The sequence below is a fragment of the Rhipicephalus sanguineus genome, chromosome 4, assembly GCF_013339695.2.
Source record: "Rhipicephalus sanguineus isolate Rsan-2018 chromosome 4, BIME_Rsan_1.4, whole genome shotgun sequence".
NCBI classification, from domain to species: domain Eukaryota; kingdom Metazoa; phylum Arthropoda; class Arachnida; order Ixodida; family Ixodidae; genus Rhipicephalus; species Rhipicephalus sanguineus.
In genome coordinates, this window is record NC_051179.1 from 45,744,573 (window position 1) to 45,883,558 (window position 138,986).

Below are 138,986 nucleotides of genomic sequence, written 5' to 3' on the forward strand. Positions count from 1 at the left end.
TAACGACCTAGTTTCATGGAAACTGCATCTGCTCGGAATGTGGAGATGTCTCCAGGTCGCAATTGTAATTTCTGTAAGCCCACAATACACAGACACACAACAGTGGCTTCAGAGTCTCTCCTTTAGGCAACCTTTAATTGAACAAGCGCTGTTCGCACTGCCCATCACAAGGTCTGTTAAAAAACTGGCCATAGCAGATGGAACGTCATAGTCTTACGATCACCTTGGTAATGGCTCTCCTTCTTGCTAGCTAAATATTTGTGGCAAATTCAACATCTAAGTTATATTGTTTCTTGAGAAAACTGGGGCAAACCATGAAACTAGGCCTGCCTTTTCATTTTACAGTGAACACACATGCCAGACATCTTTTAAGCCTCGTGGTCCGTATAGGTGCTGTTCCCACTACACAGCAGTTGGTGTTGTGCATACGGTAAATGTTTCCGCTATTTCCCCACTTTGTAAATGGCTGTATAAGCTGACATGAGGAAGCCATTACTCTTAAAAAACAGTTGCGTATGTTGAGCTTCGTGAATATGAAGAGCTCTGAGGAGAGGTGCGTAAAAGCTGAGGCGACAGAACTGAGGCAGAGTTACTCGCGACTTTAACCTTGCCGCATTGCTGCATCATTGCCAGCTGTGACAAAGAACTGTCTCTGTGAAATGCATGCCTGTTCTGTCCCACTGGAGGTCTCCTTTAGGACTTGTTGAGGAGCCAAAATGAAATGGGCATGTATAACAGGGTTGCAAGGAGAAATTTACGCAGGCGCACTGTGATATGTAATTTGAAGCGAGGCAAATCACAGTCGTACAATATAATGGCGTATGGCACATAGCCTTGTCATACTGAGCTCTGTAAGCTTCATAAACTGGTTTATAATGGTTAATGAGCAGATATCTTTTGTCTTTGAACACATTTACCCGTTTCATGCCTTTACAATGCGCAAATATATCTTTAAATGGCAGTCAAAAAGATGCAGCAACAATTATACAACTCTTTGTGGCAGAAATATAGACTGTTTCATGTTACTCTTTATTAAAAAGACTATTTAGCAGGGGTGATGCAAGGGGGGAAGCAGCTGCCGCACTAGAATATTACACCCCCCCCCCCTCCGGAGTGCCTCAAAAGCTGATCCTATGGCTAGATCTTTCAGGAATGGCCCCTTCACCCTGAAGCAGTGAACAGAACGTGGCTGATTGAACACGCCTGGCGCCGCCATTCCTGCCTAGCTGCATTCTGTACGCCTTGCTCACTGTCAACACGTCTAAAAAGCAGCACTCTGTACAAGAATTTATACACCTCCCCTACCCCTCAACATCCCTCCAGGAGGATCCCTACATTCCCCCCTCCCCCCACACACCGTCGTGTTATGGTAACACCCCTCCTTCCACACCCTCATAATCGAAGTTCTGGATAAACTCGACTCTGATGACATTAAGGACAATGTAATTTTTGCTGTTAAATGCATGTGCCCATGTAGCCTATGCGAATTCCTTACGCCAGCAGAGTGGCATTCGCCTTGTGGCTCTCGTGGACTTGAGCGATGAAACAGCGCAGGACAAGACAGAGAGGACACAAACACGGCGTTGATTTGTCTTCTTGTCATTTGCTTTTGCATCGTTCAAATTCAGCATGTACACCCGCCCACAAAGGTTTTCGGAACGTGAGCTCCACTTTCAATGCGAATTTCTGCTCTGTTAGTGCACGGCGCTTCTAACCTAGCAGGTAGTTGCGTAGGTCGCAAGGACTACTACAGGCTGGAACATCTATTTGTAGGCTATGTTCTCAGACAAAGCGGGAATATCGCTTTTTCGGAAATTTCGCGTTCCGCAAACTTTTGGGTGGGGGGGGGGGGGTACTAACCAGCCCAATTCAAGACGCTAATACTGCCGTGGACGTTTTTTTTTCATCGAGGCTATGGTGGCTTATCGAGGCGTTCTGTTGCGAATAAAGAACATGGCGTAGCTTCTCGGTGCTACACTGGTACGTCACTGTTCAAGGAACGAGTACTGCGATGTGACCTGCCCTGCGGGGCGTTTGCGTTAATATGCGTGTCCTGCTTGCAAAACGCCGAATCGCTCGATCCGCCTGAAACGGAACTGACGCGTTCCTTCGTCGGCGGATAATGAAGAAACGCGTGACGCAAGAGGGCGTTGCATGACGGACGCGCTCTCGCTCTGCCTTTGAATGGGTGATATCGTTCGAATCGATTTCACAACGCACACTCCACGCTTGTATGAAAAGCTCTATGCGCACTAGGATCCACGTGGCGCGCATCGAATATACGTTGGAACGCGGCGGCCTAGGTTTTGCGTAACGGCGGTTTAGGACGTGACGGCCGGGTGCGCGACATAGCTGAAAATTTCGAGCGCTGTCACTTGGAACGCCGAAGGCGCGTGCGCAGAAACGTTCATATTTTCCATTCTCATTTTGCCCGGCAGACATTGCCGCGGCACTGGGAGCAACTATATGAAGACGTGTATGAATCTCGCGTCTTACGGTCTGCGTATGACATCCTGGAAAAGGAGGACCCATTGCGTGTGCCCCCGTCCATGATAAACTCTAGTGAAAACATAGCACGCAGAGTCACTTCACGATAACAAAACGTTGCAGAGGTTCACGATAAGATGGAGGCTTCGAGAGATGAAAATACCTTGAATGTGGGGAGTCGCTGGAGTCAACGTTTCGACTGTGGTATTGTCTTCTTGAAGGCAGCAACTTTAAAGTTGAACAGTGACTGTTCAACTTTAAACAAGAGGACAAGACCACTTGCCGAAACGTTGGCTACAGTGGCAGCCCTTGTTCAAGGATTTTTTTTATCTCTTCACAATAACAAAGCGTACAAGAAAAAAAAAAGGGGGGAGGGAGGGGGGTGTAATGTATGCGTACAGGGCGTAACATTCATCTTGGAGTCGTGCATGTCTACTGGGAGATGCAAGCAGCTGAATCACCGACGTGAGATCGGGCGCGTTTAATATAAAGGTTCGATGAGTTATGACGACTTGCAGCTCACTTTAATTTTATATGTACGCTGTGAATTTTCATTGTTTAGAAAACCATTGCTTTAGAAAACATCTGGCGTCTTTCGTTAAGCAGCTGGCGTCTTTTCGTTTTGCTTTAGAAACATCTGGCGTTCTTTCGTTTTGCTTTTACAAAACATCTGGCGTCTTTCGTTGGTTTATTTCATCAATCAACGGCGTTTTGAACAAATTTTATTGTTTAATCACGCACAGGAGAAATCTCACCAGGCACTACCTTGGAGGTAAACAATGGCTGCTAATGGGAATGAGAGACAGAAGAAGTCGTCTTTTAGCTAACACACTTCTACTAACGTTTCCTACTGGAACATGCCAATGGCTGCTAATGGGGAATGAGAGACAGAAGAATTCAGCTTTTAGTTAACGCGCACGCTGCGAATTTTTTATTGTCAACAACGCACAGGAAAAATCTCCCACCGGCACCACCTTGGAGGAAAAAAAGCTTGGGTGGGAATACTTATGCCCGCACAATGTGGTCGTTGTAAAAAAAAAAAATGCACTGTGTTTCGCTTAAAATGTAAGTCGTGAAAAGATATGCTTGGAATTAGGTATACCTTGCGCGCCGTTCACCCATGCCAGCAGAGGATACATCTGTGGAATCATACACGCAACAACCGTACGACGTGCGAAGGCGGTACACAACACGTATCTCACCCTATAGTGTAGATTGTCCCATACATGCAAGCCTCGACAAAAAGGCGGCATGTGCCAAAACTAGTCGCAACGCGCTTCCTTGGCTATGCGTTACGTCCGACCTACGCATATAAGCTTGCACTATATATACTACCGTAGGCTTCTGAAGTAACCGTAAGGACTACCGTGTACATGAGCAGTGAATTCATGAGCATCTGGTAATTCAGTGTGCAATTGCCAAGGTCCCCTGAACTGTCGTTCGGCATCTTTCTACACACATCTGGCCAGTGCATTGACGGTAGTTGGAGCGCCGGAAAAATGACGCTCGCTCATTTTCCTTTTATCATGGATACCCTCTCCACTCTAGCTGATACAGAGAGAAAGTGAGCGCCTCCGCCTGGAAATGCCGGGCCGCTTCGATCTTCTGACACGTGACTTAACTGGCGGGAAATTCGCATGCTAAGTTCACTCGCTTATGTAGTGAGCGCCGTCAACCCTGAATCCGGCCCTGCTTGCGCATATGCGAAAAAAAAAAAAAAAAATCGAGGGTGCTATTCTTGACGCTGTCGAATTCTTTCGTGTTGGCCAATTTCGCCATTGGTCAACACTAATTGGCCCAGGGGGCTGCTACAGGCTCTCTGATTGGCTTAAAATACTGCCATTACGAAACTTGACTAGATGGCGGCATAGAGTTAATATAGTCAGTATATTAACTCTATGGATGGAGGAATTTGACAGTGGCCAGAATACCACTCCGAAACCCCACCGAGTCACCGACGCAACATAGGAGAGCATGGATGTATGAGGGGTGCGATCGCGGAGCGATGGCTTTTTCGATGCCAATGTCACCGTCGCTTGATGCGTTTCCATCCAGCTACCGTGACAATGCAGTGATGGAAGTGCTGCTCCAATTGCTCCAAACTGCTCCAAAAGAGAAATGCTGCTCCATGCTGCTCCAAACTGTAATTTTTGTTAGTAACTGCTCCGGACCTGCTCCGAAATGGCACTGGTAAATTGAAAACAATGAACTTTAAGCACATGATCATCCAGCGAGCCTAAATGTAACAAAAAACAAGCTGTATACTATCATTCTATATTTTGCAGACATTTTTGTTGGCAATGAAGAGAAGGCTGCAGAGCCAAACTACGCGTGTGCTACCGCTGAAGAAAAAAGGCCCACAATTGCGTCCGTGTTTTCTGCGTGAGAATTAAGCAAAACAACATTGCTCTATTTTCTATGGGATACTGTTTGAAAAGAGGCGCAGCACATACCAAGGAGATATAAAATTTATATTTATTTTACTATATGCAGTGTCATTTCACGTTTTTTGCACGTGTGAAAACGTCGCAACTTTTACGTGCTCCTCACAGTCAAAATGGTGCCTTCAGTCTTCAGGTGAGCGCTCGTCGCCCTCCAGCTTTTCCGATGACTCGCCGAAGGAACTTGTGACGAGTTTCACTAACATATGGCTGTCTAAGCAGACGAAGGAAATAGTATGCAATGTTATTATTCGACCATGGCCGCTCGAATAATCCAACAGCCGTCACAAGAGATAACGGAAGGTTCACAAACTGAAACTAAAGTCAAAACGCGCGCCATACCGGATTACTTCGCTGAGCAGTAATGTGCAGTAGCTCCGCCCCCGTAGCCTTTTCTTCACTGCCAAGAAAATTTGTCCGCGAGTATAGTATGTACTATAGGTATGCTAGTATGGAGTTTCTATACTAGCTCCATACTAGCATATCGACAATGCCACAAGTAGTGGCATTGTTGATATGTCTCCGATTTAGCTGTATGTAGCTGTACATGACAGGCAGACTATTTTGGTAAAATGTGTGTGAGACTAGTTCCATATCTTACTGATTACTAACTGCTGGTGGGAGGACTGTGATGTGTGACTGATCACATTTATCACTTTTGTCATTTCTGACCTCATTTTTGCCACAAGAAATGGCAAGGCTGCTTTTTCAACCTATCCGAACTTGGTTTTTTGAAATTTCAAATGCAGGCTTTTTGGTGAAATATGAAAATAACAGATTTCTTTGCTCTGTTACCGATTATAAACAGCTCTATGTGATTCTCATCTCATTCTCAGTCTGTTGGTTCTCATTAATAATGTGTCTATGTGATTCTAGTTTCTTTTATAATTTGGGGCTCAGCTTCATCGGTTTTATATCATTTTTGTCACAAGTACCCGATATTTTAAATATATAGCTCATCTTAGTTCAGTGACCACCCATCTGCTTAATTGTTTGTTGCAATTTGCAGTGCTAATTGTATGTGCAATATGTTTAATAACAAATAATACTAATACTTATGAGATGGTTAAATAATGCTTTAAACTCCAGGAGTCATTTGGAATATTTTACCATCTGCTCCGAAAATGTCAATAGCTGCTCCAAACTAGCATTTTTTCTGCTCCAGAGTATGCTCCAAGAAGCAAAATGTCGCTTCCATCACTGACAATGCTTTTTGTGCTTGACCAGCGGTCAGAGCGACGGTACGTCCGCGTTATCAACGGGATCAACCGGCTGCGAGTGGTGGACAAGAATAGCATAGAATAAGGCATAGCTCCGCGATAGTACCCCAGCTTTGCACAATGTGGAGGGGCGACTGCCGTTCAGCTCACGCTTGCGTGTCGTTGCCTTTGAGGTGAGGGTATCGAGCCGGGAACTGCCTAGATCAAGGGCTTCGGTCTGGAAGTGATTTCAGCCATCGTTAGCGCAGTTTGCACTAAAGTGTACGCGAACCCCAGCGTTCACGCACGTTGTCGAGCGCCCTGAAACTGGATCCTCGATCAGCTACGTACCGCAATTGAAGCGCCAGCGACCGGGATTGCACGTGCGCAGCTGGATACGGAGAAAACGCATAAGGTACGTAAGGGACGATGGCGCTTGCATGAAGGGTCTTCTACTGGGGTACTTTGACACGCTGTACGCGTTGAGGCACCATATAGGTCCTGTTGGCCATGTTGGAGCGCCGATGCTGTCATGGCGGGAATTTTCGATTGCGCCATGGCTACGTACCATGGGTGAAGGTTGCGCGAGCTGGCATACAGGGGTGGTGCCAGCCTCGCCCCCCCCCCCCTAATTTGTCCCCCCTAGAGCTTAGTCAAACAATAATGCATAAATTCCTCGCCTCCCTGCCCCTCAATGAGGCCATGGCGCGATTTTTTCATCTGCGTGCTCCACTGGCGAGCACCCGCTTATCCAGTGTTCCGAATCGGGGGGCGTAGCCAGAACATTTTTCGGGGGGGGGCGGGGGGGGGGGGGCAGCTCCTTGATCTGAAGTGGGGTTCGGGCAGGCAGATGTGATCGAGTGTCATTTTGAGCTCTGTATGCCATGACAAAAAAAAAAATCGGGGGGGGGGGGGCGGTGGGTTCATGGGCCCGGTGTGCCCCCCTCCCCTGGCTGCGGCACTGTTCCGAATTATTATGCGAGCACCTGTACAGTACAGACATCAGTTCGTATCTGGCCAGAAAACAGAGTGCGGACAAGGCTGGCTTTCAGGAAGAAGCGTGTTTTCTTTTTCTGAAGGACGGGTGTGTGGCGGGTGGGTACTTAGTAATGTGCTTTGGAAACGTTTACTATAACACAATGCTTGAAAATGCTCAATGTTATAACGTGGTATGGGCGTGACGATACGAACGAAATATGCGCTGTACTACTCCTCAAGGAACTTTCCATCGAAGTAGATACGGCGCAGGTATGCAGACACCTTAAACGTTACTACGTAGAACTTGGTAAATTATTTCTCTTGTCGCGCTACGTCTTCGATCAAATTTTCAGCAAAGAACGCGCGGCCTTGCGATCGAAATGATAGCGAGATTAATCCGCAGTTTTTGCTGGACTGGATACCTGCACACGAGCACATGTTGCAAACACGCGTGAAACGAAGCAGCTGTGCGGATTTTTCTTTCATGAACAGTTACCACAGTCGCAGTTTCGCCGCAAGGGCGAAGCAATGAATGCGATAGCAATATAGTGGAATGTTAACGAAGTAGGGCTAGCAGCTAACTTGTTTAGGATCCGATCTCGCGCAACTTTACAAAACGCTAGCGTAAGGGAACACGGCCGCTCCAGGGAGCGGAGCGGTTTTCGTGCTGTCCGTTTCGGTTTCGTGCGTCAACGCGAAGTAAGCGGTGAGGGCGAAGCACGTACAAGGGTATGAGCCGTCTTCTAACGAGACAGCGCGCGCTACCGGGCCCATTTGATTGAAGTTCACAGTTCCTGTCCGAGCGACGCAGCCCCCCTCCCTCCTCCAGCTGCACTGCTTCGTGCTCCATCGCCCGACGGAGCCGGTCGGCGCGTTTCATCTCTACTTGAACCGCGCCCGTCTGCAAGCTTTCACTCGAACCTAGAACATACGACGCGCGGGGCTATGTTAGTGATTTGGACTTTACACGGAACATGACGGCAACAGCGACGGCAAAGTGCGCCTCGAGTGTTCTTATAATTGCTTTTGCAGCAAGAGTGTGTCGCAGTCTGAAGTCGCAGTCGAATGACCTTCTCTTTTGTGTTACCCAGCCACAGGATAATAGAGAAAGGAATGACAGTATGGGTGACACTATTTGTGTAAGACACGATGTACTGCAAGTGTCGTCTTAAAAACAAATTATATGGCAGCTGGAAAATTGTGGAGCAATCTGAATTTAGTAAAAAAAAAACGCAAATACGCCAGGGTAGCGATAGTCCACATGCAACGGCTTGCAGGAATCTACACCGTCTTGTTTCCTGTACTATACGTCTAAATTTTAAACGTGTTGCCTACATAGAAAGATTACGAGTCCGATTATCTGCGGCGAACCATCTTATCAGATTCGGCCCAGCTTATTGTGTGCAACTTTCCACTACAGGTGATTAATGGTGTTCGAGATCGGGTGGCACTCGCGATGACCGCGAGTGTTTTTGGATCTCGGAGGTTGTGCACAAACATTGTCAATGTGCAGTGTGCTATACAGAGGAGGAGGGGGATAGGGGTGTACATTACTACGTGTACGTGAAAGAAGGAAATATATAAGATAGAAAGGGAAGCACAACGTGTATTCCTTCGCAAGCATTTGGCACGCCTGCCTCGATCCTGCTAAGGTTTTCTACGTGTGTGTGAAAAAAAATTAAGACAAAGAAAAAAAAAACAGAGTTGGCTCTTCTTAAGAACAGCGGGGTACGGCAAACATTGAGCTTCGGTGCCCTTGCCAAGAGCAGCTTACGATAAGTGTAACTTACATACGGCTCAATAAACAGGGCGGTGGAACGACGGACCCACGCATCGATGGTCTCGTATTGTAATTTGTACGTTTCTTGGCTCTATCAAAATAAACTAAAAATGTCAGCGTACAACGAAGTGTTGGCGGAGCACGTTACAACGATGATGAAGGGGGAAGTTGTACACGGGGTAGCTTATACGTAGACGACTTTCAACTTACTCCCTTAGTTCCTACTTAGTTCCAAGTTTGCTAGCAGGCACAACCATCTCTCGCTGTTCCCCAAAAGGGCACTTAGTTTCGTTCCCTTCGGCTCCGATATGATATATATATCATAGCACACGTTTTCAGATACAATCTCTTCTACCATCATAACAAAGAAAGTGGTCTATGCACCTGGCATACTTTGGCCAACGAAGGTGCGCTTTAACGACAGCCGGAATTTCCTTGTGACATCGATCCGCCTTTTTTCATTTCCCTGTGCTCCCCTCTGCCGTTTATGCAGTTTTAGTGAGGGGGCAGAGTTTTGCTTGGTGATCCAGGACAAGCAGGATCACCAGAACGAAAGCCTCTGAGGTAGAGAGGCGTGCGGAGACCATACCAAAACGTTTAGCTCCTTTTCTGCTAGGGAAAGGGCACATGCACCGTGGCAGCGTGAAAAAAAAAAGGCAGATTGCAGCGCCATTAAAAGGCCGCCAAGCCTGTAGTATAGCTTTCACATCCGACCATTTTTCCTTGTGGGGGATGTAACATGGATTCTTGTTCTTAATTCCCGTCTACGTCGTAAAATGACTACATTCAGCGTGCAGAAACAGGTTTATCGTCAGAATGTCTTAGAATAACAGAGAGCTGAGCTAACTGGTAAGTATTCATTCTAAAAAGACAGGGCGTGCAAACACGGACACAAGAAAGAAGTCAGGACACCACAAACATAAGAGATCGCTTACAGGAGGCTCACCTATTAATCTATCTTCACATTGTCGAGATTGTAAGTGCACGCCAAAATTCGATGAATGCGCAGTGTTGTACCGTCATAGAAATGAAGAAACGCGCCTGATGATTGAAGCATGGCATATCGAGAATAGTGGTAGCGCATGCGTGAGCCAACCGTCGATTAACTTGCATAAAGATGAAATCAAATGCCTTACAGTTATCTTCCACGTAGACCGCCACGCGTGCCGGATTGATAGGTTCGCCTGTTGCATGGGCATGCGCAGATAAGTTTTCGTGCCTTCTTTCTTTTCAGCCGTTGTGCGTCTCTTCAGTTGTTAGTCGGCGTTTGTGGTGCCCTGACTTCTTTCTTGTGTCCGTGTTTGCACGCCCTGTCTTTTCAGAATGTCTTATTCTTAATTAAACAAACGTGCATACTACAAAATAAATCTGTGCTTCTTTTGCAATTCTCGGTAACGACATTTTGTTTCAGAGTCGTGTGAATCAAGTGGGGGGTGGTTAACTCTAAGATCTTCAATCGGACACGTATATACTGTATAACACCTTGAACCCGACAGCACAGATTTATCCATTTCACGTTTGCTGCACGTCCGTTAACACAATCTCGGGCGGCAATTGCTGGTAGAGCTGACGTCGTCAACTACAACAATAGACACCGCGGGACAGACGGGGATTCTAACCGCGAGCGAAGGACAATAACTATGAAGGGGCATTTCGCAACACGGCTGAAGCCTAACGTGTCGGCCGAACGCGTGATCGGCACGTCAGGGCGCGTGGTAGGATTTAGAGTTCCAGCTAAACACAGGCGGAGCTACTGCAGGAGAGTCGAACAAGCCGTACAAGAATCGAACAAAATTGCATGGGAACCAAACATTCTCTGCCAGTACGCTGAATCTCGGAGCTGACGTGTTGGGCAAACGCTGCGATGGGGCAAATAATAATAATAAAAAAAATCGAAGTCAAATGAAAGCGTTAATGCTTGCGTTTGTGCCATAGTGGAACGAATAACGTCTCGGTCAAAGTTACGTGAAACCCTGACGTCCCAACTTATGCCTATTGCATCTCACTTTCGCGAAAGCGGGCGCTTGTACTTTCGCAATATTGACCGTTTTTGCTAGCACTTTAGATTCCCCGTAAAGATAAGTGTACGTTATATCAAAGGTCGCAGTGTCTCCGCGCCTACGCTTTCCTTCATCGTTTCTTTTGCAAGCTAGTTTCTTTCCCTTTCTTAAAAAATAAAGTGCTACACGTGCAAGTTCATGAGGACTGAAAATCTGAAGAGCAAATATTTTCTATTGAATTGCCCGCAAACTCAGTCATTTCGACCTTCCGCGTCTTGGCAGTGAGAAAACTTCCTTTATGAATCAAAAACCGAACTTTACAATTAAAACAAAAATAGGCAATAATCCTCTCCGTCTTCGAGCCACTAATCCCGTCTATCGCCTTTTCCTCCTGAATATCACCTTCTTTCTCGTTCATACGGTTCGTAGTTAAAAGTAAGAAGCTATCGTTTGTTACTGTAATAATGGAACAAGTGGGACGAGATAACAGATGCATTTCGACGTCACGATGAGCTTGAGCGAATACGTGGATTGGTTGGCGAGATACATGTATCGTGGAGACGAAAAAGAATTACTAAAAAAATATGTACACTTAGAGAAAGGGAACACGTTAATTGACTGATTTTTTTTGTCAGTTTTTTGTTTTCTTCTTAATTGAGCTTTTTTCAGAAAAAGTACCGAGTACAAACGCATTGGTATTAGGAAAACGCTCATAAAGCGGTGCGAGTGCGAAAACGCACCTTGCTGCTTTAAGGATTTGCTTTTCAGGTCGGAAGCCCGCGTGTTAAAATTTAGGTGCACGTTAAAGAACACCAGGTGGTCGAAATTTCCGGAGCCCTCCACTATACGGCGTGCCTCAGATCGTGGTTTTGGCACGTAAAACCCCGATATTTATTAAATTTGTAGGCGTGCATATAGTCTGTAATATATTTCTACTCCTGTAATAGTCCCCTCGGGGAATCGACAGTTAAAAAAATATCGCACGCACACACACACACACTCGCGTGCGCACACGCAAACGAAAAGAATGTTTCGCATTTTCATTTGGCTAACGTAACAAAGGGTATTTCAAGCAGCAAAGTACGTTGGTGTAAATGCGATCTTACGAACGATCAAGCAAAAAGAAAAATGCACACGAAGGACGGCGCCCACTGTCCACTGATTCCACGAACTGCACCATGTGTCACGGACCACCGACAGCGTCTGGGGACTCGTATGGAATAACCAGGGTCTACTATCCTCCGGGACAGTATATGGCCCGTTGAATTTCCGAGGAAGCGCAAATATGCCACTGGGACATATCGGCATGTGGTAATTGGTAATCCAGTTTGGTTAACAAACCGGGCAATGACGGCTGGAGCAGCTGCAGAACACTGCCAGATAACAAATGTTTCCGGGAGTTGGGACGTCATTTAGTCTATACTACAAACAAATAATCGTACCAGGAACTATGCAGTGTTCTGTGGCTCCTGTCCCGACTTGGCACTAATCGAATTAGTGACGAAATTACAGTAATTAAATTACTTCTTGCTGTAATAGTAGTGTAGTGAGTTCCTTGTACTCCCCGGTAATTTAGTATAATGAATCACTTCAAGCCAGTAACTTCAAAAAAAAAAAGATATTCATTACTTCTCCAATTGCTTTGGACCAAAATATAGCATGTCTGCTTTCTTTAAGGCATAAAAGATTGAGTGATAAAGCAAAAAGAAAAAGTAACAAAGACAAACTAATTTGAGTGACAAACTTAGCGCATGGGAATGAACCAAGATCTCTGAACTTTCAATGAGTATGTGTTGGAAATAAAGTGTACATCAATTGTGTGCGAAGATGAACTTTTGTCAAAGTACTTTCAAAGTAATTTCATTCTTTCTCAAGAGTAATACTAATGTCATTAGTTTCGGCCAACTGTAATCTGTAACGTAATTAAATTACATCTAAGAAGATTTCATAGAAGTAATTAGTAATGTCACTTAGTCCGTTTTATTCCACGCGGGAACATTGCAGCTGCTCGTGCCACGATTTGTGATAATTTTTTTTCGCGCATTGGGTTCGCAACGTACGTATACCGTCAAATCCCCTATGTGAAGAAGAGAAGAAAATGTTTAATGAAGAGATATGCTTACATTACAAAGCTATGAAGCGTAAACACAGACATGAAACGAGAAGCAACACGGATAACGCTATGCTGTTTACTGTTGCCCTTTCAGGGCCGCTCTGCGTATACGCTAATTGCGTATGTAATTAGCATTTGCCGCAACGCTGCAATACGAGCCTCTCTTGGGCAATGTCGGCCACTCGTGGCCTGTACGAAGAATATCTCGCTGTTGACGCGCGGTCTAGACAACTTGTGCGAAAATGAACTAAAGAAAGAATCGAGTGATCAGTGAGCGACTGTCCCAATGGCGCGGCACGCCAGGTGTGTATACCTGTACACAGACGACGAACAATATAACCGTGCGCAACTCGTGCTCGTGTACTGCTCATAAATTACGTCTCAGCCCCTATAGCTTGCGACACCTCTCTGCGAGCATTGTATACACACTTAGGCGCGTCCTGTAAACCTCGTATAGTGAGCGAACACCGTTCGGTTAGCGTTTGTTTGGTTCGCTTGTTTGCATAGAGTTATAACAGTTAGTATATTAACTCTATGCTTGTATGGGATACGCGAGAAGTGAGGGAACTCGCGTCGATTTATCGGCTTACGAAACCCCACATGGAGAGAACGTCGCAAGATGCTTGTGCGCCGTGGTTGTTATACAACGTCCGTGAGAAAGTAGGGCTAGCCGGAGGAAGAGAAGTTAGAAAAAAAATCAAGAAAAATAAAAGAAAGAAATGAGACACACAAGTAAGTACATATATTCTCAAAGGCAGAGGGCACGATGTGTGTGGTAGGCAGTTAATATTGGTGTCATGGCGACGCGCATCTGCATACCACAGATAAGATGATGTGTCATGTGCCATGCGGGAGGGAAGCTTGGGAAACGCATTAATTTCAACGCAGTTACGGTCAACGTTTCTACGGCGACACTTTGCGACAGGTGGTAACTTTTTTTCTCCGAACCTTGCAACTTAAGATCGAGAACCAGTCTACCTAGATGGCACCACAGTTGGAATGGAAGTATAGCCTTTCACCACACGGTCATTCCGAACGTTATCTCCAAGGTATCGATGCCGGCGGTTGTGTAGCTTTAAGAAACTCTGTGATCATAGGCGTACACGGCACCCCTCCCCTAAATACCTTTGGTAGAGTCCGACAAAAAAATAAGCTTCCAAATGGACGCAATAATGAAAATAAAGCAATGACGTGCTTCTCATGACACAACGGCCTGCCTTTGGTCTCCGGCTTTCCAGGAGTAAAGCTGGCAAGTAAAGAGTTCTTAAATTGCGACATCAACGGTCCTCGGCAGCCATTCTCGTGAAAAAGCTGCGTGGCCATAACCCTGTACTTTAAACCATGACGGGACAGGTCTGTCTGAGCAAAGGCATGGGGGCACACTTGGCGCCCCACTCCCCCCCCCCCCCTTTCCACCTTACGTGCACACGCCAATGTCTATGATGCCCACGAGCCAGAACGAGTGTATGTATACAGCAGCATGGGGAAGCTGTGGAATAGCCAGCACTTGCCTGATCTCGAGCGCCAACCACACTAAGCGTATTTCGAGCGTATCATCGATCGGCGCTGCGACGCCACGTCTATTTCGAGGCAGGTGATCGCGATTGCTTCGAGTGAAGAAGCAATGCTGTGAAATATGATTGGGTCATGTATATTCCTATACTTCGTGGTCGTTGCGCTCCGTGAAATGGACGTGGCGACGCAGCGTCTGAGATTCCGTGAGAACTATATGCTTCATGTGGTTACCGCATGAGAGCCTATAGAGCCGAATGGAACTTTGTCATATCCATGGTTACCGTGTGAGTCTAACGTTCATTCCGCGGGTGACCCCGTGTGACAGCTTCTGCGCTCCCTACAGTGACACTCTGTAGTGCTCAAAACGCTACGTACACCTCGAGTTAGCAACGAGGAGTAACGCGCTTCTGTTTGATGTGCCTTCACAGAGTCGACTGTTGCGGTATAGAAGGCCACATGTCTAAGCGGTCCTCTGTAACTGTCACGGTCACCCGTCGGGACGACCTTACAACCTTTCGACACAGGATGCGTACAATACGACGTGAATGTACAACTTGGCGTCCGCCTTGGCAGCGGATGCCCGTGTACTTTCGCCTTTAACGAACCTTCATGCTACTTGCGTGTTCCCGTACGACTCTTTCCGTTAACAAGGGTGCATACGTAACAGTTCTGTCAAACAGGAAAAAAAGCACATACACACATACACAGAGAAAGAGAGCGAAAAGGTGAGCGGGATCAAGAGAGCAACACGTACAGTTGGCCACAATAGTTTACGGGACACGGTTTTCACGACAAATACGGATTCCTTGTCCTTTCAAGACAGGACGCTACTAATTGAACGTATCATCTTGTAGGTTGAGAAAAAGAAATTACGATAAATTACTCATACAGCGAAAAGTAAGGATACTAAAAGAAGACACAGAAGCAACAGGGTCATGCATTGTCTCCCTCTTGTCCAAGTACTTCACGCTGTATGAGTAATCAACAAAAACTATACTCGACCCAATTTACCGTTAACCTATTCTACACATCGAACTTTGAATCCGAGGCTACGTGCCCAAAGGGGCTTCAGCAGGGGAGGACAGCTTCTCCGCCATCTGCCTTTTTCACGGTGCCACGGCGCATGCGCCCTTCCCCTAGCGGGAAAGTCGCGAAACACCTCTTGATCTCGGAGGCCTTCGTTCTGGCAATACCGGTTGTCCCGGCCCCTACCAAAACGGCAGAGGGCAGCGCAGGAAGAGGAAAAATGCGGATTCTCGTGTCCCGTGAACCCTTGCGACCTCACTGTACACCCAACATGACGGGCATGGGTATATAGAAGAGCGGTTCATAAGATGTGGCACTTCTGGTCCGGGTCCGCTGCGCCGTCGAGGTTGGCCGCCGACGACGATGACGACGATTCGACTTGTCTGGACGCCTTGCGACTCCGCGGGGTCGAAGGCGAGGGACACGTGCCCGTACCGCAGCCCCCCGTCGTGGACGCGGCGCTGGACTTGCGACGCATGCTTGGCAGGCTACCAAGTGAGCTGAGCCGGTGGGAGAGCCGACGCGACGTGGACTTGTTTGGTTGAAGCAGCGGCGAGTCCGGCGGTCGGTCCTGCATGGACAACGAGCGACCGCTACCAGCGCCGCCGCCGGGAGTCGACGAGGAGACGGCGCCCTGGGGCTGCTGCCGCTCCATGGCGCACGCCTGTTGGAGCAGCTCGACGAACAGCGCGGCCACGTTGACGTTGTACTTTGCGCTCGTCTCGAGGTAGCGGCAGTTGTGCATGCTCTCCTGGGCCAGCTTCATGGCCATGTCCTGCGACACCTGGCGGTTGGAGATCAGGTCCGACTTGTTGCCCACCAGCACGATGGGCACGCGTTCGCCTGCGCAAACGAGAGACTCAGTGGGCGGAGTGCGACATGGCGACATGTAGGTGTAGGCATAGGTTGGCACTCTCACTCATGATTCGACTCATTCAGACTCACTCAGACTCAGATCGGGATGTGAGTCTGAGTCTGAGTGAGCCCGGGTGAGTAATATTTTGGTGAATTTGAGTCTGAGTGAATCCGGCTAAGGAAAATGTTAGTGAGTCTGAGTCCGAGTGAGAACGGTTGAGGAAAAAATATCGTGAGCCCTAAGCACAAGATATTGGCACGTTTAATACAAAGGCGACGTGCACAAGGCGGCGATACAAGGCCCCAAGTCCCGAACGGGGTCGGCACAGCACAGCCAAAACAAAGGCACTGGCGCGAGAGCTACTGCGTCTTCGTCTGCCTCTTTCTCGCTGGCATATTAAGCGCGTGGCAATATATTGCTCGAGTGAGTCTGGATGAGCTCCACCTGCTATTGCTGACCTATGGTCCTATCTACTCATCTTCAGCGTTACTATCAGTCTTATATCGGCTTAAGTTTATACTCAAGTCTATTCACACGTATGTCAACGTACGAGCGTTCATGCTCCACCTAAGCATTTATTGGTCATAAGTGTGAGTGGGGTGTGGGTGCCATGAGCTCGCCCCGCAAACTCTTTCACATGAAGTTATTGGTAAAATATCTAGTGCGAATCGCGTATTTCATAAAAATGTCCTCACTGGATTGAAACCACTGGCAATGCGTATTTGAAGGTACAAGATCAAAAGGCGTATCGTGGAGCACCGATTATGTGAGATATTGGCGTTAAAGAGCACTGGTACCATGATCGAAAAAGCTAATATTACGCTAACGGACTCGTGTATCGACTCACTCAGGCTCACTCCGACTCGGGTCAAGCCGTGAGTCTGAGTCTGAGTGAGTCCAGCTGAGTAATATGTCGGTGAGTTTGAGTCCGAGTGAGTCCAGTTGAGAAAAAGTTAAGTGAGTCTTGAGTCCGAGAGAGTCCGAATGAGGAAAATTTTGGTGAGCCTGAGTGCGAGTGAGCCCTCAGAGCAAACTATATATTTCTCGAGTGAGTCTGAGTGAGCTCCATTTTTTTTTTTTTTTTTTTGCTGAGCTATGCGTGTAGGCGTCAGTTATAGCAGGGTTATGAGTGCATGTCAGCGCAAACGACAGGAGGGGACAGAAGAGAGGGCACTGAGCTGTGTCCCTGCTGTCTCCTCTTGTCGTTTGCGCAGATATGCGCTCTTAGCCATGTTGTACCAACACGCCCAATCCTACAATCTTATTATATGCAGGGCTTATATCAAGTAAAAAGGAAAGGTTAACCGCAACATTGGAAGCCAAAACACTGGCCTGCAAAATAACAACACGTCTAATATTCCATGCTCTGTATTATACGGCATATTAGCATTGTGCTTACTTTGGTACATACCAGTAGCGTAGCCAGAAATTTTTTTCGGGGTTGGGGTGTGGGTTAACCATACTTTATGTATGTTTGTGCGTACGTGTGCGTGTATATATACGCATGCAACATTGAAAATTTTCGGGGGGGTTGTGGTTCGAACCTTCCAACCCCTCCCCATAGCTACGCCACTGGTACACATGTATTCGAAAAGCATGCGTATAATACAGTGCTTGTCGGCATCGAAAGGAATGATGTGGCACACGTATTGACGTCTGTGATGCGCCCCTTTACAGCTATGTGTTAATATGAAACATCAAGTTTCGTTTTTTTTTAAGTATAGGGAATGGCAAAAAGATATATAAATGATGGAGGACACTTAGGAAAATCGCATATATTTACTGGCGGATAAAGTTCCAGCCGTGGCATGGCTGAAATGTTAGCCGCCACGGCCGAAACGTTAGCCAGTAAAAATATGCGATTTCGGTAAGTTCGCTCCTTCATTTTTTGACTACATGTGCGCCAGAACTACAAAACAATATGCGTGCATGCATAGACAGCCTGAGTGAAAAACACAACACTTATTCTGAAGTTTTGACCAGGGACCGGCTTTTATTTTTGATTTTGATAAAGGCCGGTAGCCGGGTCAAAACATCAGTATATATATTGTGTTTCTCGCTGCGACTTCTTATTCATACCCGTAACAGAATGTTTTATGTGCGCTTAAAAGCTTTGTGCTTTAAACATGAATGTTCACCAACTAGCCCACCTCTCTCTCTCTCTCTCTCTCTCTCTCTCTCTCTCTCTCTCTATATATATATATATATATATATATATATATATATATATATATATATATATATATATATATATATATATATATGAAATATGATAGTATTTTTCTGGGTGAACCACAAATAGCGCCTGTATATTGCCGTTCGCAGTTCATACACTGACCATGGTGCTGCATTAGCGCCCTTTCGTCGATGCGCGAATGCCGAGCAGTAATCTCGAGACCAAACCATCATCATCTCCACTTGCCTTGCGATAAACTCTACGCGGGAAAAAAAAAAAAATCTCGCGCATGTAATACGTCTGAGAAACGTAAACATGTGCGCGCGGGGGTCCGTTCACGCGTGATCCGCGGCCGATATGACGTGACTTGCAGCCGGAATCGAAGGAGAGCGCTCGCTCGTCGCGTAAATAAATGGAGCGAACGCCGGAGTTGTGACGTTTATGGAATCGCGTCGTCGTCGTTGCAATGCACGTCGCGAGCGGGATATCTCTGTGACAGCGAGAGGGCTGCATAAACGGAGGCTATATATATATATATATATATGTATATATAATGGTATACGGGAAGACCGGGATTTCGTTCGTCATTGTACGCGCAGCTATGGGAGGCAGACCATGCCGTAGACAGGTCACGTACGGTAGTATCGCGTGATCTCTCTATAAGGCAAGATATTTTTTTTCCCGGGGATCGCTCTGGCCTGGTATTTCCCACGTTCTGTGTGTCCGAGGCCTCCGCGCCGTGTTTAGAGCTTGGGCGCACTTCCCAACTCGGAAGACCGATGCGCTACACGACTGTCCGAGGACTAAACACAGGCCCCGGAGCGACAGTCCGCCTCTTTCATCTTCTTGTGCTGCCTTCTATCGCTTTCGTAGGTGCCGGAAAAAAACGAGACAACCGGTACTGTCAAAACGAAAGCCTCCGAGATCAAGGGGCGTCTCGCGACTTTACCGCTAGGGGAAAAGGCGCATGCGCCGTGGCATCGTGAAGAAAGGCGGAATCGCAACTGGAAGAGGAATGTGTTTGTTGAAGGGCTTCCGAAAAGTGAGAAGAAAAAGGGGGGGGCGGGAGGAGTGAAAGGAGATGGCCTTGGGCCTTCGCGGCCCTCGGGAACAGGGGTAGTGGCTAAGCTATTCCTGTCTTCAGTGGCCAGGCCAGGGTGGTGGTTCATAGGGGGCTCGACCCCCCCTCCCCCTGCTATTATGGTTACGCCTTTACCTTTCTTCAAATCTACAGTTTTCGTCAAAAAATATTAGCGCAGCTTGCGCAAAGTTGCGCAAGGTTGGGTCACGGGGGAGCTGGTGGACTGGCGGTGGGCAAATGGGCGCACGCGTTCTGGGAGCTAAGCGGAAGAGGAAGAAGAGGACGAAGATGAAGAAGATAGTGAAGAGAGAGCGTGCCGGTTCTTGAAGATGATAGCTTTTCTGGGCCACACGGCAAACTATACTTGCTGTACTGTACTGTATAGATGGCCATGCTTCCTCTCTTCTTTCTATCATCTTTTTTGTGTGTGTCGCTTTCCATCTCTTTCTATCTCTGTTAAGCTATACTACACGTATAAGTTGAAGTTTACTACACTATAAGTTGAAGCTTACTACACATGTGATAGCCTCTATGCACGTGCCTTCAACACTAACACAATATCCTTTTTTTTTGTTTCTGCCGCATCGTTCACGAGTTACCCAGCGAACGGGTTTCGTAAGAGACCAGTCACTGTATAGCTGCCAGACGACGACGACGACCGCAGCAGCACAATCCCCCGCTGACGCCGCGGCAGTCCCGATTGGATGGACGCTGAGGTTGGCAGAGAGACAGCTTGTTACGAAATCAATCGACTCGGGCCGAGAATGCGCGCTCCGCCCGGCGACACGAAAGTCCGGCACAGACAGACGCGGTTAATAGCTCCTGCAGTCTCACATTTTTTTTCGCGCGAAACCCTACGCCGCTGAATGAGTTCCAGCTTTTTCGGACGACTCCGTGCGCAACTGTTTTTCGACCTTTGACGACTCTATATGTGGACTCTCTGTCTCTATACAGTCCCTGAATCTACTCTTACGAAAGGAAACATGGTTTGACGTTTATTAGCTTTGTACTCCGTAGATGTGCCGCGCTTCCGATGTAGGCCAAGGCTTTGAAAGTCCGACCGACCTTTCGGAGAGCTGGGTCACGCGGTTACGTAAACGACGTGCAAACAGCAGTCAAAGGATATTAGAGCTTCGGCCTCCGTTCTTTTTTTTTTGTTCAACCGTTTGTTGCTGTTTTATGTAGTAGACGCGCGTGCTCCCGAAGAACCTTTTTTTTTTTCTTAACGCGAAATGCGAGAGCGCGATTGAATGCTTGGGCCAGATTTCAATAATATAATTATAGCAGTTGTATGTCCCATATCCATGATATGAATATGAGGGACACCGTAGTGCAAGTCTCCGAAAATTTTGACCATTCGGCGTTCTTTAACGTGTTGCTAAATCTAAGCACACGGGCCTCTAGCATTCCGTCTACATCTAAATGCAGGCGGTGGCTGCCGGGATTCGATACCACGACCTGCGGGCTATAGCAGTCGAGCACCGTAACCGCTCTACCACCGTGCTTGGCGGGTAGACTTCAACAAGTGTTACAGCTAGATCATTCAGGCAGGCATATTTCTCGGCCTACAATATCCCGTCGAATTCGTTGATTAAACTTTTGAGATTCTGTTAAGATTGCCTTTACGAGGTTGTTATCCCCGGATATCTTTCAAATTTAAATGAAGGTCTCACTTGACACACAAAGAAATAACATTCGCGTGTGGCATTATATACATGGCTTGCACGTGACGTCACCATTGCTGCGGTCCTGCTGCGGCGGCCATATTGATGAACACCCGCACAGACAAGCCGTACGTACCAGCCGTGTGACTACAGTGTTCAGTACGGTGGAGCTGACGCAGCCGCATTGCCACGGTCACTTTTTTTTTTCGCGAGCCGTTTATTGTGCATCGTGCCGCCGGTTGGCACAAGGCAGCTGTTAAATGCGGCGTACCATTCAGAAGTGATAGGGCAAGCGTGTTCTCGCTATGATGTAAAAGTGCGGTTGTGCGACAGAGTGGATCATACGCTTCGACCCGGAACGGACACGACTTCGAACATCTTCACCTTCCCAGAAGTGTCGCACGGCGACATCGCGAACTATTTGGTTTTCAGCAGTAACCTTGTTACTCTGGGCGAAATAAAGGCGTACAAGTCAATGGAATCGCACAACTACTTTACCAGCGGATGGGTAAAGAGCCTGTCTGCAAAAGAGCTTCGCGACCACGAATGTGATCGTGCTTGTCATCAAATTGACCCATTCGCCAGCCTTGAGTTATCAAAAGCGATGCACGAACGCTGCTAAATCAACGAATGCGCTTAGTTATCATGCGAGCGTAGCGAGGTGCTCACGCGGTAGCGTGTTTTTCGATCGCGCCTCCCCTTTGCTGTCCGTTTTGTCATATACATAGAGGGACGTATGTACGCGTGTGTGAACGTAGTGCTGAGGGTTTTGGCACTGCATGCGGACCGTCATCGAGAGCAAGCCACATTCGGCTTCATGAACACGCATCGGCCTGTGCTCGGCGCCGTTCGGCCTCCGCTTGCCGCTTTTCGTGACGCTGTTTTCTGCGCGCTTATGTCGCGCAGCGCCTGCATTTGAAGCTGTAGCCGAGTCGTAGAGACGGCGCCCAATCTGGGTTCGTCTCGTCGAACAACGCGGACGGCTTTCCTACGAACACAAGAGCATCCGTGTTAATTAGTGTTTTCATATCTCCTCTCTTTTTCGCTTGCCTACTACGAAGTGCGCTCCACACACACGAACTTTGGGGTTTTCTTCGTCGAAATTTGCACGCCTTATGTGCGCCAGCCAGGTCATACGACGGTTGGCGCTGAGCATTTTCGTACGCACGCACTGGCCTTGAATAGCCTTTGGTATTCGAAAGAAGCTCGTACTAGTGGGCTGCTTCTTTCTTTCCCAGCTGTCGCTACGATTATAGCAGCCTACAACTGCGCATATAACGATAGTCAAGCGAAAAACTCGCCGGTGCTGCGAGGCAGCGCTGAGCAAGGTCTAACCGCTGTTCACCAATATGGCCGACTCGCTCCGAGCAGTGACGTCGAGTGACGTAGGTGCAAGCCATGTATAGTTGTGTGCCGTATGTGTATACACACACACTTATGTGTCCACCTGTGCATTCTTGAAGTACTGCGGCGCACGTATCCTTTTGTCATTAGCAGCGAGCACCCGAGCGGTGCCTCGTTGTGCTGAATCACTCTGGGGAAAGAACCAACGCAGCAATTCTACTCGGTGTTATCTTCATTCCATTTTATGTCCACTGCAGAACAAAGACATCTCCCAACGATCTTCAATTTACCCTGTGCTTCACGAGCTGCTGCGGGCCAGCCGGGGTTCAATTGTAAACGTCAGGCGGGAAATGCATACTGCACCAGAAAGTCGAATCCATGTTCACGTGGAAAGGGGGGGTGGGGTACGTATGCAATTAAGCCCCTGAGGCACGCCGCCTGTCTAAAGACCACCTTCCAGGAAGAAGTGCTAAAGATCAGCATCATCAATGACCACATTTTTTTTACAACGCAGAGCGAAGTCTTCTCACAGCTAATTCGACTGCACGCCAAGCAGAGTTTCTAATCTCACCGTATCAAACTCTCTGCCGTTCTTGAACTTGTCACCCTTCTGTTCTATGACTGAACGCCGTTCATAAGTGCAAGACGACGCACGGCTTGTACATAATCCACAATAGTGTCATGTATAGATCCATGATCGCTTAAATGTCAATTGTTTTCCAATAGAAGCACACGTTACAGGAAGTTAAGTGTAATCTCAGAAGCAGTTTCTTGGATCACATTAAAATAAACACCACATTCAAAGACAAAATTGGGGGGAAAACACGGGTTAAATAGAGCATGACGTAGAACCATTAATATAATATCACAATCAAGAGTAAATATATACTGATAGATTAATTAATTCTCAACGAAACGTCATTACTAATTAGAATAAACAGCGCGAAAACCACAGGACACACAGGAAGGGAACGCACACAGCACTGAACACCACATCACGGCGCTGTGTGCGTTCCCTTCCTGTGTGTCCTGTCGTTTTCGCGTTGTTTATTTTAATCATGTGCAACCAACAAGCCCAGCACTCCGCACTTTTGTTATTACGAAGCCGTTCCGGGCATTGAGTGAGAAGTGAGACGCTCAATGACGCAAAAAAAAAAAAAAAAAAACAAAAAACGAAGCATTGGCTGATGTCGGCTATTTGTTATCTAAGGTCGGATAACTATTGCCTAGCGTTAACTACTGTTCGTTAGTGTTCCCGCTGCAAGACACGAGCATATAAGGAGTCGGACACACGACAGTTCCCCTAAGAAAAATTCGCCTCAAATTTTTCACCTCCAAGCTGAGTACGCACGAGCACTTTGTCGTGCCATCGGAACGCAGCCGGGAGTCGCACCCGACCACGTCTCTCAGCCACGGAATCCCACGTATACCTGTCGAGCAGCAACCGCAGTAGGGGTCTTTCTTCGTCGCCGTCGGCGATGACGTAATGCAAAGTCACACAGTCCCTTAACGACTCGAAGGCGAAAGCCATGTTCTTCATTGATCCCCGCCACATACCCCGCAATCTTTCTGCACCTATAAGGTAGTTTTGCACCACCTCCGGTATCAGCTCACCATGACGTAATCACATGTCGTCACGTCATGTGACGTCATGATGACTTCACAAAATTTGGCTATCTGTGACGTCATCAGATGATTTTTTTTTGCGTCACTTCGCGTTGATTTAGTAAGGTAGCTGACTGGGCTAGTCGGTTGTTCATACTGATAATAAACACAGGGGCGGAATAACGCGGGGACGAAATGTGACCACACGGGACACGTTTGTCCCGTGTGTGCTGTTTTCGTCCCCGTCTTTTTTTCGCGCTGTTCCTTATCAGCACTTGCTGACGCCGACGGTGACTTTTCACGTTTGATGAGGCGCCTAAGGCTTTCGCCTTAAAAGGAAACGGACGTGCTTGTCACACGTCGACGAAACGACGGTCGGTGATTACACGACTGCGGCCGTGCAGCAAACCAGGAAGTGCCGTTCCCCCGCTATCGGTGCGATCACGCGAGAGCTGTATATATATATATATATATATATATATATATATATATATATATATATATATATATATATATATATATATATATATATATATATATATAGATATGCATTGCGCTGCGCTTCTCGCGAAGAAGCAACCACCCGTTGCGCCTGTAGCGCCAAAGCCTTCGCGCCTACGATGGCAGAGAGGAAGGGAGGGAAGTCACTTCAAATATAGAAACCAAGGTATTCCAGGGGGACGCCGAGATGGTGCCGTAACGTCGGTAACCTTTCACTCCTTCTTTTCCCAGCACCTTATCCTCCTCTCCCCACTTCGGGATTGCACAACAGTTTCGACTAAGCTGCGGCAGCGAGTAAAGGGCAGATGGGGATCTACGATTGCGAAAGAGGAAGGCCTCGGACGTGAAAAAGACACCGAGAAAAAGGGATACAATAAGGAAAATGGTAGGGAAGGGAACTGCGGAATGAATACTCGCGCGAGGGAAACGGTACTGAAAGAAATGAAACAGGGACACGAAGGGTGGATTTTGCAGTGGGGAAGAAAGGGAAGTTGAAGGATAAAAATGGACAACTGCTGTAGACGCAGACGAAGGGAGCGCACTTTGCACTTCAATGTCACGAACCATCTCGTCCAGCAACAAGTTTTACAAGTCTTATTGAAGAAAAGGAAGCTTGTGCACATCTCTGTGCACTCGCTTCACGGAGGGAAAGAGGAGGTGTGAACCGCAGCGGTAGTCAAGTGGCACAGCGTCCCCCTGCATGCGGGAAGTACTGGGTTCGGTTCCCTACGGTGGTGGGCACCCACCGGTATTTATAATGGCGAGAGGTACCCCGACCTGGCGCACAGTGGTGTGGGTATTCATCCCGAGGAGGTGGCCTCTCTTTTCCACTCCTATTATTCACTTCCTTCCATCCTCCTCCTCCTATTCTACCATACAGCTTGGTTACATTTCGTGAAAAGGGGGAAAAAAAAAACCGAAGCCCACGCTTTTTTATTATATCTTTTCTTTTCCCCTTTTCACGTAGTGTGCCTTGCGCCACAATCAAACATACCCAACCAATCTGACCACCAACTTCCCCAATAAGAAGTCCTGGACTACCACACAGCGCCGTGCTGCCTTGTGGGCTGCAGAAATAAGCGCCTTTCCTCACCACCAAGCATTATGAGGAGGATGTGTGAATGAGAGAGGACGGGAAAAAAGGGGGAAATGGCGTCCGCTCTCGGCGCCACCTGTTGGTTCCTCGCGATGAATCCGAGGGGATGCGCTGCGGTTGCGCACCATTAGAAACACTCTAGCCGGCGGAGCGCCGGCGCCAGGGCTTTGGTGCGGCGGCGCCGGCGGCTTTCCTGCCGTAAACCCGCTCCCCCGAAATAGGATGGCGTGCGACAAAGGAAGAGTGCGGGCCAGCTGGGATGGAGAGGAAGAGGAGAAAGGAGGAAGTCCCCAATTCGGGAAATATGAGTGGAACGACCTTCCTTCCTATGGAGGAAGATGGGGAGTAAGCGCTACACTTTCTTTTATTCTTGACTTCTTCGTAGTTAGCCAAAGGGTATTATGTAAGCCTCGGCGTACCCCAGGGAAGAGTTACACCGACGACGGGTAAGGAAGATGAAGAAAAAGGGAAAACACTAAACGCGCCTCGACTGTGTCTCTGCTTAAGAACTGAGAGAGCCGTGACGCTGATGAGAGAGTTGAGCCAGCTGTTACCTCAGAGAAAAGGAAGACATGAAATAACGCGAAGTCCTTAGGGAAGATTAGGGAGCAGAAATCTGAAATTGGGGTCACAAAGGAAGAATAATCCGGTGATACGGAAGGAACTGTCCGTATGCGGCGGGATAGTGGGTGAGGGAATGGAGACGTGAAAAATAGGAGAGAGGGGGACACTACACGTCTGAACGGTTGCTTAACAAAAAGAAGGCAAATTGAGAAGTCGATTGACTTGGGGAAGAGCTTCCGATCATGAGGGTCTCAATGGGAGGGTGTTGGGAGGAGGGCAAAGGGATGGACTGCATTGAAACGTCACCCACTTCGCCCTCTCTAATGCGGAACCCTGCGCACGCCTATGATTGGGGACAAAAAAATGCGTTGCGGAGAGAGCCAGCCGGCACCAGTAAATGCGCCGGCCTCTCCTACAAGAAGCGTCAGTTGAGAAATGTAGGTAACAACAATGCTGACAATAATAGGAATAGCGATACTAATCACATAATAACAAAGCGAGAATCTAGCGGAGCCGCCAATCTCTCACTCCAGCGACAAGGTATTCAGACTCCCAAGTCGGCGGGGAGCGTCAAAGCAAAATGAGTTATAGGAAGGGACAGCGTGAAATGGAACGGCATTACAAATCTGGGGCAAGGGTGGGAAAGCGGAAGAGAAGGGGGAAAGAGAAGAGGAGAAGCTGCGGAATGGAGGTCAGATGGCGGTGGGTTTTGGCAGAAACACGAAAGAAATGTAATTGGACAAAGGTATGCGATGGTGGTGAAAGAAAGAATAAAAGAAGAAGCAGATAGAGAATATAAGAAACAGAAGTACTATAGTGAAGGTATGGCAGGGGGTTGAGGGTGGTGGGGGTCTCGGGCACCCTCGAGCGGAGTCCGACTTCGATCGGCGGAGAGCGGAGCGCGCTGAAAATGTCGAAGGGTGGTGGCCCTTCGCCAGCGTGTTCCTTTCCCGATTGTCAGCAGCACAGGCCCGGGGTGAGAAGAGGCTTTCTAGGGAGGGCTGGGTGGGGAGTGGGGAGGTTTGCTTGCGTGGGTGTTGTGAAGAAGCGACGCTCTCACCCTCACCTCTTCTCGCGTTCTTCCTTTCCCCGACACCCGCCCCGAAAATCCGCTCCCAGCGACCGCGCTGCCACCTGAAGCGCAACCGACATCCGCTCAGCATTCCCGGCGTCTCTGGCGACGCTAGGCGTTCGACCCTCTTGACCGTTGAACCTTGCATGCGCCTTGCACCTTGCGTTATATTCGCGACAGAGTAAGACAACGAGAAAGACGACGATTAAATAAACCAATTAAGAAAATATACGTCGAGCCAAAAACGAACGAGCGCAGGAAACGGTTCCTTGAGAAGACAGGGAAGCGGCTAGACTGCCAATTTTAAGGCGAAAGCCTTAAATGCCTTACCAAACGCGAAAACTGACCGGCGTCCCACGTCGGCGTCTCACGTCGGCGGCGTCAACATGAGTGATGCCAAAAATTATCATGTGATCACGTCACCATATGAGGTCATCATTACGTTAAAGATCGCCAAGATTTGTCACGTCATCATGACGTCATCAAATGGCATCATTGCTTGGTAAAGGGTGGGCCGATCCCGGAGGCAGTGCAAAACAAGACGAGGTGCTGAAAGCTTACAATGCCTCTGATCTTGGGGGCACTGCAAAACCACGTTAGTCGCAGAGAGCTTTCGGAGGAGGGTGCGAGAGATTTAGTACATCGACTTAGAAAAAAAAAAGCAGATCGCTTTCGCCTTCGAGTCGACTGAGGCGGATGCATAAGGGACTCAGTGAGTTATTTTATTCAACAGAGCTGGGCTCAACTAGAGACAATTTTAGGGGTGGGTTTCCCTGCGGCTATATTTGTCCATGGCCTTGCCGTTGTGTATCTTTTAACAACTAAACGAAAAGCGCTAGGGTAGACACAGAGGCATGAAAAGTTTCGGGTTGGTGCATATTCGACGTTCCATGACCTTATAAAATTCACGTCACGATATACAAAAATGAGAAAACATTCGTTAATAGCCCAAGGTGGTGGTGCTCATGTGTCTTACGTAGGATAGTATATGTACAGTCACGCGGTCACATGGCTATGGCACAGTTGCCTTAAACTGAGCCAACCTTAATCAGAAATGCAAAGCTCACGTGCATCTACGTATCTCGTAGGTAACTTTGCATTTTTGATGAAGGTTGGCTGAGTTGAAGGTGACTGTGACATGGCCATGTGACCGCGTGACTGTACATGTTTGAGTCCCGCTCTGTTGAATAAACAGTTGATAGTCTAGCTGCTTTCCTGCGTTCGTTTTTGGCTGGATATGTGATTGCTTATTGCAATGCGCCAACGAGCTCAACTATGTGTTAAGAAAACCAGGTCAACTTATTTATTAATAATTGCCGTGCTTTTACGTGCCAAAACTACGGTATGATTATGAGGCACGCCGAAGTGGAAGACTCCGGATTAATTTAGACCACCTGGGATTCTTTGACATGCACCTAAATCTTGGCATACGGGTGTTCTTTGCATTTCGCCCCGATCGAAATGCGTCCGCCGTGGCCTGGAATAGGACCCACGCTCTCAAGATTCGCTTATGGAGGGGCAGATACAGGACATTTTCTAAGGGGTGGGGTGGGGAGGGTGCTGAAAGGGTCCCGATATTCGGCCCCCACCTCTGGAACCACTCGTCTTTATAACTCCTCGAAGCAAAACTACAAGGCTACCCGAGTCATCGTATTAGCGGGCTGCTCTCATAGTCCCGTAAAAAAAAAAAAAAAACATCACAGGGTCGCTTATGCGTTCACCCTAAGATGATTCGAAGGCAAAAGCCATCTTTTTCTTCTCAGTCGATGTAGTGATCCTGCAATGCCACCCACCGAAAGCTATCCGCACCTAACGTTATTTTTGCATCGCCTCCATGATCAGCCCTCCTTTGAACAGGCGATGATGTCATGTGATGATTTCATCTTTGTGACGTCACACTGACGTCATAGTGACGTCGTGATGACGCCACATATTTGGCGATAGGTGATGACACGATGTAGTGATATATCGACGACATCACGATGATTTTTTTTTTTTTTTGCTTCACTCTTGTTGACGCCGCCGACGGTCAATTTTCGCGTTTGATGATGCAGGTAAGCCTCTCGCCTTAATAAAACCAGAGCTGTTTCAGTACGTACCCCTGATCTTTGCGATGAGATGCCAGAGCTGGGCGGCCTCGTGGAAAGATTGTAGGCTGTCGACGGAGAAGACGAGCACGAATCCCCGACCCGAGCGGATGCTCAGTTCCCGCATGGCTGGGAAGTGGTGCGATCCCGCCGTGTCCAGGATGTCCACCGTGTGGTAGATTCCGTCTGCAAGAAGCATTGCACGCGTATTTGTAGTCGATCATGTTTCGTCTAAAGCGGTAACGATGTGAATGGAACGAAAGAAATGAAATAAATTAATGAATGTGGTCAATCGATGTTTATTTCGACGCCACCAAACTCAATGAATGAATGAATGAATGAATGTCGACGAAGACCCTCAGTTTATACTATACCTCAACATTTACATTCAACTCATTTGTCACTTATTGCATACGTACAGAGTGAGCACGTGGACGCATGAAATACGCATGGAAAGAGGTCTGAAAGTCCACCTGCAGTAAGGGTGAGTCCTCCTATTAACTTATACTTTCAAGAAAAGAAAAAGGCCCCTCACATTGCGGCAAGCAATCAAAGACGCGACGTAAGCACATAGGTGTATTATTAATATGAAGCACAGACGTCAGGATATACAGTAGATCGAGCTTACATATGTTGTAACAACGCCACAACCCGACTTTAAGTAAACTGGTGGCCGAATATTTTATAGAGGTTAGTTAGTATCAGTGCCAAGCAGTGTTCCAAGTTCATGACATACCGTTTATGATACGAACGAGCGAGCTCCATGGTGTGCCAAACAATTTTGAAAATTTTATTAGAGTACGTATTTTATGTAGAATTTCATTCCTTCACGAATGTATGAGCAAAGATTCCTATTTTCTATCAGCGAAATGCTCTCAGACAGGTGATAAACAGGAGGGGTATTCTGTAATGGTTCTACTAAGCGGACTGTCAATTTCAGCGCGCGTTATCCTTACAAGCCCCGCGAGAGTGTAACGCAATACCCGAAGAATTAAAACCGTACTTCCAGCGTAAGTTGCGCCGTGTTGAATAATACTTCATTTATGTCATGTCTGCGATGCATCGCGCGCGAAACGCTTTAGTTTGAACTCGTTCTCATATTGAATTACTTTCGAGACCGGCCGCAAGGCAGCACTCTGCGGTTGTTGTTGTTTTTTTTTTTTTCATTAAGGAGCCTCGTTATTTTTTCCCACTACCATACACGCCTGCGAGTTTCCCAATTACCGAAGGCGTTTCAGTGAGGCATTGATAAATTACCGTTTCCTTCTCACATTTCCTCATATCGATCAACGTTTCCGATCAATTTTTCTTTTGCCGTTCCATGCTGTTCGTGTACCGCAGTCTGTTCTCGACAGAAATCAAGCGGGCCGTTTAAGTGTCTTCGCTTTCACGTTACGGTCTTCCGCTGTAACGTGAAACGTAGTCTCATTACAGCAAATTAGAGGGAAATCTGGCGCTAGTCTCGATGAGAGCTGCAACGCACGACGCTTCAGTCAGCACGGGAATGATGGGTAGTGCATGGATTTGCCTAAGCCTCGTTCTTTTCGGGCTACGTGTGGCTCCATGCGACCTGCAGCCGATTTGTCGCAAGACGAAGTTCAGCGGAAGTTCAGCCGTCCCAGTTCCTCACCTTGACTGACCAATCCAAATCGGCTTGCGAGGTTCCCAACGAGCCATTCTTTTATCCGGAACAAAAGCCGAAACACCGCAACAATGAGAGCCACGAGTGCGTTCGAAGCCGCAAGCACAATGACTTGAGAAAATCCATGTACTAACCATCAATCCCATGGTGGCTGACATTGGCGTAAATCCGGAAAAATCACAAGGGGGAACGCAAATCTTGCCATGGTGGCCATCTTGTTGTTACCAATATAGGTTTTATTTCTAATTATATAAAAAATTAAAATCATGCTTTGAAATAAAATGTTCAAAAACGAGCATGGGCTCAGGCCTCACGTAATTGCATTGTGCTATTGAGTGTTGTCGAAAACCGATCGAATGGCAGTTCCAATATCAATGCAGTTTTACACATCTGGGGGGTATTGAACACAGGTACACACGTACTACAACAACAACAACAAAAAAAAACATAAGAAAAGTAGGCGTTCGGAAAAGTTAAAAGCGCTTTACTTGACTGTCAAGCAACTGAAATTTCATGTCTGAAAAATAAATATCAAGGATGGTGAGGGGAAGGGGACACTTGCAAAAGGTGTACCACCCCCAAGTCTGGACACAAGGGGGGTCAGGGATCCCCTGACCACCCAAGATTTACGCCAGTGGTGGCTGAACGATCGCAGCGCCAAAGTTCCCTCTAGTAAATATTGCAGGGAACTGTATGAGTTCGTTAACGCGTATTGACACAGCCCTGAAACACGAACGGTTAACCAACGCCCAAGATGGCGGGAGGAGGAGGGTGAAGAAATCTGTGAACCGAACTACAACGACAAGCTTGTTCTTTCCGAAACAATATATCCTCCTTCGCGAAGCACGTTATCCGAAACTGCGGTTCGCGCCCTTCCAATCGATTTTGATTGCGCGCGTGTCGTGGGCAAAGAGTGGGGGGTCTGCTTTTTTTCTTTTTTTGCTGGGATGGGTACAATTTTCGATGCACCCGGCTCGGAGCCGTCAAGCCATTTTGGAACAACTATTTATACATACACAAGGGGTGGGAATCGATGTTGTTCCTGTTCCGTCATCCTCGCACTCTCTTCTCTGCCCTAAGCCTATCTTTGTTGTGGGGCTTTGATGTAGCGTTTTACACAACGTGCGGTCCTTCTGAGGATTATTATTTCTCGGTAAAGTGGGGCAAGTGATTTCATTGTTTTTGGAGCTGCTTTAGATGGCGGTGATATTGCGTGTGCGAGTGCTCCGGAACGTGTGCACGTGTGTGTGTGTATGTGCGCATTCGTGTGCGATTATGCGTGTGTGCGTGTGTTTTGTGTTTATATGTGTGTTTGTTTGTGCGTGTATGTTTGTGTGTGTGCGTGTAAGTGCTCGTGTTTGCTCGTGTCTGGCCTTGTGCCATAGGTTCTGTACAGCTGTGTAAATACACACACTACACTGTGTGTTCACGTGTGCGTGTGTGCACGGGTGGCTGTGATTGTTTCCCTGCGTGCTTGCTTGCTTCTGTAGCTGTGTATCTTGTTGATCCGTATGTTTGTTTACCACTGTTGCTGTCACAGTTTGTTATCACTGTTTCCTTGGCACGCTAAAAAAGTTTCGCCTCCGCCAAAGCAATGAGCGCTAGCGAGCATTATGCATAACGGTACAGCAAACGCTACGCGTACACATCTTTGAAGGCAAGGGAGCGCTTTTGTGTAGTCAGTGTGTCGGAAGGGAACGAAAACGAAAAAAAAGAAAAAAAACTATATTTTTGACCGGAACGAAAACGTAACCGAAACGTTATCTATTATTTCGTTCCGGAGGGAAACCGAAAAAAATTTGTCGTTTTCGGTTTACGGGAAAACTTGGCGATGTGGAACAACCGAGGTCATGCAACGTGCGCGATAATGCATATCTCAGGGTACAGCGTTATTACAAAGTAAGGATGCGTGGAAATTTTGCGAAAAACGAAAAGAGTGGCAACCAAAGCTGTTTACGGTAACGCAAGTGGATTTTCGTGTGCCTGTCGCAGAGGCCAGCGTGAAGAGCGCATTCTCGGCGCTGAAGTATGTTTTATCAGAACAGCGGTTTCGCATATCATAGAGTAAACTCGATGAGAGGCTGTTTCTGAGGTCATGCTCACTCTCTTGACACACGGCATTGAGCCTGCTCGGCGTAATTAAATTTTGAGAAAATTAAATACTATAATTGAGGGGAGTATACTGTTTTGTGCTAATTGGTAGGAATTCGTGGAATATGGTTACTTGCGCTCCTCTTAACAATGTGTGAAGAGCGTGTTTTAAGGCAGTCCCATGTTCTTAATAAAGAGGTGCTCAAGTAACTATACCACAAATCCTACGCTTTATATTGTTACTTTAACTTCTAAATTTTCCATACAAATAAAAACCGTTACGAACCGTTACGGAACATTTTTTTTCCCCGTTCCGGAACAGAAACGGAACAGAACTTTTTACGGTGGAACGAAACTGAAACCGAGACGAAAAACATTTTGTTCCGACACCATGTGTGTAGGTACCTGTTCTGAGCCGAATAAAATAATGTTTCGATCCGCAAAGCACTCTTGGTTGCTTATGTCACAGATCTGACACGAGAATGCACTCCTGCAGCCTGTGCATTAATCTTCAGGTTGGGTTTGACATGTTAGGGTAAAGGGAGGAACTAGAAAACCAGTACAAATATTGTTCGAATCGTTATTATCAACCGGTATTCTTCGCTACATTTATTTATTTATTTATTTATTTATTTATTTATTTATTTATTTATTTATTTATTTATTTATTTACAATACCCCTAAGGGCCCTCTCGGGAGCTTATTACACAGGGGCGCGAGTACGCACGATAAAGCACAGAAAAAAAAATAAAGGCAATATCGATACTAGTGCAAGAAATACAAATGTCAAACATGTTAAGCAAAACCAAAAGAAAAAGTAAGATATATGAAACATGGAAGTAATACATCTTTATGGCAGGAACATGAATTATAACACAAATATGAAGCTTGTGACATTCATTATGATTGCAGAATAAGTACATACTAGAAGTGGGTAGATGCAGTATTACATTAAAATCACACCGATGCAAAATCTGTTCATGCGTACATAACAAAACAGGTAGTAATATAAATCTAGGTTGAACTGTTTTCATGTAACAAAACTTTAAAAGAAGGTAAGTTAGTTTCAGTTGCTATGCGTGACGGCAGGTTATCCTGGTATATAATATTGTGCGTGGTGTAAATGATTTAGCTTAAAGAGATCAGCGTCAAGTTATGCGTGCTATACATTGTTATCGTGGTCACGCGCGGGAAGACTGCAGGGGGCGAAGCAAAAAAGCGTCGGATGATGGTACAGTTTATGAAACAAGGTTACGCGGGCAAAGTGCCGTCGACGTGACAGCGGTTCCAACTCGGCTCGTTGTTTTCATGCTACGGCGTTCGTGAAGCGGGAGTAATCAGAATAGATGAAGCGAATAGCATGGTTTTTCGAGCATTCAATGTCTTTGATGACGTATGCTTGAACGGGATCACGTATGGTAGAAGCAAGCACATAGCCGGGGGGGGGGGGGGGGGCTCCGAAATTTTGGTGAAGCAGGTGTTCTTACCAAAAATAAATAATGAAAATAGGTGTTTTTCTCAAATATTCAAGGTTTTTTAGCAAGAGCGCCCCTCCCACCAAAAAAAAAAAAAGAATTCCTGGCTACGGGTCTGGGTAGAAGCATATTCAACATTTGGGTGGATGAGTGTTATATGAAAACGTTTTTAAAGTGGTTGTGTGCATGCTTGATGTTACGCTTAAGAAGACCAAATGCTCGGTGAGCTGATGCTATAGGACGGTATTAATATGGCAGCGGCAAGTTAAATCCGACTGAAGACGAACGCCAAGGTACTTGTGAGTTTATGTAAGTTCAAGGCTAGCATTATTGAGCGAGTAGGTTGTGGGAAGTCGAGTGGAATGGTTAGTGCATGCTATTAGATTTATTTTAGACGCGTTTAGAAACATTATTCACAGGGGTCACCAAGCTGTTACTGCATAAAGGTCACTTTGAGCCTTTCTGATATTTTCGTGTTTGTGCAGCATTTGCTTCTGCAAACATAACTGTTGCAGTTAGAGTGCGGCACTTGGGAGACAATTTTTATGGGAAACAACTTTTATGTTATGCGTGGACATTTAGTTTGTGCGAATATTTGTGTTTTGTGAACTTTTCTTTTGAGCGGGCACCTGTTTGTATTGAAGTGCTGGGTCTAAGTTCGTGAGTGCTCCTCAAAATTGTCAAAGTGTACTCTGTCTGGCGATAAAGCTCCGACTTAAATCGTGGTGCAGTCGAAATATCAAGGCAACTACGCGAAAAGGAAACGAATCGCAGACTTACTATTTACAACAAGAAGCAAGAAAAGAAGGAAATTAATAGAAAGAAAGCAGTTGCATCACACAATTAATCAGTAAAGCCGAGCTCTGAAACAACACTACAGCTCACGAGTTTATATTTGGCACACTGTTTTTCCTTTTTAATCGCTCCTAGGACGTCAGAAACAGCTCCCCCTGTGGTATGTTAAAGAGCTATGGACAGGGATAAGGTCATCGGGCAAGGTGGCAGACAAACGTCGGCGAGCCGCTCTCAGGACATTATTCCTGTTCATACCTCCATAGAAAATAGGGTTGCCATCCTCCGTCGGTTCTCATATAAAAGATGTCTACAGCAGAATATAAATGCGAGCGTGAAAGCTGCAACAAACAAGAAACGTTAAGTAGCGAGAACAAAGCTACAACAATAAAAAAGACAACAGCCTTGAAATCTGAAAAGCAAAACTAAGCTTCTATAGAAATAGGCCGACGCTAAGTGTGCCTATAGGACAAGGACAAAGATGTGCGCGAGGGAAGCGGGAGAATGAGAGGGAGCGGCGTTGAACTTATGGACGAAGGTGAGAGAAAACACATTGTGGGAAGCGGAGGGTGTGGGTTCGCGTTTGGCACAAACTGTCGCTCTGATGTGCTAGGACAGAATAGAGCGCCGGCCTGTGGGGAGGACAAAGAAGGAGGGGGTGCATAGTGCATACTGTTGTGCTCCAACGACGACGACGATGCTGTTAATTGCCTCTGGGCGGTGGCCGCCGAGGGGGCCGCCCCGCGCTAATTAAGTCATTAGGAGCAGAGCTCGTCGGTAGCGGTTCTCGTATATATAAATGCGAACGAAGCGCCACAGCGGTCGCTCGGTCGACAACGCGAAGGCCTTGGTAAAAGAATGGAACGCAACACTCGCCGGGCCGATCGAGGCGCGGAATATTCCCAACGGTGCACGCAGCTGTTGCGGTGTTCTTTTTTTTTTTTACTGGTCTCTTCTCCGACGTGATATGAAGCAGGCGTCAGTGAACTGATACGGGTGGCGGCAACAATTTGTCTTGCGATTACGGAATTATTACACTCTTGCATACACGACGGCCGCCCCCGCGTACATTTGTGCGAGATATTTGCCCGATAAATGGCGTATCAGAATGAATGTCCGCGTAATAATGTTGGTGGGTAACAATTCAAGGCAGGGCATTAATCAAAATTTTGTGGCAGTTTGTTTGCCTGAGAGAGAGAGAGTTAGGAAAGGAGGGAGGAAAACGAGAGACAGGAGAGCAGAAAGGTTGGAAGTTCAACCAGACGAGCTCCCTACTTGATGCCCTTAACAACGGATCAATAAATAGAAAATATAGGTAGTAATGGCATGGCTTTCACGCGTTAAAACCGTCCGCCGCGGTGGTACAGTGGTTACGGAGCTCGGCTGCTGACTCAAAGGTCGCGGGTTCGATCCCGACCGCCGCGGTCGCACTTCTATAGAGGCGATATGCTAGAGGCCCATGTACCGTGCGATGTCAGTGCACGTTAAGTGTCAGTGTCGTTACTGCCCAGTATATCTAAATTTCCGGATACCTCCACTATGGCGTGCCTTATGATCATATCGTAGTTTTGGCTCGTAATACTCCAGATATCATTATTACGTGCCAAAAACATTATATCAATATGAGGCACGTCGTAGTGAGGGAGAGGCACACCGCCTACCTTGGATCTGTTTTTCGGCGCTCATGGCAAGGGGGATGCAAAGGGGGGGGGGGAGGGAGGAGTGTCGCCCCCTCCTCTCCCCGTCTTGCGCTTTCACTGTCGCCGCCCCTGTCTACAAACTGCAGAGATTAGCTTTATTATGATACCTATTCTATAAATATTTCTTGGCTAAATTTCACTGTTGCCGTGATGTTCGGTATAAAGCCTAAAGGTAATAAGAATAAACGGCCTAGGCACCGTATGTGGATGGTGCGAGACGCGAATTGTACGAGGGCTAGCCGAGGAGAACGATGCCGTGATGCGCGCCGTCGCCTCGCGCGTCTAATGTTGTTAGGTCACGGGATCAAGCGATCGCTACGGAATGTGAGCGTGCGTCACCACCTGTATGCGCGGCCAACGCGCCCTGTCGCGGAGGTAATTTGCGGCCGTGCCAAATGATGTGTAGGGCGTGTCTAGATGACTAGTGGCTTCAGGCGCGCTGTATTTCCACGCTGCGCAGGGTTGAAGGTCACGTAATTGACGTTTCGAAGAGGAGGGGAACTCTCCACTGCCGGTGATCATCAACGGTCACCTAGTGGCCGCGGCAACGAGTGCTCGCGGTTGTGTAACGATGTCTGTTCATGCTTGCGTACTTGCAGTACCATTTTAGTTAACTTAATTTGTGAAAGAAGGCTTAATGTGGTTTATACGGGTGATAAAACTACAGACTGTGCTTCTTTCGTTTGTCTGTCTTTGCTATCACGATAAACGGTTACACTTTTGGGTGAAACTTCGACTTTTCAACCACTGCTTATCGCTTCAAGCCGCTATCTGTCTATAAACACCCATTTCCTCTCTCTCTCTCTCTTTCGCTTTAGAAATGCAGTGGCCACACGCATTTGTGTGTGTACGTCGCCACACGGTGAGTCATTCAACCACCACGTATGCTTTGGCGCGTTGCTCCTGTAAAGCGTGCACCACCTTGAGCTAGTGAACGTGCAACAGAGCCTGCAGTATTGTGTGTGAGCGCGTGCGTGGGTGTATATATACTGGAATGGCAATCAATTGTGCACCGAAGCTTGCATTTTTGTGCGTGTGTGTGTTTGTGTATCTGGGCATGCGCGGCGTTGGCCACTGAGTGTACAACGAAGCCTGCAATTCTGCGCACGCGTGCGCGTTAGTGTGTGTGTGTGTGTGTGTGTGTGTGTGTGTGTGTGTGTGTGTGTGTAGGGCCCCCTAGGGAGCAGCGAAATAACTATACAGTGACCGTGCAGTAGCTACCGCGTCTGCGCTTTGCGAGGACAGGCGCGCCCCTCACGGTAACAGCCAACAGTAAATAAAACAATAAGAAAGATCCTGGGGTTTTCATATTTTGATGTGAGATGGCATATATTGCCACTGGAAAAATTTCTTCCCTGGAATGCATTTGTGTTTAGGAACGAAGCAGACGTTAAGGTGATCGTTGTAAGCTTGGTCTTTGTAAGCTGGCTTTCTCACATTGTGTGTCGCAGTGATGCTTACTCTTGTCACGAAGCGGAGAATGCGGTCTTGCAGGCGGGCTTGGCGAGCAAACGTCACTTAATGTGCATCTCGATCGCGATGTCGTCGTCGATGTATCGCGGTAGACTTTGCACAGTGGTTTGAACATTGACGTGCGCACTCATTGATGGCATTTGATACTAAATTGGAATCCGCCATGTGACGTCTGTGTCGTCTGCTAAGCAGTTTCGCTGGTCAGCCGCCTTCACAGAGCAGAAAGGCTCACAGCTCCTTAAGACACTGCTAACCGTGCCTTTGAAAAAGGGCTGTTAGACATTTCTATATCTGCTTAACTAACAAATATGCTTAACTGCTTAACTAAAAAATATTTTATTGGACATTCAGCGCGGGCCTGTTCGTTGCAATGTGCGCGTGCGCACAGACAGTCGATAGAACAATAGGGAACACCGGCTATTTAAACGCGTCTTGACACGCTCTCGGCACGGCACGTTGAGAAGACTGGGTGCTAATTACACGGCGCAGCCCGCGTTACCGCCAGTGGTAATCTTCTCGCCTGTAAAACGACGCCACCACCGTGGACGGCCAGTTAATTGCTGTACTGCGAATTAACGCCCGACTATACCTGGGCCCGCGTCCTAAAGCACGGGTGTCCCTTGATGAGGCAACATTCCGAGGAAGCCTCAGTTGCACGTTGAAACTACAGCTCGTGCGATGGCAGGCATCTGTTCACCTGCACGAAATGTGGCGCGCTGGTCGCAGTTAAGCGCAGCTGCCGACTGCTGCGTGGCGGATTATTTCCGTCTGTGCACAGATACCATGCGAAAGAGCCAGCAGTGATTGCATTACAGCCACAAATGACTGCTGGAGCGTAATATTTACTGCATCGGCGTTTTGTTAACTACAAACGTCCAGCATGACCAAATAAATAGCTTAACACGCTGTAAAAAAAGTTTATTGGGTCATGAATATGCGGCAAATACGCAGCGACACGTGTTTTGTGATTACCATTCGCTTCTGCGCTGAAAATCGGGCAGAGAATTTCTTTGTGACTACACTTCTCTCGGTTATACAGATATATAGATAGCGAACGTCTCGCGTCACGTGATTGGCCACTGGCACAGCCGGAATCCTGCCAAGTGTGCGCTCCCTGTTATCTACAGACCCTCGTACGCGCACAGGTGTCCTGCCTTGGTTTATTACAGTTAACGGTGGTCTTGCGACTATGGTACTCGACTGCTGCCCCAAAGGTCGCGGGATTGAATCCCGGCCCGCGGCGGCCGCATTTTTTCTAGTCTTAAGTGAGTACTGTTAATGTAAGTGCGTACTGTACCTAATCTAAGTGCGCACTGTGTACAGGGCTTGAGGTACGTGTACATGGAGGTGCACATTGAAGAACTCCAGGTTGTCGAAATTTCCGGAGCCCTCCACTACGGCGTCCCTCATAATCATATCGTGGTGTTGGGATGTAAAATCACAATTATTGCTTGGTGTCTGGGTACTACTTACGAAGCTCGTGCCTTGGCGATCGTACGTGGTGACGGAAAAGGAGAAATGTAAGGACTCGTCTTTCTTTGTCATTCAGAACTTCAATGAAAACCAACAGACAGTGAATCTAAGGAAGTTTCAGGGAACGTTATTTGTAGTCTTTTAACTGTATTGTAGTAATTATGGTATAAATGTGAAGAAATTGAATTGTACGAAAAGACAACTTGAGCATCGGACGCGTTATCTGAAGGTTGTAGGTCCTGTCCCTACCGGCGACAAATTGTCTTTTCCTACACTTTAATATCTTTATATCGTAACTACTACAATACAGCTTTCACAGCAAGTGGTCTGATTTTCAATAGCGTTACAATCGTCAATACAACGCAGTCTTATGCTTCCCATAAAATAATGGTCGGCAAGCCTGGGTGTATAGCCCAGTTCAGTAAAGAAGAAAAATAGCCCAGTGGTTATGGCACTTGCCTTCGGACCCAGAGGGCCCATGTTCGAACCCCGCTTCGTCGAGGAAACTTTTACCGGAGTCACACGGGTACTTTTGATCGCGATCAGGGTCAATCCGGATCGGAGACGTCAGTCAAATCACAATCTCGTAGCCAGATATCGATGCGCAGATCGCGATCAAAAGTGCCCGAGTGACACCGGTAATATTTGTTTTAGTTATTAGTCTATTAACACTCCTCTCTGGTCAAGTCACATGCGTGACGTAAAGAAGCTTCACCGTAATAAGTTAAATAAATAAATAAATAAATAAATAAATAAATAAATAAATAAATAAATAAATAAATAAATAAATAAATAAATAATCAAACATTGTTTCGTTTACTCTAAAATAGTGTCGGTCTTAAGTAACGTTCAAAGACTTGCAACGAAAAACATAATTGCCCTCGTTCTTTACTAGAGACGCTCAGCCTCTACAGTGCGAGTGCTCATTTAAGTACCGCGCATTAAAGATGAGTAACAATGAGTAGAGCACGTGCACGCGACACAAAGGATACTTCGCTACTGTACCCCCGTAGCAAAAGCGCGACGACTCGGTAAGTTTGCTCACATTGCGTCATCACGGACTGCCGGCCGAACTTTTCCGCTAACTATGCGAAGCAGCAACCGCATAAAAAAAAAGAAAAATGCATTGAGAGGCAGAGCAGACAGTACGAGACGGTGCGAGCTTTAACCCTTATACGCTCAAATTTCCGTTGTGTGCGGCGCGAGAAAACAGCCAAACTACCAGAAAGGAACGCAAGAGTTCCCGCCATAGTGGCGCATTGTAACGAGCTGTCCTGATGATGACGTTGCAAAAAAGAGAGAAAAGAAAAGGAAAAAAAAGGTTTCAGAAAGAGTGGTGCAGGCTTGAAAGCTTATCAGGGGAGCAGCAAATTGCGCAATTCCGCGTTACCCGTGTCGAACTTTTTTTTTGTATCGTGCGTAATTAGGTAGTGCCTTTATTTCGACAGCGGCCGGAAGTTGTTACAAGGTCGCTTCCGTTCAGTGTAGTAATGTTGCGCTTCACAAAAGCCCCTGGGATGTTCTGAGTAACGCGATCGAATGCCAATATGAAGCTCGTTGCTTTTCTTACAATTTTTTTTTCCAATAGTTATCTTCATCAATCACATTACCTTGCAGAAGCGAGTGGAGCATCGTTTCTTTCTCTCTCCCTCTCTTTCTTTTTTTTGCTATTTTCTGCGTCACTCGATCGGTCTCGCTCGGATACCGACGCGCCTTCTCCATGCACTAGATGTTACTTTGCGCTGCACCGCGACCGTGTCGGAACTTATTTCGTTTTTCATTTACTTATTATGTCTTACTTTTGCTCGTTCGTATTGCCTTACTTTTGTCCTTGCAATCCGTTCTTTGTCCGACGACAAAGTGCTGTTATCTTATTTCGGTAATGCACCCGCCTTTCCTATTGTTTCTCCCGTGAGCAGAAGTTTTTTTTTTATCCTTGACCTGAACTTCTCTGTCGTGTTCGGGCTTGTGAGATCGGCTTTCTTGCACAAACACTCCTATTGAGGAGGTGCACGCTTTACAGGAGGCGAGGGTTAATTTTTAGTGGCGAAGCACCTTAGGGTCTCGCCTTGTCGGCGTGTCATGTCGTCATCACGGTTCATCATAAACGGGTATGCACCGCGAAAATTGGGTAAATCCCACTACTCGCCACTGGTCGATATTATGCATACTATGCATATTATGAGTTAAAGGTTCGTCTTTCTTGCCTAAGAAATTACGTTTGGCTTAGCAGCGGTGTCAGAATCCCCAACGAAATTTACCAAGGCGCTCAAGTTTCTTATCTAAAACCAGAGACACAAACGCGCAGCTCTACGGTAAAGTCATCCATTCGAAACACCACCTCTTGAAACATATCTGCAAAGTGATGGTGCGCTAGTGGACCGGTGGCGAGTAAAGCAGTAAAAAGTAAAGATTTTGCTGTGTGAAACACCGGCGCACACTGCATGCTTCGCTCCTCCCCAGGTTTCACGTTAGTGGAGCTGAAACACCCTCCCTTATATGCTTCGCTCCTCCCCCAGTCTTTCTCGCCGTAACGTCACCCAGTGCAAAGTGAGGTTAGATAGATAGATAGATAGATAGATAGATAGATAGATAGATAGATAGATAGATAGATAGATAGATAGATAGATAGATAGATAGATAGATAGATAGATAGATAGATAGATAGATAGATAGATAGATAGATAGATAGATAGATAGATAGATAGATAGATAGATGTTTTTGTCGATGTTTTTTGTGCCAATCGTTATACATTGTTGTTGCGATGTTTAATGCAATAGTCCCGGTTCTCCGTTCGAGTACGTCTTTTTTTGTTTACGCTGATGCAGTCGAGCTCACCTGTCAAGCGCTCGCGCCATCCTCGTTTCGTTTGTCATTCCTGTGCCATTAAAACCATGCGCACACAGCGCCTAACGTCTGAACCTGTCGTTTTGCCGTCTCTGGAGTTGACGGCTCCTCTCATCTGTGGCTCGACGACCGACCCGGAGGAAACGGCCTCCGCTTTGGCGTCACTTGAGGGAGTGCCATTTAATTAAAGCCACCTGCGTCCTTCTTGTCATCTCCAGCGATACGTGCGCCTTTCAAATTCACGTGCCTCGCTTCTTGTATGTTATAGCGGTCTTGAGGGGCGTAGTACATTCTCTATCTGTCTCTGGGAGGAGAACACCTTGATCGAGAAGGAATATATATATATATATATATATATATATATATATGGAACCGTGCTTGTATTTCCAATTAACATGAATCACCAGCTCGCCCCATCAGCCATTCTACCATAGCTGTTACAACTACTTTGCGAAATTATGTTAATTGGGACTAAGAGACAAGGAAGGAAGGAAGGAAACAGAAAAAGGAGAAGGCAGGGAGGTTAACCAGAAACACTTCCGGTTGGCTACCCTACACTGGGGGGTCGGGGAAGGGGAATAGAAAGACGAGAAATAGAGAGGAGGAAAGAAAAAAAAGGGAGAGAGAAGAAATGCAGTGCATTCACTACAGCGTGCGGGATTGCACCACAAGTCAGAGGCGTTCGCATAAGCCCGTCGTGAAAGCCAAGGAAAGTATAGAGGATGGTATTTGTAGTAATTCTGATGTAAATGTGAGGAAAGTAAAGTGAACGAAAAGGTAACTTGCCGCCGGCAGGGACCGAAACTGCGACCTACGAATAACGCGTCCGATGCTCTACGATGCTAATGCTAATGCTACGACTAATGCTCTACGATGCTCTACGCGGACGTAGGCGGAATGCTAGACGCCCGTCTAGTTAGACTTAGTAGCACGTTAAAAGAAAACCCAGCTGTTCTAAATTTGCGGAGCCCTCCACTACGGCGCGCCTCATAATCATATCCTAGTTTTGGCACGTAAAACCCCAGGGATTGCTATTGTTATGTTCCGAATGAGTGTGCGCGCCGGAATACTGCTGCGCAGTGCCGCCAACTGAATTCTGATCCAACTGACGGAGTAGGAAGCTTATGATTGAGTAATATAACAATTATTGTCGTGGTTTTAAGTCCCAAAGCTATGATATGATTATGAGGGGCGCCGCAGTGTAGAGCTCAGGAAATTTTGACCACCTGGTGTTCTTTAACGTGCACCTAAATCTAAGTACACGGGCCTCCAGTATTTTGCGTCCATCGAAATGTGGCCGGGATTCGATACTGCGTCCTTCGGGCCAGCAGTCGAGCACTATAACTTCTAGACCATCGTGGCGGGTAGCTTGTATGGTGGAATATTGCGGTAGTCATCGAATAATGATTTCTCGCCTTCGTGCATCGTAGTTATTCACTTGATTTGACGAAGGCTAACAAGTTTCGCTTTGCTCTTCGAACACGGGGAATTTTATTGGGTGCTGATAACAGTGGTTCGCATGATCTTAACCGAATGCGTTGATCACATTATACAAAACACACATAACATGTGTTTAGAAGAAACGATGCGTTTAGGACAAATGTTTGACGACTTATAGAGTCGATGCACACTCTGCTATTGGAGAGCATTAAGCTGTCCCGGTACAGAAGACAACGACCAGTGAACGGTTCAGACAGTAGATGCTTTTAGCTGAACGTCGCTTGTACTCAGCCCCGTGCAAATGTATAGCGTTCCGAGAGTGTGCAGTGAACTGCATAGATTTCGCATTTTTGACGAGCGCGTCTTGCTGAGACGCGGTAGGCTTGGCTACAAAACGACGGCGAAACCATGTTGACACATCCATAGAGTTTCCTACAATTACCTAGAGGGAACACTGGCGCTGCGAACGTTCAGCCACTATGGGAATGATGGGTAGTACACGGATTTGCCTAATATTCGTGCTTGCGGCTTCGACCGCACTTGTGGCTTCGTGTAATGTTGTTTTCGCGTTTGTTTCGGATAAAAGAATGGATCGTTGTGAACTTTGTGAGCCGATTTGAATTGGTGAGCCTAAAAAGGTGAAGGCGGTGAAGTAGAACTGCTGAACGTTTGCTGAACTTCGTCTGGCAAGAATGCGGCTGAAGGCCAAACGGAGCCAAACTGAGCCGAAAGAACGAAGCTTAGACAAATCCATGTACTACCCGTCATGCCCATGCTGGCTGAAGCGCCATGCGTTGCAGCTCCCATAGACACTAGCGCCAGAGTTCCCTGTATTAAATATTGTAGGAAACCCTATGGACGCACCTGCTCGCTCCGCTCAGTTCACTTCATAAGCGGAGCGAGAGATGCGTTCTACGTTCCGCTGCTCGCACGATCGTTCTGCGCACGCGCACTACGGCACCTTATGCACGTTTTTTTTGTGTAAATCAATAGCACAGGTAGGTCTGACCGGACCGGATCGCAAATGGTCAGCTAAAAATTACACCATCTCCCACTAAAGGGAATCATGCGGGGATGCGAAGCAGCGCATGGGTCGACTTCCGTTCCGTTCCGTTCATCACGGGCACCTTGCCCGATGTTAACGCGTCCTTGCAAGTGGAGCACACCATGAATTCACCGTAGTTGCTGTTACTCGTCCCGAACTCTTGTTGGAGCACGCCACGCGGGTTCATCGCGCGTCTGCAGAATCTCGTTCCCCGACGCCATCACGTGATTGCTGAGAGAGTGTAAGGGGGAGAGGCCGCAGCGTCTTACCCAGCCCCTTACAAAGGCCTGAACGCCCTAGCGCGAGCCAGCGCGTTCTGACTAGGATACAACGCGTTGGTTCATCACGCGTCTGCAGAATCTCGTTCCCCGACTCCATCACATGATTGCTGAGAGAGTGTAAGGGGGAGAGGCCACAGCGTCTTACCCAGCCCCTTACCACGTGCTAGCGCGTGCCAGCGCACATGGTTTTGCCTGCGTTACGCCAAGCTAGGACGGCATACGGCAGCCCGGGCCCCTAAAGTGCTCTGCACGTATCATCATCAAGGCGGTCGAAGAACAAGAGGAGAAAGACTTCTCCCTGGCGCAGTGACATCGTGCGAGATGCCATTTACTTCGACATTTGGTGAATCTTGACTGTTTGCGCTAGATTTGCAGTCGGTGTTCAGGTTCACTGCACTCGAGAACGTTATCGAACATCGAGAACATTCAACATTGCGTCCTTCGACTGATTGCTGACGCATAGCTTGCTTGCGCACCGTGCTTGCTGTTTAACTGGTTCACATGTGTAATAGAAGTTGTGTGTGTACGGTAATTGGAAGTTGTGCGCGACGTCTTGATTCGGAACGCCAGCAGCCGAACGCACGGGCGAATCGGCATGCGGTAGGTAAGGTGCATCTTATCTTACGATACGTAGAAAATAGGCCATCAAAAATTATTGACATCACTACTTAATTGTTTCATTTCCTATTTCTTGTCTCCTTAATATTCCCAACGTTGCAATGAATTTGCAAATATTTTGCTGTGTTCTGACAAACAGTTCTTTTTTTGGCGTTGCCAGCGCGTAAACAGCTGGGGTTCGGTTTCTGCACTGCTGCACTTTTTTTTTTTCATAATGCACTCTTATTAAAACTTCCGCGACACGGGGCTTTATGTTCTTTTGATCAGAAATAGCACATCTCGGAATTTTTAAAGCGCATGCTACTGCAACACAGTATGTATATAGACCTAGGGCTCGCAGAAAATCGACTCCCTCAATGCGTGGGATCTGCCTTTTTTTTGTTTTTTGCTGTGACCATTTCTCACCAACTATACAGTATTTTAAGCGTACGCTCGGTGCAATGCAGCATTAGCAACATTTTTTGCAACAAATGTAAAAATACGCTTGATAACATTGCCTTATACCAAGTTCATCAACGGAGTTCCACGCTTCTGTTTTGTGCAATGCCAAAGATCATGCCACAATTGTCTTCAAAGTATACCAGTAAACAGTTATTATTTTAATAAATCTTCGATTTCGCTCTCGTGCGTGACACGCTTATAACTCGGATAGCATGCGTAATCTGTTCAACAGATCGAGATATAAACAGCCGAGCAAATAGAAAGATGTGTAGTTTTCAATATCGCTGACCATAGCGAACCGAAAAGGTGAAGTATCCTGTCGCATAAGATCTTTTCCAGCAAAGTTAGTGTGGTTCACTGCAGGAAGGAGTGTTATTCGAGGGGGGCGAATTCGTTCAGGGCAACTATGCAGCCACGTAGAACGGCGCTCTTTGACATTAATTTTTCCCACACGGCAAACGAGATTCTCAGAGTAGCTCACCAGTAACGTTCGATTGATAGTGAGCTACTCTCTGGCACCTGCATGCAGTGGCGTAGTCAGGGGGTGGCACACCGGGCCCGTGCCTCCCCCCCCCCCCCCACGAAAAAAATGTCTGCTTACGCCCCTGTCTGCATGACGCGTTTAAAAAAGCGACGAAGTACTTCTGGGGACCGTGGTACTGCTAAATATCCGGCCGCGCTCTGCATTGAACGCGCCTGCACCCAAAGCGCTTGGAAGGAATATGGCGGCGAGAGGTCACGTGATGCGAGTAAGCCAATCGCGTCGGCGGCGGCGCGCGGAATACAGATGCGATACTCTGAAATTTTTCCAGTGATTCTAGTCGCAACAGGGAAGCTGAATCCCCCAGTTTGTCAGGCTATGACCTTTATTTGTTCTTGGCTTAGATGCGAAAGCACCTTATGCTCGGGGCAGTGTCCGTTCTGCGGTGTCCACCCGTACTGCGCATGCGCCAACTCTTCCCGCTCTCCTCTTGTGAGCGTGAGGAGGTGGGGTGGAGAAGGTGGCGTGAGCGCTGCCTGCACTTCGTTTCTCCTCTCCAGTTTGTCTCTCCGCCACAGCTGTGCGCTCGTATATAATGCGGCGCGCGCTCGCTCACGCTGCACTCTCCTTCGCAACGGCGCTATGGACGCTCGCGAAGCTGAACGTAAACGGCAACGCCGACAAGCGTTGCACTCTCCTTCGCAACGGCGCTATGGACGCTCGCGAAGCTGAACGTAAACGGCAACGCCGACAAGCGAATCTCGAAGCTGCGAAGCTGCAAAAGCGCGCGTTCGCTGTGCTTCCGTCATTCTCTCTCTGTGCAACGGTGTGCGAAACGCCATGAACAACGTCGGCGCTAGTTGCAGCGGCAGCGCCACCGCCGCGGAGCAGAGGAAGGCTCGGGAAGCCGAACGTAAACGTAAGCGATAATTCAAACGCCTCGAGAACCACCGTCTCATAAGTCACGTAAGAGAAACAGAAACTCGACGCGCACCCCCCGCGATGCTTTTGCATCCCACCATGGTTGCCCGTAGGGGGACATGATGTGTAATTTTTGTGCAGGTCTTTGTAAGTATTTCTGTGTTTTGCAAGTGTTTTGTAAGTGTTGCTGTGTTGTATCATTGCGCTTTATTTCACACTCTTTGTTAAGCTATGGGGCGACGATATGCTCCTTCGCGACCACGCTGGAACGCTACGGTAACGTTCCGGTGCTGCCGTGGTCCATTCCACCCAGCCACTCGTTCAAAACGCGTATAGGCACCGTCCACTGACCAGAGGGAGCTGCGTCGCTCGCTGTGGGCCGTCTCAAGTTGGCTGATATTGGCCGTTAGGGGCAGGCAGAAAAGAGACGCTCGGTAGCGTCCCCCCTTCTGGCCCGGCCACAGTCTGCACACTCATGCAGAGGCGGAGAGACGCGCATCGCGTTTTATTTTGTCCGTGGGCCGTCTCAACGTTGCTTTCTTTATCCGCTAGGCTGTGCGTTCTGGCGCTGCAGTCACACGTGAGAACTCGACTGCACGGTGCCTATTACTATCACCGCTGCGCTGGAACGCGAGGAGCGTTGCAAGCGCTGCTGCTGTGCGTGACTCGATATTCGAAGTTCGTTTTTTATCTCTGATATTCTTATTTGATCGGGTATGAACTGTTCGCTCGTTGCACGCACATATTAAATGTTCACTGGCTTGCTCGTTTGACCAATCTTCCTGTTGGGCATGTTGCATTAGCGAACATCTCCCTTTCTGGCCCGTTCTCTTTGGTATGTTCCTGAGGACATGTTACAGTTTGCACGTTCCTACTGGGCGCGTTCCATTTCGCATATACCACGCGGCACCACAGAAACCGCGCCATGGATCAACGAAAAATATAGTGCAATTCTGGCACTACCTTCTTGTTAAGGCGAAAGCCTCAGATGCCTCATGAAACGCGTAAAGTGAGGGTCGGCGTCAACACGAACGGTTCGAAAAGTCACGGAGTAACACATTACGTCACGATAACGTCATCTGTCTGTGACGCCAGCATTATTTCACAGATAGCCAAGTACGTGAAGTCATCATGAAGTGACTACGACGTAACACAATATGACGTAACATGATGACGTCATCACATGGCATCGTCGCTTGGTGAAAGGTGGGCCGATCCCGGAGGCTACGGAACACCGCATGAGGTGCAGAGAGCTTCAGGAGGGAGGGGAGGGTTGAGGGAAGGATCCATACAATCGACTGAGCAGAAAAAGGTGGCTTTATAAATGCGAAGCATCTTATGGCAGACTTCAATCCGGTGGTGGTGTGCGGCGTGACCACCCTTACTGCGCATGCGCAAACCGTCTCCCCACACCTCGCCCCATTTTCTCTCTTCTCTCCCCTTTCCCCTCTCCACTCCGCCTCCCATTTCCCCTCTCCACTTTCCCTCTTCCCTCCACTCCCCATTTTCCCTCTCCACTTCCCTCTCCACTTTCCCTCTCCTCTCCCCCTCTGAAACGCGGGCTCGACATGCCGAAACGCTGCTTCGCATCGCCTCATGGTCCCCTTTAGCGGGAGATGGTGTGATTTTTTCCTTCGAGTCATTCTAGGGCGAATGCATAAGGGACCGTGTGACTTATTTACCTTTTCATGTGCATCACTGCGTGTTTAGATGTGTTCGGCTACCTTGTCATACCAGTTCACGGGGATTCATTGTTATAAACTTCTTCCGCGCGAGTTTTGCAACAGGCTTGTTTTTGTTGTTGGTTTGATTGCGCTTATGGTGTCGACGGCGACTTGTGTGCGCGATTATGGAGCGCGTTTGTAATCGGCTTAGAGATCGTGCAAGAAGTATCGAACAGGTGCTTTCTGGCTGTAATCGCATTTCTGGGTGTTATAGCTTAAAACGCTTTGCTGGAAAGTCTTTACTCCGCTCGTGACAAAAGTACCTCGCCACACATTCTTTCTAGTTTTTTTTTCTAGTATTCGGCTAAAAGGCTCTATCTGGGCTTGCAATGGCAGTATATGGTCGCTTGATGTTCGTTACACTGGCGTTGCCATGGAAACCTTATAAGCAAACGGAATATCGTGCTTCTGCTCTTATAGTTCCATCATATTTTAGGGCTTCCCTGCATTGAAACACGGCGCAATACGTAAATACGTAACTCGCTGTCTCTGCATGCATCTGATCTTGGCACTAGCCACATGTATGTTTTTGTTATTATTGCCTGTCAAGTTATATCTTGTGCTACAATCAGCCGCGAAGCCCTATCAGTGCTCCGGCTAGATTTTTGTCACAAGTCCGCACCGAGGCTCTCAGAAAATAAATTGTTCATACAGCAAGGAGGGACCGGGATGGGGAGGGGGGGTCGAAGGATGGGGAGAGGAGGATCTATAAGATACACTGATATGAACAAGAAAAGCAAAAAGATGGCTTCAGTCTTCAAGCGATCTCAGACGTGTCACAGAGGGGGACCGTGTGATACTTTTTTTTATTTTTTTGCCATATACCAACGTATTAATTCTACAAAACGAAGTCAACGTAAATAAGAGAAAATATATTGAGAGTGGACTGTTTCACTCCCCTGCATTAAGAGAAGGACAGGTCTATTGTGCGCTGAAAGCGCTGAACTCGCAGCATTTGTGAAGTAGTCCTGACAGCAAAGGTGTAATATACATGACTTCGTTTCGTAGTCCACCAATCGAATAATGTTGTTTCACCTTCTGTCTACAATGAAATTCAAGAGGCCCGTCAGAGCACATCTTCGTTTGCCTGCGCATGACCATGGGTCGTGTATTCTTGTAATGCGAGGTTGACATCTGTCAAAGCTACTTTATTCATCGTGATAATGGGCTCGCCTTTGATCGTAGTACTGGCGGTATTGCGAAGAGTGCGAATGGAAGTTGAGGTGAACCGTTCCCTCGGGGACAGACCGACGTCGCCCATTCAAGTACACAAAGTAATCTAAGTCGCGCGTAAAAACTGAGACGGAAAACGTAGACGTGACAAGCGGTGAACGTCCGACCAATTTTACTTGGAAACGTACGGTTTAGGTAGAATGATAACCACATCAAGCTAGCAAAAAAAAAAAATGTTGTCTAACGACGAAAAAGTAAGAAAAGCCGAATCACAATCAAGAAAACATGACGTCACAAGCTAAGGCAATGCACAGTGTATGGGTGGTTTTCTTTTACAGCAGTAATTTCTAGCGTCATTAGATATGTCAATTCCTTAACGAGCCGGTGCATGGAACTATAGTATAACAATAACTTGAGGGGCTTTATGATTCGTCCGGAAATTTAGATCACCTGGTGTTCTTTAACGCTCACCGGCGTGCTTACTTGGTTTAACCACAACTGACCCTTTCGGCTGTGTGGTGCTACGTAGAATAGACCTTAAGCAACTAAATTTGTAAGCAGCGGCAATGAAGAGAGGTAAATGATGGTGGGGAACAGCCGGTAGAGACGATGACACACAGAAAGAGAGAGAGAGAGAGGAAAAGAAAGAAAGAGTCTGTATTGTATTAACTGCTGCTGTACAGTACTCACGAATTGAAAGACGACGTCGCTTTTTTTTTAGTATAACGACTTCTATGAGCCACATCTCGTGATAACAGCGTCGTGTCGCTGCAACTTAGGCCGCTTAAGGTAATGGTATGGTATGAATAACTTTACTAAGTTCCTGAGGATTCAATCTGGGCCTGATGCGGGCCGCTCCCACGTCGGGACTAAGATGCCAAGCCCCTCTACCGCCACACGGGCCCTCTGGAAAGCCCTGAGTTGGTCCGCCAGCGCGACACTGCGCAGCATCCTCTGCCACCACTGTTCACCTTGAGAACCATCACTGGCCAACGCCGAGCAGCGCCAGAACAGGTGGTCTAAATCGAGCAAACCCCCACACTTACTACAATAGACTGAAGACCCGCTGTCCGGATTAGTTTATTCATGACGACCGGGTCAGGGCACGTCCGTGTCTGCAGAAGCCTCAATGTAACCGCCTGTGGCCTGTTTAATCTAGAATTTGGCAAGGGGAATGGCCTGCGCGCTAGGTAATAGTGCTTGGTGATTTCCTTGTAGATTAGCAGCTGGTCCCTGAGCTCAAAAGCGGTAGATCCAGCCCCCCCCCCTCCCCCCAGGGAGCGCATGGCACACTAATCCACTTCTATGTGCGCCACCTCGTTGAGGTTACGCGGGGATCACTCCACTAACCCAATGTGCGCTGAGAACGAAGTAAGTGTATGCGACAAGTCCCCTCGGGCAGGCTTTAATCGCAGATCGCGAGTCACTGAACACTAAAACTCTGCCTGAATCAATTAGTGCTAGAGCAATAGCCACCTGTTCAGCGACCACCGGATCCATTGTAATGGTGGCTCTGATGTATTTGTTCGAGTCAAAATTGCGCCGATATGACATGAACTGTAGACGCTGGAAACGAAAGTACGCGCATTACTAGCCTTAAATCTTCGCGTTTCGATCAGTGAGTGCTGTACCTGTACTTGAACATGGATGCGACGCCTGAACTACGCCCTCGGCAGCTCCACTGAAAATGTTGTAAATAGAGAAAGGCAGTGTGTAACGAGGAGTGCGCGAAAGAGCCAAAACGTTAAAACGCTATTGTGTCATCGGTCTTTAGCGTCTGCGCGCCAACAATACAGCGCCCCGACAGTGTAGACAGAAGGGACGTCACCGCTGACCCTTGACGTAATTAAATGCTCGACTCGTACGTACACACGCAGGGCTCCCGCGAAAAGCTTTTCCGCGTGAACCGAGATGACCCCGAAGAGGAAAGAAAGTATAAATAGAGTGATACAGAGAGTGTGGGGCGAAGTGACAGGATAATGAAGGCAGAGGCTTCTGCTCGTGACGTCGCCTTTCTATTGACGTCACGCGCGCGCGCGTTTTTTCGACCAATCAACGCCGGGCCGCCGGGGATCGCCGCCTCGCGGCTGTGGCTGTGTTGGGACGAGGAGACCTCTAGGAGAGGGCGTGTGTAAAGGAGGAGAAGGAGGAGGTTTATAGGACCGCAGGCTGCGTGTGGCGAGACGGGTGTACCTCTGTGGTATTGTGACTGCGGACGAGAGGAGGCTGACAGCGACAGGACGGAAACAGCGGACGTGTCAAGGCGATACAAAAGAGAGAACGAAATAGAGACAAACAACACAAAAACAAAAATGGAAGTGTGGTGACCAGACGGCTTTGCTGCCTTGCGAAGGATGAAGTGGGGTATTGGGACTGGGGGGAAAAACGACGGTGAAATAACGCGACGCACGAAACGAAAATAAAACTATATGAAACGGGAACCTGGAGGAAGAGGATAGACGCGGCGGTGACACGAAAACAAACACACCAACAGGTAAGCAAGCTAACAAGGACATGGATGAATGAAGAGATACAGAAGAAACACAGACGTCGATATGAGGAAGAAGCCTATAGAAGGTGAAATACGAAGTAGATTGTTGTGTCTATCCTGCGATCGGCCAATTGACTGGACTGTATGGAGCGCGCTTGCCGAATGCCGGCGGCCACTATGTTGTAGCTGCGCAAACGGAAGTTACTATAACGTTTTATTACGGAAGACGTGATTGGTCGGCGCTTGGCGCATGCGATACCTATACCTGCTTCGTTTGTTTGTGTTTTCTTTTCGTTGGCCTCTCTGTTTACGTTCTTGCGTAGCATCGAAATTAAGTTTTCTAGACTCAAAAGTCATCAGGGTCGCACTCGCAAAAAAAGTCTTAGTTGGATGGTTTGTGAAAATCTGCACAAGCCTCTGAGAAATCTCTAGGTTGTAGGTAGACAGCTTGTGTACTTGTGGGCCTCAGCTATCTTTAAAGCGGTGCTGTTATTCTTTTCGTTATGCCGTTGCGCGTTCGCAGAAACTATCATCAAGAATGGCCGCTGCCTTTCTAGCGCGTGCAACGCCGGCGCGCGCTCTCTTCTTCATCTTCTGCTTTGCTCCCTGAACATGTGCGCCCGGCGCGCGCTCTCCCGCTGCGCCGATTTGTACAGCGTGGGATGCAATAACTCATGGGCGAGGGAATGAGTACAGAGAGAGAGAGAAAGAAAGAGATAGAAAGGAAGAGAAAGAAAAAGTTTGTCGAAAGAAGTTTATTGACGAGGCGGGATTCGAACCCGCGTACCCGCGATGCGAAGACGAGCATCGTAACCACTCGTCTATCCAGGCACGCTAGCCGAGCGAAACATAGCCTTGTGTAGTATAGCGAAGGGGTGGGAAAGGGAAGCGGGTGTGAGGAGGAGAGAAAGGAGGAGGGGAGAGAGTAAAGCATAGCATGGAAAGAAAGAGAAAGAGAGAAAGCAATGAAAAAAAAAGAGAAAGAAAGACATAGACCGAAACAGAAAGAGATAAAAAGAAAGAATAAGTGAGAAATAGAGAGAGAGAGAGAAGGAAAGGGAAGAAAAAGAAAGATAAACAGAGCGAGAAAGAGAAAGAAATGTACAGAGATAGAAAGAAATAGACAGACACAAAAAAACTGAGAAATAATAGACAGAAGAGAGAAAATGAAAGAAAGAGACGAAGAAAGAAAGAGAAAAAAAAATAAAGATAAGCAAAGAAGGCCACCCAGCTCCGCAGTTCCTTCAGGCTTGGCACTACTTGGCGAAGCTACTTCGGCTCTTTAAATTTTGCCTGCAGAATTTTGGAAACATTCTGTTAGGAAGCCACAATAGACGAAAGGATAGACTTCTCGATTGTTATGTGTGTAAAATGTGTGCGCGTCTGTAAAACCAGTAACATCCCATAAGTCTCTAAGGGACCTCCTGTATACGCCGCAATGTTGGCTGTGAGGAGATGATCGAGCACATTGTATGCCACTGCCCATCCAATCAAACTCAACGACGTGTTCTAGAAGCGAAACTCTATCGTCTTGATGCAAGACTACTTCCATAAAACTAGATCTTGGGAATTTGGCCCACGGTTCCGCGCACGCATAGGGCCGCGAGAGCCCTATTATGGCTACCTGAAGACGAACGGACTTCACGAGCCTTTGTGAACTGCCAGCGTGGCTTTGAGTCGTGTGTAATCACACTAAGAGTTCATTACTTCTTTTACAGCAAAAGCTCATATCAGATCACAACGGCAGTGGGGTAGTTGTCCGCCGCCGCCGCCGTCCGTAACCGCTATCGTTCGAAATAAGAAAAAAAAATGAAAGGAGAGAAAAGTTTCTAGGAACGGTCGTTCACTCTTACTATCATAATCAACCAAGCATGAGCACCTCTAACAGCGGGTAAAGTTCGACGCCCTTGACCTCGCTTTTCAAGATCACGCGATGACGTCAAGCTGGACGACAGACACTATACCGGTGGTGCGTGTTATCCTTTGCTTCCAACCACCACCTATCTAGCCACTGGTAAGCAGCCACTGCCCCGCTACGGTGGTCTAGTGGTTATGGCGCTCGACTGCTGACTCGAAGGTCACGGGATCGAATCCGGGCCGCGGCGGCTGCATTTTCGATGTAGGTGAAAATGTTCGAGGCCCGTGTACTTAGATTTAGGCGCACGTTAAAGAACCCCAGGTGGTCGAAATTTCCGTAGCCCTCCACTACGGTGTCTCTCATGATCATATCGTGGTTTTGGGACGTTAAACCCCAGATATTATCACTTTTAGTAAGCAGCCACTCTGTTCTCTCGGCCATGGCTCTGGTGACAGTGATGGCGTTTTGGACCCTTATATATATAAGAGCGAAAGCTGTTATGAGATCACAACGAGAGCCGCTTTTGGCAGCGTAATTGTCCGCTAAGGGACTTTAGTCCGCCGCCGCTGCCGCCGGTGTCCGTAACCGCTCTTGCGCGAAATGAGGAAAAAATGAAGCGAGAAAAAAAGTTTCTAAAACGGATGGGATTTGCGCTGCGTTGCACTCGAGTACTCTATCACAGAGTCACGCTGGTGCTTGAAACTCCTTCGCAAAAATGCCCTGTACAGGTGTCATGTTGGGCAAGCAATCGTGTTAAAATACGTAGTATGGTGTCGTAGAATAGTAAAATAACAACCAGGCGTCACAAAATGCGAATTGCGGAACGGGTGACCGGGTCGTTCGTTGCTTCCAACACATTACAAAAGGCTCAGCCATAATTATTCATCGTCATCAGCCACAGCGCAAACAAAGTGCACATAATTCCTTACAGATGTGTCGAGGGTACCAAGCTTCTCCGCATAATGACGACTAATGGCATAGCGGGGCGTTCCTACTTCATGAAAGTTACGATGATTTATGGCGTAGTGGGCACCTTTCATGTGTTTCCCCTTGCATAGTTTCCCCAAGAGAGTTTACAACTGGCTCTAGAAAGGCCGCTCTTCCAGCTTTCGCTGTGACTGTGTTGCGTGTTCCGCGGAGGCCTGGCGATCTTTTTTCTTACTCCTGTTGTTTCTTCTTTATTTTATCTATTATCTCCTTTTCAGCGACATCCACAGATGTCGCCAAGGTCCAATAGCGTTCGGCTCAAAAAATGTTCCGCTAGTACGTCGTCATCATAGTGCGGTAAAATTGGAAGGCAACAAAGGGAGCCCTGCACCTGCAGGGCTACACCTTAACCCATTCAGGGTTAACCCATTAGGTTCAACAGTACACAGCGCATACACCAGGGCAATACCAGTGGTGCAGGGCTGCACAAGTGCAGCACCAGGGCTACACCTGGGCAACACCAAGACTGCACCAATGTACGTCACACGGCACGCTTCGTGTTTGCCGCAGCAATATATACGTCGTTGAAAGCGAAAACGTCACGAACGGGCAAAGACGGAAACCATGAGTTCCGTTATAGAAAAGGAAGAGATAGTGCCAACTAAGCGTGCTAATGAAGTTGCCCGCTTCCCTATCGACATTCCTAGACTGCTTCTAGCCTTTCATGTATTGGCTCTTCATCTGTACCTCTCGTCCCTTCAAGCGCTGCAATCACACGTCCGCGCGGTCACTTCGCGTATTGCCTTTGTAGTTGTTTTCTTCGTCTTTCTTTTCAATCTCTGTTTTGTCCGCTCGTTATCCTCGGCCGCTCGTTCATACCACGAAGAAGAGAGGAAGAGAAACAAAAAAGAAAACCAAAACAATTGTGTAAGGGACGTCCGGTATAAAGGCCAATTACTCAGTCTCGGCTTTCCGCCTGTCCGACCTATCGACCCGGCATGCTGTTTGTGTAGACCGCCGTGCGTCCGATGATGAATAATCGGCTTCGATCTTAATCCCGTCCACGTCGTCGGCCCTTCTCCTTTCTCCCCTGCTGCGTTGGTGTTCGAGTTTGCCGCCCACTTAAGCCTCTGCTGCTTTCAGCCATGCCCGCGTTATGTGCCCGCTTGTACGTCCACTCTGCCGTGCAGTACAGCGTTCGCATGAGAGATCACCGCAAGGGCGGTCGGTCGGTCGCTCGGTCGTCTTCTCGGCCAGAGCTGTGAATTCAAGCATCTCGAGACTTTACACGAGGGCGAGCAATCTTCTGTCTCACGTTTTTAGATGCGAAAAAAGCATCTTATGCTCGGGGCAGTGTCCGTTCTGCGGCGTCCACCCGTACTGCGCATGCGCCAACTCTTCCCGCTCTTCTCTTGTGAGCGTGAGGAGGTGGGAGGAGGTGGGGTGAAGAAGGTGGCGTGAGCGCTGCCTGCACTTCGTTTCTCCTCTTCTGTTTGTCTCTCCGCCACAGCTCTGCGCTCGTATATAATGCAGCGCGCCCTCGCTCCCGTTGCACTCTCCTTCGCAACGGCGCTATGGATGCTAGCGAAGCTGAACGTAAACGGCAACGCCGGCAAGCGAATCTCGAAGCCGCGAGGCTGCGAAAGCGCGCGTTCGCTGTGCTTCCGTCATTTTCTGTCCGTGCAATGGTGTGCGAAACACCATGAACAACGTCAAAGTCGGCACTAGTTGCAGCGGCAGCGCCACTGCCGCGGAGCAGAGGAAGGCTCGGGAAGGGGAACGTAAACGTCAGCGTCGGCAAGCGGTAATTCAAACGCCTCGACAGCCACCGACTCATAAGTCACATAAGAGAAACGGAAACTCGATCTGCACCCCCCGCGATGCTTTCGCATCCCACCATGGTTGCGCGTAGGGGGACATGATGTGCAATTTTAAAGGCGATAGTCTTTCTTGGGGAACCTAAACGCAGAAATTTTGGGCTGTCTTTCTGTTTGTCGGCACGTCACTCGATTCAGCCACCCGGCCAAAGTTGAACCACTTGCCCAAGGGCCAGCGATCTTGAACGGCTGACTAGGTTCATACTTGTGTACATTGTTGATCAAAAAGCAAACATTACGCATATCTGGGGCGCAACATTACTAGGTAAGTATTAGATGGTGTGTTCCTTTAATAGAAAATACATAGATACGTAATTCTAAAGACCCTAGTTTCTTAAGTTGCGCTGAAAATGCGACTGCGCTGAAACTTGCCTTCCTACGTGCCCTCTGCATGAGCTCGTTGTTGTGTTTCGGTTTCGGTTCAGTATTGCACTGTACGAATGCCATGGGGCGCCGCTCTGGCATTCCTGTTTTACCCAGGCGACGTGTAAATAAAAGAGTGTGTGGAGAGTACTCGTTGAGTGCGGACGTTTCTTCTGCTTCGGCGCTTCGCGCCAAACCGCGTGTTCGCTTTGGCTCGCGTCCCCGCCGGTCGCGTTGGTCACCGCCGGTCTTCGCCTGCTGCTGCGCCGGGACTACCAGCCCGCAACACAGCACTGATGTTTTCCGACGTATTGCCAGATGGCGTCTATATCTCACGCAGCGCCTCTTCTATCGTCTTTAGACGACATTTGCAGCGAAGCACGCAGATACGCGGCCAATTTTTTCTTTTTAAAGCGAAGCTGTTTAAGCTGTCGGTAACTTGTGCTCCATCGTAAAACAAACTAGCATCGTCATGAACAACGAAAGCGCTGTAGCGTTTTCTTAAGGACTCCAGACTGATTCACCGTCTGTGACATCGAACGTGGAACTGTTACGTCGGCTGAAACAGTAACTTTTCTCTCCTCCTTTCTAACTTTCCTTCTCCCTTCCCCAGTGCAGGGTAGTCTACCGGACTCAGCCCTGGTTAACATCTCTGCCTCTCTTTTATTCTCGCTCTCTCGTTCCCTCGACGGGCTATGAAACATTGTGGTTGGCATACCCATATTTACACTTTATCGGCCAACGTGCGCGATCATGGGTTGCAATTCACTCCCACGATTACTGGACATGACATCATCTACAAACCATAGGTTTCGTTGATATTCGTCGCGCATCTTCACAACTTCGCTCCTAATCCGTTCCAGTATAACAAGTGGTACATGTCTTTTAAGCAAGAAGCTAATGGGATGCAGGAGGTCGCGTGTAATGGTCGAACCCCCTTCCTCATTGGAACTTTCTTGATTTTCTTTTCAGGCATTAAAGTAGCCGCGTAGTCGTTACGAAACCTTATCTTCGATATCCGCGTTTGCGTACTGCACTCCTTGATTGTCCTAGGTCTCTATGACTGCCGGTGCGTCTAAGTGAGTTTTCCGCAATCTTATGAGAGCCACACACGGGGGAAAATTGGTTACCCATCGCGGTATTCACAATTTTCCTCATTGGCGACTCGAATGCGATGAACGTGATGCACATCTTTCTAGAATTACTTTACACCACCAAAAAAAAAAAAAAAAGAAAGCTCCGACTTACCTTCAAAAAAAAAAAAAAGCATTCACAAGAACCTTCGAACGGCTGCTTTCCACTGTTGCAATATCCGAAGAAAAAATTTCGAAATTGAGTTTGAGCAATCGAGAAAAGACACAGGAAGGGATATTTATTGTGTTAGAAAAGCTGAGAGGTTGGCCTGAATCAAATTTGCGGCTCTGCTCTACACTGTTTGAAACATGTGTAACTGAGATAGATAGATAGATAGATAGATAGATAGATAGATAGATAGATAGATAGATAGATAGATAGATAGATAGATAGATAGATAGATAGATAGATAGATAGATAGATAGATAGATAGATAGATAGATAGATAGATAGATAGATAGATAGATAGATAGATAGATAGATAGATAGATAGATAGATAGATAGATAAAGTTGAGGATGAAGACGACAGTGAACGAACTTGAATAGCCGCATACTCTTTAAAGTCTAATTTCCAGCCAAAGAGAGTGCTCAACTGTCTTCCCAAACACTCGGATCACAGTGTGCCATGCGCCTGGCGCAAAACCATTCTTTTCGGGGCGGGCACCCTTTCCTTTCGCCCTTGTGCGGCTGGAGTGTCGAGCTGCGAGTGCGTCACACTGACGTCAGTGGTGACGCCGGCGGTCCCCGAAGGAAACGGTACGTGGAAAAGCTGTCTGAGCTCGCACCCATTTTCCCTTATTTATCCATTAATTTCCACTTGTCTCTCGCCTGTCGTGAGGAACGACACGGACCGAAGAAGAAGATGGGTCCACTGGAGCGAAGAGGAGGGGGCACCGATATGCCAAGCGGGCGTGAGTTCGACCACGCGTCCTTCTCGAACTAACACCGACCCCGCCGCCCGCGTCGCTCGCCTAGCCGAGGATTTCGCTTTCTCTCGTCCCTTATCCGAGGAGCACGCCCCAGTTACCGACTAGCGCGCGCTCTTTCTTTATTGGAATGCTCCTTCTTCGGCTGTTTTTCTTTTCTCGCCGTTGCTCGTGCGTTGAAAGGGCATCTAGTCTCTTGTGGTCCATGCTATCTATCTATCTATCTATCTATCTATCTATCTATCTATCTATCTATCTATCTATCTATCTATCTATCTATCTATCTATCTATCTATCTATCTATCTATCTATCTATCTATCTATCTATCTATCTATCTATCTATCTATCTATCTATCTATCTATCTATCTATCTATCTATCTATCTATCTGTCTGTCTGTCTGTCTGTCTGTCTGTCTGTCTGTCTGTCTGTCTGTCTGTCTGTCTGTCTGTCTGTCTGTCTGTCTGTCTACTATGTATGTATGTATGTATGTATGTATGTATGTATGTATGTATGTATGTATGTATGTATGTATGTATGTATGTATGTATGTATGTATGTATGTATGTATGTATGTATGTATGTATGTATGTATGTATGTATGTATGTATGTATTCTCCAGGGTACCCTTTAAGATACTTGGCGATTTTAACTGTCCTAATAGAGAAGGCCGGGTGAAAGCTTGACTGTGCATATACACCTATATATAATAAGCAAAGCAAATTAAGTGAGTACTGAGTTCATTACTTAAAGTAGTTTCGGGATGTTAAACTCCAATGATTATATTGATTACTGAAAGTAAATTAGGGAAGCTTGATAGGTAGATAGACATTAGTGCATTTTGCTATTTTAGCGCACTCTAAAACAAGACTAGGACAGGAGAACGACACGGACACAGCGCTAAAATAGCAAAATGGATTACCAACGCGCCCAAGCCTACGCTCAGTCAAGTGATATTAGTGAAATTTTATTAGTGAGAGCGAAGTAGTGAATATTGAACCCCGACATAAAGCGCGCGCTAAAGGACACCGGTTTGTTCATTTTCACAGCGATAAACACACGAGGACGAAGTTCAATAAAGGTAACGACACGTCCTCGTCTGAACTTTGTCCTCGTCTTGTTTATCGCTGTAAGCTGTTAAATATGAACCTTCACTAAACAGCCCGGATTTCCCTTCTTGGACACCGGATGGGTTTCGTCCTCGAGTCGTTTCAGGTGAACGCGTCAGGTAACTTGCGAGTTTCTATTTATTTTCACCGTAGAGGGCGGCCTTGAGGCACAGCACTCAGTAAAGGAAACGGACTTTAGCATGACTGGATGCTTAGCTAAAGTAACAAGAAATTCAGTGGTTATCTTTGGTGAGGGCCCTCTTGAAATTAGCTACTGATTAAACCTGTCGACCACTTCAGAGGCGGCCAGAATCTGAGAGTAAGTGCTTCCAGGGTATTGTCATGTACCTCACTGAGTCAACAAAATGCAGGTGGCTCACATCAGCGGCTCGTTCCAATATCGTAGAGTTGTGGCAACGAACGTTATACTTAGAGGATGTTATACATAGACGAAGGTTATACAAAGAGGAGGAATGTACTGTCATAGTTAAGTAAAGTGCAGAATGTTGTCTCAACTTGCTGATTAACAGCATTTTGTCGTTGCGTGTGTCGTGTCATCATTATCGTCATCAACAACGCTGATATGATTCAGCTTCCGCTGAGTTTCAATCTAAGATCAATCGCTGCGCGTTCGGCGTTCAGCTTCTTCGAGAAACATTTCCTAACTGTGAGTGGGTCGACCCGCCGCGGTGGTCTATTAATTATGGTGCTCGACTGCTGACCCGAAGGTCACGGAATCGAATCCCGGTCGCGGCGGCCACGTTTCAATGGAGGCAAAATGCTAGAGGCCCGTGTGCTTAGATTGAGGCACACGTCAAATAACCCCAGGGGGGCGAAATTTCCGGTGCCCCCCCAGCACGCCGTCTCTCATAATCATACCCTGGTTTTGGAACGTAATACCCCAACAACTATTAATTTAGAAAATTATTAACTGTGATTGGCAGCCTGCATGTCGGCGGCCGCCATCACGTCTTCTTTTCCATACGCGACAAAAACAGCTTGTAAATCTCCTAAGGTGACTTCGCAAATGTAAAAGTTGATCTATTTGTTGATGGGTCTAATCATCGCATTTAACTTACAGAGTTATTTATTGTAGTTTGTAGAGGAGCTTGTACGCATGCCTGATGAATACACTCTAAGAAGAAGAAAAGTCCACTGACTTCTTCTTTTCTCCTTCTTTTTGTGAGTCCTCACTTGCCACGTATATGATTCTTCTTATAGACACACGCGAACTCTCTTTAGAGATCATTATAGTGCATATCTACACCCAGGTTTTTGCGACAAAATATCTGTATATACGTGTAAACGTGTGAAACATCAGTTGTACGTGTTGTATTCACGTCATTCAACGCGTTGATATATGTCCATGTAACTGAAGTCTGTTTTGCGAGTCTCGTAAACGCATGTTAGCAAGCAAACGTTACATTGGATTGTCATTGATGTTAACCGTCTATGATATAATAAGCTTTTTCTAAACACAATGCGGATAGTCTACTTGTAAAGAGGCTGATACGGTCGTCTTGAGGAACTGCGAGAGATGTTGTGGAACACTTCTGATGGAATGTTCGCGCCCCAAGTAAGATAGCCTTTCGAAATTCTACCCGTCTACCCGTCTACAGGGATAACGCCTCCGCTGCATGCGGTTGGGAAACGAACATGCTACCTTCGAGCACAGCGGCGAGAACACCATAGCAACTGAGCCGTCGGATCGGTTATAGCAATGTCAGGTACCGTCGCGAGTTTCCACGGTGCACCCACGTGTTAGCGACAGCTTTCTGTAGTTTCTTTTCTCTCGCGTATTTGTATTGCTCCCGCCATTACTCCTAAGAAAGACCGAATCACGTTGCCTCACCGTGTGACGAAGGAGCTTAACTGTCTCGGCCCACCACGCGACTGTGAGAATTTAATGGCGCATCGTTGCGCAATGCGGACAACTCGTCGGCTCTCTCGGAATTTTCTCGGAACAGCCACCGACTGGAACTTACACAAACACGGCGCATTTGAGCGACTAGACGGTGCATTCGCAGCGGCAGTTAAGGATAACGTTATAGGTGTAGTGAGGTGAAAAATGTTTGAGAAGAAAAGACGGGAAATAAAGGAGGACGTTTCGAGTTGGTTTGTGTGCTCGTACAGTTTACATCGAAAAGGCGGCAGCTAACACGGCAATTTTGAAAGCTTTTCGTTATTTTGGCTTTGCCTGCGGGGAGCATGTCGTGGCTATTATTTTGAAAACCTCTGGGCTTTTTGTTTTCTTTCTTTTCAACGACACTGAGGTTTTACTGGATGCTCATTACGATGTCATAGGGTCGATTGATTGCCGTGGTGACCGCTTTCCGATTTACGCGGAATATGCAAAAAAAAAAGAAAAACGAAAAGAAAAGAAAAAGAGGCAGAAACCTAGAGCAGGCACGGAGCAGACACCTGGCTTACGAAAAGGGTTCAGCTTAAACTGAGGATGACGCAGTGATCCATGGAAAGAAAAAAATGGTGGGTGTAAACTTTAGGGACAAGAGAGCAGGGTGGGTCAGGGAGAAAATGGGTGTCAAGGACGTCTTAGTCGAAATAAGGAAGAAGTAATGGGCATATGCAGGGTGTGTAGCGCGTAGGCAAGATGACCGCTGGTCATTAAGAGTAACAGACTGGATTCCAAGAGAAGGCAAGCGCGCGAGGGGAAAGCAGAAAGTTAGGTAGGCAGATAACGCGGCCGCAGCAAGCACAGCACCGGGTTAATTGGATACAGGGCTGGGTAAAGATACTTTAAAATTTTATCGCGATACGATACAAGATACTGAGGCAAGAAGTATTGGAGATACAGATACAAGATACTGCCGCAATAATTGTATCCGATACGATACTCGGGAATTGCGTCTTAAGATACTTCGATACAGTCTCAAATTTGTTATTATATATTCGTATAATGTAGCAGCAAACGCCTGTGTACGAAAATGTGTGCTTGAAAATTTCTTAACTATGACCTATTTTGTTTCATTTGAATGAAATGTGTGTTAGTATCTGAAAAGTATTGCCCTTCTTCCTCAAAGTACATTAGTTTCCTTCTGCAAAACAACTTATTGCGGTTTGTTTTAGCTTCTTCACAGGACAACTCTTTATACAGTTCGCTGACAGTGGTTCTTGCTTGTAATTCTTGCAATTGGTGGGAGTCGCTGCTCAGCTTGCCGACCAACTACCGGGTCGCCATACAATCACAATAAATTCAATAACAAGCCTTCGCACGACGGCGCAAATGCCGGTGTGGTCTTTTACCTTGTGCGTAAAAGACAGTTTGCGCAATACCGTGTATCCGGACAGGTGTACATCAGCAACAACGCTGGTAGCAACATTTTTTTTTTTTTTGAGGGGGGAGGGGGGCATGGCGTATTCTAGGGGTTTGAGAGCTTTCGCTAGCGGCCCGGCCCGCACACATGATCGTCTTCGTCCCATTTGTTTTTATTTTCTTAATAAGTATGTTAGTGAGCTACACAGACATGACTGGTCTTCAGCATTCCTTTCGTGAGGAACGGTGGTCACCATGTGCTGAAACATAACCATGGAACAAAAACTCTATATTTCAGAATCCACGTCCAGGTTTCACTTGTTGTGTACATCGGTGTCGATGTTTCTCAAATGTTGACTCCAAATCCCCTTCAGAAATGACCTATATATGAGATATGGGAGAGACTTCCTTTCAAATGGCGACGTCATTTTGTTGAAGCTCTCTCCGACCCCGATCCCACCATCTTCACTGTCCCGGCTCTTGCAACTAAATTTCCCGACTGCGGCCCGCTGGCTATAAGCTGAGTTTGAGACCCCTGGTGTATACGTAGATGACGTAAAACTGCAGTGAATTTTCATATTTTACATATCCGCTGGCGTAAAGGATTCTTTCTTGATATACTCACTAACGTGCAATTTTTTAGCAATTTTTCTTGAACGAGAGAACATGTGCAACACAGAAACGTCTCAGAAGTCTTTGTATAGTTGCACAAAGCGTCGTAGGACACCGCTGCTATTCGCGCTATTGCCGCTTATAGCTCCCATTACGTGGCGATTAGTGATACAAAAATATTTCATCATCATCATCATCATCATCATCATCATCATCATCATCATCATCATCAGCCTGTCTACGCCCACTGCAGGGCCAAGGCCTCTCCCATGTTCCGCCAATCAACCCGGTCCTGTGCTTTCTGCTGCCACGTTATACCTACAAACTTGTTAATCTCATCTACCCACCTAATTTTCTGTCTCCCCCTCACGCGTTTGCCATCTCTTGGAATCCAGTCAGTTACCCTTAATGACCACCAGTTATCCTGCCGACGTGCTACGTGCCCGGCCCATATCCATTTCTTCTTGATTTCAACTATGATATCCTTAACCACCGTTTAAAAATACTTAAGAAGGCCTGAAACAGGAAAAAAAAATATAAGTAAAATAAAGAGGTGGTTCTGTATCAAACATTCACATTGATTGAGTGCAGAAACACAATACAGACGGCGCCCTTAATAGCTATGAGCATGAAGTATCGTCAACTTACCTGTTGAGACAATAGAAAATTCAGTTCCTATGGAAAATTGCCTGAAACGGCTCGTTGGGGCGCTCACGAGTAAAACGGAGCATTCAGTAAAACAAGGTTTCTTGAATACCATGCCTAACATTTTTAAGATGGCTGCTAATACTTTCCATTGTTATAATTCAAACTCAATTTCGCTATTTTCCTAAGCGGTAAGCAGAATGTTTTGTACTGTATACTCAAGGCACGCCCACATAACTATATATTTGTTTTCAGAATCACCTTGGCAAATTGTAAATGCGTAAGCAGTATTACAAATAAAGCAGACAGTTAGAAGAATAAGGCAGAGATCTTATTTTGGTAGCTCGTTACAAAAGACATACTTCAGTGACCAGACCGAAAAACAGTACAGAGACCTAGGTAATGCATGGGATGCAAAATGACAGCTAAGAAAGCACTTGTGCTAATAATTAAATTATGATTTCATAAATTCTTTGAAATAATGTAGCAGGAATTGAAAAATACGATACGCCAAGATCTTTTCTGTTAGGTAAACGCTTGCTCTATTAGATCTAGTATCAGTACCAGTGGTGCTAAAGTTGTTAGAATGTTACTTGGAAATAAGTTAATTCATTGCATACAGTCAAACTTACGTCCACGAGATTCTTCAAATCGCTGATATGTAAAATCTACGAAACGCAAAGCAACCCCATTCTCACACGCATCACATTTCGTTACGAATCAACACGCAAGGGAATTTTCAATAACGACACTGTAGCGACATCAGAATTCGCGCTATAGACGCCGCATGCTGTGGAGTACGCTGTGCAGGACAGTGACTAAGAGCAAGTGTCGCGGCATCGGCGCAACCAAGGAGAAAAAAAATCGAGAAAACAAAAGGTACGTGGGCTCGGCGTACACGTCCGCGCGCTTGTCTTCCTCATATTCTGCCCTCACTGGATGCCTCTGGCGTAAAAGTAAAATAACGTCACTGCCCTTAGACTTATTCAGATGGCTTAGTGGCACCAGTACCAGCTTGAGAAGCGGAGCTTGGCCAGCGATCGTTGTTTCGCACGGTTGTGTTGCGATGGAAGTATCTTGTATCTTAAGATACACGATACATTATCGAATGTATCGGAATTACAGATACATATACTCGTTTCTCGAGACGTATCGCGATACGGATACAAGATTCCCATAGAGTATCTAAGATAGTATCTAAGATACATGTATCTTCGATACTGCCCAGCACTGATTGGATAGGCATGGGAGAGAACTTTGCGCTGCAGTGGGCGTAGTCACGCTGACTATGATGATGATGAGGAGGACGCAAAAAAGAGGGACGAAAAAAAAAAAGTAATTCATCGACGATTACGATACTGTCTAATGCGAATTCTGAGCGCAGCTCTGCTGTTTAGTTGTTTTGATTTTGCGATACGTTGAGCAAATTCGCATGCGTCAAGGCGACGCGGCGCGAGTAGGGGTATAGAGTGCTCGGTTTTCGCGTCAATGTAACGTAGTGAACCTGGCGTTACGCCGCACTATAAAGGGCCCTTGAGTCCGCTAGAGGGTTCCACGCACAAAGTGTCCCTTCGACCAACGCACGTCTTCTTCTCCCAAGCAACGCCTTCTCTAAAAAAGAAAAATCACAGCATATCCACGGAGTGAATGATGATGAGTGGGCGAAGCTGCGGAGGTTCATCGGTAAACCGTGAATCTTCCGTAAATTCTGCCCAGTACATCATCACCGACGTGAGATCGGGCGTGTTTATACTAAAGGTTCGATGAGTTATGGCGACTTGCAGCTCACTTTAATTTTACATGTACGCTGTGAATTTTCATTGTTTAGAAAACCATTGCTTTAGAAAACATCTGGCGTCTTTCGTTAAGCAGCTGGCGTCTTTTCGTTTTGCTTTAGAAACATCTGGCGTTCTTTCGTTTTGCTTTTAGAAAACATCTGGCGTCTTTCGTTGGTTTATTTCATCAATCAACGGCGTTTTGAACAAAATTTTTATTGTTTAATCACGCACAGGAGAAATCTCACCAGGCACTACCTTGGAGGTAAACAATGGCTGCTAATGGGAATGAGAGCCAGAAGAAGTCGGCTTTTAGCTAACACTTACACTTCTACTTCTACTAACGTTTCCTACTGGAACACGCCAATGGCTGCTAATGGGGAATGAGAGACAGAAGAATTCGGCTTTTAGTTAACGCGCACGCTGCGAATTTTTTATTGTTCAACAACGCACAGGAAAAATCTCCCACCGGCACCACCTTGGAGGTCAAGATCTGGTACTAGCGTTACGACTGGTTGCACGGGTGCCGCCTTAAGGAGCTTCGCCCCTAAAAAAATAGAGGATGCGCTGTCCCATGCCTCGCAGGTCAACCCACTCTTTCGTGCCCGTGTGCGAGAGGCATGCGTTGCGCTGTCGCAAGAAGCGCGAGCAGGCACGAAGCATTGCAGACGCCAACACAGCGTCTTTCTGGCTCTCACGGTTGAAAACTCCTTGGGGCAGTATCTCCTTCGCTCTCTTTCGTCCTCGTTCACTCTATCAGTTACGCCGACGACAACGGCGACGCCGCTCTACGCAGAAACGGGCGCCTAAGAGCTGCGCTGTAAAAAAAACTGGCGTACTGTACTGAGGTGTACGCTTGCGGGACTAGGTGAGGTCGGGGGGGGGGGGGGGTGACGAGGAGCGCTTGTCGTGTGGAATATAGTTTTGTTCCTCCTTCAAAGTAAATGTTTCTATTAGATCCTTGCATATCAGTATGCCACCTTCTACTTCTAAGCAACTTCATTTAGAGAGGTTATCCTGAGGCATGCCCCGGGACAGCAGATCAGCAGTCTTCGAGCCACTTTTCAAAGCGAAGAAACGTGTAATGAAAAACTTCGAAAAACTAAACGTACATTTTTAGTTCTTTAATTGCTTCTCCCCCCCCCCCCCCTCCGCCCCCGCCGAGAATTTTCAAGCTGCAGCATAGCGCGGCCTGCAGGACAAAGTTTTTTTTCCAGTCCAGCATCAGCACTTTCGCGTTTGAAGCGTTGATGCAGCAACGCCAAGCAGTCTCGCAAAAAAAAAAATAACGATGTCGGTTCTGCCGGCCGGCCGCTCCTAATAATCTGCTTTCCCCCCAGACCTTCTAGCAATTATTCTCCGGGCTAGCGGGAATAACAATAACACGAACAAGAACGCACGCACATGCGCGAAATGCCGACACCGGCGAAACTTCATTTCTTGTAATGATACACCCACGGCGCAGCGTACCTGGCACCTGGCGTCCGTTTTCCAGTGGATATTTTGCATTATTTTATTTGATTAATTTTTCTTTCCATTAGAGACTTGTGCTTGCCGAATCGTAGACTGCTTCTGATTTCTGACCGGTGTTTCTTGTTTGTCTGGAAAGTAACCTCTCGTATTAATTCATTTTCGTAGCTTTTCGTTTGGTTGTTAATACCTTAATAAGGCTCCTATCGCAACGCATGGTGATGAAACATCACGTCATCAACCATCCCCCCTTCCCCCCTTTCCCCAAGAAAAAAAAGACGTTTTCTTACTTCTGCTACCGTGTGAGAGAGAGCGCAGACGATGTTGTCCTTCAGCTGGAATTAATTTCAACCCCGCTCCGTTCGGCTGCGTCAGCGATGGTTTCAACTGGAATAATTACACGCGGCTTACGATGTGGTTACCCGCCACGGTGGTCTAGTGGTTATTTGTCTGGAATGCTGAACCGAAGGTCGCGGGATGTAATCCCGGCCGCGGCGGCCGCATTTTCGATGGAGGTGAAATTCTAGAGGCCCCTGTACTTAGATTTAGGTGCGCGTTAAAGAACAACAGATGGTCGAAATTTACGGAAGCCCTCCGCTACGGCGTCCCTCGTAACCATTCTGGCAAATGCAGCTGTATTTGAGCCAGTCTTTGTTGAACAACAACCGCAGCGACATTTACGGCAAAGTTATCTATTGCGACGTTTGTACCGACGAACGGCTTGCATCAAGATCGGTTCCCGTACAATCCATAGAATGCCAATAATAACATCCGGGGCTTTCTGTGCCAAAACCACGATATGATTATGAAGCACGCCGTAGTGGAAGGCTCCGGAAATTTAGACCATCTGGTGTTCTTCAGCGTACACCTAAATCTAAGTACACGGGCCTCTAGCATTTCGCTTGCATCGAAATGCGGCCGCCGCGGCCGGGATCGAACCCGCGACTTTTGCGTCAGCAACCGATAACCGTAACCACTGTACCAGCGCGTCGGACTCTGAGGCATATAAGGCCGTTACAATAGTGCATGGTCATTACAATTCTAGGCCTGCGTTTCATAGCTGCTGCTGCAACAATATATTATGCATTGGCCACAATAATTAAATGGCACTAATATTCAAGTGCATTAAAAGATAAAGAAATTGTCATCTTCATTCACGAGTGAGCGTTTCGTTCACCCGATACATTCACTGTTGTTCGACATCTTTACGTAGTGTACGAGCCCCAGTCTTCGCGCTCTTAAAAACATTCTTTTATGCACGACCACTCCATTTGAATGCCATGTTATTATACATGCAGTAGCGAGCGATTATTGTACAAGGGGTGCTCAGATGAAAAGGTGCGAAACGTCGTAACAACATGACCGTTTACATAGATGCCTATGCCGCTATGCGAGAATGTAGCGAAACATCTAGGGAAGCGATTGGAGTCCCTGCCGTGGATCGGAGCATGCGGGGGCACCCGCATGCGCAGTAGAGAGCAGAGCATTTTATAAAGAGCGCCGTCCAATTGACGCGGCAATGCGTGCGAGGATAGGATGGCGTCCACATTGCATAATTCGGCGATTGAGGAGTAGCCGGGTGGTGTCCGATTTCTGACAGCGGAAGGTGTTAAACCGGTCACCGTTCAGCGCCTGGGATTTCCACGTGTTTGGTCCCCCGAAAAAACACCTGAAAGGGAAGCGCTTCAACTGGGACGACAAACTCAAGGACGCTGTGAAGGACTTGGTCTCGTCACGGCCACAGGAATTCTGGGAACAAGGAATCCTTCGGCTCGTTCATCAATGGGATCGTTGTTATCAGGCACATAGTGTATACTTTGAATAAATTGTTCATTTATACCGACAGTGTCGTTTCGTTCCTTTTACAGCGAAAGCTGGTATGGGATCATTTCATCGGCCGTTTTTGGCGCCGTAGTTGTCCGCCGCCGCCGCCGCCGGTGTCCGTAACCACTGTCGCTCGAAATAAAAAAAAAAGCGAAATAAGAAAAAAATTTCAGGATGGAACGAGGTTCGAACCTGGATCCTCTGCGTGGTAGCCCAGTATTCAACCTCTGAGCCATGCCTCTGAGGCATGCTTTGCAAAAAGGTCCTATACAGGCTTCATGTCGGGAAGGAACCACATTAACATATGCAATATAGCGTGGTATAAAAGTAAAATAAGCACCAAGCGTCGCACAACGCGAATTCTGTAACCAGGCGCCACACAATGCGAATTGCGCAACGAGTGGGTTGTTGAATGCTTCCAACCCATTAAAAGGCCTCCGCCATAATTCTTCATCGTCATCAGGCACAGCATCAACAATGTGCGCATAATGCCTTACATGCGTTCAGCAAGTACCACGGCTCTCCGTAGAATGACGAAAAGTGGCATAGTGCCTGCTTCCCGACTTCTCAAAAATTACGATTTATAGCGTAGTGGGTTCCTCGCAAGTGCACTTGTATTGGTTGCCGAGGAAGCCCATAAGCGCATGATCCATTTCGTCGGGGTCTCAATAAAGTTCTTCGCACCCCCCCCCTCTCTCTCTCCCACGTCAACGTATGTTATACAGCATGGCGGGAGAGGGAAATAGCGACCGGGCGTCACCCAATGCAAATTACATAACTGCATGGTGGGCCGTTTAAAGCTTCCAACCCATTACAAAGGGCTCAGCCATAATTCTTCATCATCATCAGTCGTCGCGTCAACAAAATGCACATAATGTCTTACGGACGTCTAGCTGGTACCTCGCTTCTCCGCAGAATGACGAATAATGGCTTAGCAGGTGCTTCCCAACTTCACAAAAAATTGTGATTTATGGCGTAGTGGGTACCTTGCTAGTGTACTTGTATTGTAGCCCCAAGAGAGCTTACGACGGGCTCTAGAAGCGCCGCTCTTCCAGCTTTCGCTGTGACTGTGCTGCGGTTTCAGCGCAGGCCTGGCGTTTTTTATTTGAACACCCCTTGTCCATGGCCCGTGTACAGAATAAAGGTATCGTGCAATATCCAAATATATCTCAACGGTCTTCTTTTCATTGCCACGAGAAGTAAATAGAGAACCACTATTTTTATCGTGACTTTGCAAGAGTCCGGGTTGTGACTGTGGCTGATTACACAGTCTTAAGAAAACGGTACGTTATCGTAATGTCCTCGATTTAACAACTCAAACCGCCGAGACCGTAGCACGTACATAAGGTGCTGCAAATCGTCCACTCTTCTTCCGACGCCGCAGTGTCACAAAACAATTCTGTGTGTGCTGCCTCCTGATTGACAAGCAAAAATACGTTGCTCTCCAATGTCAGAGTGCATTGCATTGTGAGGGGTCAATGATTAAGGCGAGAGCCTCAGAGGCCTCATCAAACGCGAAAATGCAGTCGGCGTCCCCCGCCTTTGCCGTCAACACGAGTGATGCTAAAGATCATCATCCCGCGATGGCGTCACCAAATGACGTCATCATGACGTCACAGATCGTCCAAGTTTGAGCCGTCATTATGACGTCACATCACGCGGCGTCACATGATGACGCCACACGGCATCGTCGCTTGGTCAGAGGCAGCGCAAAACCAGGTGAGGTGCGCAAAAGCTCGGAACGCCTCCGATCGTGGAGGCATTGCAAAACCGCGTTAGGTGCAGAAATAAGACGACGGCTTTGGCCTTCAAGTCGTATTACGCGAATGTATAAGGAACCCTGTGAATTTTGTTGGCGGCACGGGGACCTCTTTGCTATCTTCCAGACCACCCTTTCAAGCGCCGGTGTGAGTTGTCCGAAAACCCCGATAAAAATATTAAAAAGTATATATAAAAGGGATGAAATGGGTTAGGTTTAAGGGTTGTATATGATAGAGCGGACATTAAGGTATCGCGTGATTAAGCAATTGGAGACATCTAATTAGCATAAACGGAAATTACGTATGAGAAAGCTATCAGATTGCGGCACCTGACTGATCAGATCTCAACCACGCGCTCCTTTCTACGTGGCTTCGGCAGCGCGCGAAACGCAGTTCACCAAAGGAATACACCGGGGCACACGGAACCATCTCCCACCTAAAATCAATTGTGGAATCCTTCGCCTCAAGACCTCTTTCGCCGCTCCATAGACCCTGACTTAAAATCAAGACTACCGCATCACCTTCCTCGTCACCTTGAGACACTCCATCATCGGCTTCGCCTCAACGCAGCATTCACCAATGGCTACATGCGCCGCCTTGGTTTCACCGCTGGCTCGTACTGTGACAACTGTGGTGCTTTAGAATTAATAGAACATATTTTATTAGAGTGCCAGCTAGGCATACGGAGAAGAAAGAACTTGTCTCAAAAGTAGAATATGCTCAACTTCTCAAGCACCGCTATAGATCTCGGCAAGATAGTTGGACCTACGTCTTCTCCTTCTCAGCAACGTCTGATTTTTAAATTTCTGTTCAGGTTCCTCGGGGGCATTAACCGAATAGATAAACTGTAACGTAATTACATCAGCACCATTACGTTGTGACATGTACATACCACGATCATAACCTCTTTTTTTTTCCTTTCTCTTTTCCTGCCCTGCTTGTCCTCCGGGCCTTTCTATCCTCAACCCCTTCTCCTATACAGAGTAACACGTAGGTGCCTTTATTTACGCCGGCAGAGTTCTCTGTTTTTCATTAAAGAGCTTTCGCTCTCTCTCTTCTCATGACGGCTTACCGCCTTCCAATAGTGGAACACATAGAGCTGTAAATGATCTTAAATTTTTTTAACACGAAAGTGTTTTATGCCGGGGTCCACCACGGCTCCGCTGACGTATTTCCGTCACGGATATGACGTTGTAAAATATAAAGACTAACAGTGGGCAAAGAAAAAACCCAGAAGAAAAGGTTCCGTCACCGGGAATCGAACTCACGACCACTCGCTCCGCAGCGCGCAGCGCGAAACGATTCGGCCACGGACGGCACGTTCTTCACAATGCTAACGGCGAGCTATTTATATACACCATTTGCGGGTGGCTGTACTCAGAGATCTGTGTTACAGTGTGTTTTTGTTATCACTAGCGAGATGGCGCGACGGGCTCGAAGAGCGCAGAGCCATATATACCCTTCGGGAGAGTTTCGCGATTGTTTCATCTCGCCGCTCTCCGCGCCCCGCCCCAGCGCCGCCTTCTTCTCGTGACGTAAACCCTCTCTCCTCGCCGGTGGCGGCAGGCGGCAGCGCGGCGCGGAGCCGCGACGGCGACCGCCGGCACGCCGCATTTACACGATTGCTGAGTAGTGCGCGCAGGTCGTAGGTTGCGAAGCTCTTGTGCGAAGCCGCGTATGGTCTCGCGCGCGTATTAATGGCGTCTGCTCCTCGCATTCACGCTTGAATTTGTTGCGTGCGATGGGCTGTTTTGTCTAATCCAAAAGCGACAACGCCTTTGGATTAGAAACATCAGACGCGGCAAACTGGACCCCGACCCTACTGCTCCGTGTTATGCGAGATACGTACTTGAGTATTTCGCTTGAATGTTGCTGGTATTGTAAACAGCGTACCATTAACACAAACTTATTTTTCGTTGTGCAACGGGGCCCTTTCAGGCACACAAACTTTAAAAATCATTTTGCGACGCTGAAAAAAAGGAGTTTTATGGTTCGCTTTTCGAACGCTTGGGCACATTGAAATTTTGCAGCGATCACGCTATAAGTGTCAAGCCTGATTTGTTGCGTTTACGTTATTTATCGCGCGTTCTGAGCACGAGCTTGGAATGTTACCGTGATGTTGTGAGGGGAACACTTATTTCGATATCGCGAATTAGGGCCGCCGCGCGTCAGCTGCGGCGTTTATCTGGCATGTGTTGCACGTTATGTGGTCTGCGCGTCTGTGACTGTCAGCCTATGGTGTCAATTACCGCAATGTGTTGCCGCTTGTGCACATGCTACAAGTTTTACGCTTAATTCGCGCAGGTAAATTAATCCGCACCTCTGTGCTAAGCGAATGTGCCTTGCGCTTTTTATTCATTCACGTATGTGCGCGATGTCTATGCTCGTGCCGGAAGTTCTTCTACTATAGCAAGGGGCCCTCATGTACTTGATGAAATTTCGTGATTAGGAAGTATAGAGCGTGAAGTTGAGCAGAAAAATTATTTTCTAAAGTAAACAAACAGGGTGTCCGCTATCACAGACTAGCAGTACGAAGTAGTGTTTTCATCTAACACCCGCCTTCTAAGGGCCCTGCACCTGCTCTGGCGAAAACCTTAGATGCCTCAGCAAACGCGAAAATTGACCGCCGGCGTCCGCGGTGTCGGCGTCCCGCGTCGGAGGCGTTAACACGAGAGATGTTAAAAATCATCACGTCATGACGTCACCATATGACCAAAGCTTGTGACGTCATGATGACGTCGAATAACGTGACTTCACGCCATGACGTAATCACATGACTTCGCCGATTTGCACTGCCTTCGTGATTGGCCCACCTTTCACGGAGGCTGTGCAAAGCGCCGATGTCATGTGATGGCGTTATCAGGTGACTTAACGCAAGCTGACGTCAACATGACGTCATTGTGACGTCACAAAGTTTAGCTATCTATGATGTCCTAGGGAAGTGATCACATGATTTTTACTGCCTCCAAGATCGGAGGCGTTGCAAGCTTTCTGCTCGTCCCCAGGTCTTGCATTGCCTCCGTGATCGGCGGGCGATCACGGAGGCTGTCCAAAGCGCCGATGTCATGTGATGACAATAACAGATGACGTAACGTAATCCGACGCCAGCATGACGCCGTTGACGCGTCATAAATTTGAGCTATCTACGACGTCTTGGTGACGTCATCACAAGATTTTGTGCCTCGCTCGTGTTGGCGCCGAAGCATCGGGACTCCAGTCCATTCGCGCGTTTCGTGAGGCATCTAAGGCGTTCGCCCTAAAAGCAATGTTTTAATGACCATGACATTCAACAGCGCGAATTCTGCTTGCATGAACACCCCCATACTGTTGACAGCGCGAGCATGGGAGATCTGATTTCTGACTGTATGGCGATCTTGCGCACTCGCCGGTACTCCGCTCCCGAAGCAAATAAAGAAATCAATGTTATATATATAGTACACAGTTCAGGAGAGTATAGTACACAGTTCGGAGCGAGCATCATCGCTGGATCAAAAAACCTCTCACGAGATCACTGTGCGGAGAAGCGCCAGCCGCGCCGTACTAAACATCTTCAGCGACAGAAACATTACCAAGCGTCGTCATTATTGAACTCAAGCTTTAAAAAAATTAATCAAGAAAAAAAAACAAAATAGACGCAAACCCACAGGTCTTCATAGCTGGAAATGTCACCGATGATCACTATACTCCCTCATGCGAATTCTCAGCGCAGCTTTCTGTTGAGGCAACGCGAACTGTGTTTGAATTTCTGGCTATCCGCCTTGGAACATTCGTTACATATTGCCACAGAAAGTGCCAGTGCTCGAGTGCTACGCACTCCACTCTGTGCATTGCAGGCGTCATCGACATCCCCGTCACGACAAGCGAGACAGTAGCAGCGCACCCGCCAGCCCTGCATGCGCACGAGCTCCGACCGAAGGGCGAACGTCCCGGACTAGGGACTGCCACTTAGGCACACAGCAGCTCTCTTGTGAATTTCTTGAATAAAATGTTTACCACCACCACCACCACCACGACGGAGGAAGAAAGCGATGTTAGAGGCCAGTGGCTTGTGATATCGACAGAATCTACGTTCGCTGTCTTTCGTCCTCGTTCGCTCTATCGGTTACGCCGACGACGCCAACGGCGATGCCGAACAACGCAGGAACAGGCGCCTACGAGCTGCGCTCTAAAAGCACAGCGCGTATCGTAGAACATCGTGGACTCGAATCGGCGTGCGCAACTCAGTTTCACGATGATTTGGACACGTCTAATTCACTTCATATTCTTCATTAAACTTGTATAACAATGTTTTTGCACAATTTCGCTTTCGCAATTTGTTTAGGAGCGCTAGATTTCAGGAATGAACAGCGCGTACATAGCCTAAGCCGTGCGCCCGTCGCGCGGAAAGACTATATATGGCGGACGCCGCCGGAGCGGAGGCGTGGCGGTGAAGTGAACAGCATCATCGCCACACCGCGACGTCACTGCCCCGCCCATTCGCCAGACTCTCCATCGACGGCTCTGGAAGAGCGTAGAAGAGCGCGCTCGAAAGGTCGTCGCCGCTGCGACGAGCGACCGCGTCTACAGGGCGTGGTCGCTTGTGCGGGCGCTTATCTCGTGATCGCGGTGGTTTGTACGTCTCGCGTTGAGAGCACGAAGGTCACTTGGCCTACTGCAGTGGCTGCTTTTGCGAAAGGAGCGCGGTGCTCACGCAGAAATAAGTTACAAATGTGACAGTTAGTTCGCTCTCATCCTGTGTATGTTCGTTCCGTGCGTCCTTTCTGCTTCAGCAGCGCGTCGCAAGTTTCGAGCTGCTTGCCGTTCTTCGCGTGACATTACAATTTGTTGCTGTAGCATTCATTCCATCGCTCATGGGGCGAGAGAATGCGCAACAAACGCTCAACTACGTCTACGAAGACACATTTCACTTTCGTGTTATGCCGATTCCTATGACAGAGGGATCATCCATGTTTTTTTCTAAATAAGATTCCTCGATTACTCATATGTGTATAGATCTAACACCCTTTGTCGAGGTGAAATAAAAATATCGGTGGCGAAATTCCTTCAGTGGTGCTGTCGTAGTGCGTGAAAAGGTCAGTGGAATGAGGTGGAGCCTTAGTAGTACACGTGGCTATTTTAACGCGATAGCGTTAAAGAGCCTGTGTCACAGAAAATTCGGTGTCGAAGTCGGTGGCCTTGTCCGCGAGCGAGAAAAATAAAATGCCGAAGGATGCGAACAATAGAAGTCAGGTTTCGAATGTCTACGTTCGAGATCAAACCAAGACATTCTGGTGTTCCGCCACAGGGTCACACCAACGCTTGAAACTGTTGTGTGAGAAAAAAACCTCATAGAGGCCCCATGTAGGGCGAAGCGACGCGTTAAGAGACGTAATACTGCGTAGCACAAGCGAAGGATCGCAGCAGGCGTCACACCGTGTGAACTGCGCAACGAATCAGTGGACTGGCGCTGCCCAGCCATTACAGGAGGCTCAGCCAATATTAATCATCGTCGTCAGCCGCAACACCAACAGTGTGAGCAGCTACGTATAGGTGCCCGTACTACCTCACAGACGCGTAGTGTGTACTTCGCAACTTCGCCAACTGCTGAATCATGTCTTCGTGGGTACTTCGCAAGTGTACTTGCCGTAGAATCTACAACGACATATCTCACGCGCACAGACGTTACTTCGCTCGTCGCACAGTGGAGGTGCCCACCGAAAAGCGAGGCTTGTCAAAAGAATGAGAAGGTGATGCGAACGGGGCCCAAAACGCTATCGCATTCCAATCTTGAAGGTCTATAAGCTTAAGCGTTATCCAAACGTTTATCGCATCGTTACGACAGGAGAGCGCGCACATTAGCTGACGTTATTTAGCCAGTGTTGGTGGCCAGGAAATAAGTGTGTGGCAGGTTAGAAAAAACAAGCCACAGGACACACAAAAAGGGAACGCACACAGCGCTGGCAACGCACACAGCGCTGTGTGCGTTCCCTTCCTGTGTGTGCTGTAGTTTTCGTGCTGTTTTTTTTTTTCTAATCATGTACAACCAACAAGCCCAGCTCTCTGCACCTGTGTGGTAGGCTTTGCCCAAACTACAATATTGACAATAATATTTAATACGCTATGTGTATGTTTCGTTTTGATCATACTTACACTGGATAATTAGCACCTAAATATACAAAACCGGACGCTACTATGTTTGAACTAAACTGCAAGTCTTTTCTAACGATGCTGACCTAAAAATTTACCTTAGAACTGTTTCTGAAACACTGTTTTTACTTCATGTAAAGTGCTTCGAATTAATAGCACGGCAGCTTCAGTAGCAGAACTGCAACGCAGGCGTGATTTTTTTTTTCGATTACGCGCCGGCCCCAGGTATATAGCCTTGAACGCACATTTTTGTCCGCTAAGCGAATCGCGCATTTAAGCCAAGTTCCCCTTTGCTGCTTTTCTTTCCCCCCATCTTTCATTTCCTGCCGATCAGGCGCGCCCCTCGGAGACCGCGGGTCGGTGTCGCCCGTTTCTCCCGCACAGATGCATCGATCAAAGTCTTTCGCACCGTTCCCGAAGCAGCTCACCGAGGCCGGCAATTAAAGTTCGTGGCCTAGGAAAGAGGTTGAATAAAGGTCGCAAGAAAATGCATATATTAGGAACTCGTCCCTTATCGGGAAAATGGGGGTAAGCGAACCTTGGCGGTGTGCGTGCCTCAGCTACTTCTTTCTTTCTTTCTTTCTTTCTTTCTTTCTTTCTTTCTTTCTTTCTTTCTTTCTTTCTTTCTTTCTTTCTTTCTTTCTTTCTTTCTTTCTTTCTTTCTTTCTTCGCATTGCGTAATGCTCCATCCTAACATTTTCCTTCATCAATGGCAGGAATGGGACTTTCATCCACGTGCTTTTTTTAAAGACGATAGTCTTCCTTGGGGAACTTAAACGCAGAAATTTTGGTCTGTCTTTCTGTCTGTCTGTCTGTCTTTCTGTTTGTCGGCACGTCCCTTGATTCAGCCACTCGGCCAAAGTTGAACCACTTGCCCAAGGGCCAGCCGTCTTGAACTGGTACGGCTATTCATACTTGTGAACGTTGTCGATCAAAAAGTAAATATCATGCATATCTGAGGTGCAACATCACTAGGTAAGTATTAGGTGGCGTGTTCCTTTAATAGAAAATGCATACATACGTAATTTTAAGGACCCTAGTTTCTTAAGCTGCGCTGAAAATGCATAAGAATGGAAGCTTGAGCGAGTTGGTATGCGTTCATCTTTGTTGAAACAGCGCTCACTAGACGACGACGAAGTAAAAGAAGGCACAGGACAGGCGCCTGTCCTGTGCCTTCTTTTACTTCGTCGTCGTCTAGTGAGCGCTGTTTCAACAATGCTGAAAATGCGACTGCGCTGAAATTTGCCTTCCTCCGTGCCCTTCGCACGAGCTCATTGTTGTGTTTCGGTTTCGGTTCTGTATTGCACTGTACGAATGCCATGGGTTGGTGTTGAAAAACTTTAGTTTTGAGAAGGCCAAGAAGGTGAAAAAAAATATTTAAAAAATAAAAAAGCAGCGTTGTGGGCGGCCTTCAGGCTGCCGGTTGTGGGCGCCGCTCTGGCGTTCCTGTTTTACCCAGGCGACGTGTAAATAAAAGAGTGTGTGGAGAGTACTCGTTGAGTGCGGACGTTTCTCTGCTTCAGCGCTTCGCGCCAAACCGCGTTTTCGGGCTGGCTGGCGTCCCCGCCGGTCGCGTTGGTCACCGCCGGTCTTCGCCTGCTGCTGCGCCGGGACTACCAGCACGCAACACAGCACTCATGTTTCCCGACGTATCGCCAGATGGCGTCCATATCTCACACAGCGCCTCTTCTATCGTCTTTACACGACATTTGCAGCGAAGCACGCAGATACGCGGCCAATTTTTATTTGAGAAACCTGCCCTTAGGCATAGCTAATTCGCGGTATCAAAAACATTTACCGATGATTACGATACTGCCTAATGCAACTGTTTAAGTGTTTTCATTTTGCGATACGTTGAGCAAATGCGCATGCGTCAAGGCGACGTGGCGGGGCGCGAGTGGGAGTATAGAATGCTCGGTTTTCGCGTCAACGTAACGTGATGAACCTGGCGTCGCCAACTTCCGCCGCCGCTGGCTGACACGAACGCTTAAGATTCCGTTAGAGCGTTCCACACACAAAGTGTCCCTTCGACCAACGCACGTCTTCTCCCAAGCCTCGCAAATCAACCCACTTTCTCGTTCTCGTGAGCGAGGGGAGTGCGTTGCGCTGTCACAACAAGCGCGAGTAGGCACGAGGCATTGCTGACGCTAACACAGCGGCTCGCTCACTCTCATGGCGGGAAAACTCCTTGGGGCAGTCTCTCTCACGTCCTCGTTTGCTCTGTCGGTTACGCCGCCGACAACGGCAACGCCGCTCAACGCAGGAACGGGCACCTAAGAGCTGCGCTCTAAAAATGCACACGCACGTTTTCTTTATGTAGGAGGCAACAGTGAACGATGGAGCGGACCGTGAATCCAGAGGTCAAGGAGGGGTGATCGGCCAGGCCTGAGCCCTGTTGCACGGAGATGGCGAAGACGGCTTAAATGTAGGCTTGTAGAAGTCCACAGCAAGTGTGTCACACTTCTGTACGTTGATGCAGGCGACAACTGCGGTCGTGTGTGAAACGATGAAATGCAACGATTAAAGGCAACAATGAACTGTAGCAACGTGAAATGACAAGTCACCTCAATAAAAGATCACGTTGCCGTGTCAAAACCGGCTGATCACCGACCAGCTCGCGATCGAAAGTGCGCATCATGCAGTTATGTAAAAACGGCGCATAAATATGCACGCGACCGGCGTACCTTCTAGATTTATGAACACCCCCATTTCTGTACACACGCCGGCGACGGGTTTCTTTTTCGCGAATTTGCCGCCGCCACCGAAATCTGTAAACCGCAGAAGCTTTGCTCAAACAAACAAACAAACAAACAAATAAACAAACAAACAAACAAACAAACAAACAAAGAAAAAGACATCAATAAAATTAAAGGAACGTATATATACGACTGCGCAGAAATCGGCAACAGCGACGACCTTGCTTAGGCTTAGCGCTCGCACACAGACAGACACAACAGAGGCACGAAGGATGATCGCCACCGCATTTAGACGTGGGCGAAAGACCCGGGCTGGCCGCGAGAGTGCGGCGACGGCGGCGGCGTCCCTCCGACCCTTGACATTTCGGGAGCTCTCCCTCACTCCCGCGCGCGCGCCTCCTCTTCTCCCCTTCCACCTCTCTCTCTCTCTCCAGCGCCCCGCTTTACTCCTTTCCCCTCTCACTCCGATTCCCAGCGCTGCCTCCTCCTCTCATTCCATTCTCCTCTCCCCTTTCTCCACAAGACTGTCCCTGTCCATTTTCCCAGCGCGCTCCCTTTCGACCCGTTTCTACTTGTTGCTCTCAGGGCCGCTATGCTCGCTTTCTCAAGTCTCCCGCTTTCCTTTCCTCCCCCTGTCAGCGTTCTGAGTGCGCTGAAAAAAGAGAAAACGACTTCAAACACGTCTCGCCTCGGTTTTTTTTCCTCGTTTTGTTTGCTTTGTACACTTTCTCCTTCGAGACGATCCTCTCCCTACCTAGTTTCACGCGTCCCCGAATCCTCTAAGAGCATTCTTTTCCCCTGTACCTTTTGGTAATGTTCGTTCCCTGACACAGACTCCCTCTTTCTCTCAGGGGGATTCCTCCCCCTCCGGCCTGATTTCTTTTTTCGATTTGTCGATTAGGAATGTGTGTACCTCTAGTCTCAGAGGAGACCGAATGAGGGAAGAAGAAGTCTCTCCAGCAAACATTCTCTCTCGGTTTCACGTCCACCTTGTTGATTCGAGACTCTCCTGCGTACCTTACCTTTCGTCCCCATTTTTTTTTTTGTACCGCCACCTTCCCTTCTCGATGCTGGTCGTGCACCTACTTGCGACACCCACCCCCCCCCACCGCTCCGTCCTTCTCCGTGTCTTCATTCTCCTCTCCTGGCTCGAACGCGCAGATCGCGTTGTGTTGTGACACGTACCCGCATACCACCTCATCCTCCTCGCTCCCGTCTTTCGTTCCTCCATTTTCTCTCTCACTCTCTCCACAACCCGTGCGTTTCGTAGCGAACCTCCCCGTGTCCCCCTCACCACCCCCCCACCCCCATGTCCCTCATTTCACATTTCGCGCTTTCTAACCGACTCTCTTGCTCTTCTTCCCTTCGAAATTCCTTCATCCCTATACGCACGTCCTTTCACCACGTCGTCCCGCCAGCCACGGGTTCGCCCTGTCAATCAGTCCAAGTTGGCTCCGGTTTACGCAACGTTCTGTCTTCGTAGGCCTCGTCGCCACCATTTTAGGCGCGAAAAACCCTAGGTGAGCGCACACGCGAGCACACGAAGACGCGCGCGCGCACACGCACACACACACACACACACACACACACACACACACACACACACACACACACACACACACACACACACACACACACACACACACACACACACACACACACACACACACACACACACACACACACACACACACACACACACACACACACACACACACACACACACACCTGCACGTGTTAGTACAACTTCGGCTCCCTGCGTTGAATATTGCGGATAAAATGCGACAGTTTATATTAAATCAATTTGCCACATGCCCGTTCCCCCTTTCAATTTCCAACGTAACTCAACCATCCATGCTTCGTGCACGCCTACAAAAGAAAATTGAATCTCTTAGGAAGCTACCATTGCATGGGAGACACATTCGGCCATACCCATACGCCCTGCTTGCATAAGGCTTCGCCGAGCTGAACTAACGGTGCGCGGCAACCGTGAGGCAGACACGGAATCGCGAACAACCGTTAATGGGACAAACAATCGATGACGCGCTCACGGTGTTTATTTTCACTGCCTCGCGCCACCGAAGGTCTCGATTTTCCTGTTGTTTATGTTGCACTGTTTGTTTTCCTTAAATTTCCCGTCTACTCTTCTTACACCCTGCTACGAGCGTCAGCAACCACACCCCTCCCCCAGGTTATCTTTCCGCTTTCATTCATGCACGTACGCTTCTATCTATCTATCTATCTATCTATCTATCTATCTATCTATCTATCTATCTATCTATCTATCTATCTATCTATCTATCTATCTATCTATCTATCTATCTACTATCTATCTATCTATCTATCTATCTGTCTGTCTGTCTGTCTGTCTGTCTGTCTGTCTGTCTGTCTATCTATCTATCTATCTATCTATCTATCTATCTATCTATCTATCTATCTATCTATCTATCTATCTATCTATCTATCTATCTATCTATCTATCTATCTATCTATCTATCTATCTATCTATCTATCTATCTGTCTGTCTGTCTGTCTGTCTGTCTGTCTGTCTGTCTGTCTGTCTGTCTGTCTGTCTGTCTGTCTGTCTGTCTGTCTGTCTGTCTGTCTGTCTGTCTGTCATGAGTAGCTATCTCTTTGTCAACTCATGCTTTCTACCTTCGTTTACTTTTTACCTCATTTTTAAGCTAAATTTTTACATTATAACGCAGAGATAAGATAACCCGTTTTCCAAAACTGAACGCTCTCTCGATCGTGGGCTTGTTAGGAGTAAGCCATTTCTGATAGGGCAATCTGATCTTTTATCGAGGTGAGTTGTCCTACTCACGTTGTCATATTTCATTGTTGCCTGGATATGAACACGCGACCGTCATTGTAGCCTGTAGCAACTGAAGTGTTGCGCTGCTAAGGACGTGAATAAAGGTCCGATTCCCGACGCAGAGGAAGGAAACAGGAGGGATCATTTCGCAATGAGAAAGAGAGAAAGAAAAAAAAAAAGAAAGGAAGAAGAGAGAAAGAGGGGAAGAAAGAAAGAAGGAAAGAGAGAAAGAAAGAGAGAGAGAAAAGAAGAGAGAGAGAAAGAGATAGAAAAAGCAAGAAAGAGAGAAAGACATAGTGAAAGAAAGAAAGAGAAGTAGTAGGTCAGATGCGCACACGCCAAGCTTCTCTTGCCACCATTATTCAGATAGAGCAAGGGCGACTGAATTTTATTTTTTGTTTTTTTTGGGGGGAGGGGGGCCTTACAAAGCTCACCGTGTCGGCGGCTGTCGAAATACTACTGGCTTTTGTCGCGAAAAATGACACTTCCGTTCAAAAAAGTTGTTTACAATGATCAAAGGGCACGACAACAACAGCGGCGTGCAGTGCATACGTTTGGGCGTACAGCTCGCGCGTGGCAGCGGGCCACCGGAGTCACGTCGCACAGAGTGCGACAGATCGTGCTCACGTCGTAGCTACATACAGACACACGCACTGGCGTAAGCGCGCGTGCGCACACACAGTGAGATACAGAGACAGACGCGGCACAAACAAACATTCTCATACGCTTTAGGCAACAGAAATTACGAAGTCGGTTATGGGACTAAATCCCTAAAAGCCACGGGTTCGCGAGGATTCTGGGAACTGCAATAGAGAAAAAGAAGGGGAACATAAAAGCGAATTGGAAGCCCCAGCTGTGAGAATGAAGACTGCTTTTAGCGTTTCTTTCTCGCGTTCTTTCGATTCAGGTCGTTACTTTTCGTAAACATCGCGATGTTGTTTACTGGCGCCCGTGGCGGATTTTGTGCGCTATTCTCGTTTTCTTTTGCGGCGCCCTTTCAGAGTACATTGTAAACCATAAACTTTGACGTTTCGTAACATGTTGCGAAACTTGTATGTTCAGCAGGATGCGGTTTTGGGATAGTTGTTTCGTGCCTGAAACGTGGTATTGACGTAAAACTACACACACAAACACACACACACACACATAATAATAATAATAATAATAATAATAATAATAATAATAATAATAATAATAATAATAATAATAATAATAATAATATAATAATATCTGGGGTTTAACGTCCCAAAACCACGATATGATTATGAGAGACGCCGTAGTGGAGGGCTCCGGAAATTTCGACCCACCTGGGGTTCTTTAACGTGCCACCTAAATCTAAGTGCACGAGCCTCAAACATTTTCGCCTCCATAGAAAATGCAGCCGCCGCGGCCGGGATTCGATCCCGCGACCTTCGGATCAGCAGTCGAGCGCCATAACCACTAGACCACCATGTCGGGGCGCGCGCGCGACACGCACGCGCGCACACACACAACCACACACACACACACACACACCAACACACCACACACACAACACGCACAGCACGCGCACGCACACACACACACACACACACACACACGCACACGCACGCACGCGCGCGCACACACCACACACACACACACACACACACGCACACACACACGCACACACACACACAAATGCAGAAGCACAGAAAGAGCGTCACTTCAGTTTTCGACAAAAGGCGACAGCGCATGGTGAATAACGAACAGAAACGTTGCGTTGCTGTGGGGCCCATTTCGTGCGCCCACCCACGAAATATTGTGACGGCTTATAGGCAACGGCACGAATTTCATTTGAGAAAATAACTCACTGAGCTGGGAACAAGGATTGTCGCCGAGAGCGACACGGACGTTAGACTCCGTACCCGTTTGCATTTTCAACGTGCAGCGTTGGGCATGGAACCGTGCGCAGCTTCCGTCAGCCAATTGTGGAGCCAATACAAGATGTTTTTCGGTCGTAATGATAAGTCCCCGCTAAATATTCCGGAGGCGTGACGCATCGACGCGCACTGTGCTATCCTTAGATATGTGTCGAATTTTCGATCGCTTCTCTACACTCCCTTATGCTCGTATGTAACGCTCCTCCCGCACTGGACTGTGTACTTCAGTATTTTTCTTATTCTACTGCATAGCCCCGCCACGGTGGTCTAGCGGTTATCGCGCTCAACTGCTGACCCGAAGGTCGCGGAATCGAATCCCGGCCGCGGCGGCTGCATTTTCGATGGAGGCGAAAATGTTTGAGGCCCGTGTACTTAGATTTATGTGCATGTTGAAGAACACCAGGTGGTCGAAATTTCCGGAGCCCTCCACTACGGCGTCTCTCATGATCACATCGTGGTTTTGGGACGTTAAACCCCAGACATTATTATTATTATCCTGCATACCCTCCAAGAAAGAAAAAAAAAAAACGTCGTTTGATTCTTTTTTGTTCTTACTTGCCACGTGTATGACTTCCTTTAAGGAGACACGTGAACCCTTGTAGGAGATCATTATAATTTGTTTCGGAGAGTAGTGGGACTCAAAAGAGAGTTATTTACGTGGCAAGTCAGAAATCACTGAAGGGAGTAACATATACTCTTTTTTTATATAGCGTGTAAGTTATCCCGCTCGTGCCCAACCTAAGAGAGTAAGTAACTCTTTTATGGTGGTACGAGAAATGTCATGAAGACATCGTAATTGAGGGTTAAATTCAGCAGCTCTTTCGAAAGAGAGCTTTCAGTGCTCCTTCTACGATCGTGTAATTCATTAACCCCGTTTTTAGAGTTTCTTTACACCTGAGCGAAGCTCAGGTGTAAAGAAACTCTAAGAAACACACCCACAAAGAAACTTTAAAAAACACACCCAACCTTTGTGAATCGGTACGTCTAATGGGAAAAGAACCTAAGTATCATAAGCAAACATTAACTATGAAACAGTCAGTTAATTCATCAAAGCGAAATTTTAAGTTTTTGGTTTATTTGCTCATTGCTTAAAATGCACTTACAAAAGAAGTCTACCCGTAGTTAGAGACAATAAGAAATGCGGACAGCGTGATTAACTCCGCTTTTATTTTATTTATTTTTTTGTCGTCAGGGAAATACTCTTGCGAGCTTAGAGTGTGTGAATGCATTTACTCTTACGTACATTTACTCTTGCGAGCTTAGAGTGTGTGAATGCGAGTTGCACCCTTAAGGTCTTGGTGACAGTACTCGCTTTTTGTTTTCAATATATTTCATTCGACACCTTGGTTAGTTTTTTTTTTAATTCTTTCTATTCGCTTACCAAGTACCTTTACTAGATTGCGCCGAGGTTTAGTGCAGAATACAACTCTGAAAACGGCGTTACGAAAGCTAAAAAAAAAAAAGAATTTCGAATAGGAAATGAGCCTGAACTCCTAAGCAGGGGTGTTGGTTTCACTGTTCCTGAATCACTGCTCAACTCTGACTGATTACCGTGCTTTCATCTCACCCTAGTATTAACACCCCCCCCCCCCCCCTCCACAGGGGGCGATGGGGAATTGAATACCCACCGCCCCCTCCCCCCACCCCCCAAAAGTTTTCGATTTTGCATATATAGATATATATATACACCCGCACACATACAAACGGTGCAAAAACGTACATAAATTGTGGTCGACCCCCACCCTTCCCTCCAAAAAAATTCTGGCTGCGCCGCTGTAACAACATGGTGACAACTGTGGTAGCGAGGAGACACTACAGCACATCTTCTGCGACTGTCCTCGCTACAATGCGCACAGAGAATCACTCGCAGTCACTCTTGCTCGCATAGATCCCAGACCGATGACGGCAGAAACCATTCTGGAATGTCGTCCTGAGAGGTCATCGCGGGTGAAGGCGACGGAGGCAGTGCTCAACTTCTTGAAGGCATCAGACTTGCACCGGCGGTTATAGACTAACGACGTTAGCATGACTGTGAGATGTGTGTGACTTTTTGGGCGTGCGTGCTCTCTTTCTCTCGCTCTCTCTCTCAATCTTTATATCGACCCCATCCGTTCCCCCAGTGTGGGGTAGCATACAGGTCCTTATAGACTGGTTAACATCCCTGCCTTTCCTTTCTCTCCTGATCCTTCCTTAACTTAAAGTAACTAAGATAAAACAAAGAAGTTCAGGTATAAGTTGTCTCCGCACCAACCTGCCGGCACGCGCTGTGCGCGGACTTATCGTTACGCTGCACGCATTTAAGGAGGTCGCGCTCCGCTACTCCGAGAAACGTTATCCACCCGAACTGTTTTGGGCGCGGTGAGGAGTCATCCGAATCGCTGCGAAAACCATCAGCGCTCACGCTAGCGCCACAGTTCTTGTCTCCTTCGTTTCTTTCGTTTGAATTCTTTTCTTTGCTTTTTTCGCCTCCCACACTGCTATGATTGCTTGGCTACGACGACGGAAAGGACTTTGTTCCTCATTCAGGCTCTACTGATGACAGCGAGTCTATTTCGTCGGTAATCTTCTTTCGTAACACTGGTCCTGCCGTAAATAACATCTGCGTCGCGTCGCAGGAAACGGTACACGGATTGACGAAGGCAGATTAGGTCGTGGAGTAGAAGAACAAGAGATTAAATATCTCCGCGTTGTTAATCATGGATAGCGACGCTGCTCTAACGAACGACTAGTCACTATTGGCAGTTATGATTGAGTAGTGAGTGAGGACAGCGTGAAGAGCACCTTACTTCCTCTAGTTAATAGCTCTCATCTAGCGTTGAAATAACGTTGTTAATTCTCTTGTCGCTTATTATACCAGTACAAGTTGACAGTGCGCGCATTTCGTGCTATTCGCTGCGTCAAACCTGTTTCATAAGATACATGACACGATAGATAGATAGATAGATAGATAGATAGATAGATAGATAGATAGATAGATAGATAGATAGATAGATAATGATAGTATATGATAAGTATAGATAGATAGATAGATAGATAGATAGATAGATAGATAGATAGTAGATAGATAGATAGATAGATAGATAGATAGATAGATAGATAGATAGATAGATAGATAGATAATGTGATATGTGATATGTGTTGATGAAGTTTGATTGATTGGTTGCTTGCTTTGTAGATTGTTTTATCGATTGAGTGACGTGTAAACGAACCCAACTTGTAGACGGCCTCGAGGGAACTCGCTCACGGGTGACGAAAGATAAACAGAACCGCGGTGATGGACGAACCAAGTGCCTACTCTCGGGGGTCTGTGGCGAGAAACGACGCTAAAGTCAACTCACTACCGGAAATGAGGCAGTTCGCGAAGCGGAAGTTGGGAAACAGGACCGATGGGACGGGTCTCTGCTCGTTTCACCCTTCTCGGTTACGCTTTCCGTTTTTTTGTGTGTTTTTTGTGTTTATTTTTGTTCTGGATTGCTAGAGCTCTGTTGATAAGCGTATTGCCTCTTCGGCTTGATGTTTACCGCGCAGTCGAGCACACGGTAGGCTACTCACACGTGTACACTGACTTATGCTAGCGGGACACGCACTTTGCAGGAATCTTCGAGTCACATTCTCTAGCGAGGTCCAGGCTGCTAGTCTGGACAGTGTCAAATTCCACCATGTTGTCAGATTCCGCCATTGGTCAACTCTGATTCGCCCAGAGAACTTCCACGGCCTCTCTGATTGGCTTAAAATGCCGCCATTACGAAATTTGACAATGTGGCGGAATTTTACAGTGTCCAGAACAGCACCCCCGGTGAATATTTCTAACCGAATTAGATTGGGTTGGATTGAATCGGAATAAACTTTATTTGTCCAACGGTTACTGCTGCTTGCGCCCGGGGCTAGGCTGACAGGGGCCCGTTGCTCATCAAGTGCCGTAATTGCTTTTATTCTGATAGCGCTGGTTGTAACCGAATAATGGCAGCTAAATTTGGCTGAATGATCGACCAATTTAGCCAGTATTGCCGAACTATTTGCAAATGTCGGCCAAGCTTGCTAAATAGTGGCTAGTGACGCCTAGGTCTCGCTATATTATTGCAGACGCAGGTTTGTGTACAGTGGTTTCGGAACTACCACGCGAAAAAAGTTCAGGGAGCTGCTTTAAAAGGCCTTCCTATACATTGAAATCCACTTATAACGATACCATATACGACGATATATCGGTTACAACGACAAAATTCTTCCGATATCTCAATTTTCCCATTGCCCTCATGTAAGAGTATAACAATACAATGAAAATGTTTTTAAAGTGTTGTTTTGGAACACGAGCTTATGAGCAATTAGAACGCGGAAGACATCGACACCGTTAAGTTTTTGCAGCTGTATGGTAAGATAGCGCCTCATTGAATTTATAAGATAACGCCATCGAAAGGGAAGTGCAACTGGCTTCGGATTAAAAGCCTCCTCCTAATTTTGTTTCACAACATGCAGTAGCGTGTGGTTGTCAAGACAACGGCGTCTTCAGCACTTCCGCGTGTAATCGCTGATGCAGAATCCTGAGCGAGCGCGGCGCGTTTGTTTTGCGTAAACACTCCGGGCACAAAAGCGGGCGTTGAATAATTAATTGGCTAATAACAAGCTAGCGCTCTCCTTCTTTAGTCATCTTTTGTTGTTTTTTCACTAAAGGGGAAGGCGGATTATGCAAACTTTGTGTGTCCTCAAGATGAAAGAAAGATAACGGAGAGAGGATGCAAAATTTTTAAATTTTGTGCTTCGCTCACTTGGAGTGTCGTGTCTGTTTTATTAAAAAGTGCACTCCGAGCACAGAAGTTTCCTTGAGAAAGTACATGCGGTAATTCTTTGCGTAAGCAGACTCGCGCGTAGAGTAAGAGTGTTCATTTGAAGCGCGGATTTTTTTTTTTTTGCCGGAATGCGTAGGACCAGTAATGCGCTACTTTGGTAACTTACTTAATTAGAAAAACAGCAAGAAAATCTTTTTTTTCGGCCGCGACACATGAGGCATTCATGCGTGTTGCAAGATCTTTATAGTTCAAAACTTAAATCTTAATTTCAAAACCTAGTCTTGAATCGCCGATGGCACCAGCCGCGGTAGTTAGGGACTACGGCGTTCATCTGTTCAGCACGATGCAGTGGTGAGCGGGCAAGTTTCGTTCGAAGCGGAATGCTAAGGTGCTCGTGTGTGTGTGTGTGTGTGTGTGTGTGGTGTGTGTGTGTGTCTGTGTGTGTGTGTGCGTGTGTGTGCGTGCGTGCGTGTGCGTGCGTGCGTGTGTGTGTGTGTGTGTGTGTGTGTGTGTGTGTGTGTGTGTGTGTGTGTGTGTGTGTGTGTGTGTGTGTGTGTGTGTGTGTGTACGAGCGTGTGTGTACCTGCGTGTGTGTATTTGTGTACGTGCGTGCGTGCGTGGATACTTGTCAGCTGCTGTTGCATATAGTCGCACACATATGGGATAGCAGGCAAGATTGTAGCAGATTACCTTGATTACATAGTTAAAATATAGGCACTGTGTTTCGACTGGCCATTTGCCCATAACTGCATTTCGACATTGCAGGAACTAACCATACACTTTGTCTTACAAAGTTAAAGAAAAAAAAACACGCATAAAACAGAACAAACAATATTAGGATAAGCGATCAATATGCACGTGCGTTGGTGTTCACGTCAAACTTTCAATAAAACTCTGCCATGCATGAAATGCATCTGCCATGCGTGAAACGCACGAGTGTAATTTTCATGTGGTCTTGCCACCAAACGTACAGTGCACATAGTTTGCAAATGTTCTTATCAAATGAAATGAGTATTTAGTTAACTGTCTGTAACAGATCCAAACAAGGCAGACGTTCAAGAATTTTTCATCTCTTCATGCCTCCATCTTCTCCTGTATAGGGAACATGTCGCTGGAGACGACGTTTTGACAAGTGGTCTTGTCTTCTTTAAGGCATACACCAACTTTTGTGGTCGGGAACAAGACAAGACCACTTGTTCAAACGTTGGCTGCAGCGACAGCTGATGTTTAAGATTTTTCATGTCTGTAAGAAAATACCTTGACGAAGTCGAGGTAGATCTTTGTTTACAGGAGCGTGACGACGGTCCTCTTTCAATCCTACTGTCCGAGCAGGACAGCTGCTGCGAGTGAATCGTTGGACGCTGGTTTATAATGGGGCCCACTAAATGAGGACGCCGAGCGACCACTTCAGTAGGGACATTCTGAGATGCGAACGACATTGTGAAACTTTAACGAGTTAGGGATTCCCGGCGCGCGTCAAGAATATAGATTAACGCGACCGCGCGCTCGCGCGCGTGTGTGTGTGTGTGTGCCCTTAACTAAAGCAGTCGTTGACGCCATATGTCGAGTGGAGAGTCGTTTTGAAAACACTTACGAACGACTTCCACGAGGGCGCAGTTCATTAGGAGCAGGCAGCATGCAGTCAATGGCGACGTGTCGACAATGACCGGGCGACGGCGCCAAAGCTGCGTCTACCACCTATGTTGTCCCGCATTAGGTACACAGCTACTCTCAGCACGAACTACTATTAAAATTAATGTTTAATCTCGTTTACTATAAAAAGGAGAGAATGAGGCGCGCGAGCGCGAAATGGGGGGAGCGTAGTAGAGGAGGTGTGTGGAGAGGGCTTGCGCATGCGCAGTATAGGGGTGGTCACGCCGCACACCACCACCACCACCACCACCACCGGATTGAACTCCGCCATAAGATCCTTCGCACCTAAAAAAATGGGCGAAGCTTGCACGACGATGAAGAGTTGTGGCTGAGCTTTTTGTAATGGGTGGGTACCTCTAAACCACTCACACCTTGCGCAATTCGGATTGTGTGACGCCGGGTGTTGTTTTACTATCCTATACAACGCCGTATTACATCTGTTGACGTGATTCCTTGCCCGCCATGACGCGTGTATAGTGTCTTTTTGCGCTGGAGTTTCAAGCACAGGCGTGGCTCTGTGGTAGAATACTTGACTGCCGCGTAGAGGGCCCCGGTTCAAATCCCACTCTATCCTGGACTTCTTTTTTTCCTCATAGGGCGCGATAGGAATTACGAACACCGGCGGCGGCGGTGGCAAACAACTTCGCCACCAAAATCGGCTGTTGTACTCTCATAACACCTTTCGTTGTAAAAAAGCTGGCCAGAGCAGCAGTTTAAGTGCAAGTAGTCTACCTTGAAACACCATGACGAAATCTATGATGCAACCGTGAGAAGTTGCGGCAACTTCAAGGTGTCGTCGCCACGCGCTTCCGCACACACAGACTAACAGACACACACACACACACACACACAAACACACACACACACACACACACACAAGCGCGCGCGCGCCTGGAGCGGCGTTGCATAATCGTACGGATCCCTGTAAGCATGGAGTGTACGTCACTGCGAGCAACTCAGAAAAAGAAAACGATTCGTTCAGTTCATCAACCTTTGTTCGCGAGAGGCATTAGAAAATCGAATTGCGAAACAAAGAGCTTCCGGTCGGCCACTTCTTCAAATGTCAACGTGACATTTAGCTCCGGGACGGCTTTCTGTGTGATGTGCCTGGTGCGTGTCGCGGGTCCTTGATATATGCATCGTTTATTCACAGAAGTACGCCGTATATTTTATGTGAATAGAAAATAAGGGCTGCAACGCTATCGCTCGCTCGCTCGCTCACTCACTCACTCACTCACTCACTCACTCACTCACTCACTCACTCACTCACTCACTCACTCACTCACTCACTCACTCACTCACTCACTCACTCACTCACTCACTCACTCACTCACTCACTCACTCACTCACTCACTCACTCACTCACTCACTCACTCACTCACTCACTCACTCACTCACTCACTCTCAGTTTGGGCTCGAGAAGCGACGCAAGAAGATGCGCGTTAACTTGAACGACGCATGAAATTCAATTACCACGTTTCAACGAATGTAGAAGAAATCATAGGGGAGATTCATGTTTGATGAAACAGCACCAAGCTACATATCTGTTAAATGACAAAATAATTTTGGACTACTAAATCGAACCCGGCTACAGAAAAATCAATTGCACGAAATCATCGCGTGCAAACTACATGCACCAGACGACATTGGCGCAGCTAGGAGGAGAGGTTGATGATACCCCCCATCTTGTTACAATATATATATATATATATATATATATATATATATATATATATATATATATATATATATATATATATATATATATATATATGTGTGTGTGTGTGTGTGTGTGTGTGTAATGTAGAATACACACACAAAGGGTGTAGTGCCTACATTTCTCGCCCCTCGCCATTTTTTTTAGTTGCTATCCTAGCTACGCGTTTGCCAGGCAGTTTAACTACGGCAGTATGCTTGAAAAGCCAGCGTCCTCTTTTTTTTATTTCCATATACGCTTTTATATGAGGACAATCGATACCAGTGAATGGTGCTTGCTACTCATTAGATTAAAGAAATGATATTTATCTCAGACGTTCATAAACAACCTTCTTATTGCCTACTCTGTTTCACATGGTTGTAAAAACTCCCGATTTTATAACAACATTGAGTTGGACCTTCCTGCCTTGCCTCTTCTTGCTTTTCTATCTCTCTGTAAATCACATTAGCACATTCAATTGTAATATCCGTCGTCAACTGTCTGAAGAAATAACAGCGGCGTAACACCGGAGGTGCAGGCAACGAGAAATCGAAATACGATGCGAGTGGTTGTACAGTGCGCTTCGCATGTGCATATGTAATGTGAAAGAGAGAAGCGTCTCGTTGATGATTGGTTTTGTAATGTGGAAAACACCGATTAATGCGTATGTGCCCTATCACTGCGAAACAGGGTTCGCTTATACGTAAAGAGAATCGTAGACTTGAGCTCAGAACGAGCGTTCGCAGAAATCCCTCGTTACGCAAGTGCCGTGCGCTACTGGGTCCCCACGGAGGAGATCGTCTCGTTGAAGCACGGGTCGTAAAAGCAATCAGGCCTAGTGTACTGCGTGACCACTAATAGCACTGAGATGCTGCGAGAGGTCCGTCTTTGCGGATGCGAGCAGAGATTTATTCCGTTTTATTGAAATAAAAATTAACGAAAGAGATCTTTTTTTATTGAGGTTATATAAGGAGATGTTGGCGCACAGATAAGGCACCGGCTACTCCTTAGCTCTTAGAGATGGTTAACATAGAACATACAGGGTATAACATTTCCGAACATAACACATCCGCAGCACAGACAATATACAAGTTGAAGAGCATGACGACACAAGACGCTTCAAACATACAAAGAATAATGCCCCCTTATATGAACTTCTGAAGTCATACGTCATGTAGATGAATTATAACGTAAAGACATAACGTCACAGCCAAGAAGACATAGTGACCAATTACATATGTGTATATACACGGTGATGTTAAATAAAACGTAACGCGCCTAATATAACCTTCAAGACAAACATAGTCAACGTTCACATAAATATACACTTAGCTTGTAATGACGATGGCTGCTTTTTTTTTTCTCACGTAGTACTATTCGTGGAAATACTGGAAGCTACAAAGTTGTCGGAACCCTACTGAAACGCACCGTATTTAATTCCATCAATTCCATATGTTTCTGTAAAATTCTTACGAAAATGTATGGCAAAGATATTCTATTGAACACCAGTTTTCTTTGTTTAACTAACCAAGATACCTGCTTGTTGCCTGACGGACATCGTGGGATTATCTCGTCCACGGGTTGCCTCATGTTTTGTTATTTTCAGCAACGACTACGATTAATTTTATCGCCGTTATCATGATCGTCATCACCAGCCTGAAAAGGAACGCCCCTACGAAGAGTATCTAATTCTCCCTGTCCTGTGCGAGCTGATATTTTATTCCTGAAAAATTTCTCAATTTCATCAGCTCACCTATCCCTCTGCCGTTCTCAGCGACGTTTCCCATATCTTGATATACTGAAAAAAAAAATTGGCTGCGTATCTGCATGCTTCGCTGCAAATGTCGTCGAAAGACGATAGTCTTGTGCCGGCCGTACTACATGCGTCCTTTTCGTCTATGTTGAACCGCCGCATCTGGCTCATAGCGTCGCATTTTTAGCGCAGCCTAAGAAACACTAGCATTTTCAGCGCAGCTTAAGAAACATTAGGGTCTTTAGAATTACTCATCTATGTATTTTCTAGTAAAGGAACACACCGCCTAATAGTTATGTATTGATGTTGCGCCTCAAATATGCTTAATATTTGCTTTTTGATCGACAGTGTTCACAAGTATGAACGGCCGTACCAGTTCAAGATGGCTGGGCGTTCAGAAAGTGGTCAAATTTTGGCCGGCTGGCTGAATCGGGTGACAGACTGACAAACAGAAAGACAGACAGACCAAAATTTCTGCGTTTAAGTTCCTCAAGAGAGACTATCGTCTTTAAAAAACAACAACGAAAAACATGCGAGTGGGTATGCTGGTAGTTGATCATGGCGAAGGTGGTAGCGCACTAGAAGACATGCGGACACTTATGTTCGTGTGTTTTATAGTGCGATACCACTTTCATCCTGGTAAGCGCTCCGCCGCTCTAACTGTTATCTGCCCTTCGCAACACATGACCTGCCCGGGTCCACTTTTTTCTGAGTCAGCTGGAACGTCGGCTACTCCTGTATGTTCTCTCTTCCCACCTCTTAAAGGGGTATACTGACACCTTTTTTCGAAGGCGAGTTTACTCCGCCATACAAATCTCCTGCGTGCAGAGACTGCTCCGAGCAAGTGTGAATCTCAGCAAGTGCTGATAAGATATTTTATTTTGATATTAAAGTCAATTTCTCCATGGCGCACCTACCGACATGGACACTAGCTTGACGTCAGGCTACAGTACCAATTCTGGTGGCTTCACGCAGCAGTCTGGCTAGTTCTGATGACGTTAGGTACCAAAACTTTCAAGATGGCCGCTTGTGCGTCACCAACGTAGCCAGGGTGGGGGGCGGCCGTGGAAACGTCACTATATATTGTGCGAGCACGTGACGAGAAGCTCATACCGTGTTGTGACGTCAGGGTACAGTAGGAACCAAGACTAGCCTTTAAAAACACACTGTAATCACTTCTTCCGGGTGCACTCGCGCTTAGCACTACCTATTCTAGGCTCTTGAGGGCTTGACCTTTCATTTGACGCAAAAGAACAACTGAAAATTTTCGTGTCAGTACCCCTTTGATATTAGACCTATCATTTTTCGTTTCGTCGCAGGCTGCGTGGTTCTTAACTTCTTCGAGTTCCCGCCCCAAATGTCAGTACTGTCAATCTATAATGATTTTATATTTTCCGCTTTAGGGACAGCGGACAGCATTTATTTACGCTACGGTAAACAGACATATTGCGTGACGTGACTGAAATAAGACAAGTTTTCGTTTGCGATGTTTTACTTCAAAAAAGAATATTTCTCATATTTCCGATAAGTTAGTTTATCTTAGCCATTGGTTTATAGGATTCGCGATACACTACGCCGGCACCATAGCTCAAAAGAATATAGCTTTTGTTCTTCTCAATTCCTCAAGTCCACGATTCTCAGCAATACATCACCATAGGAAAAAAAACAGTGCCTTAACTGCGGACATGGCTTAGTTTCAGAAATGAACATTTTCTTCTTTTGAAATCTTTGTAAATACTCCTATAGCTCTCTTTCCTGGTTACACTCTCCGCTAAGCTTCTTTTGTGGAGCCGTCATTATCCTTTATTCTGAATCACAGGAAAACATAATTTCTTACGAAACGTATTACATCGCCGTCTAGCTGAATGATCTGTCCTACGCCTGCTGTCATAACTTCAGTCCTTTTTATGTTTAGAAGAATATACGACCGTTTCGCTAGCGTCTTTCAATGACTTTAGAATAAGGTTGTTTAGAGGTCCTGTATGTTTGTTGACTACTACAGCAGATTCGTTGCTATACTCCTGGGGGACATATATTCTCATGAAGAAACGTGAAAGCAGAAACCAGCGTCGCTTTCGAAAAGCCGTAATGACTAAGCAAATATCGCCCGCACGAAAGTATTCAAGGAGATTGAATGTCTGATCTGGAAAACAACTTGTTCTGCACGTAATAATACGTCAGACCCGCATCCACAGATCATAAATGATTGCTGCTTAGAAACCGACATGGCGTGCCCTCTCATGCTGCACGCAACTCAACACGGCAGGATGTGAAATTAGCAGACGTGTCAGTGTAAGGACAGTACAAAAAAGCAAGTGACGTTATTATGCCAAGAACAATCTAACAACAAATGAGCAGCATTTTGTTCGCAAAGTGGCCTAAGAAGCTACCGACAAAAGAAATTATTCTTTATAGTTTGGGGAGACAGTAATTAAGGTTTTTTTTTCGTTCGTTTTTTTTTTTTAGTCCGAAGCCTCGTAACGTCATATTCAATATTGTGTGTGATACATCGAGGCTCTCCTGTTAAACCTCGTCGTCATAAGTGGAGGCCGGATTTTTGGGCACTAAAAAAGCTCGTTTTAGGCGCCAAAAATAGGCAGGCAAAACAACGTTTTAGGCCTCCGATATCGTAAATATAGGCACAATGAACTTTCGCATAAATGCAAATAATTTCAAACGAAGACGTGCGCGACCTGTATCTACGACAGGAAAACAAAAATGTTATTGCGTAAGATGACACAGAGGAGCCGACATTTGAACATGGTCCCGCGCGGTTCGCACTCCTGTGTTCTGCATAGTGAGTCAAGTGTCCGCTGTCGAATCAACACACTCCTGAGCGTCTTTTCGGCATGACTGAGAAGTGCAGAGCAGGAGTAGACAGCCAGATTGCTAAAAGACCAGAAGGGAGGGATTCATGCTATTGGCCGGGTCCATTAGCATAGAGGCAATTTCTCCCCTGGCAGTGAACCACTGGCGTAGCCAGGCGGAGAGGGGGGGGGGGGGGGGGGAGTTCAACGTCCTCCCTTCCCCCGAAACTTGTCAGTTTTGCGCGTGTGTATATACACGCACACATACAAACGCATGCACGAACATATATAAAGTATGGTTCTCCCCTCCCCCGCCCCCCCTGAAAAAGGTTTCTGGCTGCGCTACTGCAAGAACACCTTCAAAAGTAAATTACAAACAAAACAAAGGCTGCGTGCACATTACATTTTTCTTTCCTTTTTTTGCTCATCACTCTCCTTTCGGCTGATGGCTCTCTGCGGTTTCGCATTCGCCAACCGCTCGGGCCATCTCAGCGCGGCGGCGAATGCTCGCCGGCGTGTCCCGCTTCACTGCTGCTAGCGGTTGTTTCTGGGAGTGGATTGAACTAGAGGACTAGGTTGAACCCCATGGTTCCCAACAGTCAATCTTCAGCGGTAACATGAATAACGGTCTCAAACAGCACATCGGGAGCAAAACTTGAGGCTAAATAGCGTTCATATAAGAGCCAATTTTGAAAATAGGCCTTTATAGGCATTTATAAGCATTTAGGCACGAACGCCAAAAATAGGCATTTATAGGCACTATAAGAACACCATAAAAGCCCTTCTTAACCTCTAATTCATGCTCATATGTCAAAATGGCGCGATAGGAGCGCAAGGAACAAAATAGGCATTTACCTAAAATCCGGTCTCTAGTCATAACTTTAAAAAAAGTTAAACTTGAGCAAAAATTTCTTTCCTGCGGCACTTTTGACGCGCACGTTATGTAGGTAGTGGTACATGTTGTTAGTAAGCTTTGTTTAAGCATTGTCAGCTTGATTTTTAATACCCCTTGAAACACTAGTGTTCCGATTTTAAATGTCAGTTTTCTCGAGCGCAGTTGATACAGAATGGTGCTCTACTTTTGAGATAACGTAAGATAAATTTTAATACGGTTTTCATAATTCATGACATGGAAGGCTGAATATTCGATAGCCGAAGACTTGTCGGGTGTGTAAAGTTGCGGTTAATCGATTATGATAAATCCTCGTAGAGACGTTGATTACTCAGCTGATCTTCTCCCAGGTATCACACAGTACTCGACGGATCGATGGATGCAGATCAATATAACTTATAGTTAACAAATGCACTCAGCGGTGGAATAGAAACGAGTCAGTTTCATAATATAATTAGTAAGTGACAGTGAGGTCACATCTTGCATTGATGACAGATTCTGCGGATCATTACAGACACAAATATGCAGCTCTGCAAGTTACGTTGAAAATGAAGAAGACAGCTAAACTCTATTGCTACGAGTTTATTCGTTCTTGAAAATATTGCTGTATATTATTTACGCGCATAAGGGCTCTTCGAGGTCGATTGGAAGTAGCCTGACGTATCGACTGACAACTTCGATTGTGATCAATCCAACTGTGATCGAGCTTCAAGCGAGACCGAAATCAAGTGTCTTCGCGAATGACCATGAAGCGAGGGGGACTTTTTCCACCGAGCATATGATCGCGATTGGCTCAAGCACGCTCGAGTTGAGTGTCTGCATGAGGTTGACATGACATCGTCTTTTTACTCCATCATGATTACCGCCGGGGTAGTTTTATTGCCTTTCTTTTTAAGTAACCTCATCATAATAACAGTACAGTCGTGGGCAATATGAGAGGAAACACTGAAATTACTTTAGAGGTCACAAGGGCTAAACGCACTTGACAAGCGCAAAAGTGTTCACAACACTAAATACTCATGTGAAAAGACATCTCCTGCAATTCAGTACGTGGCATTGATATCAGTACATTACAAGTAATCGCCGATCAAACGCCACTTTGGTGATCCTTCTCGTATTGCTCGCAACTGTACCATGACGACAGCACCCGATTCTTAGGGATGTGTTACGGTTCTTTCGGAGAGTAGAAGCGTGAAAGAAAAAAAAAATAGAAAGACAGTGGTAGCAGAATCGAGATCTTACCTGGCGTCTGTATGGAGCTGCGGTAGCAGTCTTCCACCGTGGGCTTGTAGGCACCGTCGAACAATCCTTCCATGAACTGTACGATGAGCGAGGTCTTGCCCACGCCGCCGGCGCCTATGACCACAAGCTTGTTCTCACGCATCCCGGGCAGGTGCTGCTCGGGACGCTCTCCCCCGCCCCCCGACAGGTCTTCGATCACCGAACTCTTCCGACGGGGCCCATGGAGGACGCACTTGTACGGAAACGTCACTTTCTCATCGGGAGGATCCTGAAAGGACGCCGTGGTTCCCGCGGACGAAGGCCCACGTCTCGTGCACCCCTTTTCTTCCCTCTTTTACTTCCCCTCTCCTTTACTTACTCAGCGTTGGATGATCTCAACGACGCATCACCCTTCTTATTCCTTATTTTTCACGGTGTTGTACCAAACGCCGTTTCAAAGTTCTTTTCTACCGTCCTACTGAACGCAGTCGTCGGCTTCTTTTCGTTCGGTCGTCTGGCCGCTTCGCTGTACAATTTGTCGTCTGCTACCTCGACTCAAGCCTTTTTTGTCTCGTCTGTCTACGTGGAGGGAGACCCTCTCATCGTTGAAACTATGTTCGTTTGTTCTTCGAGCAGTTCAAGTTGTAACCGCTTGCTTGACGCCGCGAGCCTTAGCTCACCTTCGTCGATTGGCTGTGTCGATAACTGTCAATGTCAAAGCCTCGCGTCTCGTAAAAATGCGAAACTTCAGCTCACAGGGACCATCCACCCTGAGGTGTACTTTCAATGAGACCGTACGTTGAAGGAAAAAGCTGAACGCCTCACCGTGGGAGTGATAGGAGGAAGTCTGCAGATCCGACGTTCGTCTTCGACTCGGGCTTGACAGAGGAGGGTGAAAAGACAGAAAAGAAACGACACTATACGGTATAGATGGTGACGATATCACGGAAGGACACAGCACTAGTGGTACCACCTAAAACGTTGAGCTGACGCTTCTGAGAAGCACGCGTAAAGTGCGTAATGCGAGACGAGGTTTCCTTTTTTTGATAAGGGGGGGCAAAGGCGGTGGAGCTCGCGGCTGCTGCGGCGTGCGTTGCGCGATCTTTTGCTTCCACTTAGCCGCGTCGTCTGCTTCGACGTCCGGAGCGGGAGGCCCGGAAGCACAGGTGGCGCTGCGAAGCGTTGCGTTACGAGCAGAGTGCGGACAACTCTCGATCGCGTGAAGCGGAGAGAAAAGAAGAATGGCTTCGCTGATCGATTACGGAGCTTCGCTCTAGAGATTTCTCAGGGCCATCAGGAGCTTGGTATCTTGCAGCTCCTCGTTTCGATTTGAAAGAATATCTAGATCTGTTTATAAAATTACGCTCGAGGGAATAGGAGAAGTATAACTTCTCAAGATATAACTTCTCAAGTGCTCAAGATCCGCTCAGGTGGTTGCATTCCTTTTCTTCATTTTGTCAAGTAGTCGCTTCCGGATCGCACAACTGACATGCACAAAGAAAGGATGAAATGTCAACATAGCGGAAACCCGAAGTAAGAAACTGACAGCAGCCCGCTGATACTGAACGCGAATAGGCACAACAAATAACCTCTCTCTCTCTCTTTTATCAGGTGACGCTGCATGGAAAGCTCCAGAAGGTAGACCGAATCCGCACTCTTACTCGTATGCAGGGATTCTCCACCACGCACGCGGCGGGATGGCGGCACTGGCGTCGCTCAATATCCATGGCAACCACTAGTTGCGTCTTCTCCACGTCGGTGACTGGCCGAGCGTGGAAGATACGCTGGCGTGAGAGAGAGGACATAAAAAAATATGCCGAGACACAAAAATCTGAATGAAGAAAGAGCGGGGTTGGTTGGTTGGTTCGAGAATAGAAACGCAGTTGCTGGGTTCATGACACAGCTCTAACTTTCGCTGCGTCGAAGTAGTAAAGAAAGGGCGAAGCTAACTGACGTTTAGATTCAGAACACTCACCTCTAATAGAGAGAAGCCTATAGGCTTGGGTGTTTTGAGAGAGCCCTCGCTAGTAGTGTACTTTCATTCATCGCTTTTCAGGCGACATAGCTGCGCGTGTAGGGCGCCACTCGCGTTACTCAAAGGAGCCGCGCTCGTTCATTCACGCTTATGTACACACGCGCGGTGCCCACTTGAGCTTTTTGTCAACGCGTCGTGTTTTTTTGCGAGAGAAGTTCAAACTCGTCTTTCTTTCTTCCCTTTGATCGGCTGTAAAGACACTCCTTAATCTAAGCACTCTGTGTCTTCTTTCTGTCTTCATTTGGCGTCGTTTGAATTCCGGATTGTCAGAATATAAAAGAAACAGCTTCGAGAGGGAACGGTTTACCGTGTTCCACATTTTCTTTGATTGAATCGATACGAAGTGGGCACATTATTCTTCAAGGCTAATGTTTTTCATTCACTCTTCTCTAAACTGTTTACCGAGGGTTTTCTCGCAGAGAAAGGCGAGATCGCCGAACGTCTCGCATTTAAACTCAGTTACATCGAATGACATATTGATTCGAAAATGAAAACTTATTTGAATTCAGCTCACCTTTTCCTACTAAAAAAAGGAACTCTGGTGAAGTGGTTTGCTTGTCGCTTTGAAAAATATCTCCGAGAAAAGTTTAAGTGGCACCTACTTAGCGGTTCCGGTAAATATGCCAAACGTCGAGCTATTTGCTGGCCGTCATGAGAGCTATTGCTTTCATGCTCAATTTAGTCTACCCGCAAATCACGCGCCATCAAAGCACGTTGCCGAATTCGAGGGTAAAGGTGAAGGAGTGAGGAAGGAAAGGCAATAAAATCAGCCGACCGTGTGGTTTGCGATCCTACGCTGGGGATACGATTACGGGCCAACAAGCAAGAACGTGTAAATTGACAGTATGGCTTTAGTATCACTATGAGCCTGAGTATCATGAGCGTGGTGATGAATGTGATGATGAAGCCTGACGATGATGATGGTGCTTATGATGAAGCTTTAAGTCAGCAATACGACAATCCGCAACTTGCTCAACGTCCTGTACTATGGTCCCTTGAATACTGGCTAGTCTACCGTCCGCATGGCGCACCGTATGGGGAGGGGTTGACGCTTTCTAAATGACCCCGCAGGGGGCGCTGCGCGCTTTCGGAATGTCACCCTCATTGCTCTCGCCTGCTTGTTCGTTGTGTTGTGTTGTGGTGCTGCGGATCGTCCGTTGTGTTACTATGACCACAACTGCGACGGCGTGTTTGCTGGACTACGTGGACCTCACATCATCAGTCTGCGGGAACGAATGACCATGCAACTGCAGCACAATTTTTAGTGATAGTTAGTTCACTAGCATTTTATAACATTGCAAGACCACATAAATCCGGAAATCGTGCCCCAGAAGTTATCACTGCTCCGGCTTCTCTTCCTGAGGTACAAACGGAAAGCAAGATTGCTGTACTGGATAATTTGATTGATGGAGGAATGTTTGGTGATGCTCAACATGCACTGCAATTGCACTTTGCGCAATATCAGTTCGTCGGACCACGCGTCTTCTGTGACGGCAAAAAGCCATGAAATGCTTATTTATGATGTGGCAGGGTACACAGTAAGAAAGATCCTGAGGAAGACTTCCTGTAATGAGTGTACATTGCTGCTCTCTGTGGAAAAGCGCGGTGCTGTGGATCATGCTTCTGAATCCACACCAAATTTCCACAATTGAGGTTTGATGTACCCTTCGGGCTCTCTTAAGGATATTATAACCGTCCTTGAGAACATCTTCACGACATTTTTCAGCGTAAATAAGCTACACGAGCAAAGATGACTGTTAAGGGCTCGTTTTTTTTTTTTTGTGAAACACACTATTTAATGACAATTCTAACAGAAAATATTGCCATGGAAAGTGTACGGGATGTTATTTGTTGTAATTAGGATATAAATGTGAAGAAAGTAAAGTGGACGAAAAGATAACTTGCCGCCGGCAGGGACTTTTCTTCACATTTATATCCTAATTACTACAAATAACATCCCGTAGTTTCCCCGGCATTATTGTCTGTTAGTTCTCATTAAATAGTGTGCACGAGCAAAGCATTCTCGACTTTGCCGATTTCATTACGTGGGTACAGCTGCCTGCGCTAACATGCACAGAGCATGCACAGCAAATTACTTGCCAAATAGTGAAGTTTTACATTCTTCTACGGCTGCGCTTTTTTGTGAAGGCCCACTAACAATGAGAGAACAACAAAAAAAGAGCAGCTGAAGCATTTGAAAATGAGAAGATGTAAATAATTTACCTACCTGTGCGACCCTTCATATTTATTTGCTTTCATAACCACTTTCGTTTCCCTGTCAGTTTTTTTTTTTCGATGCTCATGCCAATAAAATATTTGAAAAAAAAAGTAAACTGGTTCTTTCAATGTCAGTTGGTGCCGTTCCACACTCTAAGCCAAAATGGAGTATTTGGGGAGTATTTCTGCCACACAACAATAATCGTCATCTGCCTTGCTCGCATTTCCTTTCTTGAAAACCCAGCTCTCGTCACTTTCCTGTCAAGAATGCTATGTCACGCTGATAACGCGCGCGCCGTTCGTGACCGGAAAATGCCGCGACCGCGGTGATAACGCGAGGAAAGCACGCGAGGTGGATGACGATTGTTGTTGTGTGGCAGAAACACTCCCAAAATACTCGATTTTGGCTTAGAGTGCACCTGAGAAACAACCTACACACGTACTACAATGCATTCCTTTGATACATGTGCCTCGGCAAAGCAAGCCTTTGCGCACGAAAGCACGTGAGAACTTGTTAATCAAACCGGTTAGTATTTGCCATGGGCACAATTACGCTGCAGCAAAAAAAAAAAATATTGCAAGAAATGGTCTAGCTGAACTATGCTGAACGTGCGCCCGCGCTTCGGCGACACGCAGCTGGTCGGCGGAGCGCCGCTCTCCAGCATGAGGACTGCTCGAAGCGCCACCACCCGCATCATTCGGTAAGCGTGCTCGCTCTCCTCCGCGGACGGCAGACTAGCCAATATTCTAGGGACCCTACCTGTACTTACGTATGCGCACGCAGGGGTGTGGTAAGGGCACAACGCGTGCGCGGGTGCTTGCGTATGTGTGTTTATGTGTGTATGTGAGTGTGTATACGTGTTTCTTTATGTGTCTGTCTGCGCGCGCGTGCCTGCGTGGTTGTGCGAGAGTTTAGTCATCACCAGTGCGGCATGCAGCCTTATAAACGCACGCACAAACTCGTACTGTATGCTGCCTGTAAAGCGTGCACCACCTTCGGCAGCCAAGCGTGCAAAAAAGCCAACTTTACAAAAGCAAGAGAAAGAGGTCAGGGGGAGGTGAGGACAAACGCAAGAAAATACCAATTAATCGAATACGTTCATCGAATAAGAATGTGTAAAAGCCTCCCTTTGGTACTAAAGAGCAGTAGTTAAGTGACAATAATTCTGATATTTCTAGAGTACTTTTTAAGGCGCAAGCCTTAGATGCCTCATCAAACGGGAAAATCGTCCGGTGTCCCGTGTAGGCGTCTTCCGTCGGCGTCTACACGAGTGTTAAAAAATATCGTCACGTGATGACGTCACCATATGACGTCATCAAGGTGTCGCAGATAGCCAAAATTTGTGACGTCATTATGACGCCACAGTGACGTAACGTAACTGTGACGTTACGTGATGACGTCATCACATTCATCTTAGCTTGGTGGCCCATCACGGAGGCAATGCAAAACGAGGTGAGGTGCCTCCGATCCTATAGAGGCAATGCACAACCACATTAGGTGCAGAAGGCTTTCGGAGGATCGCGGCGCAGGAGCAATACATTGACTGAGAAGAAAAAGAAGATGGCTTTCGGCTTCCAGTCGTCTTAGGTGTGTGCATAAGGGACCCTGTAAGTTGTTGAAATTTCTAAAACTAGCATTTAGGCAAATTGCTAAAAAATACACAAGCATATTTCATTCGTGCAGAAAGTCCGTGCGCGGTGAACTGGTCCATTGATCCAACTGTCTAGGTCGGGTGGTCGGCCAGGCCTGATGCCTGTTGCCCGGAGGTGGCGAAGACGGCTTGCGTACAGAGCTGCGTAAGTCCACAACGCAACATTTCAGTGTTTTTAGTTGGTTTTTTTTTCTGAAGCGCTTCTTAAGTGTTCACGACACTTCGAATTTCCGCTCTGTCTTAAAATATTATGCGGGGAAACCTCCGGTAGAGAACCGCATACACAGCGACTACAGTCTTGCACTGCTCTCGGTCTTTCGTGTTGTTTAAATCCCAAGTATGACGTATACCAACACGCACCCAAGATTCCCACTTTAGTAGTGAAACTATGTTTTCTCGAAGGCTGTTCAGTGGGTTTTTTTATCTTTTTTTTCTTTAAATAATTTTTTTCAAGCAATGAAGGACGACATTATCTTTCTTCCTCGTGATAACCTGAAGATTGGTTGTAAATAGTGAATCAATGCTCTCTAAAAGCTTTTACGCTACCGCGAGAGCTCGCTTTAGAAAAGAGCCGGACTAGAGAGAGGTTTCATACGCATATCGAGCCGTGGCGTGGGGGCTTGTATTGAAGTTTGCCTGGGCGGGACCTTATTGAGTGTTTGATTAACACTACTCGCGGCTCAACATCCACATTGAGCGCAAACTGAAATCTTTTGTTTGTTTCCCCAGTCCCCGAGGAATCGCACGCGTAAGCCGTGCTTAGGTGGACCTCTGCGCCCGAAGATATTTCTGTATCGTGACAAGAGCTATCGGTCATTAACCTTTCGTTCAACGAGAAAACATGAACCCCCGTTCGGTGCTGTTAGAAACCTTTCCAGCTCCTCCCTCTTGCCGACTCAACGCCTCTACTCCCACGCACGTTTCACGCAACCAATGGGTGTTAAACATTTCTCTAGCGTCTCTCTCTCTCTCTCTCTCTCTCGGGTTCTATATTTGCTCCCTCCTTCGCCCCTATGCTCTGTACAAAAGGGCTTTCACGTCGAGAAATGTTGTTATACATCAACTTAGACATAAGCTTTAGGTGCTAGCTTGGAATCCAGGAAGAAATAGCCTTACTTAGTAAGGTGTAAAAATGAGCGGATTGCTATGGATTCGTGGTGCGGCAAAAAAAAAGCACTAAACGTGAACGTAAGTAAAACGATATGTACAAGCCGAACTCCGTCCATCTATTAGATGGTCGCAGAGTGGAGACGACAAAAAAAAGGAAATAAAAGAAAAAGAAATAAAACTTAAACCTAACTGCGCATGCTCAGTTGACGCATGCGACATTAACGTGAATATTCTCATTCGCGCCTCTTGTGGCGCCGTTCCAACTTTCAACACAATCCCCAAATTATTCAGTTTGCCCTCTCGTAAACCCCATGATCGGCATTTTACGGAAGGAAGGAATTCGGGAAGCACGGCCCTCACAGCTAGTCCGCCCAGAAAACCATAGGAGCCCATGCAACCTATGCCGCTGTGAGGAGACGCTTGCGCACATTCCACGCCACTGCCTATCCTACCAGACTCAACGACGTATTCTAGAAGCCGTACTCCATCGTCTTGATGCGAGACCACTATCGGAAAAAGAAAATCCTGGGACCTTAATTGGCCCACGGTTTCGAACATGCACAAGGCCACGTAAGCCCTATTGTGCTACTCAAAGACGACCGGACTTCACGAGCGTCTGGGAACTACCAGCGCGAGTTCGTGCTGTGTGTTTTCGCACTATTAATTTCTTCTTTTTCTTACTCCTGTTCTTTCTTCTGTATCCTACCCATTATTCCCATTTCCCAAACTCCACGTGTAGGGTAGACAACCGAGCCAAAGATTGGTCAACATCCCTGCCTTTCCTCTTGGTTTCTCTCTCTCTTCTCCACTGCTTGAAGTCAACTGCTTTTAAGTGCTCGTCTGCACATACGCTGCGCTACACGTGAGAATGTCGTATCATCTTGACTAATGCATCTCCCTCCTCCTCCTCTCTCTCTCTTACATCGCCTTCTCCTTTACCCACCTGTACGATTGCAAAGTGTACAATATCAAGCTAATTCTTACGACCAGAGATGGACGGATGGATGGATGCCAGATAATGGAAAATTAGATTACATTACGATTTACAACCGGCCGAAAGTACTATTGGGAAGTTGTGCTTACATTATTACTATATCTTGTACCTTGTAATGCAAGTAGCTTGCATTACTGTTGCTTTCGAAAACTCATGAAATTACTTCGAAATTACTTTAGCAAAACGTATTCAAGCAGCGTTCTTCAGGGTTCGAGATCGAATGCTACTAGCCTTTTCTGTGGGCCTGCCTCGTTCCCATGACGGTGGTTTGGCACTGTGATATACTCGTCTTTGTTTTGGTTTTTTCCTTGTTTGGTCAATCTTTTATGCCATAAAGGAAGAAGACATGCTGCAATTAAGTCAAAAGTGAATGCCAAAGTAACGAGTAATTTATTGAAATTACTCGCTTGAAGTAATTCATTACGTTACTAAATTACGAGCCCACAACACCCAATAAAGTGGATGGGAGAGCGACCGGCGCTGTAGCTCAGCTGGTGGAGCATCGGACGCGTTATCCGGAGGTTGCAGGTTCGGTCCCTACATGCGGCAAGCTGATTTTTCATCCGCTTCAATTCCTTCCCATTTATGTCATAATTACTGTACTACAGTTAAAACATGGAAGTAATGTCCCTTATAGTACCTACCTTAGCTTCATTGCATGTTGGTTTCATTAGGTTTTGGTAAAAAAAAAAGACGATATCTCGATATATCCTTTCTTTCATTCAGCACATAAAAGTAATTGATTACATCTTATTACAGCAAGAAGTAATTTAATTACTGTAACTTCACTACTGCCAAGTCTGCTTTTTGTGTTTCATTCATTCGTTTCTCCTCCTCCTCTATCTCGCGTGCGCAGCCAGTGCACATACACACAGACAAACACGCAGTTGCAGATTCAGGCACACGCTGTGATTGAAATACTGCGCGCCTGGAGAGAGAAGGAGACAGAGGGAAGGGTGAAACGCGCGTGCTCAATTAAAAGAAAAAAAAACGCCAGCGCGTTTCTGCCCAACCAATCAGCTTCCCACCCAAGCTCTCTCGTCTCGCGCGTTTTTTCTTTCTTTTTTTTTGTCGCATCTGGAGAGAGACTTACTTCCGCGAGGGTCGTGCTGCGGCGCCGCCGCTCAGGGAGTAAGAATGACACTGTTTACGCTCTCAGGCACACTACACGACCGTACGGCACACACACGCGCGCCATCGTACATCGACCCCGAGGTACAGGCGTAGAAACGCAAAAAAAAAAAAGAAATCTCCGAGTACCCCAAACAGACCGGTATTAGCGGCTTTTCGCCCACTCCTACGAACTCCATTCCAATAAGACGACGAAGCCACCGCCTCTTTGCACAGGCTCCCCCTTTCCGTTTTCCCGCCCAAAGTCGTAACACGCTCTCTGCAGTCCTCCTTCCTCCATCTTTTGCTCCGCAACCCAATGTCGCCCGCAGCACCTGATCCTATAAGAGCCCGAGCTTTGCGCACCCCATTCATGAGAAACGAAAAAAAAATGAAAAAAAAAACCGTCCTTACGCGCTTTTTCGTTGTCAGAGTTTGGGACAGCGGCCAGCGTTGGCGGGCAAAACGACACCGCGCCCCGCCGCTGCTCTCAGCGTCACTTGTTTGATTCACTCCGACTCCTTCCTCTCTCACTCTCTTTCAATTTCGAAAACGGAAAAAAAAAAAGCGCGCGAACATCACGTGTCGTCGAACGCCCACGCAGTCTCGTTCGGCTGCGCGAAAACCCGGTGCGTCGTCGTTTCCAGCGGCGGCTCTCGAAACTCGATTCTCCTCTTCCATCTCTCTTTTCCTCTGTCTCTTCCTCTTTCCGTTTCTCGCTTTGTTTTTTTCTTTTCCCCGAAACGACGACGAAGAGGAAGGTGTTCCGTCTTCTCCTCTCTTCCTCCTTCTCTGTTTCCCTCTCGCTCTCTACGAAAAGTGAGGGAGACTAGGCAGCGACACCTGTTGCTGGGAGCGCGCGACTGAATTTCCCATCCCGTTCGCGTCGGTTGTTGCTTGCATTTTACCTGATGCGGCGCGCACGCGCGCGCATCGGAGAATTTTTCTTTCGCCCCTTCGTGGGCGTTTTGTTCCCGGCAGCGTTCGTCGTCGTCGGTGCCGTCCATGCGGCGGCTGCGCGCCTGTCGGCACTAGCGAACGCCGTAGGGCTCGATCAATAATGGTGAGGCGCGCGCATTTCTCTGTCTGTGACACGCGGCGTCTGCGAGGAGGGGGGGGGGGGAGTTTCGGCCGCTCTCGAAATCGCACTCGGTAACGGGAGTTGTTTCAGAGATGCGTTCCCGCGTGTGGTCGGGTACCGTCTCTCTAACGCCTATGTAGCGCTAAGTTCCCCAACATTTGTTCAATATGTACCAACTAGTTCAAAGGAGTGCTTTACTGACAAAAGGAAATGAGGGGTGTTGGGAGGTGTCAATGCTCTCAGACGAAGTTGTCCGAATTCGACGCTGATAGACAACACGAGGACCGCATCGTTGAGACCGGGGAAGTAAGGTAGTTTTCTTACGCGACCTGGGTGAGATGCTTGCAACTCCTTGAGCGCTTGACGGAAGGTCAAGGGTGGTTGTTTTAGTGTCGAGCAAGGGCGCTGATGGCGGGTTCAAATAGAGGAGCTGGGTCCGAGGCTTCAGCTTTTATATTCGAGAAGTCATGAGAGACACAGCCATGACAGCCTTGTGGACGGACGGAGGGACGGAAGAAAAGATAGATAGATAGATAGATAGATAGATAGATAGATAGATAGATAGATAGATAGATAGATAGATAGATAGATAGATAGATAGATAGATAGATAGATAGATAGATAGATAGATAGATAGATAGATAGATAGATATAGATAGATAGATAGATAGATAGATAGATAGATAGATAGATAGATAGATAGATAGATAGATAGATAGATAGATAGATAGATAGATAGATAGATAGATAGATAGATAGATAGATAGATAGATAGATAGATAGATAGATAGATAGATACATCAAGCGTCGACCAAGCGTTAAAACACACACACAAAGACGAGACGTTTCGGTCCCGCTACGGAGACCTTGTTCACAATGAATGAAATTTTTTCAAAGAAGGCCGATTAAATACGCTTCACGATGTGACGCAAGCAACTGGTATAGATCGGGGGCAGATTGCCAGAGTTTCAATTGAGCGCGTGCCCCGTTGTTTGGAGTTGAAGGGATTCCAGGTAAAGCCTCGCCGTCTTGTTTCTTTACTTTCCAATTATGCTCGCGTTGTCCCAGTTGACGTCATGCCCTGCGGAGACTGCGTGTTCCGCCAACGCGTTTGTTGCCACGTGCTTCTTGTTGACATCGTTCTTGTGCTGCTTTAATCTTTTTGCGAAATCTCCTGTTTCACCAATGTACGCGTGTTCACAGTCAGCGCAGGGTATCCTGTATAGGATATCAGTAAACTTGTCTTTCGCGAGCTTATCTTTCACGGCCACCAATGACTGCCTGAGCCTGCGCGTAGGAATATATGCGATGTCGACGTCGTAGGGGACGTATGGCACATGAATCCTTTTTTTTTAACTTGTCGCTATGGCTGTTGTGGCACTGAAGGAGCTAGGCGATTTTCAACACCAGGTATAAACGGACTGGGGTAGCCTGAAGACGACAGGTCACGGCGTGTGGTAGCCATGCCGTGACCTCCGGGGTTTAGCAAGGTTTATCTGCCCGGCGAACAAGGGAAGCAACCACTGACCTTTTGTGACTGGACGGGTGCACTGAACTGAAGTTGAGGTACATACCGGTGTGTGTGTCCTTTCTGAATGCGCCAAATGAAAATCTGTTACGATCGCGTTTTACCAGGCTGTCCAATAAAGTTGGTTGTTTGGCTGGTTCTTCCTTGACAACCTGGCGCAACCCACTGCGGGGAATCGGCCATGAAACGGGTGGCACCTTATTTTAGAGATAAAATTGTTTTACATTTCGAATATGTTTAGAAAAAGAATATGTAAAGAAAAACTCAATCTCATAGGCAAGCGGCCGTTGGCTTCTTCTTCTTCTTCTACCGTGAATTGTATGGACGGTTCCACGCTGTTGAGGTGCGATGAAAAGGCGCTCAAAGCTGTCCTCTTAATCACCGAGAAACAATCATACACGTAACGCAGGAATATCCTGGGACGTGGCGTAAAGCTGGAGTGGGCGCGGGACTCCAGTGACTCCATTGACAGGTTCGCAGCAGTGACGGAGGTCGACGCGCCCATTGCCGTTCCATGAAGCTGCTTAAAGATGGTCTGCTGGAACGTGAAATAGGTATTGCCCAGACAGAACTGCAGGGGTCTGCTGAGGTCAGGAACGTAGATCGGTGTCCTTTCCGGAAGAGTTGAGTCTGACTCAAGCGCATTTGTGCAGACGTTAACGTCGAGGTCTATTGGCAGGCTTGTGAAAAGTGATTTTACATCAAAGGACACCACGATTTCGTCGTCACCCAGAACTGTGTCGCGAACCTTTTGCATGAAGTCGTATGAGTTCCGCACATGCGTTCCACCCTTGCCGACCAAAGGGGAGATGATGCGGTGAAGGTAGTTCGAAAGCTTATGCAGAGGTGAACGGGTGACGTCACCGATGGGGTGCATCGGGATACCTGGTTTGTGTATCTTGGGCAACCCGTATAGTGCGAGTGCGTAAACATTGTTACAGAGAAGGAAAGTAGTAAACGGACCTTTGCTATGAAGGAACAAGGTGGAACACATCAGCGAGTAGTTTCTGTAAGCCCCTCTGTATCTTTGCATTGGTCGGGTCAACGCTGCCGGTGTCGGCTTTTTCCTAATGCTCTGGCATTTAAACTGTCGATGTGTGTTCTCGCAGTTACTGGGTAGATATAAACTGTCAATCACCTGTGGCGCATACCCGTACACCGTGGCCCGTGGTAAACGGGTATGTGACACACGTGTCTGGAGGAAAGAGTTTGACGACGTACGCGACAGGATTTTCACTGTATTCATGTCATGACCCGACAGTCATGTCTGTCAAATCCTCTTACCCTCCCATGCCAATTTGGGTATACACTAAGTTAAGGAGGTGACCACGAGAGCACCCAGACGTAGGCGACTAGACGGACGGACGGATTACTGCTGCCCATTTGGGAACACAATGTTATTGCGGAAACGCTCTGCATATCACCTCGTAGTTACTTAAAATGAGCGAGTAAATTTGAGGATAAGCCGCATATAAAACAGTTCCTAACTTTTTCAAACATCATCCATCAATGAACAAAGTATATTAGACTCGGAAACTAGGCGACCCGGCAGCGCAACGTTCTAGAAAGTGCGAAACCCGGAAGAGTTAAATATACCGCGTTTCTGCTGTGTAAAAGCATCTCGGCACTGACATTTCCCTCAAAGAAAATAAAATGAAAAAAAAAAGAAGACGTGCCTAAGCTTTGCCTATAGAAGGCTTATGCGCCAAAATATCGCAGCCATCCCTTTGGCTGCTTGCTCACATAAAACGTCTATATCGAGATGTTTCCGTCTTGAAGAGGGGCTTAGTTATATATTCAAATACCAGAGGTCTTCCGGTTGTTAGAGCTAGATCAACGGCAGTGGGCGAAGAACGAAGCGTTTAAGGACGAAAATCCGTTTTGCAAATGTCACACCAGAATTTCCTCTTTTTCTTGCTTGTTCCTTTGTTCTTGTACACAGGAATAATCAAGCAGCTTTAGAGCTTGAGATCGGGTCTTATCTTTTAAGCCTTGTACCCAAACTACGTGCGAACGACGTTGCATATGCGTACAGAAACGGCTAGCACATTTCAGAACGCCTCGATCGCCTACGCCGCAGATTTTCGCATCCTACTTAACTTCAATGAAGTGCGCAATGCGACATTAATAAAGCGTCGTGTCGGCCGCTGTTGTAGTGCATTGAAAGACAACTTAAGTCAGATAAATGCTAAATATATAGTATAGAAAGTCAATGTCTGATGTCACATAATAAAAAAAAAAAATGGCGAAGCTTTCACTAAGCCGCGCAAGCCTTAGAACAGGGAACCTGGACGATTCTGAAGACTAATCTGGTTGCTTCGAAGTTGTTTCTAGGTCTTAGCTAGGTGACGCAGGTTGTTTCTAGGTTTCTTCTAGGTCGTTGCTAGGCTTAGCGAGATGACGCTAGGTTGTTTCCACGTTGATATTCAGCGCAGAGAGGTTAGAGTTAAACCACAGACAGTCACAGACACGACACCGGCACGTCGTCGTTGGCGTAGGCCTTCCATCGCTTCGGGGTCTTCTCGCAGCCGCGGTTGCCTTTCCTGTTCCCTAGTATTCTCTCGTACGTATTCAGGTTCTTCGGCTCGCCGCCGTCGCTTCGCAGCCGTTTCTTGGGATAACTTTTGCCTTCTTCGTTTTACGTGGACCAGTGGTGAGTAGTGGGATTTACCCAATTTTGTGGCACATACTCGTTTATGATGATGATGATGATAATTTTTTGCTTCGCCGGACAAGGAATGATTTGCTGAACAGCTTCGCTCTTAAAAATAAAGAAATCGGAGCCCTTCCGCTACTGTTAAGATCGAAGTCATATGTGGTGCAGCCCCAGCCATCAAAGCCAGCGGCAGGGGCTGCATTCTGCGGCAATGGCTTCGCACCCATTCGCGTTTCTGCGCGCGTTGGCTTCAATTCCAGCTGTTCTTCCTCGGAGCTAACGACACGCGTCCGTCCCTTAGCGAGTCCAAAGGGAAACTGCTGATAAGAGCGCTAGCGCGATGTCTACGTCACGAGACAAACGGGGTACAGCAATTACAAGTGCCACCGTCCAGTATCGCGACACTTCTGTAAGAGGCATTGGCGGTTCCGAGGGACTCCTGTGGTGAGAGGGCAAGGGGGTGACGGGCGCCGAAAATTGTGAATAGATAGATAGATAGATAGATAGATAGATAGATAGATAGATAGATAGATAGATAGATAGATAGATAGATAGATAGATAGATAGATAGATAGATAGATAGATAGATAGATAGATAGATTAGATAGATAGATAGATAGATAGATAGATAGATAGATAGATAGATAGATAGATAGATAGATAGATAGATAGATAGATAGATAGATAGATAGATAGATAGATAGATAGATAGATAGATAGATAGATAGATAGATAGATAGATAGACCCTTTGGCTCTCCGCGCTGTTTGCACAGGGCACAGGCCCATTTGAATAGGTAGCCACCATGCGCAGTGTCATCGAAACTGCGCCGCAACCTTCTAATTCAGCCATTTTCCTAATGCGTATCGTTTGAAAACCGTCTATACAAAAAATAAACGAAAGATGCGCACGTATCCCGCAGCAACGGCACTGCATGACAGTCGTGTTTCAGCAGCCGCCAACGCACGTCCGGGAGTTCTCCGAGTTCGTTGATGAAACAGAGCGGTCTGCTTTTTTCGTTTTTTTTTCTTTTTTTTTCTAGAGATAGAATAAACATAACGAAGATGTGCTCCTGGGAAATTGTAGAAGATTGCAAAAAAATAATAATAATGATAAACAGAAGAACGTTTCTTCCAAAAAAAAAAAACGAACGAAAATAAAAACAAAACAGAATTAGTATCCCAAGATAAAATAACAAAGCAGCAGCTAGGGCCTATCTCGACTCTGTCTGCGACGAGCCTGAATGATTGCGGTTCTTCGGCTTGAGCCCACCCACACACGCGTTCTTCGTGAGACGAGCGCGCGTGGTATAAAAGTATATGCTATGCACGCAAGGTTGTGCAACGGCGTGCGGTGTGTGTATGTGTGTGCGTGCGTGCGTGTGGGTGTTCGGGGTGTAACGACTGCAGATAATTTTTGCTTTGTTTCAGCCTCGTACACACACACACACACATAAGGGCGGCCTTGCTCGTAGTGTCTTGTTCTTCTCGGAGAATCCCACGCTACCCTTCTCGTTTCGCGCGCCTCCGCTACAGCTCGCACTGAAGGGAGTACCGAAGTGACGTCATCGTAGTTCTGCAATTACTTGTACGATTCGCAGCTTAACTCTACCACGCTTCTGGAGATTAAGAATTTCAAAGTAGTCGGTTACAACCTAAGACTAAATTTAAGCTCCGCCCACAGTCGTCGCTGCCTAACCCAGAGACAATTTGCGTAGATGCACCATCCAATCACATTTGCTCATTCTCGTGACGTCAGGGACGTTACGAATATTTCAGATCGGTGATTTTGTTATGCAGGCACATGTTCGTGTCACTGGGTTTTGTTCGAAAACTCGCGGGATCGAATCCCGGCCGCGGCGGCTGCATTTTCGGTGGAGGCGAAAATGTTTGAGGCCCGTGTACTTAGATTTAGGTGCACGTTAAAGAACCCCAGGTGGTCGAAATTTCCGGAGCCCTCCACTACGGCGTCTCTCATAATCATATGGTGGTTTTGGGACGTTAAACCCCAGATATTATTATTATTGTTCGAAAACTTGATCTTCTTGTCAAAGCTCAGCATAGATTCCGACATCTATGTTATATCTTAAATAGGAACGACGAAGCTTTAGTATTTAATAATCGCAGTATTTACAGTAGCGGCGATAAAGTACTAGCGGTTAGAATGGAAACCACCTAGCACAACTTTCTTGCACAGACGAATGGCAGGCGCGCCGCAGTTCCGGGGGGCGTAGCTCGTATTTATTATTAGGTTGAAGTTCTTCACTACGGTGGTTGAACAAAGATATATCGGAAGGTTCGGTGACGGCGGCGCATGAACCCTTACAAGCCATTTTGGTGCGCACGCGCACTGGACCCGTCTGCCCTCCTGCTCTCTTTCGCTCTCGAGCTCACTTCAGAGACAGTGAGGAGTGCCGACGACATGAAATGCAAATCACATGAAACGCTGCCTGAAATATATGAGAATATAGATAAGAAAGAAACTATTTTTGTAATGAAGCGAGGACGGCTTGTCGATCGGCACAGCTCCGCGCTTCGACGGCACGACACCTTGGGGGTGTGTTCGGAGGGAATACATATACGGATAGAGCGCGACGTGACGGCTGATTACTGTATGAACGACAGTATCGTAATGTGGAAGAAGAAAATGAAAGAGCTCGTATTTCGCGTTTCCACTCGCGAGAGACGAAGAAGATTCTGACGGTTTTCTCATCTGAAAGGAGACAGCTTGTATCGTGTATCCGACTTCATTAAAAAGTTCATTCCTTTGACACGCAGGACACTCACTGTAGTTGTAGCTTTATTGGAATTGCATACACATTTTTTTTTTAGTTTTTGGTCTTATTGAGAGGCGTTTTAATTGGTACCGGAGGGGTTTGCTTTCAGGCACGTCTATGACGTGGTGCTTTCGATAAGAAGTACGTTAAATGAAACAAGAGGCGCCGCTAAGGGCGTCTATCGCAGACACGCAGTGAACGCAAACAGACCGGACCTTGATGCACAACGAATAGGAATAAATCGATGGACCAGAGCAAGACAGTGCGAGAAGATATCTTCTTTGTTAGAGCCGTGCGAAGGGCGAGAAACGGACCATGAAGGCAGACAAATCGTAGGCGAAATTGCTGGTGTAGTTGGAATGCAGAAATAACAAATAAAAGCTCAAGCCAAAGTTGACCCGCAGGTCGCTCGCTGCAGGTGGGAATAGAGACCGCATCTTCCTCATTGCGCGAGCGTGGTGCTCTGCAAGTAAGGCCATACACAAACGGGCAACATCCTGCTGCTCATATTCAAGGGAAGCTGAAGTGGTTTTAGAATTTGTTAAAACTTGGCGGTTTTAACAAAACTATGTCGTAATTTGTTTCGCGGTTGTTGCAGCAAGAGCTTGAAAATACGCGATAGAAAAGTTTGTCTGGCTCCGCCCACGCGAGCGCACCGAAAGTGTGGGCGTCGAAGCGAACGAACTACGTCATCTACGGTACCTTTGGCGGAGCCGTGTTGTACTGCGAGTCTGCGATGGAAGGCTCCCGACGCTCACTTATCCGAACTAGCTGCGAGAGTGTTCTTCATGTGCCCGAGGTTCAAGTAAGTATAGAGATTTTCAAAGTTCTGTAGCTGGTTTACAATATCTGTCATAACTTGAGGCCCGTGTACTTAGATTTAGGTGCACGTTAAAGAACCCCAGATGGTCGAAACTTCCGGAGCCCTCCACTACGGCGTCTCTCATAATCATATCGTGGTTTTGGGACGTTAGACCCCAGATATTATTATTAATATCCGCCATAACGACGTACAGCAGAGCGCAATTTGGACAAGTGTCTCGTATCTTGATTCGTGGCCTCCGTGACTAGCTCCGCCCGCGCTGTTGCCGGAGCTAATCGCGAATGCCACGCTCTAATAGTGCGGCTGTTACAGATGACGTGTCATACAGAAGATGGCGTCACCGCGTTTGCTCAGCCCCTAAAGATGCCCTGCGGCCGCAGCCACTGTATTTTTCCCAAAAATACGCTATTTGCGTCCACTTTTGAGAAATCTCACATCGGTTTTTGAATTCAGCAGGGGTCAAACTCTGATTAACTACTCCAAGGTAACTTTTTTAATAAGAGTGCTTTAGCTTGCCTTAGATGCCTCATCAAACACGAAAATTCACCTTCGGCGTCGATGAGAGTCATCATCACGTAATGACTCATCATAGCAACGTCATCTCGTGATGATGATTTTATTATGTGATGTCACCATGACGTCAGATATCGTCAAAATTTCTGACGGCATCATGACGTCGCATAACGCGACGGCACGTGATGACGTAAGCACATGACATCGTAGCTTGATCAAACATCGTCCACACACGGAGGCAGTGCGAAACCAGGTGAAGTGCAGAAAGTTCGCAATGCCTCCGATCTTGGAGGCAGTGCGATATCACGTTAGGTGCACAAAACTTTCGGACGGGGACTTGGGACTATCAAGAAAAAGATGGCGTTCACCTTCTAGTAGTCATAGGCGATTGCATAAGGGACACTCTGCGTGCTTAATTAATTTTTCCCGTTCGCGATGTTTTGACTAAATGTACGCGAACCAACTTGCACAGCTAAAAATTGTTAATGAGTTCGTCGTGGTAGCGCGCTTCGTTCAAACTTCGTTACGTAGTAATCGGCAAGGAAAGCTAAATATAGAATCGCTCGGCAGTGGCGGTTCTCCAAGCCTAACTCCATCGATGAAAGCTTGCAAATGCGAAGCGCCGAGACAGCAGAACGCCGACGGCGAAAAAATGGAGTGTAGCAACGGAGGGCGCGAAGAGAAAGGAGTCATCCCTTTGATGTGGCGCGCGCCGTGTCCGCAGCATTTCCTTTGTTCGCTGGTTTCACGTACGGCGCCTAAGGCTAAGCCTGAGGTCTCGAAAAACTTCAGTTCGGGTATCCTATGCTGCGTTTCATATATATATATATATATATATATATATATATATATATATATATATATATATATATATATATATATATATATATATATATATATATATATATATAGCGTGCAACGCTGAGGAAGCTTCGTGAAAAACGCGGTCTATTATGCGGTCGCCTAAGACGAGTCGAAGGCCGCCGCCATCTGCTTCTTTTCCTGCTTCTATTAAGGCGAAAGCCTTAGATGCCCCATCAAACGCGAAAATTGTCCGGCGGCGCCGGCGTCAACACGAGTGATGCGAAAAATCATCCCGTGATGAGGTCTTGATATGACGTCATCGTCACGTCATAAGTCGCCAGATATTGTTACGTCATCATGATGTCGTGTAACGTGACGTCCCGTGATGACGTCATCAGACGACATTGTCACTTGGTCAAAGGTGGGCCGATCACGGAGGCAGTTCAAGATCAGGTACGCGCAGAAAGTTTGCAATGTGTCTCCGATCCTGGAGGCATCGCAATACCATACGTTAGGCGCAGAAACCTTTAGGAGGTCTGGGAAGATCAATACTTTGACTGAGAAGAAAAAGAAGATGGCTTTCGCCTTGGAGTCGTCTTAGGCGAATGTATAAGGGATCCTGTAAGTTTTTCTGAGTTTACTGCTTTTTTTTCCGGCTTAATCCACTATACGGATACCACTGCTCAATGGCAGTAAACATTTACGAACCAAAAATATAAGCGAATTGCAATCGGCGCATCGATCTCTACGCCGAGATGACATAAGTATCAACGTTGAGGAGGGACAGCACTAATGTCTTCTTACGTACAGTGTATAGATAGCCCATCGCACTTTATATTTGACGTCGTAACGATATTAAAATACGCCTATGTGTAAATGTTGCAAGCGACTGCGACCTTATATGCTATGAGCGTGATGCCGTTATCGAACTTGTCTGAGGCAGGCTCTCTCCGCCACTAATACTACCACTACTGTTCCTGCACTACGCCGGTACTATCACTTCTGTACCCAATGTTACTATTACGACTGCTACGACTAAGTACACTGTGCCTGTGCCGGTCCTATGACTGCCTCGTAAATACTTTCTCCAGCCCACGCTAAGGGAATATGCCAGGGGCGTAGCCAGAAATTTTTTTCGGGGCGGGTTCAACCATACTTTATATATGTTCGTGCGTGCGTTTGTATGTGTGCGCGCATATATACGCAAGCGAAATTGAAAAATTTCGGGGGGGGTTTGAACCCCCCCAACCCCCCCCCTTGGCTACGCCCCTGGAATATGCGTTGTCTCTTCCTTGACTCCCCTATCATTCCCCCCGAGCGTTAGTTGTGGTGCACGTAGGAAAGTCCGACTGTTTGATCTTGTGCTTAAACTAGTTCGTATGAGCAACGTCGAGGCTCAGCCGGTGAAAGCATGTTTCGTCTTGCCCGGTTAGTCCTTGTGGCATATAAAAGCTGCACGACGGGTCTGTTCTGTGTAGCGGTCCGTACCGGTTGCTTGTTCGCTGTAGATTTCAAGCACGTCTTGTGTGAGTGCTCGCGTTACGACGCCGAGCGACATAATCTGAAGGCAGCGCTTCGTATGCAACGCGGCTTGAACTTGGAGCTGCGACACTTTCTCGGAACGTGACAAAGCAGCGGTCGTGCGATGCGCGACACAAAAAGCGCTGTTGGTGTTCCTGAGTCATCACGTGACATCGTCAAAGGCGGGGCCGATCCCGGAGGCACTGCAAAACCCCGTGAGGTGCAGAAAGCTTGCACTGACTGCGGTCCCGGAGGCAACGCAAAACTACGTAAGGTGCAGAAAGATATCGGGGGGGGGGGGGGGATCATTGCTATTGACTGAAAATAAAAAGAAGATGGCGGCTTTTGCGTTCGAGTCGTCTTGGGGAATTCATAAGGAACCGTGTGAACTTTTGCCGTTACATTTAATGGTCCCGACATAATCCTGTGGTAATAACAAGCGGATGCTTGTCTTGTTAACCTTCCTCCTTTTGCTCTCTCTCTCTCTCTCTCTTTTTCCGGTAACTACGGTGACGCTGCATCTTTTGTGGCGGAATTAAACAGTGCGAGGTGTATTGCAACTCATCTCTTCCCCTCTGCTCGTCTCAATCTACCCTTCCCGTCATGCACTGCACCCATTGACCCGGTGTCACCTTTTCCTTTCAACAGACTGATGACGGCAGTAACCATTTTAGAATGTTGTCTTCAGAGTAGAGGTGTGCGAATATTCGAGTTTCGAATTCGAATCAAATACTACCTAATCGATTAATTCGATTCTATGTTCGAATAGCTAGTATTCGAAGTTTCGAATAACATGACAGGACGAATATCTAAAGCGCGACAAAGGCCATTGGGGAAACTTGGTTAGGGTGGGGTGGCTAAAACCAACGCTAACGTCGTTGCGGTATATGGGTGTTTCGTTAAAACGTTCCCTGATATCCTGGTTCAAAGCGAGCGTATATTCAAATGTCATTGTATAAATTTATTGGTTTACGTATTGATATATTGTAATATTAATTTGTGTGTCGTGCAATTTCATTCTAAGCTATTATTTTATTAATAGGAATTACCACTTCTGTTGTACGTATAACCACTCCCATCTGTAATGTCTAGTGACCCTGAGAGTAAATAAATAAATAAATAAATAAATAAATAAATAACTTTTAAAGGAGATTATGCCATTTCTGCACGTAAAACAGCACACATGAAAAAACCGTCAAGCCCTTCACAACTTCGCTTCCGAAACGAAGGCACACAGACTTTTTGCGTATTTCGGTAGCGCATTGCGCAGGCGCCGTAAAACGTCCCGACTTTGGCCCGTGGCACCCTCGGTGATTGGCTTCGCATGTGAAAATTTGTTCACGCTGTGCAGTCGCCACTGCCACACCGTACCAGTAGTTCAGAAACTCCAGTCGTTCTGGCGCGCAGTTAAAACGCTGCTGCGAAGGGGCGCCCGAAGATTTTGGGCCCGGAGCACTCATGACGATGAAGCACCACATTAACGTTGTCAGACGAGCCGTATTGCGCGACCATAGGGGAAGAAAGGCGAATCTTGCACAAGCCGCGCAATTCTTGAAACAGCGAGACTGGACAATTCTCAAGACTAATCTGGTTGCTTCTAAGCCTTAGCTAGGTGATGAGGGTTCTTTCTAGTGTACACTTTATGGCGCTGACAATAGACGAAAGCTACGTAGAAGGAACGACACGGGACAACACAAGCGCGGTCGTTCCGTGTCGTTCCTTCTGCGTAGCTTTCGTCTATTGTCAGCGCGACAAAGTGTACACTATGAACAACCAACTGGCCCTTACCCTGGCTGTTCTTTCTAGGTTGCTTATAGGTCACTGCAAGGCTAGGTGATTGTATTGTATTTACGTTGATTCTCAGCGCAGAGAGGTTCGAGTTAAACCATAGACAGTCACAGACACGACACGGATGTCCAAACTCCAGAGACAGAAACTCGCGCTGAAACCAAGCGTTCGCACCTCTTATAGATCTACGGGCTCGTCGTCGTAGGCGGAGGCCTTCCATCGCTTCGGGGTCTCCTCGTAGCCGCCGTTGCCTTTCCCGTTCCCTAGTATTCTCTCGTTGTACGTACTCGGGGTCTTCGACTCGCCGCCGTCTCCTCGCGGCCATTTGTTGGGCTAACAGTTGCCTTCTCTATTTTTAGTGGACCAGTGGTGAGTAAAGGGATTTACCCAATTTCTGTGGCACAAACCAGTTTATGATGATGATGGTTTTCTGATAGGCCGCACAACTTACGTCTAGCCTAAAAACAGCTTCGCCGTTTAAAAAACTAGCCACCGTACCCCCTCTGCCAGCCGTTAGGAAGCGGGGGGTGCCGCTTCTGACTGGAATGGCGGCTCTTCAACACGCCTGCGCATGCGACAATTTGTAATCTGTCTTCTGTCTCAGTCCCTCCCCGCGTTATGTGTTCGAGGACATGAGCAGATTTCATTTCGTTGTTCTTTCTTTCAATTTTCAATAAAATCTTTTGTAATCGATATTCGATTCGATATTTTTTAGCCATTATTCGGCACTATTCGATTCGAATTCGATTCGAGATGGAATTTCAATATTCGCACACCTCTACTCAGAAGTGATCGCGGAGGAAGGCGAGGAAGGTATTGCCATAGAATTCTTGAAGACAACAGACTTACGCGGGTGGTCATACACCAATGGCGATACTGTGAGTGTGAGGGGTGTGACTTTGCTGGTGCTCCCCCTTTCGCTCTTTCGCTGTCTCTCCACCTCCAACTTTCAAACTCTCCTCTATCCCTTTCCTCTGTGTAGGGTAGCATACCAGCTTTTCTAGACTGGTTGACATCTCTGCCTTTCCTCTCTCTCTCCTGTTCGTTCCTTCCTGCCCCTTTACGTCGGCATCAACGCAGGAGCCCCGACATCAAATAAACAAACGACTTGTTACTCTCTGTGACAAAAGAAGACTCGATGCGCCGCGAGTGGCCCTGAACTTGACAGTGATGCTCCTGCAGCGCGAAGGCTGCGCGAGATTGGCTGGATTCACGCGCAAGTGGCGCCGCCTGTTGGGAGGAACAAGTAAGAACGAAGGCAATCAATATTAGAGAGCCGTGGAGGGGAAAAGAAGAACAACAAACAAGGAATAACGGACGCGTGGGTAGACTTTATTGGAAGCGAAGGGATTCCGTGCAGGCTGATGCAAATGCGTTCGAGAATACCTGAAATACATCTTTGATTTATTTAGTGATGTTTTGTCCGAGCGGGCACTCTTCGAATTATCTTCGAAAAGGGACGCGAGACGATAGCGTGTTCTGGAGGGTGCTGCCATCTGGAGAAATGTTTCTGCACTGATGAGGAAAAAGAAAAAAAAAGAGATGGGGAATGCTCTGGGCCTTGGAGATTGGCGACGACCTCTGGCAGTTACAACGGAGGCTTTCGAAGCGTCCCGCAATCAGTTGACGAAAATGCTCAACAGGCGCCGCTTACGGCGCTGCGTTTGCGAATGCCGTGATTCTGCTCCGCTGGAATTGTGAGAATTCTTCCAGTCTTGATTGTGAAGTGGTTCCACAGCCCAGTCGCCGCAGTTATAGTGCACTGCGGGTCTATAGTTTTCATTTCTTGCATTATTGCGGCGAGCACAGAGCGGCGACCTGACGAACTGTCTCGCTTCGCCATGGCTGTAAAGCTCTTCATTATAAGCAAATTACCGCAGTTTTGGTTATCATAAGTGAACACTAAATCAACAAAAAGAGTAAATCTTCTATACCTAATCTCGCATTGCCGGTGCACTTTATCAGCCAAACCGGTTATTCCGTGCCAGAATATTCCCTTATCACATTGCTACATCTAATCCGCTTTCGCACTTGTCTCGTTCTAGCGTCGCATTGTACCATTACTTTGAAAGCTCCACGGGTTACGTGTTCTACGAACTTTGAGACTCTCACAGCTCCACTCCATTGCCTGTTAGTACAAATGAAGGGGAATTGCTCGATGGGCTCGTTTTCTGTATTATACACAACTAACAAAACCGACAGACAATTAAGCCAAGGTAAGCATAGGGGACATCATTTGTGTCCTTTTAACTGTATTGTAATGATTATCACTTAAATTGAAAGCAATTATAGTGGACGAACAATCACCCTTTCCGTCGGTGGTATCCATACCCACGACCTTCGAATGTTGCTTACTTACATTATTCATTATGGGCTGGAGCGCTTACGGCAGACATTGGCAAGTAATGACGGGCAATCTACTGCTGTCCCTAAAGCGGAAAGCGTACAACTATTGTGTACTGCGAGTACCAACATATGGGACGGAAACTTGGAGGATAACAAAAAAGCGCAAGGATAAGTTAAGGACCACGCAACGAGCGATGGAAAGGAAAGTGTCAGACATACTATAAGAGACAGGAAGAGAGCAGAGTGGATTAGAGAACAAACAAGGATAGTCGACATTATAGCTGACATTAAGGACAAAAGGTGGACCTCGGTGGGCCACGTAATACAGACAGGCAACCGCCAGTCAGTTACGGCTAAAAAATGGGTACCATCATCATCGACGGAGAGTGGGACGGGACAGGGGTTAATCCCCTCTTCCCCCCGCCTCGTCCGGACTTTTAATAAAGTTCATTCATTCATTCATTCATTCATTCATTCATTCATTCATTCATTCATTCATTCATTCATTCTTTCAAGGGACGGGAGACGTAGCCGAGGATGGCATAAAATTGGGATGGAGCGAAGAAATCAGAAAGTTCGCAGGCCTTAAATGGAACCAGCTTGCACAGAATAGGTTAACTAGACTTCACTGGGAGAGGCATTCGTGCTGAACTGAACATAAAGGTAGCCTTAAAATGATGATGATGGTAATGGTGTTGACCATCAGCCGTTTAGTGGGCGAAGGTAGAAGTGGGCGCAATAATGTGTTACATGCCATGCAACAATAAACACCCAGCATAGCATATGTTCAGATATACAGAAAGAATACTGATGAAGTCCAGGGTTCGACGGAAACCCGTCTGGTCGGGAAAATTCATGGTGAGAATGGCAAGCACCGACCAATCGTTGAAACAAACACACAAATTGACGTTTCGGCCCCGCTACGGGGGCCTTGTTCACAAGGAATGAAAGTTTTTAGGGCATGGGTTATATGGGCATGATGATGTGACGTAAGCATCGAGTGTATATCGGGGGCAGATTGCCTGAGTTGCGATTGAGCATGTTATCGGTCGTCTGAATGTGAAGTGATTCAAGATGAAGCCTAGCTGTTTTGTTCTTTTCTTTTCCTATTATCTTCGCGCTATCCCAGTCGATGTCATGGCTCGTGTACACTGCGCGCTCAGTTAGCGCGTTAGTTGCCACGTGCTTGGTTTTCACGTCATAGCTGTGCTGTTTAATTCTTTTTCCAAAGTCGCCTGTTTCACCGATGTAGACTTGATTACAATCGGCGCAAGGAATTCTTTACACGACGCCCGGGAACTTCTCCTTATCGAGTTTGTCTTTCACCGTCCCCACAGCTTGTCTGAGCTTGCGCGTAGGCACGTGAGCGACGTCGACTTCATACCCCCGAAGGATTCGGGACAAACTTTCGCTTATGCCGGGGACGTGCGGCACAGGAATCCTTTTTCTCTTCCCCTTGTCATTGTGTTGTTTAGAGTCATTTGGCGTAGGATGAGCTAGGCTCTTTTTAACAGCTTGAATGAGCGAACTGGGGTAGCCCGAAGATGAGAGGTCACGGCGTATCGTGGCTAGCTCGGCCGCTTGGTTCTCCGGAGTTGAGGAAAGTTTCTCCGCCCTACGTACAAGTGAAGCGACCACCGACTTCTTCTGACACATCGGGTGCACAGAGCTGAAACTTAGGTACTTGCCAGTGTGAGTTTCCTTCCTGAAGACACTGAACGACAATCTACTGCCGTCGCGTTTCACGAGCACGTCCAAAAATGGCAGACGACCATTAACTTCTTCCTCTGTCGTGAACTGTATGGCTGGATCCATGCTATTAAGGTGCAGAAGAAAGGCGCTTAAAGCAGACTTCTTAACCAATGAGAAACAGTCGTCCACGTAGCGTAGGAATACCCTTGGACGTGGGTTGAAACTAGACAGGGCACGGGACTCCAGTGACTCCATTGCCAAGTTCGCTGCGGTGACTGAGATCGAGGCTCCCATTGCGGTTCCATGGACTTGTTTGAAGAACGTTTTCTGGAACGTGAGGTATGTGTTGCTCAGACAAAACTCTAGAAGTCTTCTGAGATCTGGAGCCTCGAGCGGTGTTTTTTCTGGAAGACTTGGGTCCGATTCGAGAGCGTCAGTGCAGACCTTGACGGCGAAGTCAATGGGCACGCTTGTGTAAAGTGACTTCACATCGAAGGACACCAAGATCTCGTCGTCATGTATGACCGTGTTGCGAACCTTTTCAATAAAGTCGAACGAGTTCCTTACGTGCGTTTCAGTTTTGCCGACCAAAGGGGAGATAATCCTGTGAAGGTAATTCGATAACTTGTGGAGAGGCGAGCGGGTGAAGTCGACAATTGGGCGCATAGGGACGCCCTCCTTGTGTATCTTGGCTAATCCGTACAGAGCGGGAGCGGATCCATTGTTACACAGAAGAGAAAAATACAGCGACTTTTGCTGAGGAGGCACAAACCTAAATCCGTCAGCCAGTAGCTTCTGCAAGTGCCTTTGCACTTTTTGCAGTGGGATCATGATTCAAGGGAACGTACGTTCGATCGTCCTCGAGCATGAGTCGCATCTTGTTTTCGTAGTCTTGTGTGTCCAACACGACCGTGGCGTTTCCCTTGTCGGCGGGGAGTATAACGATATCCTTATTGTCACGCAGTCTTTTTAGTGCCTTGCGTTCCTCGGGCGACAAAGGATCAAACTCTTGATTCCGGCGTAGCTTCGAAAGCACACCGACGACACGGGTACGTGCTTCATCGCGGCGAGAATGATCCACACACATGACCGCACTTTCCACAGCGCAAACTACCTTTTTCACATCAGGCTCTGGAGCCAGGTTGTAGTTGAGGCCTAGGCTCAACACGGACCACTCAGCGTCGTCGAGTTTGTGCTTGGAAAGGTTGTGCACAGAACTGCAGTTTGTAGCTTTGGAAGGATCGTCACGATGAGGCAGTAACCTCTGAAGCTTGTTTTTATGAAGCGCTTCATCTTGGCGTGCGCGTAAACCGGCATGGAAGTTGGCGTGCAGCTGGATGCTTGCGAAGTCGTCAGGACACTTGTCACATCATCAAGCCCATATAACCCATGCCCTAAAAACTTTCATTCCTTGTGAAGAAGGCCCCCGTAGCGGGGGCGAAACGTCAATTTGTGTGTTTGTTTCAACGATTGGTCGGTGCTTGCCATTCCCACCAAAGAATACCGAGTGCAACTGCTCGTGACAAGGGGTGCATTAGATTGTAGAACTTCCTACCGTAGAGTAGGCAATGGAAGGATTGATTCACGCGCTCCACTAAGTCGAGGAGTATTTTTATTCTAACAACCGCGTGGAAAGGGGCAGCCGTTGCCGAGATGTGATGACGACAACTCCTTCGTTTATTTTTTTTTGTTTCAACAAAAAAAAATGATTGTGGAAGGTGGGTGACCGAAAATGTTCGCAATCCAACAATCTTACGACGCTCTCCGGTACTCTGTTGCGTTCTCTCGCAGTTTACAGAAGAAAAAAAAAGAAAAAAACACTTAAATCAATCCTTAAAGAATTTACTCGCTCTCACGTACTTTGAATGTTTATTCCTTAAACGCCGCGACGTTCTCTCTGTTATGTAGTGTTCCTTGTTTCTAAGCACCATGTGATTCGTATTGCCGTAAAAAAGGCTCAGTCTTTTCTGTTTGCATCTGCCTTTGAGTGAAGGAAGGTTCGCCTTTTAAAGGGGCCCTGTAATACTTTTCCAAGTAACGATCGGCTTTATTAAAGGAGTGTATTGCCTCACGAATCGACTGCCGCAAAAATTTTTACGCACCCGTCAAGTACGAGCGGAGTCACAGGCATTTATCGCTTTAAATGTAGCCCCTGAATCAAGTTTCAGTGGCTTTATCGTTAAGAGCTTTCTCTCTCCTTTCGTACCAGTAAGCGCGCCGAAACTACGCAGAGGGGGAAAGGGGTGATGAAAAGGGGGCAAGAAAAGGTGGTCCGTTCGTCAGCGCGCGTCATGACCTTGAGCACTTTGTTTTATTTCTTTCTTCGAAGGCGCGGCTGACTTTCAGTGTGATCGCGAGCGAGCGCGCGCGCACGTGGCGGCATCCCGCGGCGGCCGCAGTAACTATGCAGCCAACGATTCTCAAATCAGCCGATGGCCGTGAATTTGGGTATCGAGGTCATTTGAGTATATGGCATCATTTGTAGAGAGAAGAGGGAGCGATGTTTAGCTGACTTTAAGAATTAATTGTAAATTCCAGGCCGTGTGTTGCGCTATAATGTTTGGCTCACGTGTTCTCGGCAGCCTCGACTACCGATCGGCAGCGTTTTCTGACCATGCTGAAAAAACGTTGCAGGGTCCCTTTAAGTCACTGCCAATTAACAGCCTCTGTGTGTGTTTATAAAAACTCACAGGGTCCCTTATGCATTCGCCTAAGAGACTCGAAGGCGAAGGGCATCATCTTCTTCTCAGTCGATGTATTGATCCTTCTCTCCACCCCCCTCCCACCCACTCCGAAAGCATGCTTCACCTACGGTGGTCCTGCACTGCCTCCAGCAATTGGAGGCGTTGCAAGCTTTCTGCACCTCACCCGGTTTTGCACTGCTTCCGTGATCGGTCTGCCTTTGACCAAGCGACGTCATCATGTGACGTCACAAATTTTGGCGACACGTGGCGTCATCACGTGATGATTATTTTTGCATCACTCCTGTTTACGCCACCGCCGGCGGTCAATTTTCGCATTTGTTGATGCATGTAAGGCTTTCACCTTATAAACCGTCAACGAAAAGATGTTTTTAGACAACGATGTAAACGATTAAGGGTACTGCGTCCTTGTACTGTACTATGGGCGAGCAACAACTGCCGCCCACATGGGCCTCATCATACAGTGTCAAATGGATCGGTGAATCACAGGCCGAGTTCACGTTGAATTGTTGACGATTTTGAGCACGACGTACTATGTGCGAGCAGTAAGCTGTCCCGCGCGTCGTAAACCCTCGAAGAGAGGGAGAATATAGAACACCGGTCTGGAGTCACCCGATTTGTTCTGTTGCCGGTTACTACCTGCAAGAACACGTGAGCTACACCACCAACCTTCGCTCAACCACCACTCAAGAGAGAACCACAATGCCTGCACGAAGACCAAATACCAAAGGCTCGCACGAAACATGCGGTTTTGTTATGTAACATGACCCCCGTGGGAGTCCTAGTAGCCAATGAAAATTTTCTGCTTCTTTACCAAAGATCTTACAGCGCACGAAAGCAACGCACAAAGTGAGTCTAGGAAATCATTCGGTGCTAGTACCTTTCAACTAAAAAAGATCTTCACCTTTTGCAGAAATTTAGGCACTGTTTTTCTTTTACTTTTTTTTAAGCTCCTCACGCCTACCTACACTTTTGTAGAGCTCCAAGTTATGGCATATAAAAAAAGAAAAAAAATTGGGGAGGGGCGATGCATGTAAGGAAGGGTGTTTCAGCTCCACGAACGTGAAACCTGTGGAAGGGCGGTGCATGCAGTATGCGCCGGTGTTTCCCACAGCAAAATCACTGCTAATGGACAATGCGAGACAGTAGAAAGATTAGACACAGAGACCCGCAGTCCGCTTTTTGTTAACGTACACGCTGCGAATCTTTATTGTTCAACTACGCACAAAAGAAATATCCAACCTGCACTACATTGCAGGTCAAGATACAGTGCCTATATATACGAGGTGACCGGTGAACGGTTGTGCTGCTTGTGCAGCGCGAGCAGTCGGTTTTTAAACGCGAAGCATTTCTCAGCGAACCTTTCTCACTTTGAGCGCTTCTATCTACGTATCTATCAATCTATCTAGCCTCCTACGTCTGGGTGCTACGTCTGGGTTCGAGATCGAATACTACTAGCCTTTTCTGCGGGACTGTCTCGTTCCCATGACGGTGGTTTGGCACTGTGATATACTCGTCTTTGTTTTGTTAAATGCGAAGCATTTCTTAGCGAACCTCTGGCACTTTGAGCGTTTCTATCTACGTATCTATCTATCTATCTATCTATCTATCTATCTATCTAGCCGCCTACGTCTGGGTGCTCTTATAATCGCCTCCTTAATTAGTGTAGTCCAAAATTGGCATGGGAAGAAAGAGGATTTGACGAATATGAGTGTTTGGTCATGACATGAATAACGTGAAAATCCTGTCGAGTACGTCGTCAAACCCTTTCCTCCAGACACGTGTGGCACATACCCGTTTACCACGGGCCGTGGTGTACGGGTATGCGCCACAGATGATTGAGAGTTTATATCTCCCCAGGAACGGCGAGAACAGACATTGGTAATTAAATTCGAGCTCGTTAAGAAAAGCCGACATCGACAGCGTTGACCCGACGAATGCAAAAAATTACAAGTTACGATCCCAGCAGCAATCGAACCCAAGCATTCCAGATGGCAGTCAGGTATTCTACCACAGAGCCACGCCAGGTCTGGAGAGTGCTTTGGAAAAACACCCGATGCAGGCGTAATGTCGGTGCAATGTCCATTGTGGTTGTGATGCTGGCTATCTAGCTTTAAACAAAGCAATAAACGCTGCATATGTACTCGGCGTCATATCACGTTAGCGTCTGTGGTTCCAGTGTTGGCTCCGCTTTTATAGCAGTCTAGTGAACATTACATTTGTATTCCTATAATTCACCAAGCTAAATTCAAGCGTCGCTCGACTCCGGATGAATACGCTAACGAAAGCTACGTATGATATTCACATCATCGCACCGTAAAATCCACTTCGTTTCCAGTACAGACGCACGCGCTCTAACGTGAGTGCTGACGTTACGTCACACCATAAGTTGCCCTACTAACGCCAGTGCTGTCGACGTGCCTGGTAAGCCCACGATGTGCACACATCGTGGGCTTACCACCTTTTTCGGTACCTGCTGGCCATTTAATAAAAAAGCAATTCAATCCTGCCTGCATTTTATACACTTGCTGGGCAAGAAGTCGGAATTGCCAATCCTTGCCTAAGGGTCTCATTGGAGGGGTCGTAACTATTAGTGCAACGACATTATGCAACATGTTTTTAATGATTATGAAAGCTGATGTGGAGGACAATAAGTGGACAAAGTTTAAGAAATATGAAAAATGGGGTTTTTTTTTAATTGTCGTCAGAAGTTTTCACTGTCCGGTGTTTTCTTTACCTTAGCCCGATCATATCTCTTTACTGAAAAGTTATATAAATATAAGATTCGGCAGTGTGGTAGATAAACATGCGAAGAAGGTAATGCGCAATTTTTGTCGCTCTGCTACAAGGATTTTTCGAGATAAAGACCTTCAAAGTAAAGAAAATAACGTCTCCTGGTCCGATTTTGAGGTTTTTTATAAAAACATCTACACTACACATCAAAACTAAAAATACCTGAGCAGAAGCAAAAACATGCATATATTTAGTTAAAGAAATCTCAGCTACCTAACTTTAATATATTTTGTGCAATGCATAACGAAAGTTGGCCAAAACAACAGAGCGGATGAGCGCTTTACTCCACCTCTTCGTCATTATTGATTTCCTGTGCTTCGAAAAAAATTTTGGCGGCAAAACAAATTGCGGATCTCTTCTTTCCACTCATGAGGCAATAATATATAAAATTTTGAAATAAATTTGAGAGGTCGACCAGCCATCGATTGTTCGATCTTACGTGGAATCACCCAGATATGGTTTTTTTTTTTTTTTCAGCCATTTCCCATTCAGTTATGACAGGACGCCGTTGTTTCCGCCAAGAGATGGCGCCACGCACAAATGTCCCCAAATCCCGGTAATGCTTCGGGTCAGCAGCCGAGCACCGTATATCCAATGTACCACCTAGGCGTACAAAATCAGCGTCACTAATGAGTCAAACAGCTGCTCTTACTGTGCATTTACCAAACACGTTGCAGGGTGATAGATACTTACTAAAAATATCCCAGCGCTACTTTTAACGATGACGGTACAGGACTGTGCATTCCAACGCACAAAGTCACGCACATACGCTCGTCTCTATAAAGCACGTCCCAAAGGAGCAAACATAGAGGTCGTTTGTCCGGATTCAAACACTTCCGTACCGTATACTTCATGCCAACGGTGTATAGTGGCTCTGTCGGCAGAGTGACATCAATCGACATCACCGACTGACGATTGAGCAGTCAGACACACACACGCACAGAAAATGCGACTCTTTTCTCCGAAGGACTTTCAGCAGCTCGCAACTCTCCGACACGGGTCGGTGAAGAGCACACGAATACGCCCATGCATACACGCCTTTCATCCCCCCCCCCCCCCCCCGCATCCTCTCGAACCAAAAATGCCGCGAGCGTTCCTTCCGATCCGAATCGTACGTTTCAAAGTTCAGCCTCGAAATCGGCATTGAACTGTCACAGTGCCTCGGAGAGCTCGGCTATTCACTCTCCTCTTCATTCCAATCTTCCCTCGGGCAGCTTCAAACTTTGAAGTCAACGTCATCTTCGACAGACAACTGAGTCGTCGTGCCTTTGCACGTCCCTTTCTTTCTTTCTTTACTTATTTTTACCTACTTCATACCTTCTTTCTCTTTCAGGCTCCTCTACAAGTTCTTTCTTTCTTTTTATTTTTTATTTTTGCTACACGCAAGGTTTTGCGCAGAAAGAAAGCGACTGAAGTGTTGCCGCAATCACACCACGTGCTGCCCGCCAACTCTCCAACCGCAATAGCGACGGCACGTGCCCCCAACCCTTCCCCCCTCCCCATCTCTGCCTTCTTGCAAAGCACTCGTGCCCGGGTTTCTTGTTACGAGCAGGTAGGCAAAAAAGACGGCGGCACACCCCCTACACGAAATTCATGCACTCCCCGCAGAAGCTACTTCTCTACAGTCAAGTGGCCAACACACGCGTGCGCGTATTGCGTATAGCGTAATATAGAGGCCACACTGTGGAAGAAGAACAAGAAGAAGAAGGCAAGTGCGCAGCGTTGCACTTCTTTCTTCCTCCTCTTTTTATTCCCCTCCTCATCTCATCCTCCTTCCCCTCTTCTTCGTCCTCCCTCTCGAGTAGCGTCTAGCCACTCTTTGCGTCCTTTTATACAACCACCGAATCTCTCCGCCATTGGCTGTTCGAGAATTCCTGTTCGCTGTGAAAAAATTGAGAGAAATACGACGGCGAGATGGCAAAAAGGTTTCTGGCAAAGAGAGACAGGAAAAAAAAAGGAGAAAAAAGTAACTAGAATACGGCAACGTAACGTTAGAATTCCGAGTTTGCCGAAAAAAAACGAAAAAAGTGTACGAAGAGCGAAGATAGAACGTAAAATATTCGAGGAAGCAAAAGGAAAACAGAGCAAAAAATTTATAGATGCCACTTCGCTTTCAAGTTGCCGTCGAAGAGAGTTGCGTCTTTTTTGCATTTGAAAAGCGCCCAGATTGGCGCAATTGCGCGGCCGCCTGTTGTGAAAGCTTTTTTTTTTCCTGTAGCGCTTCTATTTCGTTCTTATTTGTGTCCTTTCTTTGTGTATAAGGGGTTGTAGGCATGTGCACTCACCTTCTATATACCGTTCCGAACGAGATGCAAGAATTAAGAGGAACATTTCGACAAATATCAATTGCCTTGCGACTTGAACATACGTGGACATATTAGGAAGGATACACAGCGAGTTTTAGAGCAGCGTTCGTAGCTTTAGCGTTGCTTGTGTACGTATACACGCTATTTTCGAAATATAACGTGCCTACGCTGCAAACACACTTTTGCACCCTTGAAACGGTGTCGAGCAATCGAAACACCCTTTTTCCTAACCAGAATTTGCGAAAATGGGGTGTAAAGTTGTCTTGCTCCCAAAAATAGCCTTTTCGTTTACGCAAGTGTAATGTTTCGCCTGCAACACCCTTTAGGAACCAAGGTTGTTATGTGTTATCGAAACACCTGTGGCCCATACGACACGCGTGCCAGATAACCGTAACTCTTTATTTAAAAACCCGTTGAATATTAGGCAGTTTTAGAATTGCACATCTGACCGTTTTTGGGCTATCTGCAATCCTTCAATAAACCTAGGCATATTTTGCGAATGTTTATTGTTTAATTATGCAGAACAGGAATATACACAGAATACTGGTATAGCCACGGTGCTTTACACGAATCGATGAACGGCTTAAAAGCTGACATGTCGACGTATACGTGTAATTAAGTGGCACCATAGACACCTCGACGTCTTAATGAATCAGGGAGCAGTAAAATCTAACGAATTTACTAAATTAAGCACACTGAAGTGAAGCGTAACTAATGATTGACCTCTCCTTTCTTTTTTCTTAACGAATCCACCAGCTGCTGACAAATCGCGTACCGAGGCGTCAACTGCGCCACCGGCAGCGCGGCTCCAAGTTCGAGAAGCACCGGGAAAACTTGCGCAACTGTAGCTTGCTTGCTAGCAGTAAACGAACGCGTCCATAAATGCAAAAAAAAATGTATCGCGCTCCTTCTAACGAACGCGGTCTTGATTTGGACGCCCGCGGATCGTAAAATCGAGCGACGCGCAGCATCGGAGATTGGAGGGAGCATCTTGTTAGCACCCGTCTCGTATCGCGTTCTCTAACCCGGACCAAACCTAATTACCACAATTATACGGGAGGCCCAGATCTAGGCATCGGAGTTTCGAGAGGCTGTAGTTTGCACCCGGGGAAAAAAAAGTGCTGACGAGTGAGTTCAATTTGTTAAGTGTTCCATCTCGCATCACTGAATGCAGAACCGTAGAGCCGTCGTCAACGGGCGTTGTTGGCAATAAACAGGTTTGTTTGAGGAAAGGAATAGTGGGAAGCGAAAAGGTGCTTGAAAGCTCGGCCGGCGCGTTAAATATGACGCATTGCGGAGTACGGGACGGGTCTCTGGCGATAGGATACGTCAGCAGGGCAGCGTGGATCAGTGAGCCGCCGATCGACAGCCATGCTGAGGCAGTGTTCATCACTTTCAAGTGGTAGTGTCAAATTCTGTTTAGACGAACACAGATGATTATGATGATGCCGAAGAAAAAAAAACTCTCCAACAGACTCATCTCATCACTAAGTGGTGAAACTTTCGTTTATTCGTTATAGTTGCATTGCTCAGAGAAGGGATAGATGCATGGCGACATGGAGGAATGCATGCCAAGAACATTGTTGATGATAACTCCGTCGTTCTAACAAAAAGCCATGAATCAGCCGCACTCTCGCGACGCCTAAAAGCACGAATCGTAGTTTTCGAAAGTCTTACGTTATTTTTGTATCGCCAAGAAGAGCGGCATCTTCAAATGAAGTTCAGCAACATAGCATATTGGGTTTGTTGGTATGACATTGATGACGCTTTTAGCGCACGATATGACGAGGACACAGATAGGCGAGGGTCTCATAGGCTGTGTACACGAACCTCCTCCCCCCCCGCCCCCGCATAAAAAAGCCGCCACCTGCCGGCGGTCAATTTCTTCCGCTAGGCAGAAGAGGAAGAACTAAATGCAATACGAAGATTGCTAAATTGGCAACACGGCCCGAAAAGGAACTACAACCTTACTACACAATTCGCTTATACCCACCTTGTTTCCCTACTAAATTTTGCTTGCTTCCCTCGTCGATAACCTAGTCAAGATTAGAGACTTGCATTCCTAGCATGAGTTTGCATGCACGCTCAATACTTCTTCGCCACCAACATATCTCATCGCCGGTGTTTATTGTCTCTCGGGCTCGAGCTGCTATGTTAGCACCTCCCGGCGTTGATTTAGCCACTCAGCGCGTGCTGCGGCTGCCTCGCCGGCAGAAGCGCATGGCTCTGCCCTGTTCGTGATCTCTCCTACTGCTGACGTTACCGTCGCTCGAGAAGCCTCTTCAGCCGGCCTGGTGTTGTTTTTACAGCGAGGCTATCTTAGACTGCCCTGCGCCGCCGTCGTCGTCGTAGTAATAGTAGTAGTATTAGTATTAGTAGCAGTAGTAGTAGTAATATTTGTTGTCGTGGTAGTAGTAGGCAGCAATAGTAGTAGTTCTAGTAGTAGTAGCCGCAATAGTAGTAGTTCTAGTAGCAGTAGTATTAGCAGCAGTAGGCCTAGTAGTAGTAGGAGTAGTAGTAGTTGTTGTAGTAATAGTAGTAGTAGCAGTTGTAGTAGTAGTAGTAGTAGTAGTAGTAGTAGTAGTAGTAGTAATCGTATAGTTATAGTAGTAGTAGCAGTGGTAATCGTAGTAGCTGTAGTAGCAGCAGTAGTACTTGTTGTTGTAGTAATAGCAGTTGTAGTCGTAGTAGTAGTAGTAGGCGTGAAGCATGTCATTGACCAGGAAAGGGGGGGAGTGAAAAAAGAAGTAAATAAGTAAAACAAAATTAGGACGAGGATGATGATGCTCGAAATGATGATTATGACTTTTCGTACAGCAAGCCATCATCAATGTCATTATTACAGTTTGGCTGTCCGAAGGTCTCCACGGCTTGGAACTGGCTGAATCTTTTTTTTTCCTTTTTTTTCTTTCTTTTCTTTCTTTTTCTTTATTTCTTCTTTCTTTCC

At 47.0% G+C, this 138,986-nt stretch overlaps 2 protein-coding genes across 2 annotated transcripts; both read right to left on the bottom strand.

Annotated features, from left to right (window-relative positions):
- Positions 1-15,277: 15,277 nt before the first annotated feature.
- Positions 15,278-102,717, bottom strand: LOC125758031 (ras-related protein Rap-1b-like). Its single transcript, XM_049414574.1, has 3 exons — positions 101,615-102,717; positions 29,598-29,771; positions 15,278-16,382 (listed from the first exon to the last, which is right to left on the bottom strand). Exons 1-3 carry the CDS (start codon positions 101,754-101,756, stop codon positions 15,841-15,843), a joined length of 858 nt encoding a protein of 285 aa, XP_049270531.1. The 5' UTR covers positions 101,757-102,717; the 3' UTR covers positions 15,278-15,840.
- Positions 102,718-127,827: 25,110 nt separating this feature from the next.
- LOC125758222 (uncharacterized) lies at positions 127,828-129,069 on the bottom strand. The gene has a single exon (XM_049415179.1). It carries the CDS (start codon positions 129,067-129,069, stop codon positions 127,828-127,830), a length of 1,242 nt encoding a protein of 413 aa, XP_049271136.1.
- Positions 129,070-138,986: the final 9,917 nt, after the last annotated feature.

Coding starts and splice junctions, on each gene's coding strand:
- LOC125758031 (XM_049414574.1), bottom strand. CDS start 101,756: ATGCGTGAGAACAAGCTTGTGGTCATAGGCGCCGGCGGCGTGGGCAAG. Junction 29,772..101,614: donor CAGCTCCATACAGACGCCAG/GTAAGATCTCGA, acceptor TGCTTCTTGCAG/ACGGAATCTACCACACGGTG. Junction 16,383..29,597: donor TCTCATCGCAAAGATCAGGG/GTACGTACTGAA, acceptor TCGTTTGCGCAG/GCGAACGCGTGCCCATCGTG.
- LOC125758222 (XM_049415179.1), bottom strand. CDS start 129,069: ATGATCCCACTGCAAAAAGTGCAAAGGCACTTGCAGAAGCTACTGGCT.